A 103811-nucleotide genomic window follows, 5' to 3' on the forward strand; every position below is an offset into this window, starting at 1 on the left:
TGCATCTTATCCAGAACTGCAAGGTGCCATAACCACAAATACTTCACATGGTACTTTGAATTTAATAGCTCACATGGGCTACTGTCTGAATTACTGCCTTTTATTTTATGACTAAATTAATATTATATACACAAGAGCACATTTAAAATACCCAACAGGGTAAAAGAAATGATTGCTGTGTTGAAAAATATAAATTTTTATGCACAGAAGTTATTAGTAAAGCCACATTCTCCAGTCCATTAATGTGCACACATTTAAATTTTCCTTTCATTTTTTTTTTCTTTTGACCTTTATTTTCAGATACTACAGCATGTTATCTTAAAGCTTTAATAACACAGTAATTCACTCATGCTTTTTATGGCCTACTAATTTGTCTGTTGTGCCATATATTGGGTTTCATAACTTTTATATGCAAATCAATAAAAACTCCTTTGATATTTCATTTAAATCATTGAATAATTAACACATCCCAGCCCTCAAGTCATCAAAACTGTGAAACAGAGAGCTAGCACTCACAAAACTTCAAATAAAGGCGAGTAAAACTTAAAACTTGGAGAAATCCATCTTATTTTATAAAGATAATTAGAAAAAACATGCTTATGAAAAGGAAAAAAAGGGGAGAAAAATCTTGTGACTCGTAAGAAGAAAGCCTTGGATGTGATAGTAGTCACAAGTAGACAAAAAGAAAATGGAAACACATGCAAAAGGTAAATATGTTACTTTATTTCTGAAACATGGAAAATGCAATATATCCAAAATATGCAAGTTCCTGCAAATGTAATGAAAAAGAAAAAGGAAAAAGAGGCCAAGTAGTCAAGAGACATGAGACATTTCTCAAGTGCCAAGGCTGCAGCCTGACAGTCCTTGTGAGAGAGGATCTCGACTTTAGGCATGACTTGATGCTGGGCTCACACCAGGTTTCAAGCACATCAGCTGCCAGCCTTCTACCACAGATCTGCACTAAAGGAAACATCTCCTGGTTAGTAACGTCCCACTAGTTGTGAAGATAATCCTGGAAATGTGAAACCTGTACACGGGGATCCTTGAGGCATGTCAGTGTTTGTAGGTATCCTGAAACCACAGCTGAGAACAGAACTGAAATTTCTTCTTTACCTCACTGGCTCTTGGCAAACCTCATTGAATAACTCTGTTCTGTCCAAAGCAGACATTTTAATTTTGATGACATATACCAGTTTTGATGAAATTTCCAAATGAAAGATTCCTTCAGCCCAGAGTAAAAGCTGTATGATTATCAGGAGTAAACATACACGTATGAAAGAGGGGAGCCAATAACCAATATTTCTATGGAGATGGTGACAAGAAAATTCCCCTGGAGCAAAGAAAACACTGTTTCATGCCTCTGATGGGACCTAATAAGGATTTTAACACCAAGGCTTTCCTCAGCTCCCTCAGTATACACCAACTCTGCCATTAGCTGGCCAGCTGGATAACTGCATGATAGCCCCTGCTAGGCCCAGACTCTGGTGTGAAGGAAAAAACAGGATCTGTCCTTTGTGTCAGTACTAAGTTTAAGAGTGAAATCTCTTCTCACTGTCAGGTCCAACAACCTTTTGTTCTTCTCAAAGATATCCTGAGAGATACAGAGCAACTATTACCACAGCAAGCCCTGAGTCCACTGCACTGCCAGTTTTAATTCCAGTCTGGATTTTGACTAAAACCCCAGTCTTGGAGCCCTGTGACAAAATAAGCCTGGATTTTTCTCCCCTTTTTATTTTTTTATTGAGATTAAAAAAAAAAAAAAAAAAAAAAAAAAAAAGCTCAGCAGCTATGGGACAGGATTTAGGTGTGTGTTTTAATAAAGAGAGAAAAGATCTGGTGGACGCTCAGCCATATTTTGAGTCACTCAGGAATCTCCACCTGTGTGAGGGACAGAACTTTTTTGGCACTGATCAGAGCAATGCAATAATGTTCTCATCTTCTGCTCCCTGCACTGCTTGTGTCAGCCAGAGAGAACTGCTCCTTGCTTATGAAGAAAAGGAGAAAGCAAAAGTTGGCAATGCAGTGGCTCACTAGTTTGAGTCTTATTGGGAATCACACGATAAAGAGAGGGCCTTAATTTGAGTCTTCAGAAGCCTTGGTTCTGTGAACACTTCATCTCATGTCCAGACTGGATGCACAGACACCAGTCTGGGTGTTAGCATTTCATTATATTAGAATATATTCACATTTCTGCATATTTAAAAGTCCTTGCCACTCAGTCTGGTGTTAGACTGTGCAAGTCCACAACTACCTGGAGAGTCCAAAAACCAGCTCAAGATCACTGCACAGCTATTAAAATGCAGAAACTTAGAAATTTTTCACACCAGCAATGGCTTTGTCTCCTGGTTTTCACCTGCCATAGATGCAGACAAAGGAATTCACTGAAAAGAAATTAAAGACAGGCTTTAAATTGTTGTTTGTTTAAATAATGAGCGTTTGCTTAATTGAGATCTGTGACCTCACGTTTAAAGGGGAGCACAGTTCTGAAATAATGGTTTGGATCAATGAAGGATGAATGGCAAGACCATCTCATTTTCTATTTGTGCATGCCAACCACTGACAGAGAGCCATTCTCCTGAAAAGTAGTTTATTTGGGAGGTGATGATTTAATTCCCTGTCCATGGAGATTTTGGGCCATAATATCAGGAGAAGCAGAAATAGAGCAAGCCCATCCAGCATTGACCTGCTGCTTCATCATTGGTGAGGCCAAAGACAAGGAAAAAAAAATAACCTAAACAGGTCTGGTCCACACACCACCAAATGCTTACATTGTCTATAGAGAGCTGGGACACAGGGATAATCATTAAGGAAATGTTTTCGAGGTTGAGGGTGTACTCTAAAAGCTGCCTGGTTTCACATGGGCATTAGAAGAGTGTTTAACGACTTTCATCTCTATCTTGAAATAATTTTATGTTAATTCTTTAAATGTCAATTATTCAGATATTTCCATGCTGCACTTCTAGCTTCCAAGTTATTTCTTTTAAATTGTTGCATACGCCATTTAACAAGATTCTGTGCTAAAGGTTTCATTTTTTAAAAAATATTGATTTTCTTTTATATCTTTGCAGTTTACAGAATTAGCCAAGGCTCATGCTCAGAGTCCAGTATCTGGTTTGTCTTTATTATTTCTGGTACATTTTCAATGTTTTACATTTAAATTTGCGCAGTTCATTTTATTGTGAACCATCTGAATTTATTTTCTGTCTCTTTTCCTTCCTTCCAGTTATAACAGATACATTCAAAGACCATCCACTGTTCTTGAACCAAAGAGCACACATCATCCAGAGGAGTTGATTGCATAAATATCTGGGCTCTTGCACAGAAGCCCAGGCCATATACTTCCCTTTTGGGGCCTTACAAATTTCTTATCTCTGAACTTTGGTCAAAGCCTGGCTGATTTGAATTAAATCCTGTCTTTCTCTGCTCCAAAAATCTCAAAAAGGGGAAGAAAATCACTTGCTAAAGTCCTAATCTTGTAGCGTCCCTGTAATTAAATGAGGTCCGATGTAACTGCACTGCAATAAATGTTTTATCTGCTCCCCATCCTGTAAAAGCTTGTCAAGCCCGTGAGCACTAGGACTCACCAGGTTGACTGCAACAGGCCATGGGGTCGGGGAATCACAGGGTGACTGTACCTGGAGGCCAACCCTCATTTCCCCCTTGAAATGATATGCTTTACTCAGGGTTTGTCTCACCAGCTGAAGTCCATAAGGACTGGCTGAAAAGAAGAAAGAAGCACAAACCCCAACCCAAACCACAGTGCAACTGGAGCTCTCTGATGGCCTCAGGGCAAGGAGCACCACAGGCATACTTCCAGTGGTTTGCATGGGATTACACAGACTGCCAGAGCTCTTTTTTTTTTTTTTTTTTTTTTCCTTAATTTCTGTCTTTTTTCATTTAAAGCTCATGGATAAGTGTAAAGCATGCTCTCCTGAGGCCAAGGAAGCTGCACTTCAGGGGCTCAGCATGAGCCACCTGGGAACCAGGAGAGCAGCAGCAGCCTGAGTGCCACAGGGACTGCACCTCCTGCTGTAACCGTGGAGTGGAGAAACCCTCACAGGAGCAGCAGAGGGCACCCAGAGAAAACATCACGAGGGGAGCAGCCCGTGAAGTGGTATGAGACAGCACAGGGACAGCTGGGAGCTGAGCTCCAGCCCCGCGGGACTCGCTGCCTTTTCACCCCCAGTTTCTTTGCAGAGGAGTAAAGCTTATCCCTAAATTCACTTCCCAAGGAGCTTTAACAACACACACCAAAACACAATACGCAGTGATGTTATGGACTTAGGGACCCAAGATGTTGATCTAAAATAACTCTGGGAAGCCTGTAAAAATGACAATTGCAGGTGAGCTGCCAAAAGACATAGAAATGCAAAATTACCGCCAGACGTCTGACAAGCAGCTGATCTGAATGACTACAGCTCCTGCAGCAGGCAGAGCCGTGCTAACTAGCTGGGAAGCTGTCCTGCTCTTTGTATTGGAAATCGGTCAAAAATACCACCGTGATGCACAGCCAGGGGTACAGCAACGCACTGAGTTTGCCAAGGGCTTGTTTTAAATTTGTTATTGTCTCCTCATGGGGAAAAAAAGAAATGAATCCATCCTCTTGTTGAACAATTGCAATGAAAGTGAAAAACAAGATTGACCTGAGTTGTCTTCTGCCCTAAAATTGTATTCTTGTCACTGCTTGACCGGAATCCCAAACAAACCCAATTCTCCAAACAAGTAATGATGGCTTTAATATATACTTTTAGAAAATGCAAGGGTTTTGCTTTGCTTTTAAAGTTTAATTAGTAATTAATATTTATGCAGCCATTGGCTGGAATTCTACAAGTTACATAAATAAATATTAACTTGTGGATGATTTAAAAAAAATATATCCTTGCATCTGAAATTTATTTGTGTGACTCTCTATTACTTATTCATTAATTCATGTATAATTCCAGCTCCTCTTCATTCCAGATGGAGTGTGAGGGAGGGGGGCACTCCCTTGGGAACGATGCGCATGGTTTTAATTCTCAATTTAGTCTTCATCACTACAAATTAAACGTTTAAAAATTCTAAACAGCGTGTTTAGCAATGCTGACGTTCTAATCCATCAGCCTGCGAGAACTGGCGTTTCTTTAGGTATGCAATGGGACGAGCTGGAGAGCAGCACGTAGCACCCAGCAGAAAGGCCGTGACTTGCTTTCGGTCAGTGTTGGAGCCCTCGTGTCCCCTCTCCTGGTGAGGTCAGCAAGTCCTTCACCTGCCCAATGTGCTGTTTTAGTGGGAAAAGCAGCTAATGAGGCTGCAGCAAGCCTCTGAATTATGAGCAAGGAAAATGTCAAAGGAAAACCTGTAAGGGAGTTGTTTGGTTTTTCATTTGGGAACCACCTCCCCATCATCCTATGGTCTCTGGCTAGACATATTTTGCCAAATGGCACTTGACATGCCTTGCCTAGCTCTCTTTTCCTGCAATCAGGATGGCCGATGGGATGTGTGCACAGTGTCTCCTGGCCACCAGGGCAAGAGAGAGGAGCACCAGTTAAGAAGGTTTTGGCAGGCTGGCTTTGGGTTCCGGGCACGGCTGCAGCCTGGCTCTGTGACATGAGGAAACTTCAGGGTCTGAGATCCACCAAAGTCAGATGGGAAGGAGGAATGTTCTGTGTATTGAAAACCAGCAGACTTGGCTTCCCTTAGCATGGATATCTGGCCCTGGACCTGTTCAGGCAACCCTTTGCAGCCAGAGGATGGGAGTGAACACATCTCAGCCCTTTTAAGACCACAGCAAGCAAAGAGGCTACTTGCATTTTCAATTTCTGCAGCCATCCCACTCTAAGGACTGACCCCTTTAAGCTTATTCTTCCTAAGTTAAATTTCTGAATTAAATGCAGTAATTTCTGAGTGGTCATCTCCTGCTCAACAAGCAGGACCTTGTGAACATAGACTTGTACGACCTCAAGACCCCAGTAATTGAGGGCTATAAACATTTAAGAAACAGAGATTCTTCCAGTTTGAATTATGCTGCGTAAGCTGCCTAATAATCCTAAAGCACCACAGAGTGCTTGGAATTGGACAGGAATGATGGGGACCATTAAGGGATGGTATTGGCAGGCTTTTTGGCTGGATTTTGCAAATCTTCTGATGCGGTTATTTAAACCCACAGTCAGGCACTGAAACAGCCTGCAGACATCAGGCAGCTTAAATACTACCTAAACTATGCCCCAGCTTCTAGGGGAATGGAAATAAATCAAGGTACTGCCTTATACCCTCAGCAATCCCTGAGGCACTGACAGCCCTCATGTCTTTCTTAACCCAAAGAGAGAGGATTCCCTAAAATATCAGCAGACAAGCCACACTTTCCTGCGATCACTTGCCTTTTGTCTCTGTAGTTAAGGAGGATTGATGTCTCTGGACTTGGGAGGATCAGCAGGTCAGTGCTGCCATTACAGCACATGAGAAGCACAGATCTGGTGAATTTAATCCCAAGGCTGCTGCCAGGCCAAGCCAGCTTCCCTCTGTGCTGCTGTGCTCGGGAGGTGCGTGGATCCAGACACAGCTCTATTTTCTGATTTTCCATCCCATTTCACCAACGCAGTGATGTCTGGAAACACTTGTTAGCAGCACAATTTCTGCCTCAAACTATCTGAATTCTGCTGATAAGATTAAGCTACAGTCTAAGAACTTATTGCTTTCTATTTCACAGCTACCAAGCAACTCTTAGAAAGCACCATCAATGCTGTATGGATTCTCTCTATTACAACTGGGTTGCCAATAAAAATGCAAAAATACTTTAAAACAATGCGATTTGAGGTGACATCAAAGAAATTCCATCTAGGTCTGTAAGAGTGTATATATTACAGAGGGGGAGATAGCAAAGCTGTAGTGTTATTGAGCCATTCAGAATAATATTCCCCATTACATGGAGAGCCTGGATCCATTTGGGATTTCGTGTGGGCTGATAGCAGTTCCAGCTTCCTTCCCCTTACAGCAGCAGTGCTATCCGAAGGCAGAGGACAGGAATGCAGCCGCCTGCAGCAGCACATGTCGGCCAGCTGCTGTTCTGAGAAGCTGCAACACCCTTTCTAGGAAAAAGCGTGCAAGGAGCACCAAGGCACCTCTTCCACTGTTTAGTCCCAAGCTAATTTATCCATGCTGCACTTTTCGTGAGCTGGGATCTCAAATTAGCTGCTGCTGGCTTCTTGCTCTTACTTTTTTTTTTTTTTCTTTTTTTTTTTTTTTGGGGGGGGTGGGGAATGGATGCTAACTCCTGGATACAGCAGGTTGAAAATCTGGATTTGGGTGCCTCAGAATCTGCATCCCACTGGGCTGCGGATTTCAGTGCTGTGTGTAACTGCGAACAGCCCCGCTCCCCCGCCGCAACAGCCGAGCTTCGGCCGCCCCCTGCTGCCCCCAGCCGGCTATTGCCGGCAGCTCCTGCGAGGAGCACACTTCCAAGGGCTCGAAATTCACGGAGGTAAAGTAAATGCATGCGAGAGGCCAGAAATTAGTGTGTGGGGTGCTGGTGCCAGCAAACAGAGCTGCAGCGTCTCCATGCTTTGCTTGGCATCTCCGTGCCTGCAGCACATCTGCGAGGGCACCCGCATGCAGAGCATCCTTCATCCCACGCTGAACCCCCAGTGCTGGACCTCAGGGCTCTGATGCAGGATGGCACGGCCTTGTGACACCTTTCCTCCCTAAGAAGAAATCCAGTGACTTTCCGTTTATTCTACAGGTGGCAAACACAAGTTGGAGCTGAACAGCTTTTATAATGCCCTCACATTAGGAAAGGACATCCTTACCCGAGAACTAGTCGAGGCAGAAATCTGCTGCATACAGACAATCTGCAGGGTTGTAGAGGCTTTAGTTCAGAGAGGCAGCTCTGGGCAAGGTCACTTGGTGAAATGTGAATAAAACTTCTCGGATCACTTATAAAGTAAAGGGATGCTTCTCAAAAACCACATCACAAAGCATTTCCCTGCAGGGTGTGCAACACTTCTGGGCTGACACAGCAGCGAACGTGGGGCAGAGCCTGCAGAGCTGTTTGACTCCTACACGGTAGTAATTACAAAGAGTTTGGAAATTGAATCAAACCTCCTAAAAGTATATCTATGTAAGATATTTTTGATTCCCCTTGAGTCTGAGAGTGCACTTTTGCTCTCTGCTTTCCTGGAGGCAAAGGAAGTGCTGTTATCTCTGTGTGCTCCTTGGGGAGCTGGGGGACAGAGGACATAAGGGCAGACTTTGCAGAAGCGACTGGCAATCCTGCCCCATATCCTGCCCCATATTCATATTCAATCTGCTTTAGCTGTCCTAAGGTAAATAATCAAACATGAAGGTGCTTAAAAAAAAAGGGGGTGGGGAGCGTGGGGGGAAGAGAAGAAAAAAATCACCAGTCTGCTGAAGTGTCAAGCCAGATGACTTGCCCCAGGTTGTACAGGGCAGACTGGAATGGGGCCAAGCAAAGCAAACTGCCTCCTGAATCGCCAAGTAGCAGCTGAAAAGCCCAAGTCACCATCCTTTGGGATGTGCTTTGGGAAGCACACAGTGCCCAGAGCTCACCTCATGATTCTTGCATGGTTCCCTAATGAAGCACATCAGTGTGATGGATGCTGTGGTTCATTAATTAACAGGGTGGCAATAGTCAAAATTGCCTCTTAAAAACAAGGCTCTGCTGAGAACAGACGGAGATATAATCAACTGAAAAACTCCTATCTTCTTCTTTCTGTTTGTACCTCCTTAACAAATGTTAGCATCCAGCCTTCAGCAACATGCTGCCCATCACTGCCTGATGCTTACCTGCTATTACAATACCTTTACTCTGTCATCCAGAGTTGACCTTGGGAAAGAGACCTACTATATATTCATAACTCCATTTAATTTCATCATTAACTCTTCTGTATACCTAATTTATCACCATAACTATGTCAAAGTGGGAAGCCTGCAATTTTCTTGCTGATAGACTGTCGATGTAGTAGTAAGACATCAGCACACTGGTCACTGATCTGCTTTCCTGGCTCCCAGAGCTGCAGGTAGCTGCACAGGAGGCTGGTTTTCTTTCCCAGCCATATCAGTCTATTTGATAGCTGTTGTTCCACCGATTACTTTCTTTATCTCTTAGGCAGTAATAAGGCTGGGCTTGAAGAGGAATGCTCACAAGAGTATTTCTATTAAAAAATTAGAAACATGTTAAGGTAGCAATAGCATCGTAAATCACACAATTTGGATGTGATGCCATGTCAGCAAGGAGCTGATGCACAAAACCACGTTTGACTCCAGGAGTGCATGGATCAGCAGCTCACTTAGGGCTCACTGTGGACTCATAGCGTGGAGAAAAGAGCCTGTCCTTCACAGGCAGCAGGGTCAGTACTGAGAAGTGAGGCCATGGCATGGAAATGGTCAAAGAAAATCCATCTGCCACCCAGGAATTGGAGACATGCATAGAGGTAGTTAGCAAGAGCTCCTCCAAAGGCAGACTGTGAAACAGACACAGAAGCGGAAAAGCCCAGAAATACATAGAAAAACAGCACCAGAAGCTATTTACAAGGAAATGCAGAGGAGGACAAAGGACAAAGCAGAGGAGGAAAATCTGGTGCAGAAGAATGCACTGAGCACTTTGCTTATGAATGGTGAAGGGCAGGGTGTATCAGCAAATGCCACACATGGCCATCGACAGCAGTCACTGTAGGAGAAAACATGTTGTTAAAGCTTCAGCAAGGAGAATTGAAAACATACTACTGACCTGAAGGAGGAGAAACAGCTTCGGAAGCTCAGGCCAGCAGCAAATGCCAAGCAGTGGTACATATTAAGGAGAAAGCAGAAGGTCAGCAGGTAAAGGGACTGGTGGCAAGCAGGTTGGGTCCCTGAGTGTTCCTTCACATCACACAGGAAAGAAGCCAAAACTGCAATTAAACAAACCTAAACTAAAGCTGTACCCTGGCAGGATGCAAACACCCCTGAGGAGATTTTAAATTACACGCAAGATGTTCAGACTCTTTAGTTCCTTCTTTGGCAGCACATAAGACAACTGGATATGTCACCAAGGGGAAGAGGGGCCTGGAGAAGTGTCACAACATGCTGTATGGCTGGCTGAGAGACAGCTGCCACGTGGCTCCACGTGCAAGGTAAATGACAAGTGCAAGGGTATGGCAAGCCTGAGCAGGGAGGGTGAAGCAATCAGACTGCCACTGGTATTGAATACAGCAGCTACAACTTCGGTAAAATTGTGTAATTTTGTAATCTAAGTGAGGCCAAGCCTGGGATGAAGTATTCATATGGAAACAACATGAGCAGAATAAGAATGTGCAGCCAGAGCAGGCAACATCCCCAGGCTCCTCGGAGCCAAGCTGCTCAGCCTCTGCTAAAAGATTCTGGTCCTGAATCACCTGAGCAGTCAGCAGGTACTTGCCTGACTACATGGTATATTGAGAGAAAATGTAATGACTGCAATGTGACAAATGGAGAAATGAGTCTCAAAGCAGAGCCTACAGCCATGATGCAGTTATCAAGACAGCAGACAAGCTGTGTGCTTGAACAGACCCAAGCAAGCTAAACGGTGAGCTGAACGCAACTCTATCCAAGTGCCCATCACTAATGTTATCTGACCTGGCAAAAGAAAAAAAGATATTCCTGGTGTTGGATGCCATTGATGGGGATTGGCATGAGCTACTCAGCGAGGAAAGCAGCTACCTTGCTGTGCTTTGAGCACCAGCATCAACGTACAGATGGCTGAGGCTGTCATTTGGGATCAGAAGAAGCAATGCCGCCAGCAAGACACACTAACAAGACTCTCAGGGATCCGTGTCAATGCCGATGACATTTAGGGGTAGAGATGAGCAAACAGCCTGCTGGAAGCTGTGACAGCTAAAGAGTACAACTGGCTTTGGCAGCCAAAAACCAGGGAAGCAATTGGACCCATTTGATAATACCAAGCGAAAACTGTACCTGGCTGCCCTGTTCAGTCAGTGACCTTCTGAGGGCAGCCTGAGAGAGGCTCAGCCCAGAGCAAAACTTCCCAAGGAGACAAAAAATACTGAAGATCATTGAGTGCCCATAGCAGGCTGCCCCAGAGCACCTCCAGCACTTGCTCCTCAACAGGGCACATGGAGCAGTAACTTGTTCAGATCAGCCTTGCAAGTCATCCCTGCTGGACTAAGGCCTGACTCATGCCATAACAAGGGTCCCTTTGACACACTCCCCATCTCACCAGGAATACTGCTAACAGACCTTTTGGCAGTATTCAGCCTGCTCATCCTCACACCTGAGAGCTGGTGGCCCTGGTGGAGGCAGCGTGGTTTCATCTATGGTCCTCCATGCTGCACCATGGGCCAGCCCTGACACCAGCTGTCCTTCCCTCCTGTCACTTCAGTCCCCAGAAGAAGGCTCCGTCCCCTCTCAGCCATCTGAAACCCTTTGCCAGTGCCAGCTCTGCCCAAAACAAGCAATGCTCAGGACCAGCGATGCTCACACCATTATCAGCACCTGGGAGAGTTTTAATCAATGGAGAGCCACCACCAGCAGCCTGGTCGAGGAATTTCCACGTGCTGCTTGTGCAAGGAGGCACCCCTTGTCTGGGCTGAGCCCATCAGCAGGGAGAGGTGGTTGTGGCAGCAGTGGGTGAAGCAGCTGAAGAAAATCCCTGTTCAGGGCTGCTCCCCAGGGAGTCACAGGCAGTTTTGCTGTGGACATTCCCTGTGAGCAACACACCTCTGAAGATGGAGGATGAGGTTGTGCATGCGGCTTCGCCGCTGGTCCTGTGTCCAACCTCCTCCTTGGAGTTAGCTACTGTGGTTTTCCAAGCCTGTAAGTGGAAATTTAAAAAAAAAAAAAAAAAAAAAAAAAAAAAAAAAAAAAAGGAAGAAGAAAAGAAAAAGGAAAAGGAGCTGCAGTGCATCGCATGCAGATTTCCAAAGCAGCTCTGTGCAGCCGCCCGGCTGCTTCCCATCCGTGCCCGCAGCGGGGAGCTGCGCTGCCGGCCTTCGGGCGCTTCTCGGCCGCCGCGGCGGTGGCGGCTCCCGCTGCTGCTGCTGGGCTGCCAGAAAGCTCGGGGCAGAGCCCGGGCTGCTGCTTTGCTGGCTGCAGGAGAGCTCTTGCAGCATCAGCACTGCGTGGCCCGGGATCCTGGAGGGTTGCGAGAGCCGTCAATAAATTCTGGCTGGGCCCCAGGTAAAGCGGAGATGCTCCCGGGCTCTATCAGCACTGCAGAACTGGCGGCTGGAAGTTGGACCCTTTGAAATGTTTTTTTCCATGAAAGTTGTTTATTTAGAGCTGATCTCATTATTCTAAAATAAATCTTATTTGGGGGGAAAAAAATAAGGAATTGCTGAGGGCTGTTTAATGTCCAGGGTTGGATTCTGATCCAGGCTGTGCGTGTATAATTGCACCAGCCTCGGCAGAGTTGCTCCTGCTCCACACCCACGTAATGGAGGCAGTAATCTGTCCCCCCAGCACAGCTAACATATGCACTCTGTGCTGGTGTTTTAATGCGATTAGAAGCCCAGACAAGCCTGCTTTCTTGGGATGCTGTAGCTGAGCTGAAATCACAGGTGGCCACAGCGAAACAAGATCTGAAATGACACTCTCATATTTTTAGCCGAAGTATGAGCTCACAGGCGATGCAGAAAGGACAGATCTGAAGGCTGAACTGCTCCCCTTGCAAAGCAGGTACAGCAGGGCAGGGAACAGACCAAATGACACAGGGGCTCCCAGCGCTGCCAGGCATCACCCACTGGGGTGGCTCCTGCTGGACAGGGCTTGAACAGGGACACAGTCCTGAGATCACTGAAAATAGATGTACAAGTTGTAATGCACAGGTAAAATGCAGCCATTGATCCACCGTTCTCAGTACTCTGAAGAGTAGGCAGGATACAGATAAAAATTATTTTTCTTCTGGAAGAAGCATTTGTAAAGCTAAATAATAATAATAATAAAAGAATGTTAAAGACAGCACTTCAATATAATCCTGTGGACATATTTCATCAACCAAAAAAAAAAAAATCTTTATTTTTACAGAAACAAGGCATTCAAAAGACACATCTTTGGTGCAAAATCCTGTTTCCCTTTTGCAAAATAAAAGATACGTTACTGGAAGTTTTCAGGCAGCACCAGCACTTTGTCCAAAAAAGAAACTAACAGCACACATGCAGGAAATACTTGCTTATTTAAATAATTTCATTTCTTTCCTCTTCCTTCTATGCCCTCCAAAGAAGGATGTGCTTGTGGCAGACTCCGAAGGCCACAGACATGCCCTATCACGCAATGGAAGTAGCCAGGCTTCCTGCCTGCCAGCAGTGCCTCTGCACTGCAGGGTCTTCAGGGCAAGGAAAGCCTCTGTGTGGTACAGCACCCCTGGATCTCGTGCCCAGAACCACGCTGGCTCTGCTCTCGCTCACGCTGCCCACCTGGTCTGTGGCTCACGTGCACCCTGCCCACTGGGACACCCAGCTCCTGCCCTGCAGAGCTCTCCCGCACTGTGCCTGGGCTGGTGCCAGCCAGGGGCTCGCTGCCGGTCTGCTTTGCACCAACACCCAGGTCAGCAGTGGAGGTGTGCAACAGCAGCAGCTCCTGCAGCAGGTCCCAGGGAATCAGCTGCTAGCTGTATGTTTCCTTGCCCGGCCCAGATTTTTGCATCATCTATTAGGTGATATCAGCAACAGTTGTGATAAGTTTGCCAGGCTCTGCCCAATGCCTCTGCCTGCCCGCAGGACAGTGCTATGCCCAGGAATTAAAAACTCACCAGCAGGACCCAGCCCATGGTAATTAGCTCACGCACACCACGGGAAGATGGACACTTCTTTGGGCAATCACTAACAACCAAAATGAGCCCAGGTTGTCTCCCTGAGCATCTTACTTGCTGCATGGAAATGGTCAGCCTGTTAAACCGCTGCTCTGGCAGCTCTGAACATCTATAATTCAGCTATCTTCCTTGGGAGTGGTAAAAAAATCCTCCACAAGGCAGGTCTTACTCTTTTGTCTTTGCCTATCTGCATGCACATGCCATCAGCCAGGTCTGCTGTATCCTCCCGGGCCTCACTGGCCACAGGGGCTCAGCACCACTCAGCATCGTGCTCATTTCACTTTCTGAATATTTTCTTCAGTTAAGAAAACACTCTTTGCTGGTTTCAGATACACACTATATGGCATTTGGAGTAAACACCTGCAGCTGCCTTTTTTTTTTTCCCTCCCTCCTCTCCTTTTCCTGGTAACATTATGTTCTCCTAGGGAGAAAAAACATTAGCTTGCTGCTTGGGATGATTCAATTACTCAGCAGTAGGTTGGAGAAAAAACAAACACTGGATGCTGCTTCTTGCATCCGCTGAGCAAAAGCCTGGCTGAAGCTCTGATGAACTGGAGTTTCAGGTAGCAACTTACTGGGAAGGACCAGTAAGAGCTACTGATCTACTCGAGTAGTTTGTACCCTTCTTTAACACCTTTTGTTGAAATCAGAGATTGATATACATCCTGCAGCTGTTCACTAATCTTCTTCAAAACCAGCTGGACTCATTAGTCTTATTACCATGCCTAACTATTTTTTCCCCCACTGCTTGGAAGGAAGCGTGAAGTTCAGCTAACACACACAAATCCCAAGTTTCATAAACGATCATGACTGCTTTTAAAGAATCACATTCTCCTGGCACATTCTGGTTAAACTAGAGGTGGCTATGGACATCTACCGTGACGCCCTTCCTGGGGATTAAACCTTCTTCATGTGATTTCCTTCGAAGGAAGGCTGCGTGGCAGCATTTGCTACCCCAGCTTTACACTTTCCCTGGATGTTGGCACACATGAAGCATTGCAAAAGCTGGTGAGAAGTTGTTTTCACAGAAACTTTCACACCAGATGTATCTGTGCTGTCATCACACTATAATAGGAGAGGAAAAGCAAGGAACAGAAATAATGCTCAGGCAATTAGTCAGAGGAGATAAATAATGAAGTAAAAATAACACACTTCTAAGAAGCATGGTACATATTAACACGTAGTAAGGACAGGGAGCTGAACCATGTCAGAGAACGTGGAATAGATACAACAAAGGATTTAAGCTGCAGAGCCAAAGTGACAGCTCAAGCAAGTCCTCTCAGTTATTACCTGGCCACAGAAACGCCCAGATTGCAGCCATGCCAGACTTTCTTCTTTAACACTTCTAAGGCACCGGCTCTCAGACTCAGTGCCTGGGCATGTCAGGATTGAGAAACCTGGCGTTTCACTCAGCTCTGCTAGACAGACTCAGAAACAATCTCTTGCTTGTGTGCACTGACAGAACGAGCAGGCTGACTGCCCACCTTCCCAACCTGCACGCACAGCTGCCTGAGCGTGGCTATGGTTGGGGGTTACTGGAGGCTGCTCACCCTGTCTGGTCCAGCTCCCTGCTCTGAAACCCCTCATCTCTGCTGGAGATGCTGAGAGGGAAGTGGACTCTGCAGCACACAGCCAGTAGAGAGGTACAAGCAGGGCACTGCTCACGGGCTGCTGGCAAAGCATCCCACTGCCACATTCCTCTGGCCATCTCTGTCCCCCTTGGGGCTCTGAGGTGGCTCTTGTGTCTGCAATGCAGCCAGCCCTTGGTCTTGCTTGGGTCATGAGCACTTGGAAGGATGTGGTCACCAAAAAGCCCTTTGTTGAGCTGTGACTGCAATGTGCACTTTGGGAATAGTCTGAACAAAATCACTCGCCCCCCAAAGTTCCTTCAGAGAAGACTTGATTATTCTTGTAAATGTCTGAACTGCTAGAGATAACAGTATCCAAAATACCTGTCATTGCTGTAGCAGGTCTTCCCATGGTGTAAGGAGCCCAAGTGATGGTGAATCTGTCACAGCTCCCTGTTTTGGCAGCACCAAGTGTAATACTCTGTCCCCTTCCAGAGCTACTGCAAGGCGGCTTTCTGGCAGAGCTTTTAAGGTGCCCAAATCAGCATGTTTGCATTGGTGCATTTCCAGTGTGGGCCCAACAGTGCAGTCCCGTAACTGACCCGTGTATGAACTTTTAGGATAAGGCTAAGCTACCTGGGAGCTCCCAGATTGCAGCCACTCCCAGTTCACTATCAGAGCTGGACGTGGGAAGGGGCCAGCCCTCTCCTCCCTCTACTATCGTGCTCTGCGTGCACTGGAAAAGTGCATCGATCAGTGCATTGGCCACGACAAGCTGCAACAGGGGGCAAGTGTGAACTAGTGGCCTAAGACATCAGAGCAATGAAATAGTCCAGGTCAATGCAACCTTATATGCCTCTTCTAAGACAGACACAAAATACTTGTGTGTGTGTGACAAGGTGACTTTTGGACTGTTTTGTCTCGTTTTCTGTGTGGATCAAATTCCCCTCACGTGAACAGAAAACTTTTCAGAGCTTTCCATGGGAACTGAATCAGCTTTAAATTTCTCAACAGTAGAAAATACAGAGATCATCAGAAAGATGGTATATTCTATAAAAGTCCTAATTTCTACTTCCTTTCTTGTAATTTAAAAAAAAAAAATACATATAATGGAGGAAGTGTTTTCTTAGGGAGGTAAACTTCTTGTCAGGATTTCTCAAGAATCACAGTACAGAAGTGATAGTTATGTTGAAAGTCAATCACTGGTGGCTTATTTCACTGCTGTCACATCTTAAATCAAGTGGGATAAGAACCCAGGGAAATATAGTGGGATTTGCAGATATGGACTATCTAATCACATTAGTGAACTGGTGCCTATCTGCAAGAACACCAGTTAGTGTTCTTTGCTTTGGACTGAAGCAGTTTGGTAGGACTGGTTCAAGGAAGGTTACTCTATGATAACCTTGGTTCAGTTCCTTACAACTTTTCAGATAGCTCTTGTTTGGGCTGGAGTTTTATCTACTGTGTACACAGACCAAACAACTGGACATCGAGTCTGGCTTTCAGAAACACGGCAGAAAGGAATTTAGCTCTTAGCAACAGCAAGTCAAAGGTGGAGGAAATGTTGCTTTGCCCATGCAAAAACCAAAATTTTCTTTCTTGCTTGGTTTAGGAACAAGATCTGGAACGAAAGAGTAACTTTTGGGTCATGAACATGGGTTTTCCCAGTCCCACCCATCCAGGTTAGCCAGTTCTTAAATTATGCTGACTTCACTGCTGCTTGCAGAGGGACAAGGAGAAAACAGGAGCAGAGGGGACATCCCCTCGTTAGGCTTTGAGTGCTGTCCTAATCAGCTTCTCTCTCTCCCTCAGCCATGCTGGACCACCCAAGCCAAGCTTTCAATGAGTAGTCTCTAACTGCACAGTTAGAGACTTGCCACCAGGACCCATGGTAAGCAGCCTGTGCTAAGGGGCCAGATGCTTGGAGGACGTGTAGGGGTAATGTAGGGAGGACTGATCCATCTCAGATTCAGTTCCTCTTTTCTACATTCACAGCAGTGCACAGCAGGTTTGATACATACCCATTTCAAGTCACTGCCCATTGCCCCCAGTGCTTTCTGCAACCACACTGCACAGGAAAAACATTTGATATGAAGGTATCACTTCTCTAAAACTATACAAAAACACAGAACTAAATATGTGAATCTCAAAACCAAACCAGAACCAAACAAAACAAAAGCCCATGCAGAACCATGGAAGCAGACCCACGCAACTGGGAGGTGAAGTGCTGTCACCAGGCTGACTCACACACAAGTTGGCCATGAGACCTGCTCACACGGGGGGCCCAGAGCCAGATCCTCCACAGAGATGCAGCCTTTCACTTCATCCGTATAAAGGACATTTGCACTGACAATGCCCAAACATGCAAAAGTCCAAAGCTTTGAGCAGCAAGAAAAGAGGACTCTTTGGGGAAGACCTGGAATATTCTTGGAGGGAAAGCTGATTTTCCAAAAGCCTGGGTTTCAGTGAATATTCATTTAGCATTCCTGGATACCTGCAAAATGACAAATGCAGTATTCACAGCTCCTGTCCTGGTTGTCAATAAAAAAACACGTCCTTTTATCTGATAGACATTGCCTGTTTCTTAAGCCTTCCTTGAAAGGCTGGTAAAAGCATCCTCCACTGAAAGTCTGGACTTCAGCTAGTGGAAATGTTCCTTAGTGCAGCCTTATTTGTGTCCCTGACAGTGATTTGGTCTGGTGAAATCCAGAAACAAGATGAAGTGCAGGAAAGATAGACACAGACAGCAGTGGTGGACAAAATAACATAAAGGAGCACTGCCTTGATCATTGCAAGAAGTCTATGGTCTTGCCATGGTTGTGGAGAATACATTGGCACACCAAAGACCTGAGATGAGGCAGAATAAGGGTTACAAGCCTTGCTTAAAAGAGATCTTGGTCTCAGCTGGGGATGCAGAAACTGAATATTGCAGACTGACTGAAGGAATGCAACACATGCAAGGAAAGCTCATCTAACACTAATAAATCAGTTCACGCAAGCCAGGTTAATGAGCATTGGAGGCTCATGACTGCATCTCCTTGGGATTCAAAGGAAGCCACAACGACATGGTCAGAACAGTATGATGCATTCTCCCACAGAGACAGCTCACAGACAGGGTGATCTGGAGCTGTGCCCACATGGTTCCACTGTGCTGTTTTCATGTAAAGAGCAAAGAGCACACGGCAGCTAGGAAACACAAGTCAGATATGAAACAGAAGATCAAACAGCAGTGCCATCTGGTGTGATCAGTGCTTTTCACTTCCCATGCACAAGCCAGGTGTAAATGACAGAGAAGGCAAAGAACTGCTATGATATATTCCGATTTTGAAAGCAGCAAGTTATGATTCAAGAAGGGAAGAGGTCATCCTCACCTCACCTCCTCTCCAATGCCTTGGAAAGGGAGAGTCACATTTGGTTTCTTCTCCTGAAGTGGCTTGAATGTTCAGCCCACCCAACCTGGGATGGTACAACATGCTAACAGAACCCATAACCTAAGAAAGCACCTTGTTGTCTTAAATCAGCACTCTCACTCCCTTACAAGAGCAGCCTGGGTAACTCTCTAGACCTCCATTCATCACTTTAACAGGGCTGATTTTAGTGGAGCAGTGCCAAATCTGAGGGGCTCCGCCCTTCCACTAAGCAAATACTTCACAAGCAAAACCTGAATGAGCCTCCATCTATTTGACAGATCAGGCACTTACTGTTTAATTATACAGATGAGTAACGCCACTGAAAGGGTGCTTTTTCTTTGCAAGTTTGTTACAGGGGAATGAGCATGAATTAGGCTGTAAAACAAAACAACTGTGGTGTAAACAGTGTAATTGCTGTCTTCTCATCTGTGGCAATCAATGATCTGTAAGCCATTTACATGGCTGCCCCAAGCCATTTCACCATCTTGTAGTCTGGGGGCAATAAATAACATCTTTGCAAATGAGAGAGAGGAAGATGCACTCCAGTGTGGCATCTGGAGAGAGCTGCACTACATCGTTGGGGACATCAGACATGGAGAAGATGGTATGAGTGCTGTCTTGACAAAGAGAATGGGTGGGCAGGGTAAGGTGCATTTAATAGTGGCAGGTCTTTGTTCTCAAGTCTATTTGATAAAGTCACTGGAGGGGATAGCAGAGGGGTTGGAACTAAATGATCTTTGAGGTCCCTTCCAATCTAGGCCATTCTAGGTTTACCAGAAGTCACAATTTGTGCCAAACTTTCACTTTTTTAGAAGCAAGCTTAATTGATTTCTACTTACATCTAGCTAAATGCTCTAGCTTACAAGTATGTTGATTAGGCATGAGCTTGAAGTTAAGCTGAAGCCAATGCCTTCTACTGACTCAGGTGCCACAAAGGAACTTGGGCAACTTGTAGGGTCTGGATGAATATTTTGGAAGTGGGTCTGCTTCTTGATGACAGAAAAACTGCTAATGGTACAATTCCCACCTCCCCCACTACACTGTCTTTCTCCATGGAGCACACAACCTCCTCTTGGAAGCTGAGCCCTATATACATGTCCTATACAACAAAGATTATGGTTTAGACCCTGATCTCATGACTTCTTGAGTCAAGTGGTCTTCCCACCCATTGCTGAAAGTAGCATCCTCTTGCTCTGCCTGGGTGCAGGCATTGCTGGTTCTCAGGTGTCCCTGCACCCACACTGCCATGTTGCACTTGTGTTGGGGAAGATGGTCAAAATGAAACTCAACATGCTGAGCAGAGCTGCTCCAGCAGGCCAGAAACTGAAAAAATGATTTTTTTAATTTTTTTTTTTCAGCTGTTGCCCTAGGGTTAAGGATCTAGCTTGGTTCTTTCCAAGAAAATGCAGAAATTAAATGGGGCTCTGGCTGGTTTGTTCCATATCACTCCAGGGGAACAACTCTGACCCACTAGCAGCACAGAGGCAGACCCAAGCTCTTGTTTATTCAGCTGAATGTCTGAGCCTTTCCGTACAGATCAGTTGCCTCGTTTGTGTAATATTACTGAGAAAATCAATGCACATTTCTACCCAGGCCAAGGAGAAGAGCCTGTTACACCACACACATCACAGGCAAAGGCTCAGTCGTCCCTGTTCAGGTCTGAGATACCCCATCCTTCACCCTCATCTTCAGAGGAGGAAGAGCTTTAACCCCAGGGTGAGAGATGGGACTCAAACCCTTTCTCACCAAGGATGTAGGCATGGTGTCTTGTAGCTCTGGCTCAAGGTGCCCTTCCTAAATGACAGCTGGAACTCATCAGAGCAACCGTAGCCCCCAGCAAGAGGTGCCCTGCATAAGCAACCAGACCACAGGTGCAAAAATAGGAAGTAGAGAAAGAAAGCTCTCAGTCTGTGGTCACTGCAGTGCAGGCAGATGAGAAGAAGGTGTCTGGTTCCAGCACTGCAACCATGATGATGGTTGAGATGTCCCTAGAGCTCCTGCAGCCAAAGGGCAGCTGAGGATGCTAGGCTGGGTGCTGGCAGCACGTCTCTATCCTGTAAGACTGCATAAATAAATTTGTAAATGAGTAGAAAACACAGCACATAGCAGGTTCAATTAGGGTGAGGTCTTTCACTTTCTGAGAGGATGTTATTTTAAATACCTGACCTTCTGGCAGAGAGGGGGCTGATTTGGGAGCTCTGTGTACCAGAGTTCAGAGTGTCAGAAGGAGAATGACTCCCACTGTATAAAGTAGCAGAGGCTTTCATCCACCCCATGGCCCTGGTACCTTGTGAGAACTGCAGAGAAAAAAGGAAAAAAAAAAAAAAAAGTTAACAATTATTTGGGTTTTCTTCTGGAAAGAAATATCTTGATAAATCCCCCAGAGGCCTCTGTGTGAGTGAAGAGCCCAATCTCAGCCAGATTTTAGCAGGGAAAAATAAAAGACAGGAATCTCTAAGACACCTTCTCTTGCTATGCAAATGGTTGTCCTTTCCAACCACATTTGCCCTGTGGTAACTGGAACATGTTTTGAGCAACAGCCAAGCTGATGGCACATACCCAGCTGCCCAGCCAGAGTGCTAGAGGGAAACTGTGGAAGGGAGGGGAAATTTGCCTCATTGGTCCCCAGTTGTGCTTTTTAGCCTTCCAGACCTTTGTGAGGCAATTGAGTGATTTCACCACCTTGCTTAATAAAAATAAATAAATAAAAATAAATAAGGAGGCAGATGAGGTGATGGATTGGCCTGCAGGTATGTGAGGTTCAGGGCTTAAGCCCATCAAGACAAAGTTCAAGAGGAGGCTTGCTCTGCACCAACAACGAAACACAGTGAAAAGGAAAACAGAACGGATCTCTGCTTGCGGAGCCATGTCCCAGTCACAAAAACACCTCCTTCTATCTTCCCCTTATGACGATGCCTTCTGCTCTGTGGCCACCAGCTTGGTGGCACCAAGAAGGAAAAAGTCTGGCAGGCAGTTGCATTGTTCTCCTGGCACGTCTGGCACATTTTAGCAATTTATTTGACAAAAGCCAGCAACCCTTTTATATCTTCCTGGAAAGAATAGTCAGCCATTTGTCCAGACAAAGTGCATCACCCTCTGTGATCTTTACATCAATGCCTGGTGCTGGGTTTGGCAGGGATGCCAGACTGTCCCAGGACCGTTGATGGTTTGAGCAGAACAATCACACACTGTGAACAAATCCTTTTCATATCCCATGGGGAAGCTGGCAGAAATCATAACATAACCCAGAGCTTAACACACCAGCAAATCTCAAAGCACTAAGCACAAACAAACTGGCTACCTCTGATGGAAGGGCATGGGAACAAAGAGGCAGATCTCCAAAGGCATTCACGCATCTACTGGACTCTGAAAAACTGTCGCAGCACCATCCAGGTGCAGAAGTGTGGCCAGATGTTGGGTCTCCTGCTTGCCTCAGTCATTTCCCCGGTGTCCACACCACATTAATGCCTTCTATTAGAGGCAGTGTGATGGCACTTCCTCCCCGTGGGGTGAAAACCTTGAAAACCTTCATACACCTCACTGCTTGTGATCACTATCAGCATCTTCCTGTACCCTCTCAGAGAGGTTGCTGGCAATGCTCTGGTTTCCGCAGCATCCTGTCCCTCCCATATCACCTGGCCACCGCCATGATGCACAGCTGTGTTGCTTTGCACGATTCCCAGCTCCCTCAGGCTCTGCTGTTCTCTGTTTCTAATTAGAGCCCAAAATGCCTCCCTCCGCGCTGATTTGTAATTCTAAAAGTGGCCAAGGTTCACGGCTTCCTCTTTGGCTTTTTTGGGGTGTAATCTCATATCTGCAGCAGGGAAATCTAATAAACCTCACCAACCTCAGTGCAACAACACTGCCTTTACCCAGATGTAACTCCTAACAGCAACTGGTCGTTCATTTCATGGGTTTCGGAAACTTCAGCATGCATCTCAACTTGCGCTTCCTTTTCTTCATTTGACACAAATCAATCTCTTTTCTATGTCCTGTTCTCAAAAAACTGTGGATTTCAGCAAAAATAAATAAATAAATAAATGGAAACTTCTCTGCTGTATTCTCTTGCTGCTTGTTCATTTGGGTTGTTTTTATTTCTCAGGACTGGATAGAAGAAGGCAAAAAGGACGGAGGATCACACAATCCTGTTGCCAAGCTGAAAACAGAAGACCTCCACAGTTCCCCTGACCCTGGGGTGGCAGCAAGCCCTCCCACACTGCCTCCCAAGCCCAGGGCAGGACCAGCAGGCTCCATCTGCCCCCTCCCATTCCAAGGGCCTGACTCCTCCAGCATTTCTTCACACCTCCCACACTACAGGCAACCTGGGCCTTTCCATGCAGTCCTCACCTGCTCCCAGGAGAAAGGCAAGGCTCTGCTTCACCCTCCAAAATGCATACACCCGAGGCTTGGCGATCAGCTGGACTATGGACCTCCAAGTAACACAACCCAGCTGAATGCCCGTGGCTGTGCAGGGTAGGCAGAGTACATGGAGCCCTGCTGAGCTCATCTAATGGAAAAGCTTTTCCCTTACTGTCTCCTCTGAACATCAGAAGATTAAAAAAAAAAAAAAAAAAAAAAAGCCTCCAAGACCAACAGAGAGCACCAACTTGGAGCTCAACCCTGTGAAATGGAGGTGAGGCCTCAACCCAGGAACCTGCCTCAGTGTTTCTCCATCTCCCTGAAGAAGCTACTTTCAGTCCTTCCACTATACCACACGTTATCTGGCCTACGTGGCCAGTGCCACCGTGTCTTCACTGCTCTCTTGACCACTGCTAGATGATAGAAGCTGGCCGGTGTGACCTTGGTATGATGCTGTGCAGCTGGGTGGTCGCTCCCCTAGGGACCAAGGCAGCCCCTTGCTGGGGAAGGCTCCAGCTGTCTCACCTGAGCAGGGGATCGGGGCAAAGGGCTTCTTTGCACTCGAATGCACAGAGGTTTGTGCACTGAGCATCTCTGCAAGCCTTCAGCATGAAAGCCAGCATAATGAGCTTTGCATGGGTATCTCCAGCAGTGGCTATCTGGGAAAAATCAGCTATTTCCCGTCAGAAGGCCAAAGGCAGCCATCGGTGTCCTGCTTGTTATCAAGCTCCATCCATGAAAAGAGACTAGAGTATTTGTGTGTTCCTAATGGTTCTAATTTTGATTAAGTAAAATAGAATTGATCTTCCTCTTCTTTCTCTCAGGCCCACAGGAAGCTGAGCTCAGAGCAGGAGCAGTTTTTGCTTCTTTACTTATGAGTAATGCAAGTTTGAACTCAGTTCTCAAAATACGTGTCTCACCAGCTCGAAGCTGCTTCACTGTAGTTATTCTTAGCCCCCAAGTCACCGTGATAAGAAGCTAAATTAAACTGATTTCCAACCAAAAACATATTGAAATGAAAATATTTATCATAACTGCTACTGGAAATGAGAAAGTGTTCTTCATTTTCAGGGCAAACAACATGATGTTTCTATAAGAAACCACTTCAAGGCTGATGCATTACTGGTCCGGACCTTCTGGAGTGAAAGATGAATGCAAGGGACCCTTCCTCCATTCTCCCATCTGGGAGAATATTTTCATGTTTGATGGATAATTCACAGCCCAAGTAGGGCAGATGCAATATGCACATGGGATCCCAGAGGGCTATCACAGTACAAGACTCCCCATGAGCATGCTGTATATTTAGGGAGGGAATGGAAAGAAGTCAAATGATAAATCTCATGCCCTGCATGTGAGATGTGACAAATCTGCTGTTCTGATTTGATAGTTTCTCACACAGATGCAAACAGCAGGGTGAGTTCTGTGGGAAAGAAGGCCCTTTCCCAGCAGAGCTCTTGGTGCAATTTGGAGATGTGAGCTGTGTGTTCCCCTTTCATTTTCAGCTCCATTCGTGGTGCTGGAAAACATTGCTCAGCACCTACACATCTCCCCAGCTTTTGTCTTACAAATCTGTCAGATAATGCCATGCCAAAGCTTTTGGGTTTGTCTTTTAAAGACCATTTTTCCAAAGCTCCTTGCAAATATTTTAATAAATAAACAAAACCTAAATTTAGTATACATAACAACTAAAAAAAATAAAAATAATAAATTGTATATATATATATATATATATATCCCTTTTTATCTCATGATACTTATGTCCTTACAGCATCACTTTTGCTACGCGAGTGTTCAGGGAGTTCACAACAGCGTTCAACATTTTCAGGCTCTGGTCTGACCTCCTATGGGATAGACTTTGGGATACAGGTGTGAAGCCAAGAGCATCCAGCACTACTGTGGTTTATAGCGTCCGTGCTGGGCAACCATGATGCACAAGAAGGACTGCTCACCCTTAAGATTTGGCAGCCTGAAATGAGACACCTTTAGTGTTTTTTCCAACACAACCAAGAAGCCTTATTGAGCCAAAGCAGGTGTTGGTGCTACTAACCCACCCAAGTTGTGGTCTTTCAGCATGTGTGATTCCTCTGAAATCTGCGTGAGATCTAAATGCAGAAACATGATGCTGGAAATACCCTGCCAAGCTTTCCTGCTTGGGCCAGTTTCTGAAACTGGTGAGGAACAGAGCAAAGCTTCTTTAACCTCTGCAGGTGCACGTCTCCCTCCTGTTTTCACCAGCTTCAGATCCCCTCTATCCTTTTCCTCTGGACATTCAGGAGAAAGGAAGCACTTGAAACTTTACTAAGAAGAGAAGAGGCAGGCCAGACCTTGACCAGGTAAGGACCAGTGCTGCTTTGGCTTTTCAGCTGCCAATAAAAGCCAGCTGCAATGAACCATCTTTCATCTTGGGTCTGGCTTTGTGGGGAGAGGACTGATTTGCCCAGCCCTGATGCAATTAACTGCACAAAGCCAGGGCCACAACCATGATCTTCAATGTTTATCAAAACAGTTGGGTGAAGGGCAAAACAATATAGTAAAATGAAAGAAGCATGTAGCAGCATAGACAGCAAATAGCAGGGAAATGAGAGCTAGATAGTGACTTGAAGAGTCACCAACAAGCTAGGTATATCCTGCCCAGCCCTAAAACAATTCTTTCAAGCTTTATGACTCAGAGTTTTACCATGAAACACTCCCTTTCTAGTTTCCTCCTGCAGTCAACAGAAGCACTTACTGCTGACCTGTGGCAATGTGCAGTGAGAACTCTTCTCATGCTGGCTCAGCTGCCTTGGCCAACCCTGGGATTGGAAGGTACTAACTTGGGATAGAAATGTGGCCCATTCCCCATGCCACCCACCTGACTGCAGGAGGGGACATGCAAGTCTCCAGGCTGCCCAAAGTTCAGACATGCATGTGCCTTGAGCCAGATGTCACAGGTTACATATGCTGCATCCTGAGGTGAATAAATCTCCCCTGGGCTACATACAGCTGCTCCAGGGCTGGAAGGATGAAAGGGTTTGTTATGAAAGAGGAGGCTGGCACAGCACTAAGCAGTGTGATGGGGAAAGCTGTTGGTCCCCCTTATTCCAACCTACAGCTGGGGTAACCCAGACAGCTGAGCTCTGAGCTTCTGTCTCAGCTCCCCCATTCAGAGTTTAATCAAATTCAGCTTGGAATTAGTCTTTTCTTCAAGTAGTTTTCTGATGAGTAACCAAGTTACATCAGTGGCTGAGTCATAAAAAGCAAACCTTTGTGCAGCAAGAGCAAGCTATGGAAACTCCCTGTCACATCAGCTTTATGACTGCCGTTTTCAGATGTTTCAGAAAAAACAGCTTCTCTATACCACAATTAGTTCAAAACTTGTCAGTGGAAGTGAATACATGTTTTGAAAATGTTAGCAACTGATTAAATGGTACCTTAATTGCAAAGAACAGAAGCAGAACTGCATGTGGGAAGGGGGACTGGCTCGGCAGGTCCCATGATACTTAATCCCCTGGGGACACAGCAGATCTAAGAGCACTTGCAGACTGTTGCAATCTCCCCCTGTAACCTTGGAAAAAATGGAGTTTCAAGGTTGAGCCCCAATCAGTCAGGTTTTAAGAGAAACTTTGCACCCAATTTACCAATCTTTTTTCAACCTGGGGGAGAAGATGAGAACACTTACCACAGGACCATGTATGTCCCATATTGCATAATATGCTTGTATTGGATCTTCACAATTCATATCCCCAATGGACTTTTCTCCCTTGAATTTGTCCAGTCACTTTCTGAATCCATTTATTCATCAGCAACTACAACAGAGCAGTGAGCTCTGCAGTTTAATGCAAGACTGTGTAAAGAAGTACTTTGTTCTGTTTGTTTAAAAAATGGACTATTGGAAAAAAATATCATTTTAAGACCCCAGGTTCTCATTTGAGAGAGAAAAAAAAAAAAAAATATATATATATATATATATAATTTTGTTCTCTATTCACCTTCTCCATTGCACTCTTGATATAGCAAGCTCTACCACAGACCTTTTTAATAATCCTTCTTCCTAATCAGAACAAGGTCTTCTCATGTAGAAACAGTCTTATTCATTTTGCCATTGTTGTTGCCTTTCTCCATATCCTTTCTACTTCAACTTAATTATTTTCAGTAACAGAGTTAAGAACTGCATGCGCTGCTCTGGGTGTGCAGCTTCACAGGTGTGAGTGAAAAATGTTTCTAGAGTAGCTTATTATGTTTTCGCTTTTGAGCTTTCTTCCTGTTTGAACAATACCTAACATCTGATTTGCCATTTTCTCTCTTCTGAACATTGAGTTGACATTTTCATAGGGTTATACGTGATGAGTCTAAGCTCTTCTTTCCGAGTGGCAGTAGCTAATTTTAGACCTCACCACTGTGCATGGTTAGGATTGTTTTTTTCCTTAAGTACATGAATTGCATCTGCTATTTTACCATTCAGCCAATAAGCATTACAAGATCCTTCTGTTATTCTCTACTGTCAGTTTTAATTTTTATTATTCTCAGTAAACTCTGTATCATCAGGAAGTGCTGTCACTTCTTTACTCACTCCTCTTCCAGATCATTTATGAATACACTGAAAAGGAACCCAGCATATATATCTATAGAAGTTTATTAGTTCAACAACTGAAAGTTGTGAAAACTTTTTTCTTCCTGTGTTTTAACCTGTTATTAATACATGAAAGTGGTTTCCTTTTATAGGTTGCGTGATTGTTCCTTTTTTTATATTTGAACCTTTGACCACTACTTTATTCCTCTGTTATTTTTGTGTACCATTTTTTCCAGGACAGTTTGAAGCCTACACATTCATATCCCCATCCTGAAAGACTTGGCTGGTGAGTCCTCCAAAAAAACAGTCAATTTATAGAAGCACTACAATGCCTCAGAGTAAATGCTGATGGTAGTCAAGTGTTTATGTACTTAGAGGTGATGCAGTGTACTGAGTCATATATGTCACCAGCTCTCCTGTTGGAACAGACCTCTGTACTTGGCCTGAATGCTGAAACATACCAAAACTTTAAGTTATTAGAGAACGTTTATGTGTCATTATGCTGTGTGATTTACATAGAAGACAAGTCATTCACGCCAAGCTCTGACAACTACCATTGCAAAAGCTCTTGCTTAATGCCAATCAAAGGACTGAAAGTGATCAAAATGTCCAAGCAAAAAAAAAAAATCACCCAGTAAAACAACTGATGATTTGCAAGAGTCTCACTCTGGTTGCTTTGTTCTCAGTTACATCCAGTTATTTGAACAAAGGCTCAGATGTTTACATTACAAACACATTGTGCCTTAAGCCAGCAATTTTCTGTGTTTCCAGTACAGCAACCCAAATTTTCTTTGCATTATAAGCGTAACCACAAAACAAACTGAGCAAATATGTTTTACATTCCTACAGAGCTTTGTTGACAACTTATCAAGAACTAATCTGCAGACCACACTGCCCCATGTACTTAAGCAGATGCTGCTGTTCTGTTGTTGGAACATCTCAGGCATCTAAGGATGGGCTTTGGAAGTTGCATTTTCCCCCTTTTACACAGGGAATAGAAGTGTAAAAGTTAGTCTCTAAATTTACTGTAGCATGGAGTTCAAGTTACCCGTGAAGACCAAGTTCTTCTTGGACTGCTTGCCTGTTGGTTATAAACAGCACAGGAATTCTGCCAAGGAATTTCCTACAGGGATAGGAAAGACAAGTTTGGAATCAATAAAGAATTTTCCTCTAAAATGATGCCTTTTGTTGTTGTTGTTTCGTTGCTGCTGGGCTTGAAACTGAAACACTTTGGCCTCAGTAGCTAGGTGGACAGCTTGCTCAGGAGAAGGCAGACACAAAATTAGCATTTCCTTGCAGTCAGGATGGCAACAGGAAACAGCCTGACTGTATCTGCACACCGGATCCAACCATGGCCCTTTTTATTTACACCCAGGCATGATGTATGCATGTACAATAGCCAAATTAACAAATATTCTAAGCTATTGTTGAGTACAGATTATGGAGTCAGCCGTTGTTCTGCTGTGTGCACCAGCTTTGAAAGAGAGCCTTTGTAAAGGAAAATGGCCTGCTGTTTGTATCAGTTTCCCTCCCCAAAATGAATTCTGCATTTCTCCCAAAAACACACACTAGGCCTAAGTCTCCCTCTCACAAAGGGGCTCTGTCTAGGTGCCTTTGCTTAGAACACAGATTTTATTTATCAAAACTGAGCATGAAATTCAGTACCATGTTGATACTTTACATACAGAACATGCTGCTTCTCAGAAAGCTAGGATAGTGGGAACAGTGAGGCTGGGGTTCCTTCTCCTTTAGGACTTGCCATGCCTTCCCCTGCCATGGCACATCCTTCCACCAGCTCAGGCAACCCAGCTAAGTCACTGCTAGCACCAAACTGTCCCTCACAACAACAACAACAAAATCTCATGCCTTGCTCAAAACCAGAAGAAAGACCTTTGAGGGAAGCAGTAAAACAGCCTTTTGCAGACATTATATTGAAGAATGGATAGTGAGACAGGCCCTGCAGATGGTGGAGGGCTACTTCCACCCATGCTGAGCAGGCTGGAAGAAAGCTCAGAGAAATAAAAGGAGCTGTACTGGGCCACACCAAACTTTCCATCCAACTAGCCCCACATTTAGCCTCTGCAAGTAGCCAAACCAGATGCCTCACACTTGCTAGTCCTGTCTAAGTACAGCATGTAATGATACCCACCCAAAATACCTCTCCAGCCTCCAGCATTTTGCAGCTTAGAGACTTCCAGAGCCACAGGTTGTATCTTAATAATCCTCAGTCTGTTTTTCTTCTGTGAATTGGTCTTCAATGAGTTTTGACATCTGCAACATCCTGCAGCAAGGCATTTCACTGCTTAATGTCATGCTATGTGGAGAATAACCTCCAGTTATCACCTGTCTTGAACATCTCTTCTACTAGGTTTCTCTGAGATTCTGAACTCTTTTGCTGGAGAAGACGCTAAATAACTGTACTGCGCTGTGCTGGATCCAGCCCAACAACATGTAGGGCCCAACCCTTTGCAAAAACCTTTTCCCAGAAACATAAAATTCTTTTTGCCAAATCTGCAGCTCCAGTATTCTGGGGAGTGCAAAGAGACTGGAGCTGTGTCATTAATGTAGTAACTTGGCTATAGGTAGCTGTTGTAACACACATTTTAAGGTGGATGCTCTTTCTCCCTATGGCTGCAGTTTGCTCCTCCAAAGGACCAACCACCTTCTGTCTCAACGTGCATGAACTACACCATGAAGACAGTATACAAAGGGAGAAAGGAAGCCACCGGCGAACCACAACAAAGACATGAGATGTAGGCTCATCCCAACGTGTTATTGAGGAACAAGGAGGGAACCGTAGGATGGGAGACCTATGGAAAAGCACCCCACCCCATGTGGTAAGAGCAGCTCTCCTCGGTCACCACCCAAAATGAGAGGGCAAAAAATGTACATGTATATCATAGCCTTTCTTCATTCCTGCAGGATACAGAAAGATTTGTAAGTAAAAGGAAAGGAGGATTTAGGACCAAAACCCTCAGTGGTTGCTGAAACTGGCTTCTGCAACTGCAGGCAACCCCCTCATCAATTGCTTTTCATACAGCAATGAAACTCCCTTTTAACTCAGCCTAGGATTTTTGGCCTTTCATCTCCTGACAGAAATATCACTTTTCTGACCATTAAAGAACCTTTTCCCATCTCCAGTGTAAATGCGTTCGTTTCTCATTAACACCCATTTGTTCTCGTGCCAGTGCAGTTCACAGGCTTGAACAGCTGGGGGGATTTTGTTCCTGCGTGGCACTGACACCTCTCCTGAAACGCTTTGAGATGATCACATCCCCTCTCAGCCCTCATTTTGTTACACTCTATCAGCCAAGGTCTTTTAATCTCATGCTGTAAAACACCACCGTCATTCCCCTTCTCAGCATTTGTTCCACTTTAAATTCCCCATTCTGGAACTTAGAGAGAATTACCTGCAGCATTTCAAAGGACACTCCTGGCTGAGTTATTAGCAGCGAGAACCTGCACTCCAGCCAGCCAGACATAAAAGCAGAAGGCTTTCCTACCAGAGCAGGAAACATTTCCAAGCTCTGGCAGGCCGATAAATCTTCACACAGCCTGGCTATGAGGTAGGGGCAGGGACACATCACCTGTACCCACAGTTTGGCTGACAAATGGGCATCCCATCAGTGAACAAGATATGTGGGTAAACTGCCTGTAAATGTTCTCTCCTGAGTTTGTAACCAGTCCCTTGTCCAAGGCAAGTGACAGAAAGTGGTTTTGCTGTACCTAAATGAGCATCAGACACCCTGAGTAAGGCAGATTTATAGGGCAGCCAGAGCTGTATCAGTTAAAAAATGGTGACCTGTTTGTCCATGCTTTGAGGAGATCAGTGTGCCTGAATACATCAGCACCAGGACTACAGAGCTTTAAAAATTCCATTAATCAGAAAACACATTCATTAATCCCATATAATGCACTAAACTGAGATTACATGTGTTATGTGGAAATCGGGGGGTGAGGAGAAGGAGGCTTTAGCCTCTTCTTTAACTGCAGTGGACCTCTGTTCTGGAAGCTTTTAGCCCCTTTGATACCACGTTTGAGATGTAATCACTGTTGCTGTGGAAATAAACATGATGGCACATAAAGAAAAAAAAAATCCTATCAAGTGGGGACGAGGCAATGGGAGCAAATGAGCCCTTATGAAACAAAGGGCTCTCTCATTCTCCAAGCACCACGTCTAACAAAACAAAATATCAGGCAGAGTGACTGAAAACACCTTAGAAAAATTGTCTGTGCTTAGCTGTGTTATATAATGGGACATCATCAGATTGTTATCTAAATTACCCAATCTGAGGCATTTCACCCATTCTGTGTTTCTAGGCTTCCTAAATGTTCTTTTTTTTAATCTTCCTCCCATTACAACCTCTGAAAATGTGTGCCTAAATCCTCATGTATGTATGCACTGTTATTGACTTACCAACGCTACATTGCTCCCCAGTCTCCTTACTTAATCTCCTGTGGCTCCGGGAACACTAAAACACAAAGATTATTGTGTGCTTGATATTGCAGATAATATCATCATCTTTGAGTCTCGAAACTCTCCTGGGGCCCCTCCCTCAGGAAAATTCAACCGCTGCTACCGCTTTGCAACTCAAAACCAGAAAGCCCTTTTCTTCTGCGCTGTGACCTTCGCTGTAAGCATTGCAAAGGGCTGAAGTGAAGGAACAAATAGATCCAAAAACGCTTCTGTGCAGCACATGCTCTTAACCTCGACTGCTGCTGGAAATGAGTTCTGCTTTAATCCAAGCAGGGACAAACACAAAAACAGCTCTTGTCATGAGACCTTGGGACTACAATTCCTGCAGCTGTGCAGTAATGACATTCTCGGCATGGCAGATCTCTATCTAAACCCCAGCTAATTGTTAGGAAGAGGAATGTCTGCACAAACATTCACGTCTCACATGCATTCCTGAGCTCTTCTGCAATCCTGCCTTCAGATCAGAAACCCCAAATGTTTCAGCACTCCTGAGGGGCAGGGCATTAAGTAATATACCAGGAAGATGACGTGGATCCCAGAACAGTAGGAAGAAACAGATCAAGAGAAAGGAAAAATAATAATAATAATAATAACAAAAAAGTCATCCAAATGTTGATGAAGATAATGTAAATACAGAGCAGTAAAGGCTGAGAGAGTTTGGGCAGTACTTTGCTCCACTGAAAAAAATGATTTTTAAGAGCTCAGTCCATCCAGGGCAACAATCCCCCTGAGCCTTCCAGCTGCTGCAGCATTTCTCTTGATCCTTCCAATCCTTTTTGCTGTGGGACAGAGAAACAAGGGGTAGCCCCACTATGGAGGCACCCAGCCAGGGCTTCCCTCCCTGCCAGGACCAGGTGTGTGCCATCAGCTTTTTCACCCAAGCCAAAGGGAAAAAAAAAGAAGAAGAAAAAAAAAAAAAAAAAAAAAAAAAAAAAAAAAAAAAAACAGCCAGAATTAGAAGGGAACAATGGTCATGGAGCATCTTTGGTGTAACCAAAGGGGAACTTGGTCCATGTGGTGGACTTTGCATGTTTGGTATATAATTGGCAGCAATAAGACCAAATGAAAGCAGCAATAGAGATATACAACAGCACCTTTGCTGCTCACACCTTCTCCAAGCAGGAGATAAGGAACCCAGGGAAATCTCAGCTTGCTTTTTGAGGATGTGAGGTTTCAAGGAGCAAAGCACAGTGCAGGCACAGGTCCCGCATCCCCACCACATCTGCACCCCCGGACACACATGCACAGCACGGCTTTATCCCAACAAAGGAGCATTTGTGTGCCTGCTGCTCGCCCCCACACTCATATCTGCTTTGGTCAAAAGTGATTGTGGTGGAAACAAGGGGCATTTCCACAGAAATTCATTTTCTCTCCTTCTCTTGCCTTTGCTCTTCACTTCTACGTGATGGTGAGAGGCTCCGTGGTTTTAATTTATCATCCGTAATCGATTTTTAGTGCCATGAACATTGTCCCCCCGTGCTCAAACAAGGAAGCATGACTGTCAAGTGTCAAGCATGAGAGCAAGGATGAGTAAAGCAGTGACGCATGGAGGAAGGGGAACAATACCCCTTGTCTTTTACCCACCCAGGGTACAAGGCCATGGTGAGCAGCACGTCTCCTGCATACAGCACAGAGGCTTCCCTGCTGCCTCCCATGCGGCCAACCCCGCTCATGTGCCAGGGCAGTCCTGGGAGGAACAGAGGCAAAAGAAATGAAAAGTGGGCTTGAGTATGAAAGATTTGGCTTCCCTGTGCCTCTTCTCACACTGAAGTAGCAAAAACATGCAGAGAAGGGAAATTGGCTGAAGCAAAAACAACAACAGCAGCAGAAGACGCTGAGTATTTCCTAAACAACAGATAGATCTTTCAAAATCAGGTTTATATCCTCAGAGAGAGATTTCAGGGGACACATCCATTTTTCCTGCCACGTAGATTTGTACAACAAATTATGTACGCATCTGGGTATTGCATAAGACACCGGTTAGAAACGTTTCTTTTGAGTAGAAGAATAACTGAGGAGCCGTGCCGGTTAGCTGCCATCCCTGACAGACGCCGTCTTCTCCCATTTCTCTCCTCTCTCACTAGAAACAAAGCAGTGTTTTACGAGCAACCGGTAAAATCTCAGGTCTCATTTTCCAATTTGAAGCCTCTGAGATGCTCATCGCCGTGTTCCTACCCTGTAACTACCCTCCAGTCTCCCGTAATCGCACTCAGCGGCGTGAGGCTCGGCTCTCAGCTCGCAGCAGCCCTTGCAAAAACACTTTAGCAGGATTTCCACGTTAGCTCTCCCCTTCTCCCCCCTTCCAGGATTTTTCCTGCTGGTTTTTCTCCTCGGATGGCCAAGCCCAGCACGGCAGCAGGGCTCTGCCTGAACACGGAGGGGAGTGACCGGAGGGGAGAGCACCCCGACCCGCAATGGGAAACAAACTTTTCCACCGAACTGTCCCCACCCGGCTGCTAACAGGAGGCTTAGCTCCACAGTTTCACCCTCTACCCCTAAAGCCAAACCTCTCTGTAACAAATAACCCCCCCATCCCCTCTTTCCACCCAACCCAATCAGAGCCCTTCAGTGACATGGACCGCAGCGCGCATCCCCTGCCCGAGGGGACCCCACTCCCCCCAAAACCCCAACCCCAGCCCCTCCTGAAGCTGGGCTGGGCTCGGGGGGAGGATGCTCAGAGCTCAGAAACTTCCCCCCCGCTTTCCTTTCCCTTCCCCACCGCCGCCGCCCCCGCCCCGCCCCGGAACGGGGCGCGGCAGCCTCGGGCGGGCAGAGCCCGGAGGCTGCGGGCTCCGCTGGAGGCTCCGCGGCCGCGGTGAGGCCGGGGGAAGACGGGGGGGAGGCTGCGGAGGCTGCCGGAGGAGGCGGGGGGGGGACACGCGTGGGCGCCGCTGCGGGCTGCGGGTGCGACAGGGCGGCGGGCAGGTGGGATGCGGGATGCGGGACATGGGATGAGGGATGCGGGATAAGGGATGCGGGACACCGTGGGACGGGGCGTGGGTGTAAAGAGGGATGGGGGGGGGCGGCTGGTGAAGGGTGGGGGGCTGCGGGCTTGCCGTGCTGGGAGCTGCCGGCCGAGCGTGCAGGGTTTGTATTTTTGCAGCCTTCTCCTGGTTTTGGAGGAGGTGTCCCGAGTCCTTCCCGGTTTTCTTGCGTGCTCCTCCCGTCCCTCATCCCCCCTTTTTTTTTGCTCGGTGGCTCCGCAGTGATGGAGGGGCTTCTTGCGACATCAGTGCTGGGGGCTGAATTCCAGGGCTTGGGGTCGGGAGAGGAGGGCTTGGGTGCACCGATCCTGCCCAAGTACCCCAAAACTGGAGGCTGTGACCCCCTCCCTCCCCGCACATTGCCTTCCTCAGATTCCTCAGGCTGGGGAATTTCTCTGAGTAAACACCCTGCAGGCTGCGAAACGCACCCAGGCAGCCTGCGAGGAAACTTCTGGCCTAAGTCAGTGAAAAAGAAAAGTTGGAGTCAGCAGAGCTGCAGGAAGGTTGCTCTTGTCCTACTGAACTTGCTTGGGATTTAGGGCCGCTGGCCAGAAATCCCATTTCTCCCCCAGCCACTTCAGCTTGGTTTTTCCACTCAGCGGCTGCCAAAGTTGAGGTGGCGGAGGGGAGTTGCCGGCAGCTATGAGCCCTTGTAATTTTTTGTGTGTGTGCTGTTATAAGTTAATAATCCTGCTCTAGGCTGCTGGCCAAGAATTTTTGCTTCAAAAATGCAAGCAGTGTACGGGGCCCACTGTGTAAAGAGATCATCTGAATGTGGGACAGGAAGGGACCTGGCAGGTCAGCAAATCTACATGCTCAATGATATGATGCCTTATTGCACGCTGCCGTAATTCATTTGTCCCCCATCTCCCAAGAAGGGGAAGTTTCTGAACTTGATGAACAGATATTATACAATTTCTTCCAATATCCATCCTTCCCTAACTTCATATTTGCGCTCAGTTGCTCAGTTCTCTCTCTCTTGTTCTCATTTTTCTTCATACCCATGTAGAAACAGCAGTTGCTTGCTTTTCTCTCTGCTGCGCAATGCCAAGCAGGCCAGAACTTGCCGTCTGCTTTCGTAAAGCAGGCTCCAGCTCCTGCTGATCCCCAGCAGTCCTGTGCCACGCGTCTGCTCACCGGCTACCCCATGGTTGAGCAGAGCTGTCGGGTGCCTCTTCTGCTTCGACTCCTCACCGAGAAATAGATCCCTCACCTGGTAGGCATTGCAATAAACCTCCTCCTTGGGCTCTTACTGTCCTGTGATGGGAGTGGGAAACGAGGTGTTTCATTGCTGAGTGCCCACCCGACCTCTGTATTCTGCTGTCAGAGCTGATTTTACCCTGCCCTCCCATTAATCCCACTTTTGCATCACATCCCCATGCTCTGTGCTGGCGCAGTCTCCTCCCAGCTTTCTCTCACTTGCTTCTTCCTGTGGAAGTGTCATGAAAGGAGATGTGGGGTGGGACAGGGTCTTCCTCACTCCCAGTAGTGACCCCGCCAAACTCAGACTGATCCCTTCATCCATGTGAGTAGTCCTCTCCTTTTAGACCTGTACCCTATTTATTACAGATTTTCATCCTCTGTGGCTTGCCTCCCGTTTCACTGCGAGCTGTGCAGCAAGCGGCTGTGCTTCAGAGGTGCTGAAAGCTGAACTCTACCCCTTTCTGTGTACCTGATATGCCTGGTAGATTTCTCGAAGCAACCGAGTAGAAAATTGTCCTTATCAAAGCAAACTAAGTTGCATTTTGTCCCTCTTTCCCCACCATTTACTTCTATGTCTTCAATTATTTTTTTCCTGCAGCGATTATTCCATTGACAAGGGGTTTTTAATCCTGCCATTGTACCGTAACCAGCCACGAGCAGAAGATGGGAGTAACTGGGCAGTGGGTGGCAACACAATGCAGTGATCAGGCAGTGAACAATATTTGTAGAGCTGAAGCAGCTGGGGGAACTTCAGTCAAACTCCAGGCTCGTATCGGAGCTCAGATTTAACTCCCAGTCGAATATCCTTGCTCTTAGTGTTTGCAATAATGTCTATCAATAATGATTCAGAGAAAGCAGCACCCACTGAATCAACAAAGTCAACTTGTAGGATCATGCAGTGGCTCGGAACAAATCCAGCTCCGCTCAGTGCAAAATGCCGTAGCGGGTAGATAGGACATCATAAGGAGTTATCCCTGTTCCCTGTGTTAACATTGTGCATTGCTTTTTATCTAACTAGGCGAAAATGAGCCAAGTATTTAGCAGGAGCTCGGTACAGCCTTGCACCACGATGCCCTGTGTGCAGGAGGGAGGTTCCCCAGTAAGCTCAGCGCGTCGGCGTGAGAGTGACTAGGTGCTTCGGACCTAATACATTATAATCCTTTCAGCATTATCCACCAAGATTGTTCCAGTTTCTCAGCATTGCACATGCAGCAGTGGGAGCGAAAGTACTGCAACAGAGCAGGCAAGCAGTTCCCTATTTCATTACGCCGAAAGCTCTTCAGCCCCAGGCTCTCAACCAAGATGCTAAGACCAAATTGGGAGAAGGAAGAAAACTAGGTCAAATTTTGAGCCTTGGCTTTGTCCAAAGCTTTGGCTTTGTTTTGTTAGGAACAGAGGCTGGTTTCTTGCTGATAGGGCTGCTGCGAGCCTAGGTGCGGGGTCATTATGTTCGTGGCACTTCTCAGTAAGGATCTTAGCCAAGGCTGCGTATCACCTGGTTCTCTTTTCCTAGGAAAAAAATCACCAGTGAGCAACAGACAAGCCTTATAATTGCTACCAGATGTCGTCAGTGGTAGACAAGGAGCTGATTTTGTGGAATTGAATGTAGAAACAAATAGGCAGAGGGTGTGTGGAATTCATGAGCCACTGAGTCATAGCCTGTGATGTGCAGGAGTTGCTGCAGTTAAAAGTAAGTGTTTGTACAGTGTGGCAGGTGTATGTTTGCTGCAGTTTTATCAACACAACCTTTCGCATCTGCAGCAAGCTTTGAGAGAAGGTCCATATTAAACAGCGTGATGATTTTTTCTATTTGATGTAACCAGCCAGTGTCATTCATGGATTCAGCTGTTTCTAGTAGTTTGATACCCATGCTGACATTTCAAAGTGCTGGAAATACTGAAGCCACAGATCAATGAAAACCTTAAGCAAGCGATAATGTTTGCAGAAGGCTCTGAGCATTTTCAAGGTGCTCTGGGAAACCTCCTGAGCTGATAAAGGAGACCTGGCAAAGCCAGCAGGAGGGACTGAGATTCAGTGGTTGGAATTTTAGTCCCAGAATTTGAGTCACTCAGCTGATTCCAAAATGTTTTAAATGCCCTAAAAGTAGCATCTCAGTTCAGAAGGGACTTTGTTCCAGCACTGTGTCCAATAAAAAAAATAAATAAAAAAATAAGGCAGATTAATAACTGCCAAATCTTGTTGGGAGGGTGCAATGTTCAACTTGGTATGGTTATAGTCTGGTTATGGTTATATGTCACAAGGTGGTGCTATTTTGCATTGACATCCCATTTCTTTTTCTTACCATGACCATTATTTTGCCTTGGCTGAAGTGTAAAAGGTACTAATTCAGGGAAATGTTTAAAGACAGAGGGAGAATTTGCTCTTTGCACTGCAGCTCCATTAGAGCCTGTTGTGCAGGTATCCTTAGTCAATCCTTTGTGCTAGGAGAAACTCCAGTCGATAGGTTGTATAGCTGCTCGCAGCACACCCATGGCTTCAGTGGCACTGATTTCTCCCCACATCCAACATCCAAAGCCTTCTGTTGCCTCTGCTGTCCTGAAATGATGGTGAATGCTGAAATCAAAGCAGGACGCTGCCGATGGCCACCTTGGTGCCGCGTGGCTCATCACGCTTCCAGCTGGGAGAGCTGAGTCACGTTTTAACAAGCAGGGACAGCAGGGGAATTTGCAGCGTGCTGGGATAGCTCCAGGAAAGTGTGGGAAAGGAGGCACCATGAAACCATAAAATCTCTAAATTTAGTTCTTCTTTAAAATGGAAAACATTTACAATTTTAACCGTGTGTGGGTCCGACGCAGCAGGGGGAGAGGCGCCTGTCCTCCCAGCCCCGGGGAGGCTTGGAGGGTCGTGGGGTCTGCTCCCTGCCCAGCTCTGTGGCAGGGACATGCCCTGTTTTAGGGCACATAGTGAGCAAATCCCCAGCCAGCAATGGGGATACAGACAGGGAGGCTGCAGCAGCCCTGCATCCCCTGCCCGAGGCAGTGGAAGAGGATGGCATTGTTTCTCTTTATTTATTGTCAGCTTTGGTCTTTAGGTCTGTTTGTGTTGACGCAGCTAAGGAATAGCTGTTACCCTCCACGATGTCAGTTAAATCGCATTATTTTTAATAAGGCAGCTATCTCTGCGCTGCTTCTGTTGTGCTGGTTTCTTCTATCTGGCAACTGTCTGCGTCTCATCATCCTGCCTTTCCGTTAAGTCATTGCGCCGTGTTTGCTGCAAGCAGCGAGCGAAGCATTAGCGTTATCTTCTGATGGAAGCTCTGGCTGGAAACAGAAGTCCCCACAGCATGAGGTCGCTGCTTTTTGGGAATGATAGTTTTCCTCCCGCAGCCCTCCCAGAATCCAAGCCATGGTGGATCAACTCCTTTCCCACCACCTGGCCCAGCTCAAGGTATTTCACCCAGATGAAAGGATGGTTCTCGCTACAAAAGGGCTCACGATGAGGGGCAGCAGCAGCTGCTATGCATGGGAAGGGATTGCTCTGGGGTTTTGCCCCCTTTGCCCAGCACAGCTGTGAGTCCTGCTGCCGCCACGATGTCGGAGTATGTAACCCTTCCTCCTGCCCTGGGAGGTGGCTGCGATCTCCTTTGTGCACCTCTAGCTCAGGAAGGGCTGGTTCATTCCCTGAAGGAGATTAATTACTTCTGCTATTTAAAAAAAAATCCTTTGGGGTTGGTCAGCTTAACTTTCAAACTTTCATCCACATGCACATTGCAGTAAAGCAAATATACGCCTAGCCCGAGCAAAAATGTTTGCATGGAAAAAGCAAATGGGGGTTGCAGAATTTACCCAGCAGCGGGCTCTGCGATTTATAAAGTGTTCGTGAGTATGTCTTGTTCTTGACTTTTGTGACAAACAGTGCAAAGTTGAACCTGCCATGAAGGTGAGCTGGGGAGCAAATATTTCTATTCCCTGCTGTGTTTTAATGACTTGTTTCCCCTCTGCTTTACATCACGGCGATGTGGCACTCAGCTCCCCAAGTAGCCTGCACCCGAAGCCTGGCCGAGCTGCTGGGCTGCTTCCTCTGCCGGCTGCTTCCCAGCCTGCTTGGCTCTGTGTGCTGTTTATGCACAGTAGTTCCAAATTTCAGAACAAGCTGTCCAATATTCATGAGTTATTTTGTGTTTATCCAGTCCTGAGGCATCTTTCAGAAGCCTGGGGATAAATTCTGGGTTTTGGTTTTTGTTTTTGTTTTTTTTTTATAATTTCTGTTACTGGAAATGCACTGACCCTACACAACCAATTCCAGGCCCTAAACGTGGCCTCTGTTTAGCTGGGAGGAAGGTCAGAGAAAGGACTAGCACAAAGCTGAATTGTTTTACAAGCCTACGTTTCCCAAACCCGTGCTCTGATAATACTTGTAAGCAAGTGCTGGAGCAAACCATATGTGTAGAGATGAATCACATATAAAATGATATCCTAATATTAGTTTTATATTTAGTTACAAGATAAATACAGTGATTTTTCTCTTGAAAGTCAGTGACAGCCCCGTTCTCAGCTGAAGCAGTGCAGCTCCTTGGACTGCAAACTCACGGGTATGACTGAACGCTTTTCTTCGTGAAGAAAGAAAAACAGTATCAACACCTTGTTTCTGAAGTGTTTCAGGTTATTGTGTGAGAAAAGCTAAAAGATATGAAAATGTTAAGATACCCTGCATTTATATTAAAACTGGTTATGTTATTACGTTAAAATACATGGTGGGGCCATTTTGTCCCCAGCATGAGGATATCTCACTGTAAACCTCCAGGTGGTTGTAGCATATTAAAATCCCTTCACATTAATTATAAGACTGTGGGTTAGAGTTGGAATAAGAGTTTTTAGGAGTGACAGCATTAGTTCCTCAGCTGATGCTGTAGCAAAGCAAAGGGTTAAGCCACTCAATATGCTGGGATTACTGCATTATAAAAGAGGGACGTCAAACTTTTTCACTCAGCAGTGGAGAAAATAGTCTGAAGGCATCTTTGGAGTGGATTAGTTTTGAAATAATGCTAAGCCAGTCCTTTGCTCTCTGCAAGAATTTATTTTAAATGCCTCAAATGCTTAACTTTTTGAATTAACAATCAGGCCTGTTCTCTGGTTGCTCTTAGTAACATCCAGAGTCGTACCAGCTCTCAGCCAAGTATCTGGGTCCGATCTCCTTAATGTGTGCGATAAGCACCTGCCTGTGCCATTAGGAGTCCTGGCTACCACCAGCCTTATCTGAACAATAGCGTTCAGGATGTTTGCTCTCGGGCTGTTCTCTCGGTAAGATGCCAGCTAAATGGTTCATCAGCAGCTGCAATGGAAAAGCTAATCTCAATAGGAGGGAGTTGGGTTTGCAGCCTATTTGGGGAGCAGCTGGAAGAAGGCTGCCTCCTAAAGAACCCTTCTGCTGTCCCAGTAGCTTTCTTCATCAGGGCTGTCCTCAAACCTTGCCATAGCTCTTTAGCTTAGCAGTACGTGCAGCCTTCTGCATCCAACCCTTTCCTCTGTGGACCTCTTGCTTTATACCAGCTCTTCTGGAAGAGCTCTTCCCTGCCTGCAGACCTTCTTCCTCATGCGAGTACGCCTCCTGGCACTGCGTAATGCAGGTATGCAAGATAAATAAACTCAATAGAGAGCCAGTGAGAGCACATACATCCTTTAGAGACCCATGCGTGAGGTTGTACCCTTTGCTCTGGGTAGAACTGCTGATGCAGGGCTTTTTGGTGTGGGGGGATTTTTAAGTTGTGTTTTTTTTTCCAGAAAATGTTGTCATCTCTTGTCCAGTGAAAGCAGATATTTCGTAGCTGTTCATGGTTCTTCCCTGGCTGGAAGCACCCTCCCCAAAACAGGATGTTTTTTGTTATAGAAACTTCCTACCAAAAGAGCTGTGGATTTAATGCTTTAGATGTTTAAAGCAGATCTGTCCCCATTAAATACAATGTTCCAGGAAATATGCAAGAGCTGGCAGGAGCAGCGTCTTTTATTTTCATTATCCAAAGCATCCATCAGATAAAGACTACTTCAAAAGGCCTTTTTTTTCTCTCCCCCAGCATCAACTTCAGTGAATGTATTTAGCAGAAAGGCAGTCAGAGGTCTGTGACAAGAGGGCTAGGGAGTGTCAGAAACTTCTATAGGTAAAATCTCCTCCTCATTCTCTGATGAAAAAAAATTAAGCAAGCAGAAGAGCCATCAGGCAGCTTTGCAGCTCCCCACGACTTCCTGAGGGTGCTGAGATGTTCTTGCTCCCAAAGGAGGGAGCAAAGCCCTGGGTTTACATGGGAAGAACATCACCGTTCCACCCCGTCCACTCCCCACAGCTCTTCTGGACCTTCCTGCCTGCCCCTTGGCATGGGAGCATTGTGCATAGGACAGGCCCTTCCTTTCCCTGTGGGCAGGGGTAAGATTGGGCTCTCCTCATAAATTTGTATGTCCTCACATGGCCAGACCCCCTTACATGCACTTTCAGCGCTTTGACATCAGTCACTCTGGTTGCTTAACCCACAGTTCTGTTCTCAGATGAATGAAGGACTGTTGAAGAAGTCTGGATAATTTAACCTGGTACCCTAGCTTTTCCCTGCAGATCCCATATCCATGTGCTCGTTCACCTGCCTTCACTGGCTCCACAGGGGCCGCACTACCCAGCGAGCAGTAGAAGTGAATATTGCACCGTGACTGCTGGCTGTGTGGGCAGTTAGTGATTGCCTAGTGGATTATAAGCTCCAGCCAGGATCAACTAAAAGGAACTATCGCAGCAAACCTCCAGAAATGAGCTGCATATCCACATTCCAAAAATCCTTGAAACAACTTCCAAGAAAAGTTGCTGGCACAAGAACTGGTTGGTCACATGAGCATGGAGCAGTGAGAAGACACTGGTTGCTATACGGAGGAATAATCAATTTCTAAGGGGCAAGTGGGGTGTGTTATTTTCTATTTAATTGGATTCCTGTGCTTCATGGACCCATTGTGCGAGCAGAGAAGCCCCTGAAGATGCCCTCATCTCCTCCTGATCTCGTGATGCATAAGCTGGAAGCAGGAGCCACCATCCAAACCTGCTCATTTTTCTCATCTGTTCACGTGCTGATAGGCCTGCAGAGAGACATTGCAGCCCTGGAGCTGTTTTTGTGCTTTTTAGCCTGATTTCAATGCTTCTGCTCTTTTTTTTTCATTTTTTCTCTTTTTCTCTCTTTTTTTTTTTTTTTTTTTTTTTTTTTTTAATGTGGGAGATGATGCAGCCTGTCCAAGACCACAAACATTTCTGGCATATCTCGCAGATCCTGGGTTCAGATAAAACCTGATGGGAGCTGATAGCCCTTTAAATTCCTTCCACTTGCTGCCAGAACTGGAATTTGCAACGTCAACAATCCTTTATTTGCAGTATTTTTTTTCTCTTGATTCTCTTATTTCCCCCCAAACCTGCTCCAAGAACCAGGTTAGCAACCGGTCTTCTGAGGCCTTGGGAATTACACTTCAGGAGTACACAGCAAAGTGAAATTTGTTTGCTGATGTAAAATCCACCATAAATGAAAGTTTACCTCAGATCATAGTGCTTTCTACAGCAGGACGGAGAACTGTGCAGTCATTTCCCTCAGCATTGAATTGTTATGGTGAAACTCATACCCCTCACTCACTACAAGGACATCAAGGCCATGGAGCATATCCAGAGAAGGGCTACGAAGCTGGTGGAGGGCCTGGACCACAAGTCCTGTGAGGAGCAGCTGAGGGAACCAGGGTTGTTTAGTCTGGAGAAGAGGAGGCTCAGAGGAGACCTTATCAAACTTTACGATTACCTTAAAGGAGGCAATAGCAAGGCAGGGGTCTGTCTCATCTCCCAAACACCAAGTGATAAGATGAGGGGAAATGGACTCAAGTTGCACCAGGGTAGGTTTAGGTTGGATCTTAGGAGAAATTTCTTCACCGAAAGGGTTGTGAAGTATTGGAATATGCTGCCCAGGGAAATGGTTGAGTCACCATCCCTGGAGGTCTTCAGAAATGTGTAGATTGGTGCTTAGTGACATGGTTTAGTGGTAGGCTTGGCAGTGATGGGTTAATGGTTGGACCAGGTGATCTGAGAGATCTGTTGCAACCTAAATGATTTTATGATTCTATCATTATAAAACTGCCTTAGTTAGAAAGCACAGAGGCAAATCCTTCTCTTAAAAGCTAACTGAATTTGGGGCCAAAGGACAAGCAGATCAGTGTATTTCTGGTGCAGTCGGAATTGATGCTCATGTACTCAAGTATTGAGTTTCCCCATTAAGGCAGTAAACTTCTTACTGCAAGCTCCACCTTGTGATTTATTCAGGTTGGAGGCCTTGCGCAGCAAGAAAAAAAAAAAACAGCATTCGAGGTCTAATGGCTGTCACGAGCCAGGTAGAAGGTCTCTGCCAACATGGGCCCTGTTGAAATATTCACAATTTGGTAATAGCTGACTTTGAGTTAGCACCTCCCGAGAGGACGAATGGAGCCATTTCACAGCCGTGCTTCACAAGCTAGTCTCCCCAAGAAAAACAGAAAAGCGCAAAGATGTTTTCTGTTTAAAGGATCTTTTAAAATCCTCACAGCCTTCTTGGCCCCTAAAGGCCAGGCTGGGATGAGGTGCAGGGGGACCTAGGGATGCCCAGGATTCCTGAAATTGCATCCTGCCATGGAGACCCCTTGTTTGCTGTGGTGCCCTTCTCCGAGCTGCTGACCTAAGTGTGCAGCCCTGTCTGACATTGCCCTTGTTTTAAGTGTTTTAAGCAATCCTGGCCCTGCCAGCGTTTCAGACAGCTTGGAAAGCTTGCAGTGTAAAGCCTGATGCTACAAGGCCTTGAAGCCAAAAAAAACAGCAGGGCTGAGGCAAGGTGCCGCCCCCACCCTCTCCATCCCACCCTAGCCAACTTTCTTCCTCTTTTTTAGTTTTCTTGCCTTTTTTGTTCTTTTTTTTTTTTTGGTTTGTTTGCTCCGTTTCCTTTGCCAGATCATTTCCCTGCTCTGAGTCACCCCACATCAGGGCTGTTTTGTTAAGAGCCCAGGGACTGCGGCCACTGGTAGATGCACGAGCCTCCCACCTTCCCATACGTAGTGCCCTAGCAGTGGCCAGCACAGGGTGAATGAAGTGGGTGACAAATGACATGCAAATGCCTTCCCTGGTGGCTACAGAAACGTTATTTGCTTGCACCATTCAGAAGGCTGGTGTTTGCATATTATTAAATGCTGACATCCTGTTGAACTTCTTGTAGCATAAGATTTGCAGACAGTGACTCGTTCAGGGATTTGGACTTTATTGACTGAGGGTTGCTTGGCAGAGAAGGAGAAAATGAGCTGGATTGGGAAGTGAGCACTCGCACGGCTATTTGGAGAGGATTCTTCTGTGCGAGGGAGACGGGAGAATAATTTGGCTTCAGCTCCAAGGTAGGGATTCATTTTTTCTGTCCTCTTGGCTTCCTGTGGAGGTGTTTAGGAAAAAAAAAAAAAAAAAAAAGGCAATAAAAGAAGCTTTTTGGCTCTTGTAGTATCTGTTTGCGTGACAGCTTCCCACTGCGAGGGAACTGTGAGAATCTTAGAAAGTTACTACCGCACTTTCCATGTTGCTGGGTAACAGTTTCTGGTTCTCACGTGACCCCCCCCCCCCAAATCATCCTCATAAATTGCATCCAAAAATGCCAAACGATGCTGGCACCGCAGCTGCGGGGGTGCGTGGAGGTGCTGCCCCTGCCAGAGTGCGTGTGCTGGAGCAGGCAGCCACAGACCTGTGGTACGTCCCGTTAGGGTTTCTGTGGGACCTGGACTGCAGTTGGGATACCATGAGGAAGCCCAATAAGACCAGGGTACGGGATTTACAGTCCCTTTAGCTGGCGGTGGTACTGTGCTGTGGTTTTTACCTAGTGCAGGCGGGAGCTGACATCTTCTGTGTGTGGGATGAGTGCTGGCTAACACGTGGCAGCCCTCTGACCCTAAATCTGTGGCTCCTCCAAGGACCTGTGGTACTGTGCAAGGGTGCTGCATGGCTCTCATCTGCTGTAGAAATCTTTTTAAATCGGTTTGGCAGATAGGGGAGACTCACATGTTGCTTTTGGCCATGTTTCCTCGGTGGCAGCAGTCATTTCTGATGTGAGAGTCTGATTTATGCACTGATTTCATTTAAACCTGGCTTACCGGGTTAGGGAAAATCCTTTATCAAGTGTCTTCACGCAGTGTTACTGTTGTAAGTAAGAGGGTTTTTAAACCCATTTAAAGCTAAGCTAGAAAAATCTTTAAATATAAATAAGGTTTTAGATCACACTGAAGATCCTAACATAAACATCCTTGAGCATCTCACTTTAGATTGATTTGTATGTGGTTCCTGCAGCAGCCTAATGATTTATTTACTTGTTTGTTTACTGGGGAGGAAAAAGGCACAGGTGATTATTTTTACCAGTGTAGTTAATCCTGGTTTAACCCCACCACTGCCAAAACATTCGGAATGGACAGATTTACCACTTGTATGAGATGTCACACAATATCATTTCTTATATTTGCCCAGGAGAGAGAAGCTGCACTGGTACACAGCATCCTAATGTTGGTGGGTGAGACTGAATGAGTACAACACGCTCTTTCGATGTGCAAGAATAAGCTATGCTAGCATAATACATACATATTTATACCAGTATGAACCCAGTCCTTTTTGTTTATGCTCTGAAATCCATCTCTGGGTGTTTGCTGATGGAAAAAGCCACTGCAACCTTTGTGCCACCTCCAGCTGATGCGTGGCCCCACTCCTGCCCGTTAACTTCTTCAGTAGGGCAGAGAAGGACTGGGTACTCATTCCAAACCCTTTTCATTATTTTTATCATAAATCACTCATTCATGCCTCTGATACAGGTGGGGATAAAGAATGTGTAGATCTGTAGGCAGCTGAGGCTGCTCTGTCCTTTTCTAGCCATAACCAGCAGTGGGTGGTTGGAGTGCCCAGCCTGGGTCTCAGCAAGTTTTGCTGTGCTCTGTTGGGCAAACTTTGCCTCTGTCTCAGTTTCCCACCAGAATGCTTAATTTAGACACCAATCTGACACTCGTGTGAGCCCACCCTTGGTTCCTGCCAACAGCAGTGGGCTCACATGAGGGTCAGATTGGTGTCTAAAATGGAGTTGCCCCCCTCTTTGGGTGTGTGGGAGGGTGATCTCATTAGTCTGCGTGTGCCGAGCTGTTCAGACACTGCACGGGAAAACACAACAGTGGAAATGAAAGCAAGAAGAGAGGAGGAACAAACCCTTCAGGTTTTCTGAAGTGTTTTTGGAAAGCGCAAAGCCAGGATGTTGTTTCTTTTTACTGACTGAGCAGTCTGACATGTTGCAAAATACAAAGGCTCTGCACATTCCCAGCAGCAGAGTGAAAACTGGAAGTACCCAGAAGCAAAACCTATCATTAGCAGGCAGCCAAGCAGATCAGCCTTCCCAGTGCCAGGAACAGGCACAGAAGGGAGGGAGGGGCTGAGCACTCCTAAAAGAGCTTTTCTTAGGGGCCAAGTGTGTGCAGCAGCAGCCTCATTGAGAGACGTGAAGGGCTGCAAGGCAACGAAGGCAGTACATGGGGTTGGGGTGGCTCAACCCTCCTCAAAGAGCAGCAGGCAGCTGCTGACCCTCCTTGCGTCCTTCTGTCCAGCAGCATGGGCACTGGGTCTGCTGCCAAAAAATCAGAGTGGCTTTGACCATAATTTTTGTCCTTTTCCTTTTCATCCAGCTATACAGAGCTGCCCAAAGAAATTCCCCTTGTCACGTCTCCCAGGTCCTTGCTGTGATCCACGTCACCCTGGAGGCACGTAATAATTGAGACAGAAAGCTGTGCTGTGCAGCTCTGTGCTCCGCAACTTCAAAGGATGGAGAAAGTATTGACGTGCCCTGATTTATCCCCTACAGATGTCATCTCCCTAGGAGCTGCTTCTACTCAGAGGAAAGAGGGGCACGCAATGCTGCAGGGAAGCATCTGATTCAAAAAGAAAGGAGGAGGAAAGTTTAAAAGTCTGGGCTGGATGGGTGCAGAGAGCATCGCAGCTTTGCAAACCCAATGATCCAGACAGCACCATGAACCCCAGTGCTGCTGTGGCTGGGTGCAAGGGGATGAGCACTTATGATATCCGTATGTTTCACAATGGTGTCTCCTTAAATTTGGCTGCTCGGGAGTATTTTTACAGTCCTTTTTCTCCAGGTGTCATTCCATATAAGGCCTAACCATCCTCGGAGGATGAGAAGCAAGATCAGGAGGGTGTTGCATGTATTCCAGTGGCTGTTGAGTGGTGGCTGTCCCCACTGCAGGAAGCACAGGTTCAGCATCAGGACGTGTCCGAGGGAGCAGCACCCAGCACCCATGCTCAGGATGTAGCTGGGGAGGGCTTGGGTGCTGCAAGCATGGCCAGACACAGGCTGAGCGCATCGCTTCCACCACTGCAGCCTCCCCTGTGGCCTCAGCAGCAGCTCAAAAAGCTCCTCACGCCCCTCTGTAGGCAGGAGGCAAGGTGTATTCATTGTATTTGGGTCTAGCCCTTGTCTCTTTTGTTAGGGGGCTTTACTTTCCTCAGCCAGCACAATCTAAATTGCCTCCCTGACACAGCCAAATAGATGCTCTCCATTTTAATCTCTTATCTGGCTCACTCTGCTGTGATCACCTACCTGCTAATAAGCTCCTGTGGTCAGAGATAAAAGGTGAAACCAGCAGCCCTGTAAGGATGTAGCTGAGCAGCATCACAGCACTGTGCTTCATGGAAAACAGGCAAAGATGCTGCATTCATAATATATCACTCATATCTCTGTTTGTAAACAGATTTATCACACCATCTGCAGAATTGTGCTGCGGTCTCCATATTTATTTCCTTTCCTTTATATAGTACAGCTCCTATTTATTTTATTCACTTTTTGTGGTTACATACATGAGTAGTCTTTTTTTTTTTTCTTCCCCACAAAAAAGGGCACGCTCTCTGTGGGAAAGCATGTTTAATCAACCAAATTTGTTCAGCTTAGTGCATAACAGCACAAGCCATTATTGTTTTGAGATTTACCTGCCTGGGTTTGTTTCTCATCTGTTCACATCTGTATGGAGCAGGTGGGGAGGAAAGGATAATTTAGAACAAATCCACTGGTAAACAGGATGCTCTGTCAGTATTTCCTGTCTCCTGTTGCAGTGGTTTAGTTTAGTTTTCAGAAATCAGCTAAATTTAAGGTCAATAATCCTATTATAATCTCTCTGACTTCCTTTAACTGATACTATATGTAAAGATGTATTTGTCCTACAGGAAGAAAAAAGCCAGCCCGCTATGTTATCTGGTTTGATAAGAAAGGTTTAGTCATATGCAAATACAAAGGTGATTTAACGAGTGTAACAAGAAGTCACCAAAAGAGAGAGGGAGCCTGCAGTCAGCAGCCACTCCTGCAGCCCCTCGGTTCAGCAGCACCGGGCAGGAGCACAGGGCTCCTCTGTGCCCCCACTGGGGGCTGCAGGGGGCTCCTTTGTTCCCCCATGGGGTTAAGGGCAGCTGCGAAACTGGCTTCTGTGCCTGGTGCTCACTTCCAGTTCGTTAAGAGCAAAGGGCCTGGGCTCCAGGAGAGCCAGGAGGAGGGACAGGTCCCAGCCAGTGCATCAGGTGCCAAGAGCGTGGGCTCAGCACTGACACATGCTTGGTTTTGTGCGAATTCTCTGCACAGGAATAAAAACTCCAGGACTCCCATTTACCTGGGTCAGCAGGAGGACAAGGGATCTTGGCTTTTGGGGAAGCCACCGAAGGAGGCTATGGGCAGGACGATCTGTGCTGCCCCCTGTGTGGATGCTCCTCAGGTCCAGCCTTGACCAGCAGACACTGGAAGAAGACTCCTGGGCTCAATGCAAAACACAGGGCAGGGTTTGACCACAGCTCCTTAGGAGCACCTCTGCAGCATGGGACCATAAGTCTGCTGTGGCCAGGGGCATGGGATGCTGCTGTAAAGCCTAGGCTGTGACCATGGGGCTGGACACTTTTGCTTCCCTCCCTCTGGGCAGGGAGGATTTCTGTTCTGTGTGTTGTGCCCAGCCCAAATTCCTGAGCTCGGGTACAGAGGAGCAGCTGGGGGTGACTAACTCCAGTGAGACTTTTGCCAAGAGTGAGTAGGTTCTGAGTTGCAGGCACTGATGACAAATCTTAGAAACTCTAGCCTATACTTTGGCAGGAAGGTTTTTGTTTGTTTGTTTTTGTTTTATGGCCCTTTTTATTACTTCTTAGCTGTACAGTGTGTTCTCAGAGGGTATATTTGCAGCTTCACGTTTTTCGATCATGACCATCACCAGCTGGGCACTTGGCCAAGAACTTCTTTCCCCTCTGCAAAAGGGTTTCTCCAGAGCTCTCTAGAAGTGTGTTAGGATTTTCTGTGACCATACACAGCTAATTCCATCACCCCTTCTGATCCATACTCAACACAGCTTTTAATGCTGTGATTTTTTGAGTGCCCCTGCCAAAAAGTCCCACCCATCACCTTGCCCTGGGGGAACTGTTTGAGATACCTTGAATGTCCCATCCCACCACTCTTGGTATCCATCCCAAAGGCAGGTTTAGGCCCATAATATCATGCCCTCAATGCCTACTGCAAATTAATAAGCAAACTGTTTGACATGAGGGTTAGAAACCCCAGTGCTGGAGTTGGTGATGGAAGGCAAGATTTTCTTATCATCCCTTCAATCCACCCAGTGCTAGGTTTGGGGGGCCAAACAGCCACCAGGTTATTCTGATCTCCATGCAGGCTCAGCAGCCCAGGGAAGCAGAGATGCTGGTGACATGGCAGGGAGAGGAGGTAGTTTTGGTGGCTGGCCTCAGGGCACAGAGGCCAGCCCCGGGTTTATCCTCTCTCTGTGGGTCCTGTCTGGGAGCAATTGATACTTAAAATGATTGCATTCAGCTTCGAAAAAGACTTGTGTTGTATAACTAACTAAAATCATTGCGTATCTGAAAAATGAGGATCCTGCCTCAAACATAAAGTTGGGTTAATTTGGCTTGGCTTTGGTAGTTCTCTGTGCTGAATCAGCTCCTCACCCTCCTTGCTGCTAACAGCGTGGCTGAGACAGACCATGGGAGACGGACCTTGGAAAGATGTGCTGTATCTCCTAAAAGATGCACTGCTGTTTTAATAGCCTCCTGCTGCAGTCCCTCTGCGTGCAACCTGTTGGGCTCGCACATTATCACACACAAGCACCGCATTTTGCAAACATATTTGCGATTACAGCAGACAGGAAGAGATTAAGTGAGTGCTATAAAATTAACCTCTGCATCATTCAAAAGAAACAAAAGCAAAAAATAACAGGGCAATCGGATGCTGTTATGAGCAGGATATGCTCAAAATGGCCTCTACGTCCCATTACAAATACTTAGAAACTGCAGTCTTTCCACTGCAGTGAGATTTTTAAGTGGTTTAATGGACATAAGGAGTTCAGAGCTGATAATGCCACTTCCAACCTTATCCTTTCACTGCATGAAAATAGGTAGTAGCTATTGACTGGTGTAAATTGGCTACTTTTAAAGCTGTATTTGCTGGCTTAGATGTGCTAAGAGTCTCTTTACAGAGTTTTCAGGGCCTGAATGTAATGTGTGTTTTTAAGGAGGGCATATATTTAGTTTCTTCAACAGAGGACTGGTTCCAGTGTGTGCCTGGCATGCTGGAGAGCTAGCCAAGGAGCAGGGACCTTCTGTGGTTATGTTTAACGTCCTGAGCCCTAGGAGAAAAAAAACGGGGCTGCCACAGGGTGGTGGGCAGTCTAAATCAACCTCTCACTTTGTCTTTTCTTTCCCTTTCAGGACAAGCTTTTCATGATGTCAATCAAAAAGGAAGGTGCCCACAAGAAATGGGTTGCCCTGAAGGAGAAACTCGGGCCCCAGGAGACCGACCAGTCGGAGGCCAACCTGGAAAATGCAGAACCAGAGCTGTGTATCCGTCTCCTGCAAATGCCGTCAGTGGTGAACTACTCCGGGCTGAAGAAGCGGCTGGAGAACAGTGATGATGCTTGGATGGTCCAGTTCCTGGAGCTGTGTGGGCTGGACCTCCTCCTGGAGGCCCTGGACAGGCTGTCTGGGAGAGGGGTGGCCAGGATTTCTGATGCCTTGCTTCAGCTCACCTGCATTAACTGTGTGCGAGCGGTCATGAACTCCCACAAAGGCATTGAGTACATCGTGAGCAATGAGGGCTACGTCAGAAAACTCTTCCAAGGTGAGGAAATGTCTTCCTGCTTCACCCATCACATGCAGTGTGGAGGGGGGCTTTGCTGGTGCTTGTCCTCCTGTCCTGCACCAGGCTTCTTGGCAGTTGTTGATTGCATCTGATGAGTGAAAGAGATCATTTTCCTTTTTAAAATAAGACTGCTCTGAAGTGACATTACCTTTGCCAATCAATGTCATTTAGCTGGGCTCGTTTCCACACCAATGTCCTCATAGTGCATTAAAAGGTGGGGATAAACTCTGCCTTAGCTGTACATTGGCATAAGAAGTCCATGACCCAGCTTCTCAGCAGACATTTGCTATTTTAGTCTTTGTGAGGCCCAAGAGAAGGAGAGGAATAAAAAGCTTGGAGACTGGTAGCCTGTAGAGAGATGGGAGGGTGGAATGGTTTAGACTCAAGAGAGCCCATTCTCTGTGCTGCTTAGTCTTTTCACAGAATCACAGAATTTTCTAGGTTGGAAGAGACCTCAAGGTCATCAAGTCCAACCTCTGACCTTTTCCTTCTAGGAAGTGGCAGATAACTCCATTTGCTTTCTCCTGCCATTCACTTGGCTCCTCATTAGGTCAGAAACTCATTGGGGCATCTCCTAGGACTTGCTTGTAGAGCACTTAATGACAGTGGGGCTGGGAGTATAACTTCTGTGCTGCTCCGCGGAGCTGAGATCACAGCTGCGCCTGGAAACCTTTATTAATAGCTCTTCCAAATGCATTTAATCTGAAAGCTGGCTTGCTCCTCTCTACAGTCCTCTTTCTTTCCCTCAGCCCTGTATTTTCTTAACCAGCATGAAATACAGAACTGGCATTTTTGTACTGTGCAAGACAGGGGGACACCCTGGGCTTTTCAGCAGTCTAGCATCTTCGTGCATTACAAGGGAAAATAAAATAATCCAATCTACTCCCTCCCACCTCCCAGGACTCACAAAGAGTGTAATGGAAGAAAAGGAAATACAAGAGGACTGGTGAGAACAATTGGTTTATTTGAAATGCAAATTGGGCGCTTCTGCACTAAAAATAAGACTCATTAATTGGGGAAAATGGTTTATCTGCTGTTCTAGAAAACACTCATAACTGAAAACTGGAAATAAAATATGTGACTGCAAGTGCTGAGATCTTGGCTGCTGTTTTAGCACTTCCACTGGCACTAGGAGGAAGTGAACAGCTACAAGGAGCACCAAAATGACAATAGGGTACTTGAACTAGCATTTACTGTTCCAACTAGAGGTTACTACTACATACTGCTGTTGAGATCAGGCATCTGTAAATTGGGATATTTTTCTTCCCATCTTCCATCTATTGGCTGTGTTCCTTCAGTCTTTTTTCTACCACTGGCCACAAGCCACACAGCAGAAGACAGTGAGATTCAGAATACTACAGTGTTATTATAAAGCCTTTTTTTTTTTTTTTTTTTTTCCTCCAGCACTTGACACAACTAATGTCATGGTGAAAAAGCAAGTATTTGAGCTCCTGGCTGCACTGTGCATTTACTCATCAGATGGCCACACTTTGGCTTTGGATGCCCTGGACCATTACAAGGCAAGTCTTAAGCTGCAGTAGGAGGTACTCTGCTCTGCTCTGACCCATGCAGGCAGGTCCATGTACCTCAGAAAAGGACTGGGAATGAATGTCATTTTGTATCATTTTGGTAAGAGAGGCAGGGATTCATGAGGTGAAATCTGGAGGAATTTTGGCCTGATCCCCAGAAGACCACAGGGCTGCTCGACAACTTCTCTCTAGGCAGATGACTTCCAACACAAAGTTATTTTTCAGCATGAAAAAAGCACTACCAGATTAGCAATTAGATAGTGCCACATCCATCAGTTTCACTGGCCACAAGCCTAGTTAGCAAAAAGCATAAAGGTATGCAGGAAGAGTCTCACAGACTTCTTCTGCTGACCTTACCCTGCTCAGTGATGGGAGTGCTGCTTTTACCTATATCTTCCTGTCTTGTACTCAGCAGCGTAAATTGAGAGAGGTTTTAAGATGCTAATTCTATTTGAGAGCCTGCATTAAAAAGGCAGACATTTCTGAACTGTCTGAGCAGAAATGTTGCTTGTGTTATTAACAGAGTGTGAAGAACCAGCAGTATCGATTCAGTGTCATAATGAATGAGCTCTCCAACACGGATAATGTGCCGTATATGGTGACACTGCTGAGTGCTATCAATGCCATCATACTGGGGAAAGAAGACCTAAGAACAAGAACACAAATACGAAACGAGTTCATAGGTAAGGATATTTGTTGCACCAAGTTTTTTCAGAAAAAAAAAAAAATCAGTTGCTAAGCACAGGGCAGTTTTATGGCTTTATTTTTAGGCAATCCATAAGGTGATTAAAGAGGGCTAGGGAGGAAAACTGCAAATATTAAAGCCAGACTTTTTTTTTTTCTGTCTGTTCTCTTTTCCCTTCAGCAACCTTTCTTTAGTCAAGAGAAAGGGACGTTGGACTACACAGTTCATCTGACTTATTTTAGACATTTGATTTTGAGTGAGATGAATTGTGTCCCAGATGTGTCCCTCCGTAACTCTGGCTCACTCAGCTGCAGATGTGTGTGCTGCAGGCCTCTTCATTTGTCGAATGAACCTACCTGGTTTGGCAGAACCATCTTAAGATATTTTCATTTTTTATCACTGCAGAAAGTGTTTATGAGAATAACATTATATAAAGATCATAATAGATCAGTGCCAAGTAGGTCATAATGCCAATATATATATATTTTTTGTTCTCCTAGGGCTTCAGCTGTTGGATATTTTAGACAAGCTAAGGTAAGGATCACTGCTTAAATTTTCATTTACAAATGAGCTTTACAGCAACAGAGCTATGGAAACTGTGAAACGTGCCCACGTGGAGTGGACCACACTGGTGTGTACCCATTACATGGGAACAAAGACATTAGGCCAATGATAAAGCTCTCTCATCAACCACAGCGTCGTGGGGACTGCTGTTCCAGGTGGCATTGGCAGAGGCTCTGGGCACAGATGGAGCACGGCTCAGAGCTGCATTTCAGACTGAACCTGAAGTGATGTTGTGGGCTCACTGAGCATTTGCTGTCTTACTCTCTTACTGATGGTGTTTGTCCCAGAGCATCCAGCTAAAACATTTTTCTAATGTATATTTGGAAATACCTGTCTTCACAGGTATTAATTTTAAAATGATGTTCTGTCAGAAGCACCCAGGATAAATCCTAGAATGCTTATATATGAGTTGCAGTTATCCGTGTAATTGGAATTGCTCCATCTAAATCCTTTAACATGAGGGAAGAGAAGGCCTGTCGACACTGCCAACTAGCAAGAGTAGAGCTCCCACACTGAGTCTCTCAATAGTGCTGAAAAACTTGCCTTTAGGGTGTTGTATTTTTTTTTAATCAAGTTTTGAGCAGCATATAAGGAAGTTTTTCAAGCAGAATATCACTGGAATATTTTCAGTTTGTCTTACTTTAAAAAATAAAAGAAGGTGGCAGCCTGCTTTCAAAAATGTGTAAATGACACTCTGTTGTTATAGCTCCAAGGAGAAGTCCATACAAAGCATACCCTGGGCCAGATTATGCCATGAAAAGTCCTATTCATTTCCACATGTTGACTGTAGAAAGAGATACGTTCAGTTCAAGAGAGGATACACTGGTGGCATTTGATCCTTTATCAATAAGGTAGAGTTGGGTACTTTTCAGCGTGAACTGGCTGAGTGAGAAAGCCAAAGAGATAAAAGCCATTTAAGCAAAGATAATTATCTGAAAATCAGTGAGGAGCTCTCCAGTGAAAATGAGTGCTGTAATATTGCAGAGACATAGAGGAGGAGGATCTGCTTATCCAGTGTGATACATTTGAGGAGTTCAAGATAGAAGATGATGAGGAATTATTGAAGATATGTGATGGAATAAACATGAACGATCACCATGAGGTCTTTTCATCTCTCTTCAATAAAGTAAGTAGGCCCTCATGCGGGTTGCACAGCCATGCCATGGCAGAGTTAACAGACTTTGCTTCAAACCAGCCTGGTTCACAGCCTTGCTGTGATTGAAAGCCGCCATGTCTTCCAGGTGAGCCGCTCTCCAGTCTCCATCCAGCTGCTGTCCATTCTCCAGAGCTTGCTCCACTTGGAACCGTCTCATCACTCCAACCTCCTGCTGTGGGAGTCCTTGGATGCAGTAGTGAACAGAGCCCTTTTGCTTGCAAATGACAGTAAGAAAGACATACATCCAGCCTCGTAGTCAGTCTTTTTTTCCCCTTATCCCACCCAGTGCCCACAAAAGTCCTTCCCTGCAAAGGAAGCAGGGACAAAACTACACCAGCTGTATAGGGTCAAGTCATAACGTGAAGCCCCAGCCATGCAGATGCCAGCGAGAGCTGGCCATGTTTATCAGTGGGCTTGGGAGCCATCATCTTGCTGATGGTTAAATCCTGGTGTTGCATTGAGCTTCGGGTTGTGGGAGTCAGGGGGAATCTATTTTCATTGTCATCCTGCCGCTGGTGCTGGCTAGCCTTGCTGGCAGGCATGCTCGAAGCAGTGTGTATGGGCCAGAACCATGGGAAGGAAATTGCCTGGAAGTTAAAAGTGCAATTGGGTAAAGTGACTCAAGAGAGTGGGTTTTGTAGCTCCAGGTCTGCTAACTGTGGGAGCTAAATAGCACGAACAAACCATGGGGCCCCATCCCCTTCTCTGACCCTGACCCATTTCTCTAGTCCAAGGAAACACAGTGGAAGAAGTCATTGAGAGGCTGTTATCTGTCAAGAAGCAACCAAACAAGCAAAAGAGAGCTGAAAACCGTCTTTCTGGGAATGCGAACAGAGGCATCCATACCGAAGTAGAACTAGAACCATGCGCAAGTGCAGTTCAGAGCCTGGTGGGATCAGCAAACCCCTCCAAGGCACCAGCACCTCCCTCAGGGCCTCCTGCCAATGAAGAGAAGATCTCATCCTGCCAGCTCTCAGCCTGCTCCGCTTTACCACAGACACCTAACCCGCCACCCAACGCTGCTCCTGCCCCACCACCTCCACCCCCACCACCTCCACCCCTGCCCTCTGGCATGGCAGCTGTGCCCCCCACATCCCCCATGATGAATACGCCTCCAGCCCCTCCACTCCCTGGCATCCCTCCTCCCCCAGTGTCCAACATGGGGGGCATTCCTCCACCTCCACCTCCATTGCCTGGCTTGGGTGGCATCCCTCCACCACCTCCATTGCCTGTCCTAGGGGGCATCCCTCCACCACCACCCCCACTGCCTGGTATGGGGGGCATCCCTCCTCCACCCCCATTGCCTGGTATGGGGGGCATCCCTCCTCCACCCCCATTGCCTGGTATGGGGGGCATCCCTCCACCACCACCATTGCCCTGCATAGGGGGCATCCCTCCTCCTCCACCATTGCCTGGCATGGGGGGCATTCCTCCTCCACCCCCATTGCCCGGCATGGGGGGCATCCCTCCACCACCACCACTGCCTGGCATGGGGGGCATCCCTCCACCGCCACCCCTCCTGCCCGGCATGGCAGGAGAACATATAGAAGCCGTCGTGGCCTCTCAATTCGGCTGCCCTCTTGGCTCAGCCAGGCCTCCCCGCAAGATGGTGAAGACGCCAACATTGAAGATGAAGAAGCTGAACTGGCAGAAGCTGCCCTCCAACGTGGTGAGAGGTGGGTGCTTCTGGCATAAAGGTACTGCTACTTTGTGGGTGATCCAAGGGAAAACCCACTATTTCTGAGGTTGTCAGATCTGGTTGACTCCATTTAGATACAGAACTTCCCTGATTTCCATTGCATCCCACCTTCAAAGCTTAAATAAATAAAAGCAGGATGAAGCCACTAATATATAAAAACCATTCCAACTAAATCAGTAGTTTTGAATAGCTTGTTTATAAATAAAATAATTTGAAATTAAAAGAAGGGGGGAGGATGAGAAGATTCCTCTAATACACCTTGGCATGCCTTATGCTTGAATTCTCAACAGGCTCTGATCTGGGTATATAAAAGTCATAAGTAAGAGTACAGGTCAGGATCAGTTCACAGTTCAAGAAGGACATTGAAAAAGTTGGAGAGACATGAGAAATATTGACTTGTTTCTTGATTTTTGGGTCACATTTCCCTCTCCTAATGGATCCAAAACGGAGCATGAAATGTGAGAAGCAGCAAGGACAGGTGAGGTCAGTTTTGGCCTAGTCAAGCAAGCCATCTGGTGCATGGAAGTTGGCATAGGTGAAGTCTAAATAAGGCACGGTTTTGATCACAAGGGCATTTATTTGTTGGGATTATTTCAGTAAAGTTTTCTACAGCCAAGTTCAGGTGATTTTTTTTTTGAAAAAAAAAAAAAAAGATGTTTAAGAAAGTGCAGTGGGGGTTAATTCAAGTAGGCCTATAGCCAGCATTAACACAAGGAGATGACTAGAGAACCAAAATATGTCTCTTGTTTCATTCACCTTCTGAGGAGTTTCCCATCTAGCAACTTACATTGACCCAAAAGCCCGAAGCTCTCAGCTGTCTCTGTAGCCAGTCTGAATACCTTGTGTTGTGTTTTTTTTTACAGAAAGTCACTCAATGTGGGCTTCAGTCAGCAGCAGCAGCGAGGAAACTATAGAGCCCAATTATACAAGCATAGAGCAGCTATTTTGCTTTCCACAGCCAACCCCCAAGGAGAAAACGGCTGCACCGGTGAAAGCAGAACCGAAGGAGGTGAGGGGGTCACTCGTTCTTTCGAGTAAAGATCACTGCAGACAGCTCACCTAATATGAGATATCTTCTTTTTCTTTAATGAAGATCACATTTTTGGACTCCAAGAAAAGTCTCAATTTGAACATATTTTTGAAGCAATTTAAATGGTAAGATATGACCAGTTTTCATGACAATTGACAAAACTTTGAGCAGGTTTTGTGTAGTATTTGTAAGGTCCTCAAGAAATCTATTTTAGCAAATGTGTTTTTGTGGCCCGTGTTACTAAAATATCTGAATATTTTCCACTTGCCATATACTCTCTTTAAAGTACTGGGTTTGGGAGTTTAGTTGAGTTTTTGCATACAGCATTTCTGTAAGTTGGAAACAGCATTTGTGTCTCGTTGTTACAGGTGAAGTTATGGCATATACTCTTAGGGTGACTTAGGCTGTGGGACACCTCTAGAGGTCAAACTCTTCCTGAAAGCAGGGAGAGAAAATTAAGGGAAATTAGAAATTATTTTTTTTAAGGTAGTCGCATACCCAGAAGTGGACATCTGAGTTGCAAGATTGACCTTTTTGGTCATTTGACTAGGGCCAGAAACAAAATTTGGGGCATAGTGAGGATTTGAACCTGGATCTAACAGGTCTCAATTCTGAGTTAATCACTGGGAAGTACCTTTCCTTTTGGATTACAGTGGCCCTCAGTAGGGAAAGCACAGCCACTTACACGGGTATATGCCTCGGTAGCGTGTGATTGTGGAAGAAGAGCTTTGGGTGACTGCTTACTCTGCTTGTCCTCCTCCCTGCAGCTCCAATGAAGAGGTGGCTGCCATGGTCCAGAACGGGGACCGGACCAAGTTTGATGTTGAGGTCCTGAAGCAGTTGCTGAAGCTGCTGCCTGAAAAGCATGAGGTCAGAAGGGAAAAGTGATACCCTTAATTCACAGAGCTGACTGGGCAGTGGAGTCCTACAGTTTTTGTTCTTTATTTCTCATTAGATAGAAAACCTGAAGGCCTTCAAAGAAGAGAAATCAAAGCTAGCAAACGCAGATCAGTTTTATCTTCTCCTCCTTCAGATTCCCAGGTAAGGATGATCATCATGAACTTCAAACCAATCTTTTTGGAGGTTTTTCTATGGGAAATTTAAGTTTCTATATAGGAGTCTCACAGACAGATATTAATGGATACAGCTGATGGATCCCCCCTTCTGCCCTAGCCATCCCTTCCCCCTTACCTTGGATGAAAGGCTATTGCTGCACCAGCACCTTTTCTCCCTCTGAAGCAGCAGAATCTGGACCAGACCCAGGGTCAGAGCTGCCGAAGGAGGCCATGTAACTTACTGAAAGGCACTTGGGAAGCCCTGTACAATGCTAGGAAGGGAGAACCCATATCTCACACCATGGTCAGTCTTCCCATTGATGATCTCAGTGCATCAGCAGAAACTACATCCCCACATGGCCAAGGACAGGTTGCAGTGGAGAGTGGCAGCCCTCCACCACCCACCACAATCACTGGTTTGATGTGGACGTGGTTGGCAGCATTGCAGGGTCGCCAGGCTTAGTGGTGATGTTGGAAGAGGGCTGCTGCATGGGCTAAGACTGTGGTGCCTTTAAGCTTCTAATCCATCTCCATCCCTAGCTACCAGCTGCGGATTGAATGTATGCTGATCTGCGAGGAGACCACCGTTGTGCTGGACATGATTCAGCCAAAAGCTGGAGCCATCCGGAGAGCCTGCGAAGGTAAATGACTTGGCCTCAATTCTGGCTCTTATTTAAGGCCATAAGCTGTAAAGTGAAGCTTGTCAGACCTTCCAGAGGGACTGAAATTAAACAGCAGAATTACAGCTAATTCGTCGGCATTATTTGCCACATTAAGATCTCCACACAGCAGTTTTCTCTGCTTCCAGAAAAGCTTAACCCCAAACTTCCCGCAGAAAGTACCACTTCTGTATTTTTTCCCCTGCCTAAAAACATAACCAGAAGAGAAAGTTTATTTTGTGTTCTTAATTGCTGATGCCTAATTTTGTGAATATGTGGAGGAATTACGCAGTAGGTCTCTGCTTCCTGTGGGAGAAACCTCAGGTCCCACTCTGGGGAAAGCACTTCTCAGCGCTGTCAAGTGCCTCCTGTCCTAAAGAGCCAGTTCCTGCCGGGGGTTTCTCCAGCTGGAATTACAGCTGCCTGCTGTGATAAATTGAAGTTCCTCATAAAAAGTTTCTTCCTTGCAGTCCACTTGTCCTTTTAAAGCTGTTCCTGCCTCAGCGCTGAGTGCTTCAGAGAGCACACCGCTGCAGCACCCTGTCACAAGGGCAAGGACAGGGACTGTACCCTTTATGCCCCGATAATCACCTCCACCATGCGAGACCAAGAACAGGGGGAGTGTGTCTGGCTTTTGCAGCTGGCAGATAGTTGCAGCCCTGTCAGAACTGGCTTCACTGCACAGCTGAGTGGAGTCTGTAAGATTAAAATTACAGCCCACTTACCCTCGCCCACACCAGGTTAAATCTGGGTACTTCCAAAGAAGACAGTGAGTGAGAAGAGTCTAGCTCCACATTATTTTCTATTAAGAATGAGAGACCAGATGTAAAGAAAGAAAGAAATATAGGTAAGCAAAAACTTATTGAGCCCAGCTAGTGCGATGGGTTCTATTTAGAATCAGCTTCTCTGTGGGATGGGCCTTTGTGCTGCACACCTGAAAAATCAGATTTAGTTTGAAGGAATTTAGGATCCCAGTGGTTATCCAATTTAGAAAATATTCTACTTTAATAGAGCTTTTTGCTTAAAAGCCCTTTATGTTTTTCAGATCTTCTGAACAGTCATCGCCTGCCGCTCTTCTGTCAACTGATTCTTAAAGTTGGAAACTTTCTGAACTACGTAAGGACTCGGTTTGGCTTGTCCTGCACCCAGTCATTAGAATATATGGATGATCTTCATATTTAGGGCTGTAATTTGGATGGACACAAGAGTTACATCTGCCTTCTTTTTATCTTGTAGGGAAGCCACACGGGTGACGCTGATGGGTTTAAAATCAGCACTTTACTCAAACTAACAGAAACCAAAGCCAACCAAACCCGCATTACGCTGCTCCACCATATTCTGGAGGTACCACTGCCAAATTCTGGGCAACAGGGAAGGGGGAAGGCTTTTATTATGGGTGAACCATCTCTCCTGCTCTAGTTTCAGTTAACATAACACGTTCTTACTCATATCCTCCTCAGCTAGCTGTGGTGTTGCAAGTTGAAAGTGTTGGTTCACTTAGGCTGGTGGAGGCTACTTGTGGGCACTACTTGGCTCTCAGGGAACTCCTTTTAAGAACTGTTGTCCTGCTTTCCTCCAGCATCTTTACCCACAATTGCTGGAACTTCCTTTTTTCATATTTGTGCAATCTCCACACATGATCAACTGCAAACTGCTGGTCTATACCCATTCATCCCTTCTGCCTTTTCATGGCCTCTCCTTTTTCCACCAGGCTATGCTTGAGCTTTTCATACTCCCAAGTCCCCATGGCTTTCTTATTTCTTGTATTGCTGTTTTTTTGTTTGTTTGTTTGTTTGTTTGTTATTTTTTTTTATTTTTTCTCCATGCTTTGCCCTACCATGAGGCAGACCTCAAAGTCTCTCAGTTCCAGTTATGTATAGTTAAGCCCGTCTTTAGTTCACAGTAGCTTCAGCAAGCACAGCCATGAAAGAAATTAGGCAAATAAGATTCAAGCCCTTTTAATGCCCTCCTGGGACTGTTTGAAGTATCAGACTGCATCAAACCACAGTCCTTCCTCCTCCCACGGCCAATAGCAAGCGTCTCAGAAGAGGGTAAAAGAAATTCCCTGTAAGATAAGGCTCAGCAGTGGGTCAGCTTTGCTTTGAACCATAAGCACTTCTAAACATTCATCTCTCTATGCTTGTATAGCCTAGGAGCAATCGCTTTGCTCTCTGAACATGCAGTCATGTTTTGAATCCTTCTCTGGCTCTGCAAGTCAAAGCAGACTGCAGAAAAGGGGCCAGCAGCAAGATCTAGCGCAGTCATCCTTCCTGAGCAGCTCTGCCCATTGCTCTTTCCTTCCAGCTTCCTCTCCCAGTTTGTGCCGCACAGTAAATAACACTTATTTCTCTTTTCTGCTTCAGGAAGTAGAAAACAGCCACACAGACCTACTGGAACTGCCAGAAGATCTTGAATACGTTTCAAAAGCAGCAGGGTAAAATTGCGTGTCACTTCCTTCAAATTAAAAATAAAAATAAATCCCATGCACATCAACAATGTACCAGAAATTAGGACACACACAGCTGGTGCAGCATATTAACAAGATGGCATCTTACTTAGTTTTTACCAGAAGATTTGGTTGATGAATGCTGAAACCCCTTCAATATATGATAGCTCTACTACAGCTGGCACCACTTAGGGCTGCCATTTGCAGCACATTGAATTAATACTGCCTCACCCAAAATCTGCACTGTATTTGCAGTAACACAAGCTTTGGAAGGCCAACTACTCAGAAGCATTTCTGAAATGCTTTTAACCAGAGAAAGTGAGCTAATGCTGAGCACTGAGGGGTGGAAATAGTCCTTTGAATGGGTGGATTTCTGGGGCATTTATTTTCTCGGTACATAAAGTTGTGTTTATGTACTTTATGTACTACTTTAGGTAGACTTGGGCACCTTTCCATAAGTGCCATGAAAGAAGGCAGTTTTTCATGAGATCAGACTACACAGAGTTCAGGGCTCAGGTTTCAGTTCATCAAAGTGGGAAGCAGCAGGACAACCAACCCACCAGATCAGACTTGCCCTCTCTTTGGTCAGCACAGGATACCATAACGTGAATTAACATGGGGCATCTATGTGATTTCAGAATTAATCTTGATATTATACGCTCTGAGTCCAGTACCAATCTAAAGAAGTTGCTGGAGCTTCAACGAAAGGTCTCATCATCAAATGACGATGTGAAACAACAGTATGAGAAGCCTATCCAGGTTGGTAATGGAGTTCCCTTATATTTTCCACCTTACACACACAAAGGCAGTGTGCTGCACTGGAGGCTCAGCTGAAGAGGCTCACAAGATGGTGAAAAATATTGCCACAAAACACATTCTCAGATTTGAAAGTAGGCTGTGATGCCACAAAACCCACTGCTGTTTGTTTGCCACTTCTACCCCAAACCATGATTATTCTCAAAGCCCCTGCCCTGGTGGTTCTCTCTCTGCCCTGCAAAGCCTCACTATGTCTGAGTCATGTTCTTTCTCTGGGTGGATCACCAAAGTAATCCCCTTCTCTTGGGATTAGGCTTTGCATTGAGCTTTCCATGTCTTGCTAAAGCTATCCCCATAAACTGGCACAACACAGTCAACAAGAGCAAAGACCATGGACAATTCCCTGTTTGTTCCTGCTCCAAAAGCTCTGCTACAGTTAAACACCAAGGCCCCAAAGCTCTGCTACACTTCTTATGTTGACATCCTTTTGCTTTAAGTGTGCTTCACTTGTTATGTTTTTCTGTGAACATTAAATAATTTCAGGATAGCATTGATGCCACCAGAAAGCTGGAAGAAGAATTTGAAACCATCGACAGGAAAAGAGAAGAGCTTGCAAATTATCTCTGTGAAGACCCAAGCAAGTTGTCCTTAGAGGACATATTTAGCACCATGAAGACCTTCAGAGATCTCTTCATTCGAGCCCTGAAGGTCAGTGACTGTGCTCACGATGCTGAGCAGCCCTTGTAGTGGTGCATGCCTCTGCTCCAACAGAGTGGTGGGACAGGCACAGTGTTTGGGATGGACAGTGCTGGTTATAGGCCCCTTCTTTTAGCACTTGGCATGAGGTCACCTGGTGAATGCATGCCTGATCCCTGCTCCGTTTTGTCCTCATGTAGTGCTGGTTCTCCTGGCCTGACCCAAACATTGGTGACGTGGGATTTTGGTGTAACTTTAGCTGCAGATACACAAAGATATTTTGGAGTCAAGTGCATACATTTTAGAAGAATGGGCTTATGAAACCTAATCCTTCTCACACTGGTAGCTGTGTTAATCAAATCACTGCTGCCTCTTCTGTGGGGACTGGGTGAAGTCCTGCACAAACCAGCAGTCTCCCTTTAAGTCTCTTGGCAAGACAGCCCTTAACCCCCAAACCCATTTTATTTATTGCAGAGGATTTCTCTTCCTCCTTTGCAACCATCTGCAGATCATCTTTCTCTTCATTGGCTTTCCTAGCAGATACTTAGCCAAACTTCTCATGCCCCTGTTACCTAACTGCAGGAAAACAAGGACAGAAAGGAGCAAGCTGCAAAAGCAGAGAAGAGGAAGAAACAGCTGGAGGAAGAAGAGGGGAAGAGACAGAAGGGAGAAAATGGAAAAGTCAGTGAGTATCTGACAGGGCTTCATAAAACAGAGATGTGCTTGCACTCCCAAATTGACTGGAGAGCTGGTAAGAGCTCTTTGCTGGTCCAGCTTTAATGACCAGTAGTGGTCATTTATTTTGTGGGTTTCCAAGTGCTGGCTGACTAAAGGCTTTTAGGTGTCTTATTAGCCATAGCTAAAAACTGACTTCACAGTTGCAGCTGGGCAGAGAAGTTAATTTTAGGTTTGCTAACTGAACAGCAGGGGAAAGAAAAAATCAAATTGAAACATTTCAGTTATTTCAAATTTTTAACTTTCTAAATAAAAATCTTGAATCCTAAATCTAACAACAGATATTTGACCTTCCCCCTTTCCCCAAATCCTCACATGCAGTTGAATAGTCTCACCCCAGTTTAGCACAGGCTGCAGACATCTCAAAAGTCTTGCAGGTAACGTAAACCTGCCTTTTTGTGGTTGAAAATAAAAGGCATATCTGAAAAGTACAATTGGACTGAAGCTAAGAGGAAAGAAAAATCAAGATCGCTTTCCTTCCATTCAAAAAATAAAAAGCCCGTACTAACACGGGTAGCAAACAGAAGGCATTTTAAGGTCTTAACACAACAGCCATCAGCAGGCACGGAGCCTGTAGCATGCAGACTTTGGGGTAGACCCTTTGACTTCACCAAGCTGCAGCAGGTGCTGTGCCATGCCCTGAGCTTTGGTAAGGGACAGAGCCCAGGAGTTCTCTGGGTCTTCTGAGCCCTGGAGGTTGGTCTTGGTTTTTCCTGCAGGATCCACGGCCCCATCTCATGAGTGGAGGGTTGGGGTCAGAGAAGGGTACAGAGCACAGGCTGCTCCCACGCCTGGCATCAGTATCTTGCTTTTGCCTGGTTTGCACCAGGTACCAGCCCCAAATGACAGGACCACTGTGCCTGCCCATGTGTGTCCTTTTGTCCCTTCTCATGGGCAGATTTAACACCTGTCTCCCTCTATCCCAGTTAAGAAGGGGGTGGTGAAGCAGGAGGAGGTGTGCGTCATTGATGCGCTGCTGGCTGACATAAGGAAAGGGTTCACACTGAGAAAGACGAAGAACAGACACGAGTCGGATGCACCTCCTAAAACCTTGCCCGTGGAGAGCCCGGAGGAGAAGCAGGCTGGTAAGGACACAGACCTGACAGTCTTACAGTACCTGCAGCTGTTTCCATCTGCCTCTGAGCCTGAGCAAAGCACACAAGTGAGAAGCTTTCCAGCATTTGAGGTATCTTATTTAAGGAGGCTCTACAGCCAGTGCTGTGGGGAAGAGGAGGAGATCGCCCTGAAACTCTGCCCCTGAATCAGCAGCGATTCAGGACAGCATGGCCTTGTGCCTGCACTGATAAACCCTCTGAGAGTCACAACCCATGGCTCAGCCACAGTGCCATGCTGCTGGGGCATTGGTGTCACCTCCACACGAGTGCCCCCCCGTGCCACCAAGTCTCATTAGCACAACTTGTCACTGCCTTAGAGACTGGCGAACCCCATCTCAGTCGACATTTGGGAGTCTAAAGCAGCCCTTAAAATAGGACTAGAATGACCTATCTGCAGAAGTACCCAAGTCTTTGGGGTGTTTTTTAGGAGACAGGCCATGGTTTTATGGAAGGGAGGTCAAAAGAAGCAGCTTATCCTTGGCTGTAGGACAAACTGGTTCTGGCTATGTATGGCTACTTTAGGGGCAGTGCACCCTCTACAGGCAGCTGTGAGCTTGTAGCCTCCCCCAGTGCCAGAAACACCTTGGCTGATCTCAGCTACAGTTCTGCATGTGTGGCTGATCTCATGCTTTTTGTTTAAAGGGAAGAGCATTAAGGATCCACAAGCAGGAGGAATGCAGATCGATGATAAGGCCAAGCAAAACAGTGATGGTCATCCCTCAGAAAGCACCCCCACCTCAAACATGGCTCTCCCAGAGATGGGTAAAGATGTTACAGATGCCTCAGCTCCAAACCAGGCATTACCTGAAAACAACACTGGAGTAAATTTGCCACCAGGGTCCCGGACAGAAGGCCACCTGGTGGAAGCTGATGGGACCAGTCAGCCTGAGCAAGGTGCAGAGATGGCAAACCTCCAGCCAAGCACAAAGAGCAGCTCCATTGCCTTCTCTTCCACTAACATAGGTGCTGGGATAAAGTTTGTGAACGGCATTTCAGGTGCTACTCTGAGAGAGCAGCTCAACGGGTCTGTCTCAGAGGAGCAGGACAATGAATGCCCAGGGAATGGCTTGGAGAGCTGCAGGCTGGCACAGGAGCAGGACACCCAGCTGAGCCAGGACGGGGTCGAGCCTCCATCTGCTCCCTGTGACAAGGCTCACCAGGCAGAGTCAAAAGAGATGGCAAAGGAGAACGAAGACCCTGGTACAGACTCACTGTTGGACACCTCCCAAGAGAAGTCCTTCTCGGAGGAGCCAGCCACCGACTCCTCTTGTTCAGCAACACTGCCCCCAGGGCAAAGTCACACAGACAGGGAAAAGCAGAGGACATCTGGAAAACGGAGGAAGAAAAGACACAGCAAAAGCTACTCAGGTAGGCTATATGGCACTTGGGGATTGAGTTAAATTGGGGGAATGGGATGGGGGGCGGGGGGCTTACTAGTATATTTGTATAGATCTGTTCCTCCCCCATCCAAGGTCTGATGCTGTCCATAGGAGGTCCCTTGTCCCTATTTTTAATAGAGCTGTTATTTTTATTAACCTGAAAAAAGATGTAAAAAGAAAAACATGAGCATTGTTCATTCTCTTGACATTTATAAGCACTTTATAAAGGGGTAATGATGAATCAATAATTAAAAAGCCCATTACACATATGCAGTAAAGATGGCAATAAGCACATCTGTCAAGTGTACTAAAGACAGCTACAAGGCACGGTTATGTGCAAACAAGAGCTCCATTAGACTCCAGAGCTGTGATTAAGAGCAGTTAATACTGGGTACTTAATCAGTGATCACTCCCGCTCAACTACTTATAAATGCATAAAGCCAACAACAACAGCACTGCTGTGGTGGCTTTTTTTCTCTCCTAAGCCTTCTCACAAGAGCACTTTGCCTGCAGTAACTTGAAAACCTACCCCAGGTGTACTTGAGTTGGCTCCATCGATCCAAGTCCCTCAGACGTACAGAGCTGGAGCCACCTTTGGGTGAATACTTGAATCCCAAATTAGAGGCACCTCATAGGGAAGACACTCGGGTCTGTCAGCCTTCAGAAAGATACAATATGTTGTCCAAAGCTTGTTTTCTGCTAGATCTCGGGGTCAAGCAGATGGACAGGACAGTGGTCAAAGCTTCTCTTTATCAGTGTTGAATATTTTTGCTTTTAAGGAAAGTGGAGGCAAAAGAAGAGTTTGAATACCCACTGCTGAGAGAGGCAGGGAGGGCTGACCATCTACTGCAGAGGAACTTACCCTTTTAGTGACAGTGTGACCTGGGGCTTTAATTATTTATGTTTCTAACATGCCACTGTCCCCTAGCTAAGAACAAGGCATGAAACAGAAGTGTTTTCCCAGCACAGTGGTTTCCAAACTTGTCTCCCAGGAGGCAGCAGGAGGAGCTGCAGCAAAGGGAGCTCCCAGCCATCACCATGCTTTCGTAGTGTCTGTAATGAGTATTTCTAGCTTAAGGCATTAATCCCCCACAAAAGCCATAGGAATCTAGAGATGGCATCCTAGGAACCTCTCTGCTACTAGACAATGTTTTCATTTGCCTTGCTATGATCAGATATATTTAGTGTGTCTCTTTTGTTTAAAAGCAGAGGTTGAGACTGATACTGGAGATAATAAAACAAAACTAGGTTGTGTGGTACAATGAGGTATGTAAACTCGCAAAGGCGTTTTTCTGTGAACTAACCCTAGCATTGGGACTTTACAGACCTAATCAGTATTCAGCATATTAGCTCAGCTTTTTGTCTTTGTGTCTAATCACAAATACATTTAAAATAAATTTGCTACTCTGATTTTTACTCTTCAGGGTGTTGATCTTGTGTTGAGTGGAGTCAGTGCTGATCTCCCCACAACACAGGGTCACATCCCACATGTCTGTCCTCTGTGTCAACAGCAGCCAATCCACCTTTCCCTGCAGATAATTAAAAGTCAGTATTCTAACCAAGTAAATCCAGCTTCATGTGATAAACAGTCCTTGCTTTGATCCCGTAATTTTCTCAAAAATAGTAAAAATGCAATTTCAGTACCTACCTTCTGCAAAAGAACAACATTTAGGTTGCTTGTAGGTAGCCACTTTATATAGCACCATGTACATGCAGGCCTCTATTAAAGAATAAAACACTGAACCCAGGGAAAAATTCTCATTGGAACAAGATACCAGCTCCAACTCAAAGCCAAGTTCAATTCCTCATGATACTGCACACGAAGTAGTGCATTGGAGCAAACAGACCGTGCATACTTCTCGTGTGCATTCATGCATCTTTCTGGGAGGAGGTAATTTGGCTTTTAAAAAAAAAGTAACACAGGTAAACCCTATTTCTAACAAAAATGCAAACCAAGTTCCCTGCATCTTTCACTGATACTGTCAGCATAGTTGCTCATCATAAGAAAACTTCAGACTGAGACTTTCATTTGTGAAAGTTTGCCTGTTTTTATAGCAGGTAGAAAGAAATGCCAGAAAAAGGAGCAGTCAAAACATGCCTTGTACTGAAATTGCATAGTTACTTGTTGTTGTTTCCGTGCTGATGAGTGTCTCTTATAAACTGAATCAATGATGCCAAATCTCACTCTCTCATTTCTTGAAAGAAATGTGTTTATTCTTCAGCATCCCCTGTGCCTGGGGGGCTGGGAGCCCTGCTCCTGCCCAGCCCAAGGCCCCAGGGGCATGGAACAGAGGAAGCTCTGCGGGATTTCCACATATGGTTACTTTTGTTTCTGCACCTGAAGCATCGCTGCAAACAAGAGAAAATGAGACATATATTGGTGTAGTTACACTCCTGACTATTCCTGCCCACTCCTCTTGTCCCCTTCTGTACTGCACCACTGGATTATATCAAGGGCAAAAGGGAAGTAGCACTGTAAGTTTAAGAGTCCTAATGAAGATTTACAGCAAGAGCAAGAAATAGTAGCAGTGAGGCTTGGGTAAGAAACACAAGAGGACCACTGGTTTTGCTGCACAGGGAGGGCAGCTGAAAACAGGAGCTGTGTAACTCAGATTATGTATGTTTTAAACACAGGTACTCCAGCACACAGGCTTAAAAAAGTCATATTAAAAAAAAAAAAAAAAAAAAAAAGGATATGCAGACAGCTTTGTAGTCTCCTTTGAAGATGTAGGAAAGCAATATAGAGGAAGGCATGGAAAACCAGCACCTTTAGGAAGTGACCAAGTCAGGCAACTGTTCAAGTACTTCCTCAAAAGGCCAACAGCAACCGCAAGTGCTTGCTGCTGCAAAGGCAGTAGCAAGCAGCACCTTAAAACCTGTAATTTCCCTTTTCCCCTCCTCCCATTGTTATGTCATTTGGCAAGGTTATCAGAAACAAAATCCATTTGCTTCTCTTAGTCTCCAGCTGCAGTGTGTCCTCCCCCAAATGCAACTTAAGTCTGTGCCTCTTGATATGACAGCCTCAGCAAACCTGAAGTGCTCCCCATCAAGTGATAGGGAAACCCAGGAAAAGAAATTAAATATTTTTTCCCAGGGTGATCACCTGATTTTTAACCCTGCCTATCTTTGTTCAGATCACCTTTGATCTCTTGGCCCAAACACACAGTCTGTTCAGGTCACAGCACCAGTTCTCTTGGTACAGGATATTTCTCTGGCTGACTTGCTGGAGCTGGAACTTGCCGGGTTGAAGTGAAGCTGCAGGAATCTTCCTTCTTGTGTAGATCCAGTTGTAGTAATCAAGACTCAGTCTCCTTTTTCCCTAAATCTTCACAGCTTCTGTAACATCAGAGAAAGGGCCTACCAGGAACAGCCTGTGACTCTATGAAGTAATACTTCAGAGCTGTAAAAGGACAGCTGTAATCAGCTATTCAGCTCTTGCCTTTTGACTATAACTTCTTATACAGCAGTTTCTGTATTACCATCATTACTCTTTAAATGTCAGCTTTCACAGCCAAAGAGTGGCATCTCATGCTATCTCCATATTCCTGAAGGAAATAGTTTAGCCCATTTCCCATGGGATCAAGGTACTGGTGGTCACCCTGTGTTTGTGTGTGTACTGGTAACATCTGAACTCATTTCCAACCACATTTGAAAAAGAATTTGAAAAAGGAACATTTTACAAAAACTGACAGTCAGGACAGTCAAAGGCCTGGACTTGGAGCCATTTGAGTTTCCCTGTATGGAACCAGAATAGTATAATTAAACAAATAGTTGTTTTCCTGTATGACGTTTTCCTTCATGTTTGTCATTAAAAATTCTTCAGTTCTTGAGTGGGACAGGTGCTTAAAAATGACAGCACACAGCTCTGTCCTTCTGACCATCCAAACTCCCTCAAGAAACACCTCTGATCAAATGGGAGCCTGCCCACAGGTCAGGGAGCAAAGACACAGGATATGGACTTTGCTGCATCATGCTCTGACAAAAATTACGTTCGCACCCTCTGAGTCCCCCTCCTCATGGCCAGGACCCAGCTCTGCTCCCCATTAGCACCTCTCACACAAGCTGGGAGATCCTTCATCTGCATGAAATGCCACACACAGACTTCATTTCACAACAGTTTGACAGTGGGGCCCAGGACTAAAGTACTGGACAAAAAGTCTTTTGGACAAAACAAGGTGAGTCCCCAGATTTATTAGTTCAACAGTTTAATATCTAGTAGTGTATCTACTATCCTGCTTGGAAAACACAAAACTCACATTGCTGGACCAAACTAGCACCTAGCTTAAAAGCAGAGTTGCCCAGACCCTTGAACATCAGTGCCAGTTCTAGAAATATAAGAGAGGTTTTTATCATGTACATAAAGTTTTAGCGCTACCAGTTTAAGTTATCTGAGGGACATGAAACCAGTTTCCCTAGACCTCTCTCATTTTCAAGTTGCAAACATTTCTCATCTTCCCCTCCTCCTGCAGGCGTCACGGCAAGGCAGAAGAAATAACGGAGGCCTGGACACGTGCTAACTCGTCCCCAGAGCACTGCCAGCCGTTCGGAAGCCAGGCTCTGTGTCACTGAAACGCCTCCCACAGCCACCTCTGCCCTGACCAGATGTCATGCTCCCCCTCAAGCTGCCTTCCACCCTTTGCCCGAAGACCCAACAAGCTGCCCCGGAGACATCAGCACATTCAGCCCGTGCCTTACACGACCTGCGCTGCGCCCTGGCACCTGCAGGGACACGGGCCTGGTCGATGCGCGGCGGTGGGGAAGGCACAGGTCTCTCGGCCTCCATCCCCAAAGCCAAATTCCCCTGCCTGCTCTTAGGCCAAACTCTTCTTGATGTGCCAGCTGAGTGTGGCCCAAGAAAGGACTGCATCGTTCAGCCCTCGGAGGAATTTTAAAAATAGCAGTGCCTCGACTAAATGAAGGGTATAAATTCAGCAGTGGCTGTACCCTCACAGGGAGAAGCGTGTTACTCCCCCTTCTCATTGCCTACTGTCAATTTATATTCGACTAGATCCAAAACCCAGATCAGACATATGCATTTGCACTCTCAATCATTTAAAGCAAGGAAAATCAGTTATAGGAACAAAACGAAAAATGCATTTTAGTAAACGTCCATATAAACAGTGTCTGGCTCCCAGATAGTGCTTATGTGCAATGAAGTTGAAGCACATCTGTAGCCTTGCAGTAGTCTTCTCACACACACAGGTACGTGCATAAATTTTCGGAGAATCAGGGCCCAAGCTCCTGTTATTAAAGCAACAGAAAGAGTTTTTTCAGGGTGCTTGGTTAGATGTATTTTAAGCTTATTTAGTAAATCTCCAGGTTTTAATACTGTTGTCAGCTGCTTGCACTCAGAAGCCTTCGCATTCGAGCTGCAGAACATGTGCGTTCATGTTACTTTTGCTTTGAAACTGGGAATGTGCAGTATTGTGTTTTAAAGAGTCAGAGCTTTATTTCTTAAGTTTTGTAATAACATTGTATCATAGTTTTGTACATAGCTGTCGATTTAAAATTATCGATGTTTATTGAATTTATGATGTGATAGCGTGCTGAAACATGAATCAAGTGGAAGAGATTGTTACATTTAAGAACTATGCCTTTGTATGGTAACCACTGTGTTTAGACTAATGTTCAGGCTAAAGCTTATTATGCTTTGCTGAATAGGACTTGTAACATCCTTGTAATACTGAACACTTTGCTGGACTAATTTAGAAGTTACGCCAAGAATTAAATCACTTGTTTATTTTAATCTAAGCATTGTTACTGGAAAACAGTTAACAAAAGCAAAGGTGAATTTAGAGTAGATGCATGGGCAGACTCAGGTCAGGAAGCCCCATGGAGCAGCACAACCGTGTTGCAGCTCAAATCCGGTTCGCGGCTGGCAGAAGCAGGCTGAACTCCTCCACCCTTTCCTGCAAAACTGGCTAACCCGCCCCAGCTATAACTTGCGTGACTGTCACATTTACAGTTCTCTCTTCCATTCCTCCCCCTTCTAGTCTCAGAGCACGTCACCCATGTCAGTCTTTCTTCCTCTCATTAATCCAATTTCTCTGCTCTCAGATTAGACCCCAGCCTACAAAAATCTGAGTATCTCAGATTTTCTCAAGCACCTTTGCAACCTCCAAGTTTCCAGCAGGAGCCTGCAGCCCAGGCTGGCAGTGAGCAGCCAGCCTCCTCCAGCCCCCACCTTGTTGTTTTATCAATAGGGGAAAAAAAAAAAAATCACTGATATTCAGGATTTGGGAGCAAACAAGCTTTCTTGGTGTTACTTAGGGAACATTATCTGCTGATACCCCTGGCAGGCTTATTTCTTCAGATACTGCAGTATTCATCCACTTCTTCATCTGGGTCTTTCAGCTACCCCCATTTCCACCCAGAGAGAAAAACGTATCACACAGAGTTTTTATTGCTCTGAATAGAAAGAGAGAGCATTCAAAAGAGGACCTTCAAGGAGAGGACATTTGGCATTACCTTTCCACTCTCCTCAAGATTTTACAGAGAAATTGGTTATTTTGAGCCACTGCTTGTTCTTTGTTCTGTAGTCATCCGTGAAAATTATATAAAATTATCTACACAATCAGATCCCAATAAAAACAGGACAAAGTGCAGCATTTATAATGTATTACTGCAGAGCAGCTCTGTTACCATTACAGTGATTATTTAACAAGAACAGGGGGATGGAGTCAGAACAGGTCAAAGAAAGATGTTTGACTGGCACTTGCAGTTTTGTTCCAGTTGTGACTTTTAAATAGAGTTCTTGATCCTGAAGATTTTTCTCAGTGTTTGCAAGGCCAAATTAAATGCTGATAAAAGCATTTACTTTTGCAGCCATTTCAACAGGTCTGTGCTCATTTAAGCCAACGGTAAGTTTGGATCTCAAAAAAAGAATTTGTATGGTATATTGCAGCAACTGGACAGAGTCCATTATCTAAACCAGCCTGTGAATGTTTTACCATTCTAGAAACTTGTGGTTTCTAGCTGTCAAATAACTGCATATTCCTTAAATAGGCATTGGCTACATGATGAAAATGAAGCTATGGAAGAAATCAGCAGAAGTTTTTTCTAAGTACTTCGCGTCAGAATTTGGATATGTTAAAGGGGATGGAACTTCAGGGTTTGATTGTTTTTTAATTTCAATACTGAAAATATTTCAAAATTTAGAATAAAAGAAGTCAAAGTACTTGACAAGTCTCTTTTCTTCTATGGGGGTGGGAGGAGCTTATCATTCACCAGAATTCGTCCAACATACAAAGTTCAATATAGAAGCTTTCTGATAATAAAAGCCAGCACCCTATCTGTATATGTGGTAGTAGTAACAACCATGACATATGAGTGAACATGTTAATCATGGGGTTATGTTCACCTAATGCATCCAAAAATGAATACAATCATGAACAAACTCCATCATGAACCATGTTTTTTTACTCACCCCATGACTAAGGTATGGGCAGGATATGAAAAAGAGCTTTACAATGTTTAGAAACTTGGTTACAGAGGGTTAAAAACTGGGCACTGATAGTGATAGGTCAAATCTAGGTCCCTTCTTATTAGTGATTATTTCTAATTATGATATAGTGACAATCTTGCAGAATATCTATGCCACTGCAAATCCTGCAAACGATAATGTGAGTGCAAATAAAATGATTTCCAACTATTTAATGTAGAGCAGGTACCAGACTTTAAATGCCTGTGGAGAATTTGATCACTGCAAGTTAATCAGCATATTCAGCACTGTAAGTACAACTCACTGTCATCCATGCTGAACCAGCACTTAATTCACATTAAGGACTCTCTAACACTAGCTTTGCTGTGGCATGAATGACTTCTGCAGGAATTCAGTGTGACAACTCACACATAGCCAGGTGTCAGTAGGAATTAGCAGGACCTCTGCTCTTCCCTAATAGAGACCTTAAGCAGACTCGGCATACATTGCTCAAAGTCGTGAAGGATCAGTCTGTGACAGTCAGCTCCTATCAAGTCAGTTTAGATAGATTCCCAGCCTGTCAAAGCAGGTTCTTTCCTAGCATCAACAGTCTGCTGATGACACCCACATCACTGTTAGAGTTGGTTTGCCTAGTTCTCGGCATGCAGAACCTGATGTGTTTGTTCAGTACTTAAGCAGCTTCATAATACATAATCTGCCATGAGTTGGCGACAAGTAATTACCAAATCCAGCAGTCAGAATAGATGGAGAATAGACAGAAAGATTTTGCCCAAAGGAGGAGCTGCAAAAGCAAAAAGAGCAACAGACTTGCTACATCTGCTGCTGCTGTGATCATTTGGAACCCACAAGTCTATTTTGTAATCTAAATGAAGCCCATTATAGAAAGATTTTTGAGAGCTATTCTGTAAGGTCAACCAACCTTTCTTATACACTTTGCAATATTTTGTAACCTCCATTCTTCAATGTTTTCATTGCTCAACTATTAAAAACCAGAGCTGATTTGGTCTACAGTGGTGGTAGTGATAGTCCTTTGAATGAGAGCATTGACAAATGATGTTCAGTGTAGCCCCAAAAAAGAAATTTGTAAAATTATTGGTTTAGCAAGAACTAGATATGAGAAATACAGTACTTCAGGAAAAGAGAGGAGGAAGAGGAGTCGTCTAGAAACCCTTTCAGGTGGTCTGTACTTTAATCCTCCTTGGTGAAACAGTGTGATAATGCTTGGAATGATATACCTCCAAAATAGCATTACATTCACTGTATCAGCAGTTCACAAGCTATACTGAATCCCAGACAGTATGGAACAAAGGGTTTGTTTCTCTAAAATACCAGCATAATTGGAAAGAGTCCAAAGAGAACAAAAGAAAGATTTTTGTCCATTCAGTTACTGTCATTGGCTCTACTTTTCTTGCAGAAGTTTGGAGGATAAAGGAGAAACCCTTACCTCTACAAGCCAGGTTCTGTGACACCTACCTGCAAAGGTCTAGATACCTGCAGAGGTCTGGGTACAGGCCACAATACAACAGCATCTAGATCTATTGACAGCTAACATGGTAATGTCTTCTGAACCATGACCCCTATCCCAAACCTAGCAAACCTCTCAAGGTTAAATTTATTATGCCCTGACAATAATCTCTTCTGATATTAAAGCAACTGCTAAAATTCTTTTTCATTTTGAAAAGTTAATTCCTACTCTCCACCAAATCCCGTTAATCCTACAATACATCTTCTCACACCTTTCCCACCATTTATATACACCACCACACATTTCCTTGGTTGAAGTGCCTCACTGCCCTGTCACAGAGCACAAGGAGCAGCTCAGAGGTCTTCATAATATCTTCACCCAGTTTTAGTCATCTACAGCTGCTGCCGGCCCGGGCTCCACCTGCAGCAGATCCCAACGCTCCTGCCTTCCTGACAGCTGCCAAAAAGTGCAGCCAGTTCCCTTAAAGAACTTTTTTTGTTGTTGTTAATTCCATCACTAGGATCAAGCCTACAAGCATCAAGCACGTAGACTTTGCAGCCATGACCATATTAGTGCCTGAATTTCCCCACCCATAAAACAGTTGCAATAGTATCCCCTGAAACACTTTGAAAACAGTTGATGAAAAACCCAACAAAATAAATAATTTCAATAATAAGCAAATAATATCAGTAACATCAAAACACATTATGTTGTTATAATAGAGTCAAAACGAAAGGAAGACTGTAGTTTTCAGAGTGCTATTGTTCCCCTAAGACCTTTCTGCAGAAAACCTCTGAAAATCCTAGGAATGTAGGTGAAAGGAAGAGGATAAATCTTATGATAACAAGAAAATAAATAAACATCGCTTGTTCAATAAAGGATTATGATCTCTGATTTCTTCAACTTTTTATTTTTGTTCTTGCAGGAATTGTAAATACCAGGGATAAATCACATCTGTTGAAAAGTCAGCCGTGAAGGGTACCACGTAACAAACCTCTTAATGCAAGCAGGACCCTGAATCCAAACCACAGCAAGCGTGTCCCATTGGGAGACAGTGAACAATAACTCTGTAGGGCCTTAACTGCATAACTGAGCAATTAGCACTATTCCCATCTGGGTTATACAAACTGTGGTTCAGTTCTAACTATTTTGCAAGCACATCTTCTTGCCTCTAAGATATCTCACACTACAGAAATTGATTCCTGCGCTGTCACTCTTAGCGGTTACCTTAAATGTTTGTAAGAATACTGTTTTTAAGCAACTTGAAAAAAAATAAAAATAAACATTTGAGAATATAATACAAAAGAGGAAATACCAGGTTTTCTGAAGTAGTCAATAAAATCTCTGCCATCAATATAATAATGACTACTAAACGAATTTCTAAATACAAAGAAAGTTGAGTCTTACTTGATAACATAGCCCTGTATCAGCCCCAAAGCAATGCTAGAAGTGAGGAAGAAAAGAAAAGAGAGAGAGAGAGAATACTTACACAGCCCAAGACATAGAAATAAGATGTTTTGGGGATCTAACTTTAAATCTATATTCCATACCATCAAAATACAACTCACCTTTCCAGACTAACGAGAAACATACTTTCTGTGCATCAGTAGGCAAATAAAAACAAAAACATGTACTGTGGCAGACCTCTAATATCAGTAGCTTTTCCAATAAAACAAAAGGTAGAATAGCAAAGTACTAAAAACAACTTCAAAGTTAATTGCAAATTAATTGATTTCAATTGATCATCAGAGTTGAGCTGGTGCATTAAATCAATCTCCATTCCCTGACTTGCCTAAATGGTGCCAGCAAATTAGCTTGTTTTCATGAGCAAGCCAGTCCTTGCTTGGTTGCACTGAGATACGTGCATATATTTACCAGAGGTAGATGTTTGTATTTTTCCCAGAAGAAATTTCATGCAGAGATTTTTCTTAAATATACCCACAAGCTTATTTGAACAGTATCAGTAATTTAAGTTACAGCTATCTTGAAGTTATACTGAAGCTCTTATCTTCCTAACAGCATGGAGCTCTCTACGCAGTCTCAAAAGTATAATCTTTGGATTTATATTATTATAAACCTATTTATCTTTCAAAGTATATTAGATGTTTCTTGTGTAATATTCGTATTTTATTAGGTTTAAAAAAATAAAAAAAAAAAACCTTCCTGTATACAAGCCCTGTAGCAATTTAGAAGAGCTATCTGATTAGGCAGGGGAAAATGAAGAAAAGAAAAAGGAGCTTCCTAATTAATAGTGTTTTACCGACTCTTTCAATAGCTTAATTAACATAAATAAGCATCAGAATTTTAACTTGATTATTTCTAATAAGACTTTTTATCAGCTTATTTTACTCCTAATATTTCTAGCAGAAAATAGATTACTCCTCATTAGGTTCTTTCACAGTGCCAAATCCCTTTCTTGTCCCGCTAAGGTAATTACAAACATCTGTACAAGTTCATCACAAAGACTAGGAGATCCTAAAGGGGATACATTAAGTCATTTACATAAATTAAAGTAAGTCTACTTTGCCTTTGGGAATGTGTTAGTGCTTATCTGTGGAAAAAAAAAAATATGAAAGGCAACCAAAAATTAATTCAAGTAAACAGCAAATATATTTAATATTCATTTTCTATTATATGTCTTCAACTTAGCTATTTTAACTGCTTCCATTTTATATGTAAATAAAGATTTTATTTAAAATTTAGTGTCTTTTAATGTAAGTAATTTCTTACTAAATTGTGATTAAAACATGAATCAAAACATTTATGCCTTTCTTTTGCATTGGATTCCCTGGCTCACAATTTTACTGAGGCTGTCATTAGATCTGGACACTGTCATTAGTACAAACAGCAAGGTTTTAAAGACAAACTATTTCAAATTAGAAACTGCTGTAGAGGAACACTATAGAATGATGATGCCTCAGTGGAAGGTTTTAATATGGTTCCCTTAAAGAGTTTTGTTTGTGCAAGTCATTACTTAAAATTGCTGTGCTACAGGAAAAATGGTCATTCGTAAATATTAATCTGGTCCTTTGGGAACATAAACATAGTATATATACAACAAGTCTCTGATGCTGTGCTAAACACAAAAATGAAAGTATTCATCCAGTTAACTCCACGAGAACCACATGTGCTATTGATATATGCTTTATTAAAGACTCATGCAAAGGCTGGGATAATGGGAGCCTTGGTTTCTGTCTACATGCAATCCCTGACGGCTCTGCTTCTGGAACATTGATAGTTCGCTCCTCATTCCCTGTTCAACATTTGGTGTCTTAACGCAAGTTAAGAGTCGCAAGCTAACTAGAGCTACTGGGTCTCTGTGTCCTAGGACACAGTTCATCCATAAAAAAAATAACTGTTTACAAAAGAAAGCTTCATTCAGTCAAGCAATTAAGACCAAGTCCTGAGCCAGCCAGGACTGACTATCTCTGGTTGACTTTGGTAGGTCCAGTTCCATGTTTAAAATTGAGCATAAATCCAAACGGGGACATCTGCATGCCGTTTTGCAAGAAGGTTTTAAAGAAATTCTACAGCCTCAGGGCAAAAATAAAGATTTGTTCTAGATTAAAATTTGGTGAAAGGACAAAGCAAGACCATCTTACTCATACTTTTGCTTATAAGTCATTTCCCTGGGTGGTCACAAGTCCCTAAGCAGTTCAGCTCAAGTGATCCTCAGCTGCAGCTTGTTTAATTTATTAGGCTGGCGTTTCTCTTAAAACCCCCACCCTTCTGCATTTGATGTAAGATGTGGTTTCTCAGGAATGAGTGACTGTGTCCCTGCTGCTTGAGAAGTTCCCTGCATATAGAATCTGCAGCTACTGTCATAGGAAGAATTCATCATCTCTTCAAAAGAGAAATCCCACTGAATGGCTGAGCAACAGGAGCAAAAAAGCAATCAGGTAGAGATTTATAATGCTGATAGAATTTGCCCTTCCTTTATATGCTACAACAAGGAGGTAGAAGGAAAAAAATATTTGAATGAGTCTTATGGCCAGTAGTACTGCCTTGCTCCTGAATAACACAGCTAAAGACACTGGAAAATGTCACTTGTGAAGCAGATTAACAGCAAAAACATTTTTATCTAAATGGGAAGGTGGCTGTTATTTCTGCATTTTTCTGTGGGAGTTAGCAGTAGCCAGCAGCTATGGGGAACCTTGCTAACTCATGCACCTCCTCATTGTCTTGTAGAGCAGCAACAGGGGACCAGGGGAAACCACAGAGAACCTGCTACCAACCAGGCAGTGCTTGAATCATCGCAAATCATCATCCAGAAGATCTGTCCAGAAGGCAAACAAATGTATTCAGGTTGACCTAGACTTGGAAGAGGAGAACTCCAGTGCAGATCTAAGACTTTCTCCAACAACCTGCCTTTCTAAGAAGCCTCAGCAATGTCTAGGGAACACATCACCATCCCAGCAAGGTATTTCCTCATCCTCCCAAGGACAGCCTGCTGTGCCAGCTCTGCTACCACTGCTGCCACCCCCTCCGTCCCTTCCTCCTGGGCATAAGGTACCTCTCACACCCCTTCCTGTGCCTGGCATGTATGCCCCATCGCTCCCACCGCCTCCACCATGCGGTAATCCTGCGTGCAACCATCTCACCTGTGGATACAGAGGGCAGCCCAACCTACAGAAGACACCAACATTGAGGATGAAGGTGTTTCACTGGCAGAAGCTCCCCTCTGATGTGGTGAGACGTACGTGCCTGTTTGTAAAGACCAAGCTGATCGGTCCAATTCCCTCACATCTAAAAAAAAAAATGCTGGGGAACTAGGCCTTGGCTCATTAAGTCAGGTCACACAGGAAGACCCATTTCTTACCCTCACTTCTATAAAAAATAAAAATCAGTAATCACAAACAAATATGGAAAGCCAGAATATTTGCTAATAAATGGAGGAAATAATCGTTTGAGTAAAGCACTGAACTGTGGCTCTGTGGCCACTAAAATTTAACTTTTAATTTCTCTTAGTCATCACTAAGTGATGTTGTAGACCGTAATTAGCTTAACATTTAAAAGATCACTTAATGTTTTACAAAACACTCTGAAGTATATTAGGTGTAAAGACGTGTGGAAATGCGATGCCCTGAGGTTCTTTCTAATGAACTCCTGGCACACTATATGGGAGTGTCTTCTCAGCTGAAGCAATTTTGTTTTCTCCCCCCCCTTCTTGCACAGCCAGATCATGCATCAGCCAAGATCTAAGGCTGAAAACCATTGTCAGTAGGGGCTGGGGAACATGTATGCTCAAGGCAGGATGTAGCCTCCGTATTCATTGTGTACTGACCATGGCTACATAATATTTTATTTTTTTTTCCACAAAAAGTAACACTAAGATCTGTGGTTAACATGGTCTGCCAAAGGGGTTTGCATGGCCTGTTCAGCCTTCAGCAAGCAGAGTGTGAACTCAGTTCCCATTTATGCTGCAGGTTTAAAGTTCATGTCATACAAGACATCTTGTAAAATTGCTCCATTGTCCTTATCACACAGAAAGGGAGACAGCAGGGAGGTAAGGATTTGCTGCTATGATAAAATACATAAATACACATGCTAAAAACTGTTTGGGTCACAGCCTACTTTCTCGGACAGTGCTGCAAATCCAGACAACCCCAATGACTTCAGTGACACTATCGCAATCTCCTCTGAAGAAAAGGAGGTGAGACCCTTTGTTAAAGATTCTGGTGTTGTAGATCAGTTCGTACTTTTAAGTACTGTGTGTTATTCAGATGGCTTCTGATGATTCTGGCAGTAATGCAGGGCTTGGGAGTCCTTCCTGCAAGGGGAGACATTTATCTAATTGGACAGTACATCCCCTGTGTGGATCCCACAATTCTGCATTGGTTAGCCAATCAGCAATAGTAACAAGAATTTAGAGCAGCCCCTTGGATTCATCTGCTACCTCCAGTTAAGAGTTTCACACGTGGAGATGATCTTCCAGATTTAATTAGCCTTCAGAACTCAGGAAAGTTGTCTCTGGGATCTGCTACTCTTCAATAATTAATATTAGTCCAGAACTAATGAGCATCATAGAATCATCTAGGTTGGATGAGACCTTCAAGGTCCAACCATCAGCATGACCTACCAAGTCCCATCACTAAACCATGTCCCTTAGTGCCACATCCATATCTCTTAAATACCTTCAGGGTCATATTTGATTCACCTTCTGAAGTAGTTTTGTGTGGAAAGTTTCTTTCCACAAATCACGCTGCCTTGAAAGTGCTCCTCTCTCTGTAGCCCATCTTGAAGAGTGGTTCTCTTCTAGAAAGCCATTCCATGTGGGCCGTTGTACCAAGTGGCAGCAAGGAGCTCATAGAGCCTGACTACGCAAGCTTGGAGATGCTTTTCTGTGTCCCACCAACACCACCCAAGGAGAAAACAAGGCCAAAAAAGAAGTCAAAAGAGGTACTGAGACTGCTCGCTTTTTGTAGATCCTGACAAAATTATTGTATGTGAAAAGATTGTTCACTTTTTATTGTTGGCAGCCTTTTATAATAAGGTATAAAGTCTGGGATATTTTGCTACCCTTTGACTAATACCACCTTAAAATGATATAGAAGAGGTTTAGCATTAAACTTGGTGAAGCAATGCTGCTGAGGATGCTGCTTAACATTAACATCTTCTAATGCTTAACATTAGAAGGGGAGGACTTGGGAATTACAGTACTAATTCTTAAAAATTAGAATATTCTAAACAAATCATCTCCCTTCTGTATGTATTTGTGGATGTTAAACGTTTCTCAAATAGATCAGATCTCTCAAATAGATCTTATTACATATACTTTTGTAAATTGCTGTGAGTTTGATCAGTTAAGAGTGTTAATAATGTTATTACTACAGAAGAATAAATCTGGCCCAACAAATTCTTTAAAATTTTGGTTAAAATTAAAGCAAATTATTTTTCTGGTTTTGTTTGTTTGTTTGTTTTTGACAGATCACATTCATAGGTCCAAAGAAAAGTCTCCTCCTGAGTATATTTCTGAAGCAATTTAAGTGGTAAGGTTTGGAGATCAGTGTATTCATTTGATGAATGTGTTTTTCAGATATTACATAAAATAGATTTAACAGGAATATTGTCTAACCTCTATCTCTCCTTAGCAAGTAGTCAGCATTTAAAAAAAAAAAAAAAAGAAAGAGAGAGATGTGGCAGTCTCTTTCCAGACAAGTAACACCATGTCTCAAACTGGCATTGAACCTAAAACAGAACTTCACTAATTCCTAAATAGTCAATATTAACAAAATCACAGAGAAGCATCTCTTTATTTGGTGTTATTGATACAAACATTAATTCCTGGCAGGAACTGTTAGTGAAGATTCCTGATTGGATGTTCCCAATTACTAAATTTTAGGAGATGTCTCAAGGAGTTCAGGTCCAAAATCATATATATATATTTATTTTTTATTATAAATAGGAAATGGTTTCTATAATTAAGCAAACGGGAATCTGCTAAGTCACAGGCCTTACAGAGGAATGAAATGAAGCAGAATAAAATAATCTATTAAATTTTAGCAAAATATCTTTATTTTCAGATTGCATGAAACCACTGTAGGATGAAGATGGATTTTCTGCTTTGTCTTTGCCTTTTTGTGCAATGACCAAGTTACAAGGGCTTCGAAAAGAAACTGAGCCTAGAAGTTCCTTTATGTTAAGAATAAATCATAATCAATCTGAGGGATTTTTAAAACTTTTTCCATTGTGAACTCTGCTTTCCAGTGGTGAAGAGCTGTGAATAACCTAATCCAGCTGCTATCTACTTTCTCTGATTCCCTGGGCAGTGGTTAAGCTCTCCTGAGAGCAGTAAGTGGTTGTGGGATCAGTGAGGTGATGGATGGGGCTGCTCTGTAGCTGGGTGCTGCCTCTGTCAGCACTGGTCGCTGCCCAGAGCTGAGCTCTCCAGAGCCCAAAGCAGAGCAGACTGGATTCATTTCAAAGACATGTTGTCTGCCAAAGTTACAGGCAATGATTTGGGGTAAAACTCTCTGAGATAGCCATAAATACCTCTCAGTGGGAGGAGAGATGTCAGGTTTAGCCTTAGTTTTGCAGAAAGCAGTGAAAGATATCCAGGAGTAGATCTCTTCTCAGTGATGCTGGACACCCACAGTTAAAGGAGAGCCCTCTGGGTTTGCTGTGTGAGGATGAGCAAAGTTCGGAAAGCACATCTAATCTGTTAGGAAAATTCCTTTAGGCTTCAAAAACCCTTCCACCTGTGGCATCTTTCTGTTTCCTACAGCTCCAATGAAGAGATTGCTGACATGATTCAGAAAGGGGATAGATCCCAGTTTGATACTGAGATACTGAAACAGCTACTTAAACTGCTGCCTGAAGGCCATGAGGTATGTAGTGAGCATGCTGTCCTGATGGAGCTGGGTGTGCTTGGCACCTGGCTTGAAATTCTTCCACTGGTAGAGCAAGAAGCTGTGAGCAGATCCCGCGTTGGGCACCAGAAGTATCTATATGGGTATTTTACCGTTCTATTTCCTAACAGATAAACAGCCTGAAGTCTTGCAAAGAACAAAGATCAGAACTAGCAAATGCAGACCAGTTTTACCTCCATCTCTTGGAAGTTCCTAGGTAAGCAAAACTTCCTTTTTTTTCAACCCATGAGTGTGACCCTTGCTAGAATCAATGACTCTGTCCCTCTAGTACAGGAGACACTTCTAACAGGGATATTTCTAACATTTCTAACATATTTCTACGGGGATATTTCTAACATTCAGTGTTCAGGATAAACCATCTGACTAGTTGAATGGCTGGCTGGAGAAACATTTCCTTCCCACAGGCCAAGCAGATACCTTTGGCAAACTAGTATTAAATTAACCTTGGTATTAATAAAGTTGTGAGAAAAATTCTGACAGTTACACAGTTACTGTATGGCACAAAGGTACAGTCTGAATCCAGCCACCAGGCTGCTGACTCACTCCATCCCTGTTTGAGAGACTCCATTATACAAAAAGGAGGCCACAAACCCAGGGGTGAGTCACAGCAGTGCCTGTGCTTTGACCACCTCCCAGATTTTAATGAGTTTTACCAAGTCAGATGATATACATACTAAGAAATCTTTGTTCTCCTCTTGAAAATACAATAACATAAATCATAGGAATAGCTTGTATAAATCCGAATGGTTGCCTCTTCCAGAGCCTGAGATGCTTTTTTGGAACTGTAGTGGCGAAAATGGGGCTTTTATTTTTCTCAAATGTATAGCTAGCTTTAAAGTTACTTTAGAAAATGTATTCAAGACTCTTCCAAAAAATTAATCCACGGTTAGATGTAAATATCATTAAAGGGCATCATGGCAAAATAGTCAGAATTTCTATTTTGGAAGTTAAAAGGAAGAACAAAAATTCCAGCTAGTGCTGCCCAGGAACCATCAAGAATTATTGCCTCATTATGCAAGGAAATCACTGCCAGATTTCAGAGCAACATTGCATTCTGAAAGAGGAGATGATAATTGTTTCTAGGATATCTTTGGAAATGTCAAAGTGTTTGATGTATTTATAATGCAGTTCAGTGAGAATGATCTTGTGTCAGACCGTTAAAATGAACATACCAATGATGGTACTGCACTTTGCCTAAAATGGGCGATTCTCCTGCTGAATATAAATTAATTAGGCCCATGTTTTTTGCCACCTCCTGTCTCTTGTAGCTACCAGTTGCGGATTGAATGTATGCTGATTTGTGAGGAAACAAAATTTCTGCTGGAGTGTCTGTGGCCAAAAGCAAAAGCCATCAGGACAGCCTGTGAAAGTAAGTGCATTGGTGATGTGTCTATGCCCAGTGCTCAGTCACAGGAAGCTCCTCTTCTGTTCCTACTATTGATGCTATTTCTAACAGCATATGCTATAATCTAATCAAAATTAACCTTTTAATTGCTGAATATGTAGTGAATACCAGAAAGGTTCTGCAGATACCTGCTTCTAGAATTCACTCTGCAGGACTGTAGCTTGTGCTGTTCTGCCTTGATGTGGAGCTTCTGCTGACACAAATAAAACAAACACATTGCCTCTTCTCCTTCAGTGGCTCCTGTAGAGAAGGAGGAAATTTCCTATATGTCAATGCCAGATTTTGTTTGAATATAAGCTGAATTTTTGTGTGTAGCAGTGACTTCTGTCCACAGCAATGAATCTGTTCCAATTTTCCCTCCAGCCCATGCAGGTTGCATGGAGCAGGCCGCAGTGACATACCACAATCTGTTCTGGCTTCCAAAACAGATGTCCCCGATGATGTTTCAGAAGCACCCTCCACACAGGATTAGCCTTGGTTTTAGTTTTAACTCAGTTCTTTCTGAGTAACCCATGGATTCAAGCTTCACTTCAATAGTTTGAGAGACATTGACCTTTTGTTGAACAGTTAAGCAGTAAATTTTTTGTTTATGTTTGCATTGAAAACTTGGCTGTGCCTGGCTGTTTGATGTCAGTGTCATGGGTACTCTGTACTTTTACTATCAACAGCTCCCTGCAGTCTCACTCTGCCCCATTGTGTTGGGTGGGGTCAGCATTTCTTGCTAGTTTTGCCAAAAAATTGATTTTTACCCCCAGTTTCTGATGCCCAAGTGCACAACTTCTGGTTATCATGCTCACCAATGATGATAACGAGGCAAAAAAAATGTCCTTTGCTTTTCTTAACCTAGAATAAATGTACTGAAAATGGGGGGCACTGACTTTCAAAAACTTAAACACTTTTTCCATATGCAGTTCTTCCTCATGTGCAGTGATGACACATCCATACTCCAAGCTTGATGGGAAAAATAGTTTTCCATATACTTGTAGAGAAGAGACCACAATAGAAACTTACTCATTCCACTTCCATTTGGTTGAATTATTTCTGTACTGGTTGATTTCTAAATCCATAACAGTGGATTTATATAACCTTGGATGAGAATTTTGCTACCCCACTGTCAAACCTAAGGAAAAATTTATTTCAGATAACTTCAATTAATTTATTGAAAATGTCCCTTTTTATTCTTAGCACTTCTTACTAGTCAGCGACTGCCAGTTTTCTGTCAATTGATTCTTAAAGTCGGAAACTTTCTGAACTATGTAAGTAAGCTGGTATTTTAATTGCTATATTTTTAAAAACAGCATAAAATACAAATGAAGCAAGGAATTTTTTTCCCTGTCTTCCAGGGGCATCACACTGGAGATGCTGGAGGTTTTAAAATCAGTGCCTTGCTCAGACTAACAGAAACAAAGGCAAACAAAAGCCATGTTACTCTGCTTCACCATATTCTGGAGGTACAAGGGAACTGTCAAATTATTCCTGTGTGTTATTCTCAAATATTAATTCCTCAGAAGCTAAGGGGCTTTAATTTCAGAAGCACCCCACCATAGACATCTGGAGGGTGAGCTTCTGTGCCTGAAATAGGATGAAAACTTCGCCACAACTCTCTGGGAAAGAAGGATAAAACCCATTTGCAGAGATGTTTAGGAAGCTAACGTTAGGTTTTCTTCCTCAAGTTTGTTTAACATGTCTGCTTGCTGTTTTCTCTCTCTTCTGCAACTGCTCTCTCGTGGTGACATGCCTTCCAAATGCATCTGTCAGATGAGGTTAATTTTAGTGATACGAAGAAAAAAATCTCAGATCAGCTTGTGCACTGTAGCAGCACATGGCATGTAAGCCTGAGCAGTTAAGAGCTTCTTTTTTATTTCTTCTTACCTCCCCGCGGGTGCCACCTATGACAGAAAAGAATAAACAAGGCTAAACTTACCCCAGCACTTATAAGGAGGAAAACTGAAGTGTTAATTTTTCAATCCAGATATTGTTCAGCTTGAAAGACTTTCCTACTCTTTGACTAACAGTGGAAGGTAACCATCTTTCACTTCAATTTTAGGAGGTTGAAAAAAACCATGCAGACCTGCTGCAGCTTCCCAGAGATCTTGACTTTGTTTCCAAGGCAGCAGGGTAGGACATTATTGTTTGTTTTTGTCGTGTATGAATTGCCAGCCTCTTTGTAGCCAACAAGGATCTGAGTCATTTATGGTGGTGTAATAAGGTCACAGGACTTCTCTGCTGTGTGAGCGAGAGTTTCCCTTCTGACTCCAAACAGTTTGATTTACAAATCTCAAATCTGGTTGCAACTTTTTCTGTGATGTTCAGTACAATTTTTCTTTTCGATGTGCCAGTACTACCTTAGAGGTAAAACTGAGTAAATAATGAGCTTCATTCTTAATGAATCGTATTAAGAATTATGGAAAAAGAAGTATATATTTCCTGAAAATTTTCAGTCATATTCATGTGTAAGGCCATCAGAAGCTACATGAGCAGATCTGGGGCAAGGAGGGAATGGCTAGGGCAATTTACTAGTAATCAGGAACCTCAGGACTCCCTGAGATAAATATCAGCAAAAGTTTCCAATACACGTGGGTGGAGGAAAAAAAAAAAAAGTCTGTTTTTGGTGAGTCTAACACCAGCTCATTCTGTTTAGCTCGAAAGAACCATATGGGGGATATGCCAAATTCAAAATCCAGATTTATTGCACCAGGATTACCATTTTTACTCCTGTTATAAATTCATGGGAACGAACCTTGCAGTGTTTTAATTCCCCTTGCAACTAGAAGCAGAGGTAACCTGTAAATCTGGAGGTGGATTGACATTAAGTAGCTCCTAAATAATTAAAAGGAAAAAGTATTTTGATTCAGTAATGCAGAAAGCATTAATATAGGATTAGGGCTTTTTGTGTTAAGGTTTCTGCTAGTTATCCGTGCAGAATTTAAGTTGGATGTTGTTTTGAAGCATCAATTTCTTTTTGGTTTGGGCAATAACAGAGATACTTTTCTTATCTGAAACTAAATCAGGTGAAATAAAAATAATTGCTCTCAAGTCTAGTCAAACCCTCAAACATAAAATTGATCTGCTAATTAACACCCAGACAGCTGTTTATAGTGCAAACCCTGCAAGGCATTCTTCTAATGCTGTTCACATCTGGATGCACCTTGTAACACAACATCAGGTTTTGCCTATTCAGTTATTTCTTTTGACAAAAATGTCTGTTTGAAGCAAAAAATACGTTTCTTGGTTCTGCAGCATAACATGTTTGGTCCTCCACGTGAGCTAAACTAACTGAGGAGAGGCATAATTTTGGATTATAAATAGATGAGGGAGAAAAACAGCAAAGACGGAAAAGAACCACTTAAGTAATGACAGTATTGGCACAAGAGATGAGCGTGTGGTGTCTATGAATAAGAACTGGCTGGAAACCGTAGAGGTTTTTGGACACTAGAACAGCAGGATTCTTCCCTAGGCTGTCTCAGGAGGTAGCACAGGCAGGAGCATGGCTACTTTCTCAGATGGGGAATTTAGAAAGCACTCAGAAAACACAGAGAAAAGGGCTTATATGGAGGAGAATTACCTGCAAAAACAGGGTCTGGACTGGGGAACTAATCCTACATTCATTTGTAGAGATGTGTTTACAGTAACCTTTTAACTTACTGAAAACAAAAGATTCACCCCTTCAATTACTATCCTTTTTGTGGGCCTTTCAGGTTTCACTTCGATGCTATGAGGGCTGAGGCAAGTGCCAATTTGAAGAAACTGTTAGAAATAGAGAAGCGTTTATTTTTGTCCACGGAGGATTTAAAAATACAGCACACAAAATCTGTTCAAGTATGTAAAGTGGGTATGATGCTTTTCCCATCCTTCTTCCCAAACACATTCAGTCTCTTCCCAAAAACACCAAAATTCAGGTGGCAAATTGGCACAGAGGTCTGTGGGGAGGGGGTCCTAATGATGAGTGCTGTGTTAGAAGAGGGGCACCTTTTTTCCCCAATTCTGCAATGTGATATTGTGATAAGGAAACAGCTGAGGACCAGGCAGCTCTGTGTGTGGGCAAAAGAAAGGAAGATGCTAAAAATGAAATGTAGGATACGGCTATAAATATGTATAGGACAGTAACATGTTTTGTCTCGCTGTTCTTTGGGGGGGGGGGAAGAAGTGAACAGATTTACAGAATGTTTTTTCTGCATATATTTCCAAACATCATAGTGTTAAATGTTCTCAGAACAGGTCTGTGTAACTAAAGCTAAACGGAACAAGCCTTGGTGCTGGGTATCACCAGGATCGGTCACTCCAGGTTTCCACCTGGTTGTATGATGAAAGTGGAAGCATACAGTGATCTGCCTTGGTCCAAATGAAACTGGGGGAAATGCAGACAGTTCAGTTAAGATGACAATATTGCCCACTGTGACCCAATCTTAACAGGCAGTTTTTCAAAACCCAGTTGCTCAGTGGTAACTGACTTGGGTCTTGGTTCTTGGGTGTTACTTCTTAACGTGCATAAACTGTGTTGCAAACCGTGTCTCAGGGCAGCATCAGTGCTTCAAAAAACCTGCAGGAGGAGTTTGACAGCATTGAAAAGAAGAAGGAAGAACTGGCTGATTATCTTTGTGAAGACCGAAAAAAGTTGTCCTTGGAAGATGTATTTAACACAATGAAAACCTTCAGAGAGCTCTTCCTCAAGGCTTTACAGGTGGTTTCCTTTTGTGACTCTTTAGAAATAGATTGAGAACTTTCTTCTTTCTTTTTTTTTTTTTTTTTTTTCTCTTAATGACAAGAATTTATATTTTTTTTCTACTTCAAACTGGGCTACCTACACCCTGGCTCAGGAGTAAATGAAAGTAACTGCTTATTTACTTGCAGTCTACAGCAAGAAAAGATCATGCGGGCAAATATATATATATATTTAATTATTATATATATATATATATATATATATATTATATAATATTATATATAATATTTATATGTTATTTAATATATATATTTATATATTTATATATAAATATATTATTTATATTTATATGTAAATATAAATATATAAATATTTAATATATATTTATATTTGTATATATTTATATATTATTTAATATATATATATAATATTATATAATATATATATATTCTTTTGCTACAGAGAACTCTCAGAGATGTTAGTCCCATTGTAAAATTATTAATTGGGCCTCAACAGAGTAGGAGCTTAGTGGCATGTGAAAGAATGAGCAACCTGATATGTTTTACAGCCTTTGCCAATAGGCAAGAGGTAAATTTTCTAATAGGCAAACTCCAGTTGGAAAATACATTTACATGTAGGTATTTTACTGAATTAGTTCAAAACTGCATGTTTTGTCCACTACAAAAGGGCAAATCTTATTGGCAACTGATTTGTTTATAAGACCTAGTCCTTGCACTGAGGATTAAGAAAAAAACAACTTCACCATAAAACTTGTGCAGACCATCTCCCAATTAGTACACTTGAAGTTCATATTCCCTACTGCATACATAGTGCCTGAAATAATGTACTTAAGACCTTCCATGGAGGTCTTCAAGAAATGTGTATTAGAACTTGGTTGAATAGTGGATTTTAGTTCTAGGTTAAAGGTTGAACTAGGCAATTTTAGAGGTCTTTTCCAACCTGAATGATTCTGTGGTTCTCTAGGGCTTTCTTCAAGTTGGGTGGCAGTGGCTTCACATACATGTATATATATATATTACTGACACCAGCAGAACTCAAGTCTGGATTTGATGTTTACAAGCATTGCCGGAATAGAGATATCTTTGCTGGGCAATGTCAGGGCAAGGGAGAGTGAGGGGTGCTTAGGGCAGATCATAGTTTCAGATGAATACAAAGGGGCTTCTGAGCAAGTGTCTGAAGACAAAGGATGAAAAAGATATTCTCTATGTTCCTACAACTTGCTCCTCCTATGAGACACCAGGCTTCAATTTTGCAAGCCATACCACTACCCAGGCTCAGAAGCAATGTGATAGTGCCACAGAGAGTCTGGAAAAAAAAATCCTACAGACCACACATCCATCAGCAATAAACTTAGCCCTTCAAGTTCCTAAAATATCTAGGCAGGAAGTAAAGAATTAAGAGAGTCAATAACATCATGGCTCAGGATCTGTGGAGAGCTACACTGGAAAGCTGCCAGGAGGGACAACCTCAGGAAGTGCAGGGCTTTTCAGAAGCAGTCCCAAATAAGAGTTACATAGTGACCTAGTACAGCTGCAGAAGATTTAAATTACACTTTTGGGTGCTGCTTTTTCACAGTCAGGTTAGACTAACTTTCAAAATATGCTTCCTTTTATCTGCACACCATGCAAACTCCCTTTCACCCTACTTCTTGTTCCGTTTCTCAGCAGCTCCTCACCTCTGAGGTACCACGACCATTAGCCACAATTTATGCATGTTACCTCCGTTACAGACCTGTAATGTAACCTTCTCTGCCTTCTTGCCTTGCTTTCCTTCCTGTCATTGTAGTAAAGACACTGTGCTTGAAATTGCAACATCCTGAAAAGTTTAAGGTTTTCATTTTTAAAGCATTTTATTGTTCTGTGATATTGATTTTTACACTGGAATCAGCCAAACACAGCATTTTTTTCTATTGCCATTTGACTTAGGAATCTTTAAGGATAAATTGTCACTTATATTTTAATGTGAATATTCTGTTTAAGCAGGTCTCTTAGCACTACAAAAATAATTAATGTTATCTTTCTATGTTCACATCAAATAAGAAATCATTCTGATATATAGTGAGCTTTCACAGGGACAGTTTGGTTTTGTTACTCTTTTTTTTTTTTTTTTTAAAAAAAAAAAAAAAAAGTTCTTCTCAATTCCTGAGGGCTTGTTCTGGTTTCTTATCCCTCAAGTAACAAAAACAGATCTACACAAATGAAATTGGATAATATGAATCCGCTTTCTTGCTCTCCATCTACTCAAAGAGCAAAAAAGTTTTTCAGACACCACCCCTGACACAGAAAGGAGCTGGTTTTCACCCAGGGCTGAACGTTTCCCTACTTCTCAAAAAGTAAAGGGACCAGATGGCAGGAGGAAGGAGATGGAGAGAAAATAGCTTCCCAGCTCAAGATAAAAACCAGAATTGCAGATACACTGAGAACTGAGTTGTAAAATTGCGGGGAAAAAAAGAAACACTGTGATTATAGAGGATTGGGAGAAACATTTTATTTCCCTTAGCACTTGCAGCTGTTCAAAGAGGGGAGCTCCCCACAAAGAGGCTGTCTAATTTCAGGAAAAGGAGAAAAAATGTTAAACAAAATCTGCTCTAGGAAGCACTCAGATGATCGTAGAGGTTATACAGACAGTGCTGTGCAGGGATAGATTCTCTGAGTGCTCCCCTAGGATAACCGAGCTGGAGCAGCTGCTCCTCAGTAGGGTGCATATGGTGCTGGAACAGGATGTGCTTTAGATAGTGTAGGGATAAACAGTTGTCATGGAGCGTCTTCTAATTCAAAGATCAAGTAAGTATCTAACATCCCACAAAGTGTAAATCCAAAATGATACCCCTTTTATTTAATCTCATCCATACAGCTGCCTTCAGTAATCCAGGAGATGGAGAAAGGATTGTGAACATTCATTCCTCTGCCTTGGTGGATTTTCTTGCATTGAAGAAATTCTGTTAACAGCATGTTGGTGTCAAATTGCCCTTTTTTCCTTTTTTTTTTTTTTTTTTTTTTTTTTTTTTTTTCCCATTCTCTGAACAATTCAGTTTAGGTTGGCTCAACCCATACATTTTTTTCCTAACGTTTTAGTTTGCTTTCAGTACAGTGTGTGCTGCTTAGGTAGCAGGACAACATATCCCTGAATTCACCTCTTTAATTTCTTGTGGCATGTTATATGGAAACATTCTCCCAGGGCTCACAGATCTGCAAGCCTCTCAGCAGTCATAATATCTCCATGACATTATGCTAAAACACAGCAGGAATTTATCAGGCGAGCACATGGGAGGCATACAATGATGAAAGGCTTCTAGCCTCCCCATAAAACTTCACCAACTGTACCCCTTTTTTTTCAGAAGCACCCTCCATTCAGGGAAAAATGCATCTTTTTCTTTCTTTGTCAAGAATGCACCATTTTAATCCTTGTTTTCTAGGCATCCAGGGAAGGTCCCCATAACCTCAAGCCTACAATGCTCCTGTATTTCTGAGAGATTAAGTCTTGATCTTCACAAGTTTGTTTCACTTGTTTGGAGGTTTTTGTGGAACAAAGGATCCTAGGCTTTTATCTTCTATAAAGATTTAAGAAACTTGTGCATGTTTCTTGGGACTGTTTCATGGAAATAGCGGCAGGTTATACATAGCAATCAACCACATCTATCAGTACTATGAGACTTAGTATTATCAGTACTATCAGTACTATTTCTTGCTGCCAAACTCCCTGCAAAGGAGACCAGACGTCTCAACAGGAATCCTATCTGCACCAATCATCACCATCTTCCTGGACATTATTAAATTTTGTAATATGACACAGCGACACACTCCTCTTAGCATCACAGATCCCTACAACAACAAGCCCAACAACCACTGATCTACCTACAACACACAGATTAGCTGCAGACTGGTTGCAATCAAAAGCAGGCGATCTTCCAGGTGGTGATGGCAATGTTGTGATGATGATTGCAGCTCTGGAACAAGGACTCCATAAGCTTTTAAGAAAATGGCTTTTTGTCATCTTGATGTTTTGCTGCAGCTAGCATAGCAGTTCAGAGCTACTCTCTCCTACGACTGTGTTACCTACCAAAACCCAGAACCACTCCTCCACTGAGTTAAAGTCTTCCTCTACTAGAAGTAATCATTCAGATTCTTTTCCTGCACTAATCGTATCACCCCTGTACCAAAACCTCTAAGGAAACTAGAGTCTTATCTGTCTGCGTGAATGTTAACAGGACTAGGATTTATGCAGCTTGGACGTGTCTGCTGCTGAACATTCATGTAAAAATACATCTGGCAAATTCAATAGGTGCCTGAAAAGAAACTGTGAAGTATTGTTTAACAGAGTTGAAAGGTTCCTGACATTTTTGGTAGAAATCCCTGAATGCAATAATATAAAATCAAGGTTGCTACAGGATAAATACCTAGAATGTTAATTAAGTTAAATAAATGTTGTGTTTTGTGGACAAAGGGATTCATTAAGAATCCTATTTCAGTCCACAGTTGAATCAATGAAAAAATCAGTTAAAGCAATGAACTCATTTGCTAGTAGCATCATCAGATGAGGAAGGGATTGACCAGGAAGCTTTGTTGTACTGTTTACTCTCAAACTTCAGCAGCTGAGCAATGTCATTTTAAGTGTTTATAGGGCATATTTAGCATACTTAGCATATTTTTTGTTTGGTTTGTTTTTTCCTTTAGTAAGTCTTATTTAATTTACTGTTTGTCATTTTGTCTGAATACAGGAAAATCAACAAAGGAAGGAGCAAGCTGCAAAGTCTGAGAAAAGGAAGAAACACCTTAAAGGAGAGGACATGAAGAGGCTAAAAAGAGAGGATGAGAGCAGTATATTTAACAAAAAATAACTATGGTTTTATCAGCCACTCAAGTTAACTAGAGGCAAATGATCTGTTCAGCTATGGATGATCTAATAGAATAAGTGGGATTTAGCTATGGTTGGTGTCCTTGTCAAGCAGATAGTATAGTAAGACATCAATTTTCAAGTATATGTGCATGGTCAGAAGAAATCACAATAGGGATGTTAGAAAAATTATCACTCCCAATGAGGAAGTTACTACCATTTTGCTTAGAGGTGAGTAATAGCCAGGTATTGCTCTGAACAGTTGTTTGAAGGCTTTTAGGGAATATAGAGAGGTTGCACATTCTTGAACTTCAAGCTGTACAGTGTCACTGTGGTAAGCAAGCTCTGTCAGCTTTATTGTTATTGTTACCATGGCCTCTGCAGTTTTCTGATTAGAGTTCTGATTCCTTAAAATGGTTACATGTGCGCTTTAATTAGCGTCTGTGATTTGCTTAAAAAAGAGATTGACTTAACTGCAGCAAAATATTTGCAGTGCAGATCTGAGCTGGGTGTGAAGCATTCCTGGTATTAATATTAGCGTATGTATATTTTAAAACTATATTTTGGCAAATACCTGACAGTCAGTTTTCTTGAAGATTTCTGCTGATAACATTCAGTTGTGATTCTTGATTCTTCAGAGTACTACTGCAAAAATGGCATTAGTAAATCTGAGTTGGGATCATGTAAATATTACCTTGGATGCTCACCCCTTGGAAAACTCTGTTTTTCATTGTATTTCTCATCTAAATAAATGGCCTTCTTTTAGCTCCTTTTTTCAAAATTACTCATCTTTAGAAATGTATTTTAAGATACATAAATATATTGAAAATTCACCAAAGCAATGTTTTCCATGTTGTCTTGACAAGCTGTACAGCAAATATGTTTTACCTACTTTGCATACTTGATGTAAAGCTATGGATTCAAACAATAAACCTTTTTTGCTGTAAATACAGAGAAGTAACTTAGTATATGGTAAAACAGAACTATAAAGCAACATTCAGCAGCTGTAAGGATTAAAGGTGTGCTTCTGCCCTGTGAAGAGCAAAAGCACCAGACCAGAGTACATACCTTCACCACACGGTTTAGATGGAACTGATGTAATTTTGGGTGTCTTGTGAGGAAGGTAGATTTATTTATTGGGATATAAACTTAAACATGAAAAAGAGACGTTAGACTCTGATTTATTTTTCAGTATTTATTTTAGAAAGCTGTGCCTATCACTGGTGACAATGAAAATCAGACATTTTTATAAGCTGGTTTTATTTCCCTCTTGATATGGTGACACAAACTGTAGAGTATATAGGGTATGACATGGCAGGGGTCTGGAGCTCATCTTCAGATTCTTCATCCTCTGTATGAGGTTTGATGTTATTTATTTATTTTGGATCATATATTTAGTACATGAAGTAACTGCTTTCTGAAGGAGGGAATGAAGAGAGAGTAAATTTGGTGAAACAAAAGGCCTGGGTCCACAAAGAATCACATACACCTTTCACTTCACTGGTATCTCCCTTGAAGTCGGTGATATGCAGCACAGAGGGGTAATCTGTGCATAAATCTTTAAGGTCTCAATCCTACAGTCTCCAAATCTCTGACCTTAACGCCAGTCACACGCTCTGTTAGTGTCAGTATCTGGTTTATCCAGTTGTCTGAGGATCATTTCTCTGCAGTTGACAGCCCTGCCCCAGACAGCACACAGCAGCAAGGTCTCGGTGCAGGCATTAATGTCGCTCCCCCCAGTCCAAATAGAAGATGTGAAAGCAGAAGCACACATCGCTGAGGTATTATTAATAGTTTACAAGCAAAGGTTTGCAGCTGCTGAAAACTGCCACAAACCAATCTGAGTCAGAAATTGTTACCAAAATTCATGATTGAGAGGACAGATCTCAGAACTACGTGACTGCATGTATTAAAAACAGCTTTCCTGTAAATGAAACTTAAGGTAGCATTTCAAAAAATAATAAAATTGTTGACATAATCCTGCTGATTCTAGGGATTTGGTTATCTAGGCTTTTTTGAAGTCCTCTGAATGTGTTTACATATGTATTTGCACAGTGTATTTTTCCATACATATGTACTATTATTTTTCACCCATACTGAATTAAACAACTCTACTGCTTTACTTTCTTCAGGTTTTGTTGTAGCAGCCTCTGTCACTGGGCATTTCCATGCTTCAGGAGAATTGTATTAGTTACATGCAAAGACCAATACTCTAAATTATTTCAACAGACCATAAATTATTTGGGGTTTTTATTTACAAAGGGAAAAAAATGAGCTGCTTCTAATGCAAAGTTGGGGATGCAGTTAATAACCATAACAAACCTCCTTAGGAGCAAAATGTAAAACCACGCAGAGAAAGTTGTGCTAAATATCTGGTGAGAATTCATGTACATATCTGTAATACTGTAACTGCAGCAGAAAGGGAAGTGCTATTAAAAGATGAAGAACAAGTAAATTTTGATGAACAATACTGGAGTTTTATAACATAGCTATCATCTTTACACATAGAAATCAACTGCAAAAGCAAGCCCCCAGCCCAATTTCTTAAGTTGATATATTCAGGGTCCAATACAAGAGCTTTTATCTGGAAAACCTCTTATTGTCTGTATGTACACTGGACTTAATCATTTGTCTGTAAGTAACAAACTGATATATGATCAAATATCATCAGCATTAATTGGTCTTGTAATAATAAAAGCAGTAAGTCTTTAAGAACAAGAGAAATAAGAAAAATGTTCTGTTGCTGAAAGGTTTCTTTTGTATTGCTTGGATTTGCTGTTTTAAAGCATGCTTTAATGGCTTCAAAATTGTGTTTTAAGGACAAGTACAACTTTCAGTGCAGAATTTACTCAGAACTGCATTGTACTGTGGTATGTATTTGCACTTCAGTATGCATTTCATTTGTGGATATGTTCATTTTGGTAAAACAGAGATAAACAAATGTGCCTGAATCTTTGAGGCTTACTAGTTGTGTTTTTAAATCACATACTGGCAAATAAGATCCTGAGTAACTGCTTCTCCTGTGTCAATTCTGAATATGTTTGTGTGTTGTTTTTCTGGTTTTGATTTAAGGGGATTTATTTTCAGGTACAGCTGCAAGGACAGACTATCTGGCTCTTAATCTCCTACAGATCTTCTGTACAGATTCTGCAGATGAATAAATAAGTAAAAGCATCTCAATTACATCCGACAATATTTCACATGAATTCAAACTGAATTCTACAAAACTGCAAAGATTAAAACCAAAAAGCCTGACCCCATGTCCTAGAGTACAATCAGTTAGAGAAAGTTCTTTTACTGGGAGCCTGGCAGACTTCAGGCCATGCTCTCACAAGCACAAAGGAGCATAACCATAGTGCATTATTCCTTTTATCTCTTTTGTACATTCCCTGCAGAATCTCTAACGCATTATATTGGCTGAAGAGGTGACTCAAACTGAGCTTATTCCATTAAAATGTGTTTTCAAATCTTTACACAGACTTTATACGATCTTATTTCTGTGCATATGAGTTACTCAGCTGAAATAATGTGAAGAAGCCTCAAAATTTGATATCAGCTTGAGTATTTGTTGGGCAGAGAAAGATGCTATGAGAGGACTTATCTGTGGAAGTCAGAGACTAAAATCCCTGTTCACATCTCTAGCCAGGGGAAAAGCACAGATTTGAGCAAGTGTCTGTCACATCACAGCTGAGACTCCTAACTCCTCAGCCAGCACGTGGTCATGTCCCAAATACAGTTCTGTGGGGCATTTAGCTTATACATACACAGTTTATTGAGGGAGGACCACGCAGCAAAGCAGAACACCCAACGTGAGACTCCTCACGGTCTGACACTACAAAATGAACGGGATAAACTGCATGTGCAACCCACAGACATGTCAGTGACTATAGCATTAGGTGACAGCTAGGCAGATTTTAAACATGCTACCTAAGTATTAGATCTGGGCAACTAAACAGGTGGATACACACTTTTTGAGTGTTTGGGCAAAAGTCTTCAGAAAAGACTTACAGCATTGGGACTTACTGGGTTACTAAAGTTGGTCTAATTCAAAGGAATTCATGCTGAATCACTTTTGCCAGACCTATTCTTAAAGTGCCCAAGGATACAGGAACTCCACAGTCTAGGTAAAGTGTTGCTGTGCTAAATTGGGGATATCTTTAGTAGAAGGACTGCAGCAAGGCTGGCCTTACTGCTCCTGTTTCAAGCTTAATAATGCTACATATGCTGTAAAGTTTGTACATGTTTATCAGATGAGTCAGTATAACAAAAGATACAAACATTTTTTATTTTTTCATGGCCACCACAACCAGAGTCAACATGTTACCACTCCATTTTCATTTGCAGCAGCTTTTTACATACTTGGTGGCTGTTATCACAAGACCTCTGGCCTTTTTTTTTCTAGACTAAACAACCCTGTCCCTTTCATATTATCACCCTTGGGCCTGTTTTCCAGACCTGGGTTCATGCACTTGTGGCTGTCTGCTGGATTTTCTTCAGCAAGGTCTCATCTTCCCCACGGTGCAGCTGGATCTTAGCTGGATGGTTCAGCAGGTCTAAGGACACCTTCGTTTTACAGGTTGTGCTTCCAGTTCAGTGTGGTGTTTGCCTTTTTTTTGTGGCCACATAACATTTTGACTCCTATTCAGAGAAACATCATGGACTGCCGTGTGATTCTTCTTGTTTCTGACTTTGTGCCATCTGCAGATTCAGCAAGTGCACTTTCTGTTGCATGCTCCAAGTCTTTTGTGAGAAGACAGAAGAAATTTTGAACCACAAGCAGAACCTTCACAATTTGATCTGCACTTTGTCCAAATAAATTCTTTACTGCTCCCGGAGTACAGTTCTTCAAGTGCTTCTGCACCACTATAGTTTTTGTATCAGGGCAGTGAGCAAACAAATGTTTGGTGAAAATGTAGGTCTGAAAAGAGACAGTTTAATTTTGATTAATTTATTCTGCAGTAAATCTAAAGTGCATTGTTTTAGTCATTTGGGCATATATAGCTCGTATTTGTTGACCTGAAGTTAAAAGTGTTGTGTATTTAATCTAAGTAGGCAGATCTTTGAACATTTTTCTGTGAAACTGCTAAAATTAAGCATTGTTAGGTGGATTGGTTCTAATGGATGAACTCCGAGGTACAGGCAGCTCCCCTGAGATCCTGCTACTGATTCTTTGTCAGGACCCAGCACCAGGGAACAGGGAAACCACATACCTGCAGCCTTTACAAGTCCCATGTCACTCTGCATGGCCTCCCTGTTAATCTCACACATTTCTCAATCTGAAAGCCAAACATTTGCTTTGAACTGAGCAAAACCCACCTTGAAGATTAGATTTTTTTCTCATGTCAAACACAAAAATGCATTTAAACCCATTGATTTCAGTGGATTTCTGTTTGTTTTTAAATTGGTATGAGAAGAAAAATAAATCACTTCAAGTCATCAGCTGCTTCATACTTCTTCTATGCAAAGTTAATGTTCTGAACTTTTATAAAGATATTTTTTTCTCCTGGTAGATTAGTTTGTAAAGTTTTCAATATTATTTTCACAAGAAATGGAAGGTTTAATATTGCTAGCACTGGAAAGAAAATGCAGCTGGAGTTTCTGAACATCTCAGAAATACAGTGAATATGATTACAGAAATGCTGAAGAGAATATCAAAAATTCTTCAAATTTCCTAAATCTGTAACAATATAAAAGAAAAACACAGAACATTTTAAAGTACTTTTTGGCTATGAGGAGCTGAGAAGCTGCACCTTTCTTTGCACAAAAATGTGTAGAAATTTCCTCCAAACCAGTCACTGGCTGAGAGGCAAAAAGAAAAAAAAAAAAAAAAAAAAAAAAAAAAAGGAAAGGAAAGGAAAGAAAAAAAATAGCTGAAAACACTGTCATCTTGTCCTCACATGTCCTTAAGCAAGACAATTTACATATATATAAATATTCATCCCAGGATTATTTTTGTTTAAAAACAAACGAACAAACAAAACTGAGCATAACCAACTAGCCAACCAAAAGAACAGCAGTACATCTACTCTGGAAAAATATGTGAGTTTCTACGCCAACAGATGGAAGGTATGATAAAGACAGGAAAAAAGCCATGCCACAATGGCAATGCTAATCATTAATCAAAAATTGTTACAATATATAGCTCTGGGATCCTATCTGTCTTTGGAGTGTAGCTCTGTACAGGTTCTCCTGCAGAGGAACAGCACCAGCAATATATATTTCTTGCAGCAAAGAGTATTTTTATATCCAAGATATGTTGAGCTGTGACAACTAAGTGACACTGCTGATGATTTTTGCTGTTTACAACCCATAAAAAATCCATAAATGTAATGCCTGACAAATAATTATTCCGCAATGAGATGACTCTCTTTATTATTTAATGAATAACATGATTTTGCTATTAGGCAGCAAAAAACTTGGAAGATTTGATGGAACAGTAAGGAAAGCTTTAGAGAAAACTTCGAAAGAAAATAAAAAGCCTGGAGGTGAATGAAACTGGGATAAAGCACAAAAGGGATGAGCAAAAGCAGAAAGAGATCACTGGCACAGGCTTCCTTTCCCTACTATTGAGACAGAACAAATGTAGGTAGGTATGTATTTCATTAAGATACTCAGTGTGGTACTGAACACGGGGTGAGTACAATTACAAAGGGAAATAAGGTATTAAGTAAAGAGAAGTTTAAGCCACTAACAAGAACTTCAGCTGCACAGCAGGAACAGGCTGCCTGCAAATGGTTGAGGAGACGGCAGACCAGTGCAGAAGCTTCTCAGTTAGGTTCATGAGCTGCCAGTGCATGGCTGTAATGAGAAACAGAGCCAGTGCTGGCTGTTCCAGAAGGAACAAGTTTGAGCTCAGCTGGCCTGGGATGCTGGGCAGCTCTAAACTGTCTGGTACTAAAGTGAGAAGCCCAAAGAGTCTGGAGTAAAGCCTATGCTTGAGTTGTGGCCAGACATCTGGTATATATGGGACCAAAGGGATCGAGTACCTTAAAGGACTTTGCAGTAATCTTCCATCCTTACAACTGAAAGAATGGTCAAGACAAAAGTAAAGGTTAAATTTTTACAGTGCAAAATTCTGAAACCCAAGCTGGAGGCTTGTATTTCAGGCCACGTTAGACTGCACATGGCATCTGAATGTGAATATATATGCAAAATGCCAAGTAGCTGTATCTTGCATGTGAAGTGCAAATGGCAGAAAGAGGTAGCAGTATTTCAATGTGTGGAGAAGTGTGGGAGAGGAGCTGACTTTCAACATGTCTGTGAAACTTGACAAGTCCGGGAATGTCTTAGGTGAGATATTTCCAGCTGAGAGGAGAAGACATTAGTTCCTGTGCAGAATAGGGAACTTCACGTGGATCACGGTCTACAATTCTAGCCACCCATGCTCAAGAAACACGAACTGAGTTCAGAACAGGTGCACGGCAGGCAGATGAGAAAAGGGAATTGAGAGATGAGTGAAAAACCTTACTTTTTTTCAGCCTAGCAAAACAAAGCCTGAGACTGGATGTAATTCCTTCTATAAATACATATGTGGGAAAGTGAGAGGAAGTATTTAAACTAAATGACAATGTTAGCACAGAACATATGGATATAAATTGGCCAGAAGGCT

The 103811-nt window shown here is 43.7% G+C and overlaps 2 protein-coding genes and 1 long non-coding RNA gene across 11 annotated transcripts; 2 read left to right on the forward strand and 1 right to left on the reverse strand.

Moving 5' to 3' along the window:
* Positions 1-28307: 28307 nt before the first annotated feature.
* LOC311438164 lies at positions 28308-32132 on the reverse strand. Its single transcript, XR_014693953.1, has 2 exons — positions 32078-32132; positions 28308-28783 (listed from the first exon to the last, which is right to left on the reverse strand). It is a non-coding gene; the product is annotated as an uncharacterized lncRNA (long non-coding RNA).
* A 2725-nt stretch (positions 32133-34857) lies between these two features.
* On the forward strand, positions 34858-75182 carry INF2 (inverted formin 2). 6 transcript variants are annotated; one of them, XM_084520291.1, is made up of 24 exons: positions 36111-36337; positions 37343-37567; positions 52072-52480; positions 53906-54021; positions 54554-54713; positions 55216-55249; positions 56264-56405; positions 56521-56662; positions 57164-58111; positions 58998-59143; positions 59228-59289; positions 59932-60034; positions 60120-60205; positions 60760-60860; positions 61924-61994; positions 62115-62222; positions 63242-63312; positions 63963-64083; positions 64624-64788; positions 65359-65461; positions 66438-66596; positions 67269-67994; positions 69212-69271; positions 72475-75182. In XM_084520291.1, the coding sequence occupies exons 3-23, from the start codon at positions 52084-52086 to the stop codon at positions 69268-69270; spliced, it is 4020 nt and encodes a 1339-aa protein (XP_084376417.1). In that variant the 5' UTR covers positions 36111-36337; positions 37343-37567; positions 52072-52083; the 3' UTR covers position 69271; positions 72475-75182. The 6 variants fall into 6 exon arrangements, with proteins under 6 accessions (XP_084376415.1, XP_084376417.1, XP_084376418.1 ...); XM_084520289.1 differs by lacking the exons at positions 36111-36337; positions 37343-37567 and adding an exon at positions 34858-34952; XM_084520292.1 differs by lacking the exons at positions 36111-36337; positions 37343-37567 and adding an exon at positions 36628-36646.
* A 5464-nt stretch (positions 75183-80646) lies between these two features.
* LOC311437187 (inverted formin-2-like) lies at positions 80647-96341 on the forward strand. 4 transcript variants are annotated; one of them, XM_084520135.1, is made up of 13 exons: positions 80647-80810; positions 81100-81607; positions 83171-83310; positions 83839-83900; positions 85136-85238; positions 85391-85476; positions 86549-86649; positions 87871-87941; positions 88029-88136; positions 88733-88803; positions 90384-90504; positions 91202-91369; positions 96087-96341. In XM_084520135.1, exons 1-13 carry the CDS (start codon positions 80778-80780, stop codon positions 96204-96206), a joined length of 1692 nt encoding a protein of 563 aa, XP_084376261.1. In that variant the 5' UTR covers positions 80647-80777; the 3' UTR covers positions 96207-96341. The 4 variants fall into 4 exon arrangements, with proteins under 4 accessions (XP_084376261.1, XP_084376262.1, XP_084376263.1 ...); XM_084520136.1 differs by having other exon boundaries at positions 91202-91366; XM_084520137.1 differs by lacking the exon at positions 96087-96341 and adding an exon at positions 94785-95730 and having other exon boundaries at positions 91202-91366.
* Positions 96342-103811: the final 7470 nt, after the last annotated feature.

This window comes from Aythya ferina (genome assembly GCF_964211825.1).
Source record: "Aythya ferina genome assembly, chromosome: 5".
NCBI lineage: Eukaryota > Metazoa > Chordata > Aves > Anseriformes > Anatidae > Aythya > Aythya ferina.

Coding starts and splice junctions, on each gene's coding strand:
- INF2 (XM_084520289.1), top strand. CDS start 52,084: ATGATGTCAATCAAAAAGGAAGGTGCCCACAAGAAATGGGTTGCCCTG. Junction 52,481..53,905: donor CGTCAGAAAACTCTTCCAAG/GTGAGGAAATGT, acceptor TTTTTCCTCCAG/CACTTGACACAACTAATGTC. Junction 66,597..67,268: donor CCCGGAGGAGAAGCAGGCTG/GTAAGGACACAG, acceptor TTTTGTTTAAAG/GGAAGAGCATTAAGGATCCA.
- LOC311437187 (XM_084520135.1), top strand. CDS start 80,778: ATGGCTGAGCAACAGGAGCAAAAAAGCAATCAG. Junction 83,901..85,135: donor TTTCTGAAGCAATTTAAGTG/GTAAGGTTTGGA, acceptor TGTTTCCTACAG/CTCCAATGAAGAGATTGCTG. Junction 88,804..90,383: donor TTTGTTTCCAAGGCAGCAGG/GTAGGACATTAT, acceptor TGGGCCTTTCAG/GTTTCACTTCGATGCTATGA.